The sequence below is a fragment of the Drosophila hydei genome, unplaced genomic scaffold, assembly GCF_003285905.1.
Source record: "Drosophila hydei strain 15085-1641.00,03,60 unplaced genomic scaffold, DhydRS2 tig00000355-arrow-arrow-pilon, whole genome shotgun sequence".
Classification (NCBI taxonomy): Eukaryota; Metazoa; Arthropoda; class Insecta; order Diptera; family Drosophilidae; genus Drosophila; species Drosophila hydei.
In genome coordinates, this window is record NW_022045715.1 from 144,180 (window position 1) to 260,000 (window position 115,821).

A 115,821-nucleotide genomic window follows, 5' to 3' on the forward strand; every position below is an offset into this window, starting at 1 on the left:
TTTTTGTGATAAAGTGTTTGTCATAGGAAGGGAATCGTCTCTTAATTTTCATTTTTATAACATATTTTTTGTCATATATTTAATATATAAAATATTAGCAAAACACATACATGTATATACATATATATTTATATAAATATAAATAATATTAATTAAATAATTTTAATCTATAAACATATCTAATATATTAAATAACAATAACAATTTAACAGTGATAAATGTTTGCTAAATTATCTATATATTGCAATAATAATATTTATGACAATTTTCTCTTTTTAAAAATAAAAATATTGTGTAAAATAAATAAAAAAAAATAGTTAAGAGTAAGGAAAAAAAAAAGAAAAAAGTAAAAAATGTAACAATTAATATTAATACCTATATTTAATGCTCTCCAAGAATTATTTGTTTATTTGGTAACGTTGATGCGCCTTGTGTGGGCGATGTAGGCTCGAATATTTGTGTTAATGCCCGTTTTTATTTGTCTTCTCTTCATTTGCTCGATACAAGCTAATTTAACTGGGTTCAGGGTAGCTCCTAGTCGGGCACTCCGACAAGAGTTTTCTTACTTTTTTTTTAGTTTTTTGCTTTCGTTTCTTGTTGCTGTTGTTGCTGCTGCTGCTCATCGCTTGTCAAATGGTTTCTAATTACGCACAGCTGCGCCACGCCCCTGTGGACGCCCACTTGACTTGGTTGACTGACTTAATTACAAATTGCATTATTTATCGTGCAACAAAGTTCGTCAAACTGCAGTGCGAGGCAGCGCCCAGGCTGCAGGAGCGGCAGCAGCAAAAGCAGTTCACAAGGATAATCATCAGCATTTCGAATGTGTTAATGCAATTTGTATGTATGCGTGTGTGTGTGTGTGCGTGTGTGCATGTGTGTGTTAATGGGGCAAATGGGAAGGGGCGCTTGACACACCACTGAGTTGCATCATCAAATATTCTTTTATAGTATGTGAAGGGGATAAGCAGCTGTAGAGCGCAAAAGTTGCAAGTTGTGCAACTGTTTGCATGATTACGGTACAGTAGACACTCGCAAATGTGCGACAGCGCCGACCGTAGAGCCTGAAACTTTAGCGCTTTTTATGTAGCTCAAAGCGTTGCTGAGTCCTGTTGTACTCGAGCTTGTTCACTTATAAACTGATTGATTGATTGATTGATTGATTGATTGATTGATTGGTCACTGCATTACAAGCTAACTGCACCACTGATTGACTATCTGACTGGCTGGCAGAATATCTTAAATTGTTGACTGATTGAGACTGAGACTGGGACTGATTGATTGACCGATTGACTGATTGATTGTCAGGTGAATGACAGAGTGACTCAATCCTGATTCCTTAAATAAACAACTTACTTTATAGATTTGCTTTATAGATTGTTTGACTGACTGACTAGATGAAAAGCTCATTTGAGACTGACTGACTGATTGTCTGATTGATAAACAAACTGACAGACAGAATAATTGATTGACTTGTAGAATCACTGATTGAATGACTGTCTGAATGATTGAATTGTTAAACTGCATGACTGTTTGGTTGATTGACTGGAAGACTCGCTTAGCGACTGATTAAATGATTGACTGATTGATTTCTACTGACTAAATGATTGACTGTATGATTTATAAGTAAATTGAATCATCATCAATCGATAGACTGACTGAGTGATTGGATAGCTGTATAACTGAAAATTACCATATTATAAATAATTTTTATTGACAAACTGAATACAGTGCAACTCTTTAGCGAGTGTTTACTGTAACGGCAGCAGGCACAATAAATATTTGCACAGATTTGAAAGGGCTGTTGAAGTCGTGCAACTTTTGGAGGCGTCTGTGGGACAGCCGCAGCCTCAGAGTAGAGGTAACAGTAAAACACACACACACAGGCATACACAGACATACACATATGCATATGTAATATGATGATGATATGACCCGCCTCTGTCTTTTGGTTCACACATTTGCGGCTGTACCCAAGTTGATTAAAATCCGTACCGCTTCAAAGCTCTCTCTGCCCCCGATGCTACCTTTATAGTCAGTTAGTCAGTCAGATATACACACTACACTATATATATATATATATATATATATATGTGTGTGTGTGTGTGTGTGTGTGTGTGTGCGACTGCTCTCTTTGCCAGCTGAACTGCTCTGGCAGCTCGCATAGTGACCCAAAGGCGAGACGTAAATGAAACGATGTCAAAGGCGCCAAAGCAACGACGCTTTACGTATCCAAATCACTTTTATTTCTACTTCCAAATAGCAGAAGCTCTGAAAGTTAAGTCAGCACAGCTACTGTTATCAAAAGTTTGGCTTAGCTCTGGTAAATCTGCTTATTGGCAACTCGAAGACCACGAAGGCATGAGATTGTGTTGAAGGCAAGCTCGAAACTATTTTATTCTGGATGAAAATTCTTTGTCTTTCAGTCAGCCAATGTTTCCCTTAATATTGAAATTGAAGAGATTGAGCTAGTATATTGAAAGCTTATAGGAACAAAGACCCAGAGTCAGAGTTCCTCTGAGAAGTTCAAAGGTGAAGCAAATTGTCAGCAGACAATATGATTCACGTTTATAGTTGAAAATTGTGTCATGAAATAGTGAAATGAAGTCAATCGTATGTTTCAGATACCAGAATATGCATATGACGTGTCAGACAACAGACGTGAGGGTTGGTATTTATATTTCGATGCGGTGCCTCACCCCGGAGGGATTCGTGCTGTGGCTCGATGGCAAAGTCAACAGCATGTCAACGCTACTAATTTGGCCATAATCCAGATAGCTGTTATGCGATCTGTTATAATCGCGTTAGGCAAGCAACTGGCAGCTGGCAGAACGCAGGGCGCAGCTTCCACAATCGATTGAAAAGCGTTCAAAGCCCTCTTCGGCTCGGCATAATCCAAATGAAGCCCGTCACGTTGGCGGAGGTCACCTTAATTATGGTCACAATTAACAGTTGGAAGTGCGCCGCGCGCTGCAGTTGGCACACATAGAGCGTACCGCCACGGCTCTAACCCAGCCCAGTTCAACAGCTCGTGCCCACTCTCCTGTCGCATGCGGGGACACATTTCATTTCATTTGGCATGACCTCACATAGGCAGTGTGTGTGTGCGAGTGTGTGTGTATGTGTGTGTGCGTCTGTAATCTCATTACAAATTCAAATGCGCTGCGGCTGTGCGTTGACGTTGCCCTCTCGAGCTGCTGCTGAGGGTTGTCTACCCTTCCGCCCGATCCACTGCGTAGTCCTTGCTACTGTGGACATGGTAAATGCTGCAACCGCGTTGTCACTCAATTATGTGCCATGTGTGCGCGACATAGCACACTTTTCAACACTGTCCAAAGATGCCACACGACGCAGCACACGATAAGGGTACAGTTTGGACAGCTTCCAGACGGGGGCAGCGGGCAGCAGGACATCGGAAGCGGGGACAGAGACAAATGAGGTACTGGAGCACAGCTGAAGTGGACAGAGGCAAAAGTTGAACGTCGACTTGCGGCACAGGCGAACAACACTTCAATGGATTTGCATATGAGTGCAAATTAGAGATATCTGAGCAGCTAATTAAGATGAGCATGTGGTGGGCGAGGCTGGAAGTGAGTGAGCGGGGGCAGCGCAAAAGTGATTTAAGTTTTCAGCTTGGGGTTAAGAAAGTGAGCAAGGCATACAAGGGAGGGTGACAGAGGGAGAAGGAACGGCTGACAAAGCGAAAGGGTGCAAGAAGAAGTCAAGGAAGAGAGTTAAAGTTCAATGACTAAGTAAGTACCGCCTTAATAAGTTCATGAAAATCGCAAAGAGAGGCGAACAGCTTACTTTATTTTTGGATTTTGTCAACTTTTCATTTTATATTCTAATGATCGACTACTGATCCTGAGTCTTACTTTATAGTTATTGAATTTCTCAAACTTGCTTGCAAATGTCTAACATTTTGTCTAACGAAACCCGATAGGCAGCAATATTTTCAAGAGACGTGTCTGTCTATACCCCGCAAATTATAGAAAGTGTCTGAAAGGGTAGTATTAATCTTAGAGCTGAGCAAGTTAAGTAAGCAGACAAGAAGGCTAAACTAGTTCAATAGAGGAGAAGCAGATAGAACTAGTTGGGTTTTCACTTTGACGTGGTATCTGCTCGTCGAGTACTCAACTCCTTGAGATTGCCGAGAGCTGAGGGGTAGCTGCGGCCCATTCGGCATCATCATTCGCCACTTGGCAGCTTTATGTCATTGCTGGTTAAGTGATGCATCTAATTTGCAGCTGTTGTCGCTGTCGCTGCCGTTGCTGCTGCTGCTGCTGCTGCTGCTGCTTGTGAGTGAAAGAAAACTCGTGAAGAATTTGCATTTGGTGCTTGGAAAAATGTTTGCATTTACTGTGTGCCGTGCGCAACGTAAGTAATGCCAACATAGTCAACCCACAGCTGCCTTCTCCAACTATCTCCCTCTATCTTACTCTCTCTCTTTCTATCTCTCTGACTCTCTTTCTTGGCATCTGTTATGAAGCCGCCTTGTGTCTGCCTGCTGCGCCTCATGCTCGTTAATTTTGCAGCATTTCCGCTAGCAATTTGGTGGCAGCTTCGCCGTTGTCGCCATCATCGTCGTCGGCTTGTGGAAATATTACGTATACGCGGTGGAAAAAGCGCCAACCGGAAATGCAGGAAGCGGATATTACACGCTCCAGAAAACACACAGCATAGCGCCCCGCCCGGCAGTCGAATAATATGCACACAGATATGACTTTTGACGACAGGCGCCACGGCTGAGCACAGCTTCGAGTGGGCTGCCTAAGGGTGTGCGACGCGATGCAAAGCAATTGCGACATTTTCCTTATTGCTGGCGTTGTTGTTGCCGTTGCAGCTGCTGCGCTTTATGCATGTCTCGTATTTGGACAGCTGGTCAATGTGAAAACTATTAACTTCTTGCCATCTTCTGCTAAACAGGGCTTGATGTATACTTGATGTTGATATTCACATTAAGTATACGCCCCCATAGGCTGTGCCGCAGTTTTCTTATGCTTTTTTGTATAAGCTTATGATTATATAAGTCGTTTTTTATCTATACCTTTATCTATATCATGTTTTGACTATGTATATCTATATCCTGTACAGGGTATCTGCCTGTCGACTACGTCTGCTCATTGCATTCACTGCTGGGGAGGCTGCTAACTTGAGCGTCTCGCTGCCGTCCTTTAAATGCCACATGAACTGGCTAGGTGCAAAACGGGGCGTATACTTGGTGTCACTGCTTATGTTACGTATACGCCATGATGATAAGCCAAAATTGAAATGATTAAGAAATGTTTATATCCAACTCTGGCTATATACAAGAGTGTATTTATATGCATTCAGAACTAAAGCCTTGTACAGGGCATCTGTTGGCCGACTACGCTGGCGCACATCTCGTCCTTCGAGTGAAATTGGAGCGCACTTAATGGGCGTTGGGCTGTGGGCGTTGGGGCATTGGGGCGTGGCAGTTAAATTGCTTGGCCGATTGCATTGCTAGCAGTTGTTGCAATCAACAACTGATCAAAGACGACAAATGCAAACATTTACCTACCTTTGAGCTGAAAGCGAAAGGAAAATTAAATGAAAACTCAATGCGCGCTGGCGCCATGATTCGTGTAAGATTTCTTTGTTTTCTTTATTGAACATAATAATTTGTTGTTTGTTGTTGTTGTTGGTTTTTAATGCTTGCTCACTTGCTTGTTAAATGTTTGTTTTGCTTTGCCTTAATTTAAATTTAATTTATTTAATTTTACTCGTTAAGGTTTGTCTCTTTAATTTTATGCGGCTTTTTGACCTTTCTTCAATTACTTCTTCCGCCTCTCTCGTTTCTGGCTTGCGTTTAGTTTAGAATCGTAGCGTATATCCATATGCATAAATTTATAATTATTTATTATTTTATTTCTATGTCTGATTCGTTATCAATCTTAGCGCATTTGCAAAAAAAAACACATTTTAGCCAGAATAATGAACATTAATTTGTAGCTTTAGCTCCTCACATATGCATACATATGCGAGCTGTTTGGCTGTGTGTGTGTGTGTGATTGTAGGTGTGTCGGTGTGTGTGCATTTCATTTTTAATTGCTAATTAACATTATTGACAATATATATATATATATATATATATATATATATATATATATATATATTAAGTACAATATTTTTAATTTAATTTGCAATTATTTTTTTTAGGCTTTTAAGCAACATTTTTGCTGCAATTAAAAGCGTCATCAAGTGATCTGTGTGTGTGTGTGTGTTAATGCGTGTGTATTAAGCTTAGCATTTTTTTTATATTTATATTTTATATCCAATTTTTGCGTTTTATTACTATTAAAAATGTATTTATTTTTCAGCTTGTGTGTGTGTGTGAATTATTTAAATATCGAAATAAAATAATTTGCTCGTGCATGAATAAATGCTTAAATATAAATATATTTTTTAAAGTTGCGTTTTTTCTTGCTCCTCTTCATCTTCTTCTTCTTCTTCTTCCTTTTTTTCTTCATATAAATTTAAAATTGTCAGCCATTTTGTTGTTTAATAAAAACATGTATGTATTTAAATTTATTATTATTGTAATTATTTAATTATTTTTAATTCATTTTTGTTTCTTTCGCAATTTATTTATTATTTTTCTACGATTTTTAATGCTGTATGCCATGCTCTGTATATATAGAAATTCATATATATATATATATATGATTTGATTTTTGCTTAACTCTATAAAAACTGCTTTAATTAAAAATTGTTTTTGCTTTTACTTCTGCTTCTTCTTCTGCTGCATCGTCTTCTTTTAAGTATTTATTCCTTTGCCGCTGCTGTTTTTTGTTAATATTTTTATAGCTAGACTTTATCGTATTAAAAAAAAATATTCATATATATATATATTTGTCTCATATCGTAGTTTTGTTTGCATCTTTTTCTGTGTATTTTAATTTCAAGTTAAATTTAATTTATGTAAACTCTGCGCTGCATCAATCTTTAGCTTGAATCAATTAATTTTGCATATTTTGGCTTAGTTACTTTTTCTTTGTTTTTGTTTATGTTTTTAGGCTTCTTGTGTAATCGAACGTAATTTTTTTATTTTAAAATTAAGTACACAGATTATTAGTTTTTAAGCTTCCAGTTTATGTACAACATTTATGTCACTAATAGTATTTATATATTTATCCTTTGCAGCTCGCTGAGAACTCAAATTGGGATTTTTATTTGTTAATCAATTGCATTTTGTATTTATTTAAGAGCTGGATTATCTCCTCAAATTATGTACATAAATATTTATGTGCCGAAACAAAAAAGGAACACAAATCGAAACAATGTTCCAGAAATTTGCATAAATATTTGATGGAAATGCTTTTAGAAGTCAAAGGAATTGCAACAACTAATTAACATAAATTACACACACACGCACACGCACACACACACACACACACACACACATGCACACTCTTAATTAAATAAAAACAGTCAAAAATACGTTTCGTTAAATTGCAATTATATATTAATTAATTAGCATAATTAAATCGCATTATGTTCGTTAAATGTTTCGCAAGCATTTCGAGCTGCATTAAAGTTCCACTTTAAGTACATAAAATTTTGGATGGATGCATTAGTCAGTTGATAAGTGTAAGAATATCTCAAAAAAAAAAAAAAAACATTTTATAATTGAATTTGAATTAAAAATATATTTTTTTATTTATTTTTTTTGTAATATTTTAATTATTATATTTGTTTAGATTTTATTATTATTATTTTTTTTACTACACAACACAACAAACATCTAGAATTTCGTGGGCTTATCATTTGGTTAGCGTTCTCATAAGTTTTTTTTGTCGACTTTTTCAATTTAGTTTTTAATATTTTTTTTGGCTTTATTATTTTTTTGTTTTGTTTTTGTTTTATGCTTTGATTGTGGCCTTTTCGAGCGTGCAGGTAGGGGCTACAAGGGGGCAGAGGTTGGCGGAGGGCGGGGCCATTATTACAACCGAATGTTCATTTAGCTGTCTACACAGAGCTCTCTCTTGTATTTGTCATATCATATATACGTTTCTATATGTATATGTATATGTATATGTATATGTATATGCATATGTATGTATATGTGTATGTGTAGGTGTGTAACTAGATGTATGTACAAATCTAAATTTCATTTCTTTTCACTTCTCCTCCTTTTTTAAGTGCAAATGTCAACTTGGATGGATTTTTGCTTTTATTATTTTGGGAGAGGTAAACTATATATCTTTGCATCATAACTAATATGGAATAAAGAAGACAAAGGTAACAAGAATCAAGTATTAATATGCGCAGCAACAGCCGGAAATCCCTCTACCTCTCTCTTTCTTTGTGTGTGTGGCCTATAGCTCATTGCGGACTCGATTTCCAGCTGCGCTGCGTGTCTTGCAGACAACCATAAGCATTTCATATACATATTGATGCATGTATGTATAGATGCACAATAAAAGCTAATCAGGAATTATATATATGTATATATAAGTTGGACGTATGTGTTAAAGGTTTCAAGGAAGGTTAAGGTTCGTTTTTAAGCAAACAAAATGTGTAGCTTGCTTGGACGCAATAAACAGTGTTGTAAAGTGGCAAAAGGAGAAAGAAACAATTTCAATAATATTTGCCAAGGGTGTCTGGGTATGTGTGTGGGTGTGTGTGTTGAATGTGCTGTGCTACGTGGCGTATGCGTAATCTTTCTTTCGGCCAGCGTTGCTAAGTTGCGTATGCAATATTTATTTTGTTAAGTATTCATAATTAGCTTTTAGCAGTGTTGATAAATGTTTAGTTGTTTAGCTTGAGTTTATCATTTTGAGTTAGTTTAAATCTTGAACTAGTTGAGTTTTGTTTTTGTTTTTGTTTCATTTTATTATTAAAATATCGCGAACTTCATGCGCGCTGCTCGCTGCTGGCTTCGCATCTATTGCCCAGGCATTCGGCATCATCTCTTGTGACTCTGTTGTGACGTCACTAGCTCAAGCTAGTTGGCTCAAGCATTGCATGCATGTATGTACATACATATATATATATATATATATATATGTATATATGTATATATGTATAATTATTTAAAAAATTGGCTTCTCTCTTTTTCGTCTGTTAGCAGTTCGCTAATGCTGTTCGCTTCTCGCTTCGTGCTTCTCGCTTTTATCTCTTTCATACATTTGGCCACTTGGTTTCGTTTCTTTGTTTTCATGTTTCTTCTTTTGTTTCACTTCACCTCGTCACGTCTCGTTTCGTTTCGTTTCGTTTCGTTTTATTTTCAATTTCGAAGCGTTCCTCTTGCTTTGATTTTGTGTTTATTTATTTTTGTGAGAACTTTTGCTACATTATTATTATTATTTTTATTATTTTTTTATTTGTATTATTTATTTATTATTATTATTATTTAAATTTATTTCAGAGAGTTAATTTTTTTTAGTTTTTCTTAACTGCTAATTGCGTTTTATAAACACTAACTTGTCATTTAGATTTACTTTGTTTTCATAGAGTTTTCCATACTTATTAAAACTACTCAACTTAAGCCGATTGCTTGTTGTGTTTTCTCAATAATTTGCTTTGTATTTGTTTCACGTTCGCCGTTCGCTTGTGTCATTGCTGTAACTTAGTCAACTAGACGCCGTATAACTAGTAAAAAAATGTGTTTTGACTGTGACTGGCACACCAACGTACTAGTAATATATATATGCTATACGTTAAGTAATACTAGACAAAAAAAAATATATAGTTTCGTTTGCTTACTAGCCTAGAATTGTAAATGTCTATCGATCGAAAACCGAAACTCAAAATACAAACAAACAAACAAATACTCGTATCTCTGCACCTAAATACATCGTTGCGCTCTCTGCAGCCATTGCAATTGCACTTGCCTGCCCAAGCTGGCTGCGTTTCTCTTTCTCCTTTTGATTCAGCTGTTCGTGCCGCGTCGTGCCGTGCCGTTCGCCTCTCGCTCGCGCTCTGCGGCTTAGTAGCGCTGCTGGTACTCATGGTGCCAGCGATTGAAGTCAATGTGGAACACAATGATCGAACCAGTTGACAAGCCAGCGAGCAAATACCTGTCGAGAAGAGAGAGCGAGGGAGTGAAGAGAGAAAGAAAGGGAGAGAGAAAGACAGAGCACATGGAGATTGTTAAGTGGTAATTCAATAGCCCCTAGTCCCGACCCAAAGTACTTACTTCTGATCGTGAGTGAGAGCCAGCGAGCGTATGCCCGCATTGCAGGCGGGGAAGGCATAGAGCGGCGCCAGATTGAAAGTGCGCCACACCTCGACAATGCCGCGATCTCCGGCAGTCATCAGATACTCGCCATCGCGCGAGAGCAGCATGCACTGCAAAACCAGAGAGAGAGAGAGAGAGGGAGGGAGAAAAAGAGGGAGAGAGTGCGAAATCAAGCAGCTGTAAATAGAGTCTCGACTCGCTTGCGACCTACCTGCAGATTGTCGTTGTGTGTCTCGTGGCGCAGCTTCTTGCCATTGATGGTGTAGGCCGCGACATTGCCTTTGTCATAGTTGATGACTATGAAGCCCTCGCGCGACATGGTTATCAGCTCCGGCGAGTGGAAGTCGACGGGCGGATCCAGCGAGCGCAGCAAGTCACCGAAAGTTGTATGTATCAAGACAGGGCCGTCTAGCAAGAGCAGGAGAGAGAAAGAGAATCGAGGGAAAGAGTGGGATAATGTGCGTTAGCTTGTGTTTAGTTTTGGCAGCGTACTGAACTTACTCGTTGAACCCGACACAACTAGTCCGAGCTCTGCGCTGATGACTACCGAGGTGACAGCCTGCTCGTGACCCGTCAGAGTGGCACGTGGCGTGGGCACGTCTCCCTCGCCGACGATGCTCTGGGTGCGGGCATTCCAGTGCCAGAGCAGCACCGTGCAATCCGCTGAACCGGAAGCTATGTAGCAATCCGAGGTAATGTTGCACTCGCTGCGAGCCATGCACGTGACGACGCCGAAGTGCCCAAAGACGATTTGCACGATTTTCGCTAAGGATACAAAATGCACATAGAACAGTGTAAGGATAGGGTCCTACGGAAGGAGCGAGTGAGCGAGAGAGAACACTCACCTGTCTCTGTGGCAAACACACGAAAACTGTTGTCCCAGAAGCCGCAGGCAATGAGAAAGCGACTGTCCACGGTGGTCACAAAGCAATTGGAACGAATCTTAAGCATTTGGCTAAAGTTATCGCCCAAATGACGACGGCTCACCGCATGGCTGTTGTTGTTGGTGCCATGCACAGCTGCAAAGAAGCACCCAGAGAGAGGGAGAGGGAGAGGCAGAGGAGGAACCGATAGAGTCGAGGTGGGCAAGTACAGTTAGCACAGGTGGACTTACCCAGCACTGGATCAATGGTTAGCGGCTGATTGGAGCCAGGCGACTGCGGCGATTCAGCATAGCTTGGACTCTGGACGGATGCGGTGTAGTTGCAGTTCCAGCGATTCACCGCAAACTGATGGCCAGCGGTCACCGTGACGACGGATGGCAGCGATAGCTGCGGATACGTGTTGGCCGAGATGTGTATGATGGGCGAATTTTGATAGAACTTGAGCATCTGGCACAGATCCTCGGGCATGGCACTGAACATCATGGGCGATAGATGCATGGCCGAGCTGCGCGGTGGATGCGGCTCCATTAGCAGCTGGCTGGGCGTTTGGCCAAAGTTGCGTATTTGATTTTCGACTGCCTCGCGCATCACCGGATCGAGCACACCATCGAGATCGACGCTGCCCTCGTAGGTGAGATAGTAGAACACGTTGGTGGCCCGGATCGCCTCTGGTCCGCGCTGCTTGTAGCCGAATATCAGATCGATCCACTGATGCAGCTGGCAGGAGACGAACTCCGATTCGAGAGCCATGCGATTGATGCGCACAAACTCCTCGGGGGTCTTGGCCCAAGGGGGTAGCTCGATGTCATCCACCAGGGCGCCATCCTCGCGATGTCCCAGCCTGTAGCCGGACGCATTGTAGAACATCTCCGGCAGGAAATACCATTCGGGTATCAGCTCCTTGACATCGGACGTGTCGCGCTGGCAGTTCTTCCAGCTTAGGGAAACGGACGAAAACAGTCGATCCGGATAATCGAATTTGCCACCCTGCAGCGCCAGGAACATGGACGTGAATGGCTCCACACGCACCAGCCAGTTGAGAGTGAAGGCGGCGGTCGAGTAGTGGGTGCCGTAGTGGAATGGCGGAATCGTATCGCTGTCCCAGCTCTCGTAGCGCTCCTCAAAGTAGGCGCGGCGCGATGGATTTAGTGCGCCAATCGGCTTCGACAGATCACGATAGTTGGAGGGCAGGCTAAGGTCCAGGTCCTTCGAATCGTAATTGGTTAGCACCCAGGGAAAGATCGGATACTGGTTCAGATCGTTGTATGTGCGGCCGGCGATCGTGTTGAGGAACATCAAGTACTCAAAGTTGGAGATTTCGCGTCGCTGCCATTTCTGGGTCATGTTCGAGTTTCGCATCAGTTGGCGGGGCGACATCATCGAGGCTCGCCGAGTCTGCGGTATGCCATACTTGATGCCGACGCCCACGCGTGGCAGCGCCTTGATCACCTTCTTGACGGTATGCTGATCGGGAAAGGCGAACAGAATGGAGGTGCGGCTGGCCAAAAAGATCTCCAGCGCCACGTTCTGCAGCAGATAGCGACGCGAGAAAATGGCTCGCACCTCGGAAAAGTACCATTTGCCGTGGAGATGGTCACAGTACTTGAGCACCTCGGCATCGATCTTATGAAACTCTGGATGATCCTCGTCCACCTCGAAGAACATCTCGGTGCTGGTAATCGAAACAGTGCCGGGCGCCACCAGTCCCGGCGCTATCAGACGCGCCTTGGTGCTGATATTGACGGGTCCGGTCAGATCCAGATCGAGTTCGCGATCCTCAATGAGCAGCTCGGCATCGTCCAACAGCTCGCTGTTGTGCTGGGACGACGGATGCGCCCGGGACACCGCAATCTGCGTGTGGAACTCGTCGCGTGTCTGCAAGATGGCATCCTCCGGTGCACCGTTCTCCAGTGCCGCCTTTAGCGTGGCCTGCGGATGCGAAGAGCCACGCGGATTCTGCACCATGCGCTTGCGACGACGAGCATCATCCTCCCAGGCGTCCAGCTTCCAGTAGGTGGCCTTCGCCAGCGGGCCAACGGTCGCTGTTAGCGAGCTGGTAATGGAGCCAATGCCATTGGCATCGCCCCAGGCGCCATGGCGATTGCACATGATGTTGCGCACCTTCTCCAATAGTCGGCTGGCGATGACGTTGTCTCGACGGCGTGCGGCTGTGATCAGGTGATCGCACATGCGCTCCTCCTCGCGCCGCTCCAGCAGCGTCTGGGCGCACTGCGACTCAAAGTCGGCGTGCTTCAGCACATCGTCGGCGCGCATGCGATTCAGTATGAACTCAGCCTCGTTGGCCACGCGCACAATGTGATCCTTCATGGCATGGGAGAGCAGGCGGCCCTCGTTGATTAGCTCAATGAAGGCGAGGCCGGCATGCTTCTGCAAGCTGTTTTGCCACTCCTGCGAGCAGAGCAGCATGACCAGCTCCACAACGGAATGGGAGTTCTTGAAGGTGGTTAGACCCTTGCCCTCCATCAGCAGCTCCTGGCCGTGCGATCCGACCAGCGTCTTGGAGAGGAAGGGCGCAAAGTCCACCATTATTTCGCGCAGCAGCGGACACACAGGACCCAGAGCTATCTCCAGCTTCTGCGTGAGGCTTGCCTCCCGCGACGGCGTCGTCAGCGGCAGCTGGGCAACCAGCGCCGGCGGCTTCATGGGCAGCTCATCGGGTCGCGTGCGCTGCTGCTGCTGCTGCTGCTGCTGTGTGCCGGGCACGGTGTTCGCATTGCCGGCACCGCCAGCGGCCACGCCTGCACCACCCACACCATAACCATCCGGCACACGCACCACCGATATCTCCGAATCGGGCTTATCCCCACGCTCACTGCCCACGCCCATGCCCAGACGGGAAACTCCCTGTTGCTGCTGCTGCTGCTGCTGTTGCTGCTGCTGCTGCTGATGCTGCTCATGCTTGGCACTGTCGCTGGCATCCACGAGGCCGACAACGAGTCCTGCACTGGCTGCCGCCTGCACAGCTGCGTCCTCATTCAGATTGACATCCGTCCAGCTCTCGTCGTTCGAGTTGTTCGGCTTGTGATCGTCGGCCAAAATGTCGCTGGACGACTCCACCTCGGGCACCTCGTTTTCTGTCGAGTTCATGTTCAGCGACACCACATCCGAGTCCACGCTCTAAACGGTTCAAGGATTAGATAAGCATAACAAACAAACATATACATGTACATATATATATATATTAAGCAGAGGGGAAAGCCAGGGCTTAAGCGTTTGTGCTCAGGTGGGTGAGGAGTTCAGTGGACGGGTTAGAGTGGTGCGAGTTGAGTGTGACTGGTGCTAGTGGCCTGACTAGCGCTGCAAAGCTAATTTATAGTGCTTGGTGCTGCTATCGATAGTCGATAAATGTGCATATACAACTCGATTAGTGATCGATATATTAATAAGCGATGACTGTCTGAAGCAGTAGTCGAAGTTAGTCTATGGTCTACATTTTAATGATTTCGATAGTCGATAGGTTTCGATAATCGATTGCTAAGCAGCGTGAAGCATCGATAGATTATCGGTTATCGATAGCTATCGGTTATTATAGCTGTGCAGCACTAGACTTTAGTTCAATGTTTATGAGTGTGTGTGCGCGTGTGTGTGTGTGTCTGTCTGTCTGTCTGTCTGTCTGTCTGTCTGTCTGTCTGTCTGTCTGTCTGTCTGTCTGTCTGTCTGTGTGTGTGCGTTTTGATATCATTTGCACATTAATTATGCACCCCGAACAATAAATCAAAGCTCCAGTGCGCAAAGTAAAGCTCAGCCGCCGCCCAAATCCTGTTGACCAGCCACGTCCTCTCCACGTTCTTGTCAACACATGCATTTGTCAACGCCACGCACGAAACGCTATCTACAGATCTATATAGGAGCCTGCCCCATCCACCTCCCTCCATGCAGCCCCTGTCTGGCCGTGATTTGCATAAAAGGCAATCCAAAGCTCTCCCTCCCCCCTCCAGCTCTCTCTTGCGCTCACGCTTAAACAAATTTTGCTATTACGTAACTCAGCTCATCCGAAAAGCATTAGCCGAAACGGACATAACGGACAGACGGCTATGGGGAGTGGCCGGAGCAAGGACTCAGCAGGCAGGTTATGGAACGGTTAGCCATATGACAGAATTTGTTAAAGCGTTTGACAAATGTCAACTGTCAAGCACAAATGCAGAGCAGAAATGGGTATAGTAGGTGTTAACACAGCTGTTTCCATGTGTGTGTGTGTGTGCGAGTGCGTGTGTGTGGCAGCTGTTGCGCCTACGCAATATGCTGCACATCCCCTTGAACGTTTGTGCAGCAACTAAAATCCATCGCCTTTTGTTTGGCTGGAATTTCACTTGTGGCCAAAAATTGAATACACAAAACACACACACAGCATCAAGTGTGTGTGTGTGTGTGTGTGTGAGCTACATGATTAACTGTTCGTGTGTGTGTGGAGTATAGCAAGAGCTTGCTACGCGAGCAGAGCAGGATTTGCTATATTAATAATGCAAGCAGTTCATTAAGAACCCAAAACCGGAAGACGGCACGTCGTGACTGCCGCACAATGAAAGTGGCTCAGTGTGTGTGTGTGTGCGTGTGTGTGTGTGCGTGCGTGTGCTCTTATTCTAGTTTGTAACACTAATTGCATACCATATACATTGACATTAACATACATAAATCACAAGAAACATACAAACAAATCCATGAGACACACAGCAAATCACGTGGCGCACGCAGCCAAATCAAACTTGAGTGTTCTGCCTGTGTGCGAGGGTGTGTGTGTGTGTGTGTGCGAGTGCGAGTGCGAGTGTGTGTGTGCGTGGAATGCGTGTAGGCGCGGACTTCCGCTGAGATTGCCTAATGATTTATTGATTGCATTTAATTGCAATTCAATTTGTATTCCCTTTTCTTTTTGCCAAATCAAACAAAGCTCAACGAAAACAAGCAACAAAAAAATAAGCAAAAAAAAGGGGTATGCGCGACCTACAAATGCCCTGTACAACAAGTTGTAGCTAAGCAGACTTCACAGAGGTTTCACAGAGCACTTAGCAGCAGATCAAATGATTTCATGGAGTCATAAGGGTAAGGGCTAAGCGGAAGAATCATTGCGGGAATGAATAACAGCAGCTGGAATGACTGGCAGACAGACAGGTAGACGGACAGGTAGACAGACAGTCGGAAGGACAGTCCGCATAGCGGACATAGTCCGCTCAAAAATTCGTATACTTTGTAGCTCTCAACATAGTTATTTTGCTTAATATGATTGACTACACGCTCGACATACTTTAGAGCTTCAAGTTTCTCCCTGCAAGCCAGGCAAATCTTCAGCTAATTAGATCACTTAAAGACAGTGTCGGAATCTGCATCGCCTTAAAGTTAATTTGTCGAGCTTATCTCGTGCAGCATGGGCATAGGCGATTAGTTGTGTGGTCAGCCGTAAGTCTGACAGATAAGTTGCATTTGAAATGTTCCACCTGACAGAGCGCATTGAGGGCAGAATGTTGCATTGTGTTGGTTAATTGATTGCATGATTCAGTGACGCATTGGCCCAGTGCTGCAATATTGATTGCGTTAATGCGCACGGCTCAGCTCGGCTCAGTTAGTCAATGCCGTTGTCGTTGTCGTTGTCGTTGTCGTTGCATTTGCCGTTGCATTTGCCGTTGCAATTATGCAATGTCACATTTGGTTAGGCCACAAAAGTAAAGAAATTAAATCACAAATTGACAAACAAACGAGAGCAGTTACAGAGAGAGAGGGAGGGGGAGTGGGTGTGGGAGTGTGTGGGAAAACAATATGAAAAATCGATTTAAAAACTGTGGAAAACATGTTTCATCCACACTGAACTGAACAAAAGCAACAAAGTTGTGCGATATGCCAATGCCAACAAAAGTAAAATAAATTTCACATGATTTGTGTGCTCTGTGTGCTGCTGGCCTGTGGGCGTGGTCTGTGCACTAATTAACGCACGAAATGTCAATAAACGTTATGAACTCCTCAATTATATATGAATATATATATATATATATATATATATATATATATCTTGCATACGAGCTGCATTCCATAATAGCCTTGCAGAGAGCTTTAATCATTCAATTATTTGCTGAGCAATTGACACATTCATGAATATATGAATTGAAGCCAAATTTGATCTGCATTTAAATATTGATTAGGCAAGCAAATTTCCATTAAGTGCTTCTCGCTTCTCTCTCTCTCTCTCTCTCTCTCTCTCCCTCTCCCTCTCTGATTGAATTGCATTCACTTCGTGCTTCCCGCTTTATTTAATTTGTCGTTTTTGCATTTTGGTGTGGAGCTGTTTGCTTTGCTGGAGAAGCCATTCGTCTACTGCTTTGCGTGCTATGCTTCTCCCTTCTCTGTGATTTCTATACTTATTTTGGCATTATTCATGCTTCTTTCTTTACCTAACTTGTGGCTTCTTTCCTTCATCTCTCTGCTTTATCTAGCCTTTCTTTATTCTGCATTCTCAGTTTGCTTAGCTATTGTTTAAGCTTCTTCCTTTATCTAACTTGTTGCTTCTTTCCTGTAACTCTCTGCTTTACCTAGCCTTCCTTTGTTCTGCACTACGCTTCTCTCTTCTCAGTTTGCTTAGCTATTAAAGCTTCTTCCTTTACCTAAATTGTTGCTTCCTTTCTTTTTATCTCTGCTTTAACATGCTTTAGGTTATTCTTCACTACGCTTCTCTCTTCTTAACTTACTTTGTTATTATTAATGCTTCTCCTTTTGCTTTTCTTGTTGCTTCTCTACGTAATGGAATGTCTTGTTGCTGGTTGCTTCTTTCCTTCGGCTTAGTTTTTAGTTCAGTTTCCCTTACCTAAGCTTCTCTCTTCTCAACTCAAATTAAAGCCTATAACTATACCTAATTTGTAGCTTCTTTCCTTAATGGAACGGCTTATCGACTGCTTTGCTGTACACTTAACGTCGCACGTCGCTTCCCTTGGATTTGCCTACTTCTTTTGCTTTGACGGCAAGTAGCTTGTTGGCTCTTTGCTCTGTCCAGTTCTAAGAAGCACCTTGGCTTGCACTTAACTACGCTTCTCGCTTCACTACGTTTTTCACTTCACAGCTAATTATGTTTACTGCTCTCTCTGTCTCTCTCTCTCTAGCTTCTAGCTGGTTTGCTTCAATGCATTTGTTTGTTGCCTCAGCCTGAGTTATGATTTAATACTTTTGTTGCTTGCTGCTGTTGTGCGCGCTTCTCTTTATGCCCCAATAGCCGCTGGGATCAGCTGTAACTTATTGTTTTGCTTATCCCTTAACAACTTTTCGCAACTAGCCACTTAATTGAGCTGCTTCGTTCGGCTTCAGTAAACTCTAAGAGGTAATTGCTTTTCGCTTATATCAAATTTCCAACTACAAATTTTCCTCGCTTTTCTTTTTTTTCCCTACTTTTCTTCTCTCTGACCGATGAAAGCTCATTGCTTGTTTCTGCAAGGGTATTTGGAGTTTGGCATGCCGAATTCACATTTTGGTATTTTTGGTATTTTTTTGGTATTTTTGGTATTTTTTTAAAATTTACTTTGAGTGCAACAAGATGTGATTGACAGCGGTACGAATGTGGTTGTTTGTACGTATATGTGTGTGTGTAAGTGTGTGTGTGTGTGTGTGTGTGAGGTGAGTTGACTTCAATTGTTGTTGTTGTTGTTGTCAAATTGTTGCAAATTGATAGTTGCAGTATTTTTTTTGGTTTGGTTTTACTTTTACCTTTGGCAATTTCTGTGGAACCATTGGCTTGGGAGGTGACAATGGTTGTTGTTGAATTTTAATTGAATCTTTAGTTGATTTTACAGTTGTTGTTGTTGTTGTTGTTGTTGCGGTTGTTGTCTTAGTGTTGTTGTTGTTGTTGTTCTTGTTGTTGTTGTTGTTGTTATTATTATTATGAGCCTGTGACATTTTGTTTTGATTGATTTGCATCGTTTTAGTGTTTTGATTTGATAAGAAAAACATGCAAATGAATTGGCTTCACAGCTTCTTCTTCTGCTTTTTCATCGTTTTTGTTCATTGAACTTAATACTAAGCTAAACATACACTCAGCCACACACACACGCATCTCTTTCTCAGCTACAAACTGTGAGAGCAGAGTTTTCATTCATCTAAAGTGACGTTGCGAAACTGTCTTCATGCAAAGTGAGCTGGAATCGAACTGAGCTTGTCGCCCCATCACTCACACACTCACACACTCACACACACACACACACACCTTGAGCCATAGAGCACTACTCACCTTTATGGACGGCGGGCCACTCGAGTGGGAATCGTTATCAGCGAGCACCGACGGATTGTTCTCATCGACGACGATGATCTCGTAGTCGCTGTCCTGAATCTGACGACCGCCTGCACCGGAAGAGAGACGAGATCACATTAAATCGATGAGTACAGACATGTTTACATACATATCAAAGTATACATATATAAATAGAATCTAGATAGAAAGCAAATTCATATATTCATTACGTTTGATTAGGCACGAAAAGAAAACCAAAAGTGTTTAAGCAATTCATATAGTTCTCTAACAGTTACATCAATGGCTCTGTGACGAGTAGACAAAACTAAATAAAAAGAAGTACAAAAATATCTGCTAAATACGTTAAGCTATAATATATGTTGTATATAGATAAGGGGAGAGTAGTTGAACTGGAGGCAAGAAGAGAGCTTCGCTACTTCTTGGGGTCAGTCACAAGTCCCGATTCTAAACAGACCTGCGGGTGTTGCCACTGTCAAGTGCTGACAGGTAAGCAGCAGCATGTTAAAATAGCTGTCAAAGCTGCGATATTTGATAACAAGATGTTAAAAGTATCTGCCAGGCCTGACAGCCGATGTAAGTGAGATGAGAGTATCGATTCTTCAGGTCAGCATAGTTTATGATCCTTAACAAATATCGATTCCAATTAGATTTTTATACAAAGCAAGTGGCAGCACCTGCTGGTGTTGCCACATATGCGAAAACAGACTCAACCAATTGTCAAGTGCTGACAGGCAGTTGAATGCAAACAGCAGCACGTTAAAGTAGCTATCAAAACTGCCTGTCAGCAGACAGTTTAGACATATTTTTATGACATCATCGAAGGTCTTAACGAATGAGCAACTTAATCTGTTGGGCTAAAGGCCAAAGCCATTCAAAGTGCCTGAAAAACTTGACAATTTATTATGGTACTTGAGAGGCAGAGGCAGGGAGAGAGAGAGGGAGAAAGCAATGTTCTAGTTGCCTGACACTTTTGAGGTGTGGAAATTGTTTGAGTTTTGCATTAATTAGTCAAATGGCTTTGACTGCATGTAGTTGATGTTCAAGAGCTCAAATTTGCATACCTAAGCACACACACACACACACACACACAGGCAGACAGACACACATGGGCAACTGCAAGGACACAAGCTGACCAAAATGAGAAACGAACACAGAGAGAGGGCGGCAGCGGGAGAGATTGCATAGCTTAATAGTTAGCAACTGCTTTCAACAGCATTTGCTACTGTTTTTTTATGGCAGCTAAAGTGCTGGAAACTAATCTGCTAGCTCAATCTCTGCCTCCCCCTGCCTCCCCTTCTCTCTCATATCTTCTGCATTGTGCACGCAGCTGCCGCAGCTGCTGTTTTGGCTGGTCATTTGAATTCCTAATTCACATTGCTGCCTGCTGCCCCTCTGCCACGCCTCTAGACCAAACTTTGTTGGTTAGTAATTTTGATATTTGTAAGGTTTTATGAGTGCTATAGCTATAGCTGGGGCTTAAGCCTTTTGTTCGACCATTGAATTGCAGCAGCCGCAGCAGCAGCAGCAGCAGCAGTTGCTGCTCGAATCTGTCTCATGGACACACATAATGCAATCTGGATAGACAAAACGTATTTGCAGGTGGGGCCTTTAGCCGGCTCATTAGCGAATTGCCTGGACTGTGGTCAGCGCTGGCCAACACTGCTTTTCAGTGTTGCTTAATGTCTTAATTGAAATTTATGTCCGGCGCTGTTAAGTATGCTACACTTTTTTGCTGCCTCTCGCCTCACGCTCGTCTGCTTAATTTGTAATAATTTCCCAGTGTGGCGATTTTTCACACACACACACACACACACACACACACATATAGAGTTGGAGAGAATTATGTGCTGGCCACAAATTACTTTTGTTTCAACATTGTAAACGTGTTATCGGCTGCTGCAACTGCTGCTGCCCGCTCCTTATCCCTCTCCCTCTCCCTCTCTCTGGCTATCGCTGCTCTCTGTCCCTCGCTCTCCCTGTCTCTTTCTCAGTCACATAATTTATATTCGTGCTCGGCTTTGCCTGCCTTTATTTTTTTGCGACTAATTTACATTTTTGTCGCTGCCATTAAAAAATTTTCTCTCTCTGTGTGTGTGTGTCCAGGCAGCAATAAAAAACAAGAGAACGAAAAGGGAATGAAGAGGAGGGGAGCAAGAGGAAGCGCAAAGTGCACGCGTGCCGCCTGTCGTTCGCCACTTTTTATGGCCCAATATTTCACGTCCGTCTACGAAAATAATAAATGCTGCAAATACCTTTAATTCATTTTTATGCTATGGAAAATTATCGAATTAGACGCAACTTTGCCAGCGTCTAGCGACGCGCTCTGCCCTGTGCACAAAATGAAGATAAATGAAATGAAAATTGTGCTGACAGCACAGGAAAATGACGAGCAACAGCCGCTGGGCAGCTCCCTCTGCCCGCGCTGCCGCTCCTCTAAAATCCCATCGTCAACAGGACTCGGTGTCAAAAATATGGCTGTCATTGTGGCTGCACTGCATGTCTGTGTGTGTGTGCCCTGTGTGTGTGCCCTGTGTGTGTCTGCTATCTCTAGTAACAAAGATAGATTGCACTTTTTAAAAGCATAAATGGATAACATTTCGCAGCATGACCTCACACAACAACACACACACACACACACACACACATATGCGTGTCTTTGTCGTTGTCAACTGGAAATTAGCAATCGTCGCTTTTCATATCAAAAACATAAATCGAATCAACATTTTGGCCAAGAAATAACTTAAACAAAGCCAATCAAATTTAGCTTTCAATTAAATAATTGACTTTCGTAGCAATATAATTGCATAAGCGGCATTAAAATCACATAAAATTGTTTTACAATAAATACACACACACATATGCGTGTGTGTGTAAAAGTAAATTGTGCATTGTGCAGCCAAATGTCAAAAAATTCAATGAGATTTATTCAAAACTATAAAATGATGCCTCGAAGCTCTAATCGAGCTAACCAAACGGAAACACTGTGCAACAAAATTTGGTATTCAGTTCAGCAGCGACAGCAGTAAAAGCTGCACAAACTCATGTAAATATATGTAGATAAATATATATATATATATATATATAATTTGAGGTATATATATATATTTATAACCCCGCTACAATCGTTAAATAATGAAATCAAATTAAAAAATAAAATGTTTTTCTATTCTAAAATAATTCTATTCGAATATTTGTATTCATAAATTTGATTTATGTGTGCAACGGGACTTTGAAGAGGTCCCAGTTGGAAACTATGTACCAAAATGTAATGGGAATTATTTACGTAGTTCAATTGGAATCATAATATTCATCTAGCGTATCTAGGGCATTGAAGCAGACCTGTTTATTTGGATAGATTTGAACTGCAGTTAGAACTTATAAATAACTTATATATTATGAGTCCTATCAACTATAACTTCCTCATAGGAACCAGATGTCCAATCAGAATCAACCATGTTATACAACATTTCTTCGCTTATGCTATTAGACATTTTTGTTTACAATTAAATTCAATTTAAAATGTATTTGTCAAATACAAAATCCATTCAGATTGATTATGTCGAGAGAAGACAACTCCAACTAGAAATTATCTTAATACAATCAGCATATTAATTCCAATCAGAAACATGTTTGCATTTTATTGGTTACAAATAGCTATGCCATGTCCAACTAGATCTAGATGCAATCAGAATAATTCCAATCATCAAGCATATCTTTGGCATTCAAAGAGTTATGTTCATTTCGACAGATGCCGACTCCCACTAGAACTTCTCTATGTATAGAGCTGTCTGTTAAGCATAAGAATTGCTTTCGCCAAGCATTGAGCAGGCAGGAAGCTAGTTTGAGGTCATCATTTGGCCCGCTGCGATATGTGTTTGCAGTGAATGGACGCTTGGGTCGGAGTGAATGACTTCCGCACAAAGGGAGCGGGTGGAGGAAACTAAGAGGATTGTTATTATTATAGAATGCTGCATTAGTGAGGCATTTGGCCGCTTCGATCGATTAAATAATTCAATTCAATTCACTTTGGGGCTCGAAACAGAAAAAATGAAGCGAACAGAGAAACTAATTCAAGCAGATGGCAGAGCACTTGTTCGTTCGCAATTCAAATCGAATTAAATGAGCGCAAAATGGCATACAATAAATGCAAATTAAATTCCATTTTTAAACTCAATTGAAATACTAAAAATCCGATAAAAATGCAATCGAAATTAAATTAAAATTAGGCTTAAAATAAACGAGAGACGACAAAAAAAAAAAGCGAACGAGCGAGAGGGGGAGAGAGAGACGAGAGTGCGTGTAATTATGCCAATTTACACTGAGAGACAATTGCGGGCAATTGTTTAATATAGATGCAGGACTGTGATACACACACACACACAGACTGAGTCACACCTATATACACACACACTCACACGCAAAAGTTTTTGCATTAAAAGCAAAGTTCGATTCAAAGATATAAACATCGAAAGAGCGAGCGAGAAACAGGGTATGTGACAGAGATAGAGAGAGAGAGAGGAAGGGAGGGAGAGAGAGAAGATCGATGAGTATATATCTATATATATATATATATATATATATATATGTATATATGACAAATCTAGTTTATAGAAGCTACAGCTAAAGCTAGACATTGATAGGCAAATGGTATGAAATGAGGGTAAAAGCAACGCAACGCAACGCAACGGAACGCAACGGAATGAAAACAAAATGGAATGAAACGCAACTGAACGAAACGGTAAAGAAACAGTGAACAACAAATTACTTAAGTGTGTTACAAACAAAAAAAACAACAAGGAAACTAAGAAAGAGAGAGAGAGAAATATATATATATATATAGATAGATAGAGAGAGAGAGAGAGAGAGAGAGATAGATACAGAGAATAACTAATTACACAAGTATAGATATATATATATATACATATTAACAGAGAGAGAGAGAGAGAGAGACAGTGATAGATTAAGTTTAAATAGTTAGTTAGAGCGTGAATTAGACTACATACTACGACACTCATAACGAGCGATACCTGTTCCGGTGCCAGCTACGTTTGCGTTGCGTCCATTGTAGCGATAATTGTTATTGATGGCATTCGATTTGTATGCAGCAACGCCGCCGCTGACGCTGCCATCGCTCAATCCCATGCCGCTCATGTTCATGCCCACGCCCACTCCGACGCCCATGCCCATGCTCATGTTCATACCCATACCCATACCCATGCCCATGCCCATGCCCATGCCCATGTTGCCGCCAGCGGCAGCAGCAGTAGCAGCAGCAGCTGTTGCTGCTCCACCATTGCGCAAATTATTGCGCAAATTGTTGCTGTTGTTGCTGTTGTTGCTGATGTTGCTGCTGTTGATGTTGATGTTGATGTTGATGTTGCTGTTGATGTTGTTGTTGTTGTTATTATTGCCGTTGCTGCTGCCGTTACTGTTGCTGTTGCTGCTGCTGCTGCTGTTGATATTGCCGTTGCCATTGCCGCTGGCATGCCCATTGAGCAGCGCTCCACCAACACCAACTGCATGCTGATGAAGCTCCACAGCGCCCAGGCCATTCTGCTGCTGCTGCTGCTGCTGGTGCTGTTGCTGCTGCTCTCCATTCAGCTGAATGCCACGCATATAGGCATGTGGATGCGCATGATACCCACCGCCCAGAGTGGTGCCATTCTCCACTTGACCACCATAATGGTTGTGCTTGCCATTAAGCAGCTGCTGCTGCTGTTGCTGCTGCTGCTGCTGCTGCTGCTGCTGCTGGTGGCCATTGATCAGCGCATAGTGCGGCTGATGGGCATGAAAATGTTGCTGCTGCTTGTGCAGCTGCTGGCGATGCAATGTTGCTGCGGCTGGCACCTGTTGCTGGCTCTGCGATGCCAGCGAGGACAGCGACGAGCTGGACGCTGGCTGCGACGTGGCCGTCGAACTGGCCGACGAGCTGGTTGAGTGTGTGCCGCCCAGCGGAGGCGGCGGTGATATATTGCCCAGCTGTTGCTGCTGCTGCTGCTGCTGTTGCTGTTGCTGATGCTGATAGTAGGCAGCGGTCATATGATGATGGCTGTGATTGTGGGGCTGATGTTGCTGGTGTTGATAATAGTGCTGCTGCTGCTGTTGTTGCTGCTGCTGTTGCTGCTGCTGCTGTTGCTGTTGTATTGAGACGTTGCTCACATGATTTTGATGCGACTCGGGCAGAAATTGCGGATAGACGTGGTGCGACCATTGCGGGAACAAGGGACGCGCGCTGGCGGCTTCTATAATGTTGTCGTTGACAGGGTTGGCAGGGTTGGGTTATCATACATATATATGCACAAATGTATATATATACACATATACATACATACACACACACACAGAGAGAGCAAAATGGGTTGCGTTGGATTGTTGGTGGGAGCGTGGGGAAGTTTTGTTTGTTTGTTTTTTTTTATTGATTTTTGTGACGTGGCGAGCATTTTTGTTACGTTTAATTTGGTATTAGATTACATAAGTATTTTTTTTTTTGTTTTGGTATATTTTTGGTAGTTTATTTTTGTACAATAAATCCGAAAAAGCAGCGTGAAATGAAATTTTTAGAGAACGGAACAATGAAAATAACCACAAAAAGAACTGAAGAATATCTCCAACAATGGACTTGATGAGTGTACTTAAAGCTAATGATTAGGTGGTACGTATTCAGAGTGGGGCGGTTGCTTGGTGGGTCAAGTTTGTCGAGGACGTGCGCACACACTCACGCACACGCACACACACACGCACACACACGCACGCACGCACACACGCTTATAGACTGCTTGCATTGGAATGATACTAACATGTGGTGGTGGTGGTAGCGGTGCTGGTGGTGGTGGTGGTGGTGGTGTTGCTGGTGTTGGTGCCTGCCGTTACTGGCGCGGCAGTGGTGCTCTTTAAAGATTGCTAGTGGCCAGTGGCAGTGAGTAACTTCTACCATTAACATATGTAAAGACTCGACTCAACAAAATGTTAAAGCAAAAAGTATAAACAAATAACAAAAGGAGATAATCAAATGGAACGCAGAAATGAAACAAAAAATAAGCAAATCTTATTTGACAGAACAGAGAGAGAGAGAGAAGGAGTCAGACAGAGAGAGAGAGAGAGAAAGAGAGTCGGAGAGAGAAACATTTATACATAGCTAGAGACCGAAAGAGTTAGACAGAAAAGAGAACCAATAAACGAATGTTTAGCTTTTGGTGCAGCAAACGTAAGGTGAAACGAAATGAAATGAAATGAAACTGAAACTGAAACTGAAATAGAAATAGAAACCGAAATAGAAACGCAGACACAGACAAAGGACAAAGCGACAAACGCAAATTAAGAAATGCAAATTAAACGCATGAGAAATGCGAAACGAATCGAACACAAAATGGAAAACTCGAAACTGGAAACTTAATAAAGAAACCCCCCGAGGATAAGAGTAGACGAGAGTATATCATATATCAACTTAAGCTAGTTGTAAGTCGTGGCAAATGCCGTTAGGTACGAGAGTAGTTCGCATTATTCATGGGCCTAGATCGAGAGCTCTTAACGTTTAACACTTACCGCTGCCCGCGCTGCGCTGCAGCACCGGGGATTGACGTTGAATTTGGGGCTCTGCGGGTGGCTCCAAAATGTCCCGATATTTGGATACCATCAGCACCGAGATAAAGTAGACGATGGCCAGCGATAGGAATTGCGCTTGTTTCGTTTCCTCCTATGGACAAGAGATGTAGAAAAGAGAAAGAGAGAGATAGCAGATCATGTGTGAGTTACAAGTGGAAATGAAACATCTGGGAATTGAGTTGAAATTGAAATAATGGAACAACTTTAAATGAAACAATCGGTAATGGAACGGCTGAGAACTACAATCAAATGAATAAGTCTATACCTAGACTGGAACAATTTGGAATGAAACAACTGGGAATGAAATGGAATGAATCTAGGACTGAATGGATCGTTAGGAGTTAGATCTAAGTGATCAAATAATTTTTGCAAATTAATATGCTTGACTGAAACAACTGGGAATGAAACAATTGTCAACGGAACGGATGAATATGGAACAATTGTGAATGGAATTAAGAGACTATAAGAGAGAATTGTATGGAAATTAGAAATTTAACTAGAACAGCTCGGAGTGAAACAACTGGAATTGAAACGGGTGAGTAAGAAACAGCTTGTAATGAAATATCTGGCAAAAGACAATAAACAGTTAAACGACTATCTACTGATTGCAACAAATTGGAATGATACAAATGGAAGTGGAACGACTGGAATTGAATTAACGAGCCTTACCACATCGCGATAGATGACGGCCCGCAGGCGATTGACGTCCATGTCCTGGAGCAGCTTCTCAGGATCCTTGACGGGCGATAATTGACCGGTGATTGACTCCACAATGTTCTGCAAGTATTGTAAGGAGAAAACAGTGTTGTAAAGCGTTAGAGGAGAAACCGTGCTCAGCTTACCTTCGGCGAGGCTTGAGCGCCGCGTATGAGCGCCTGCAGATGCGCCGCGCCGGGCACATCGCGTGCCAGGGCGCCCACATTGTAGCGTGTGCGCTCCTTGCACTCGAGGCAGTTGCGCACGGCACAGGTGCAGACGAGGCGCAGGCACTGGCGCAAGATGCCGCCGCTGGACATGTTCTTCTCGGCCTCCAGTTCGCCGAAGTTCAGCGAGGTGGCAAAGATCAGGACATCGGCCATGTTGACCAGACGCTGCAAAAAGGACACAGCCACCTCCAGCGGCATGCCCTGTGTCGGCTCCAGCACATCCAGCTCGGACTGAAAAAATGCCGTGCGTTAGCTCGAAGATTGGCGGCTGCATTAAGCCTGTGCACTTACATTGGGGGATGTGGCGCTGGCGAGCAGCGGCAAAAGTCCGCCGCAGGCAATGATCAGATTGTCGGCCAGCTGGGATATCAGATGCACCGTGTTGACCACAAAGATTGCATTCTCGCTGGAGTTGACAAAGTCGAGGACACTCTTGGTGGAATGACTGCGCCACACTTGGATGTCTGTCTCCAGGGAGAAGAGGACATCGCTCAACAGTCGCTGATGTATGTAGGACCATTTGAACTCCGGTATGCGGAACGGCGGACGGGTCGGTCCCGGACTGAACATGGGACGAGTTGAGCCGGACTTGGAGCGCTGCTGTTTGCCCCCCTCGACGCCGCCTGTGGCGCCCGCAACTGTAAGGTGCAAAACACATTCGATCTGCTCTGGCTGGATCAGGCAACTCTTTAACTTACCATAATGATGGCCCTCCATGTGGACCGCACCTTCTGCGTTGACAGCAGACGAGGCTGCTGCCGGCTGCGATTGCTGTACGGCGTAGTCGTCGTCGTCGGCGTTGGTTGTATCCTGTGCATCGTCGTCGATATCGGCATCAGCATCGACGTCGGCATCGGCATCGACATCGGCATCGGCTTCGGGCAGCTCGTCGAGGCCCTTGTGTGCATCCGCCTCGATCTTTGGCGTTGTTTGCGTTGTGGAGTCCACCTCGTTGGGCTTCGTGCGCAACGCAATCGGAGCAGCCTCCTCGGACTTGGCCAGCGGCTCAACGTGCGCTGGCTGCTCTTCGGGCGTTGGTGAGGTTTGTGTGGTCTGCTCAGAGGCCACAGCCTTGACGGTCTCATCCACTAGAGTGTCTAGAACGGCATTGACAATGGCTGGCACTTGGTCCTCCACTGATTCCTGGGGCTGAGCTTGTGCCTCGGCCAGATCGAGTGCCGCTTCGACCACCTCGTGGACTATCTCCTCTGCGGCGGCGGCAACGCTTGCCTGTTCCTGTTCGGCATCCTTTTCAATATCTGGCTCGATGGCTGTCTCCGTCTCTGTTGCCGGCTCGGGCTCTGCCTCTGCCAGCTTTGTGGCTGCCTTTTGAACTTCATTGTTGTTGGTTTCAGTTACGGTTTCGGATTCGGTTTCAGTTTCGGCTGCGGCTGCGGCTTTGGTCTCCGCCTCGGCTGCATCGATTACCTTGTCGATGAGCTGCTCAACAATGTCGCGCACCGCTGTGGCCACCATATCCTCTGTCGTCTCATCCAGCTCGGGCTCTGCGGTCACTGCAATCACATTTGTTGTGGACTCCGTGAGCTCGTCGCTGCTCGGCGTTGAGCTCAGCTCCTGCTCGCCACTCGCTGCTGCTGCAGCTGCTGCTGCTGGCATCTGGCTGGAGCTGGAGCTAGAGCTCGGGCTGGAGCTGTTGCTGAGCTCCAGTTTCTCGTTGTTGTTCAGCTTGTTGGCCGCATCTTCAGTCTTTTGATTGGTGTTTGCTGCTGCTGCTGCTGAGGCTGTGTTAGACTCCTGTTCCTGATCTGCACCCTCTGGGCTGTCTCTCTTCTCCAGCTGCGTTGTGGTTGCTGCTGTTGACTCCTCGCTGTTGATCTCGTTAGCATTCACTTCGGCCTCCGGCGCTTTGTTCGCCTTCTGCTGCAGCTCCTCTGACTCGCTGGTAGTGTTGATGTTGTTGTTGTTGTTGTTGTTGAGCAGATTCTTGCTGTTGAGCAGACTGACATTGTCCTGTGCTGGCGTCTTCTTCTCGCTCTTGAGCACGCCCTGCACCACCTCGTTGACGGCCAGCTCGATCTCCTCGTCCTTTAGCACGGACGAGGACTCGTGCAGGACATCGTCTACGACCATTTTGCAGTCATTCAATGCTGCCTCCGACGCCTGCAGCACCTGAGCCACATGCTGCTCCACGTCGAGCGCATCCTTGGCTGTCGCCAGCTCCAGTTCGTCCAGGTCCTCGCCAATTTGCAGCGTCTCCTTGAGCGCTGCCTGGCCACCAACTGGTGTCTGCTGCTCGGCGAGCTGCGGTTTCTCCTCCGACGGACTGGGACGGAGGCTGCCATTGCAAGTGGCCGCCGGAGCGCTTTGCAGCGCTTCGTCCGTTTTGATTTGCTCATTGTAGACATCTGAAATGTTGGCAATCACCGATTTGTTGACCGGCTCCTGCTGCTCTTGCGACTTGGCTTGATCCGTGTCGGCTGGCTGCCCGTTGGTAGTGCAGATGCAGGAGTCGGTCGGGGTCGGGGCGACATCTTCGCTCAGCTGCAGCTCCTGTGCCTCCACATCGACACTCTCCAGCTCCAGCTCCTCTGCCTCCTCCTCGACGGGTGGCACATCCTCCAGCGAGGCCACGGACACTGCGCTCTTTATGGCCGGCAGCTGTTGCTGCTGTTGCTGCTGCTGTTGCTGCTGCTGCTGCTGCTGCTGAGGTGCAATCGGGCCGTTCTGCTGCTGTTGCAGCTCCTCGCGCTCCCAGCCGCTGATGGTGCTGATGGGGCGGGCTTGACGAAGGGCGGGATCGGTGATGTTGTCGGTGCGCTGTCGCTCATAGTGCTCGTACATCTGGGCAAACTGCAGCTTGAACTCCTCATAAGAGACCTTCGAGTGGACAATGGCCAAAGTGTCCACCCAGACGCGCCAGCCGCCGTACTCATGCTTGATGGCATGGTGCAGCAGCATGCGGAAGAGCGAGTAGACCATGTCGCTGATCTTCTGCTCCTCGGTGTTCTTCGGATGGATGTAGGCCATGGCAATGAGCCACTCCTGCCAGACGGACATCTGGAGTACAGTGCGACGATTCTCGCGATTGCTATTGCACAGCAGAGTCATGTCCTGCAGAAAGAGCTTCTTCACCTCGATCAGGGACTCGGTCTGCTTCGACTGGCGTATCAGTGTGGCGACCACCTTCAGTATCACTGTGCGGCAATGGATTGGGTTGGGTTTTGGAATGGATTAGGTTTCTCTCTACCAGCTGAAATAGGAGCTTAGGCTATGGCGTTAACTCACTTGGGTTTTCCAGACGGTAATGGCCCTCTGGCTCCGGATGGCGCGTGTACAATATCTGCTGTGAGATGTGCTCGGTCATAATTTCGAAGAGCACATTGTATGTGGGCAGCGACAATGACTCCTCGTACAACAGCAGACGCTCCGCTAATAACGTGTACAAATTGTGCGGCGACATGACATCGTACTTACGTCTACACCAGCGCGGGTTTAACAAAATTTTCGAAGGGGAATAGAAACCAGACACATGCAAAAATTTATGAGCATGTGCATTACACGGCAGTTTGTCAAATGGAGTAGCAGCACGAGCTAGGCCCACGCCTACACTCGCCTGGAAACCCATTACTCACGGCCCGTGGCTGGGCCCAGCCACTACCCACTACCCCCTACCCACTACCCACCCGTTAACCACAATTACCCCGTCCATTGTGCTACTTACTTGTGTGTGCTGCGCGAGAGGAAGAAGCCGAGCAGCTTTAGTGCCTGGAGGCGTATCAATTGACTTTCGGCGGCCAACAGCTTGAAGATGCTGCGCACGCCGTGCTTTACATCGAATGCAGGTACCATTGAGCTCGGGTGCTCCGACATCAACGAGATGAGCATCTGCAGTACATCGTGCAGATTCTCGTCCTGCGGAAAAGAGAAGAGCACATTTAATTAGCAGCCAGCTCTAGTCCATGCTACTTAAGGCTAAAAAGGTTTTCCCAGTGCATCTTGGAGCTTGGCTCACTCACCTCATGCATGGTGGTCAGATAGTTGAGTATGCTTTGCAATTCATCCTCCTTGACGCCATTGCCGATCATAATGAGCTGCTTGAGGAACAGCAGGATATAGGCGCGTATAGCCAAGATGTCCTTCTGAGCCGGTCGCGGACCATCTGCAATAGTTGAATGCGTCAGAATCCGAGGTCGCCAGTTGTTCGCTCGGCTGTGGCACTCACCCAAGCCCTTTGGTATGATGCCGCTCTTGGCACGCGGATTGACAACCCAATAGTAATACTTCAGTGTATGCACTGTCTGCAGGACGGTGCTGACGCGCCGCACGTTGCTGTAGATCTGAGTATCGCTGAGGAACTCGGTGGCCAGGTACGAATAGAGGCGTGCCTGTACATTGGCTGGCGTATAGATCCACAGCGCCGGATTGAAGAGCACGTGATCGAGCAGCTGCCACGTGAGAAACGAGAAACAGAACAACTGCGCCAAATTAGTCAAGTAACTTATGCTGTCCTCAGTTACCAGAGACTCAACAAGGATTCAATTGCAAAAGATTGAAGATGTGGTGTGTGAGTGTGAGAGAGTGTACATTCGATAGTAAGTTAGTTAAGTTGATTAAATAGTTATGTTAGTTAGTTACAGAGAGAGAGAGAGAGAGTTAGATAGAGAGTGAGAGAGAGAGAGGTAGAGTAGCGCAAGAACAAATGAAATTTTTTTGTTTGGTTTTTTGTATACATACGTTTACATGAGTTTCATGTTGATTGTTGTTGTAGTCGATTGATTTGGATAGGGTTGTTATATATATACACATATATAAATTATATTTATATGTATATATATGTTTGGAGGTTTGGTAGTAGTAGTAGTAGTAGTAGGATTCGATATATAGATACATATATATTGAATAACGGTTACACATGCAGCAAACAGCAATCAAATTTTTATCAACGTTTGTCATAAAACATAAAACGAGAAATTAACAAACAAAGTAATAAACAGTTAATATTTGAATGGCATTCCAAAAGAACAAGAACGAGAACTAAACTAAGCTTAATTAGGTCTAATTACGCTAGGAATTCAAAGTATTTATATACATATAAATGATCTTATGCCGCTAGAGTTTTGATTATGTTACGGCTATTGGCTATATCGAGAGAAAATATGCATAAAAATGTTGATTTATTGGATTAACACTTAAAATACATAAAATTAGTTACGTAATGCGCTTTATGTCGTCGAGGAAAGTCTTGGCTCTGTTTACATATGATGATTTGTGTCGCTTCAATGAAGTTCTGAGTCCGCGAGTCTCTTGCCACTTCAGAGACCCCAACTGATCAACCGCATTTCTAATTCCTCATTCAACTAATTCAATTTATACGTTCATCCAGCTTTTTTGCCAATTAGTATAATTAAACCTATGCGAACAGTTACATTATAAGATTCTATGGCGCCTAATTGAATTTATTTAAATCGCTTCGAATTGAAAAAGTCGCAGTTGTTTAAATATTCGACAACTGCGGCAACTTTTCGGAAACATTGGCCGAAATTTTAATTGTCAAAAATACATACATATGTACATATGTATATATATGTATATTTATGTGTGCGTGTGTGTCGTGGGGGGATATGTTCATACATGACTTGGCTTATGAGGGCCAGCAGCACTTCAATTCAATTCGGACCACTCCATGAAGTGTTCAAACTTTTTGGCGAGGCGCTCTGCTGCTCCCGCCGGTGGCTTCTGGCGTTGCCAACGGCTGCAGCAAACATAACAATGCAACGCCCAATGTGAATGTGGCGCTGGCCCCCACCCCCCGACGACCCCCCTGCACACACGCCAGCTACCGACAGAAGTTTCCCAATTAAAAACTGTGCACGAGTGTGAAATAATAAGGAAGCACACAGCACGGGGGCACGCCGAAAGCTGAAAACCCCCAAAACAACAGATTCAGCAATATGCAAAAAACATTTCATGGCGAGAAGTGGAAAGGCTAAAAAAGGAAACTTTAGTTGCGCCTGGCGAATTTACACTGATTTTTCCCGACCACGCACACATATATCTATATATTTATAAATATATATGTATATATGTTTATATGTATATATTTATATAAATATTTATACTTAACACAAAGAATGCATTTGTATATAAGTTGGGAACGCGTTGAACAAAATGAGCTTAAGTTGGACAAAGGTGTTAAGTCACCCGCCAATTAAGCAAATTATAAAAAAGCCACGTGAGAAAACATGAATGAAATATGAAATGAAATAAGAATGTCGAAAACATAAAAAACACATTTATGAATCAATCGCGATCAGTCGTTCGACCTGTAAAGACGTGAATTCGAACAGCCTTCGCTTAAGCTCTACTGCTGCAGAGTTCTAAAAATAGAACTTTGCGGTGCATTCTTCAACGCAACAGCAACAAAAACCGCACACGCAGCGTTTTCTTATCGCTTGCTTCCGCGTAACTCAATTGCTTTAATTGCAATTTACGAAATTTCGTCGCTTGGCGCGAGTGCGCCTGCACTCAAAAGCACAATCCGCGATGACATCTAATGTCAATAACCTCGCTACAGCTGTAAAGGTAAATGCAGAAATGCAAGCCCAGCTTAACGTTGTGATGGCAAATAGGCAAGCCTCCATCATGCCAATAAACTCAAAAATAGATATCGCCTCCGTGCAAGGCATCACTAACAACAAAAACACGAAACGTAAACAGCCAAATTCACCAAAAACCATCAAGAAAAGGCTCATCTTCGACGAACCAAGCACCAGCAATGCAGCATTAATATCAGAAAATCGATTTTCACTGCTCGTAGAAGAAGATGAAGACTACAGCGAATCACCTGTAGCTCCAGAAGCCCCAGTATTGACCGACCAGCAAACTACTCCGAAACCTCGTCCGCCCCCCATATGGTGTCCAAACATCAAGTCTGTGGCCCTACTTCAACAGATAATAGATAAAGTAATTGATGCTAAATCATACGTAATTAAGCCAAAGAAGAATAACATAGGTGTATTAACCCAATGCAGTGAGGACTATCGCAGAGTTATAGACCACTTTACTAAGCTGGAATTGGAGTTCCACTGCTACCAGCTTAAGGAGGACAAACCATATAGAGTCGTGTTCAAAGGGCTTCACTCCAGCACTGATACAACACTAATTAAAAAGGAATTGGAAACCAAAGGCCACACAATTACAAATGTGCACAACCCACTGAGCCGTATGGACAAAACACCGCTAAATATATTTTTTGTTGACGTGGCTCAGGCCCCCAACAACAAAGAAATTTTGGACATTCGAGTTGTCTGCAGGCAACGCTGCACAGTGGAACTGCCAAGAAGATACAACGACCTGACACAATGCCATCGCTGTCAAGAATTTGGACACACACAACGCTACTGCCACAAAGCTCCCAGATGTGTGCGTTGCGCCGGGAAACACGCATCCAAAGACTGCACCCGCGAAAAGGACCAGGCACCAACTTGTGTGCACTGTGAGTTACAGCACCCAGCCAACTATAAGGGCTGCCAAGTATACAAGCGGTTGCGCAAATTGCAATCCCCAGCACAAAAAAGGAGTCCCACACAAACACCGTCTACGGGTCCGAGTACTGCTTCCGAAATTACAAGGCCCCGGAGCATTACCCAAGCCACGAGCTTTGCAACGCCTATTAGTGGTGTTTCTTACGCACAGGCCGCTAGAGGTGGACCGTCAAATAAGAATACCACAAGTGACACTTTGTTCACTGAAATGCTTCAGCAACAACAACGTCAGTTTGACGCAATTAATGCCGAGCTCAAAGCGATGCGAGAAGTACAATCCCAACAAGCAACCATGCTAAACAGTTTAATGGCCATCATAACCAAGCTTGCCTACAAATAATGGCTTTACGTGTGGGTATCTGGAACGCCAATGGCCTGAGAAACAAGACTCAGGAACTGGCTGCGTTTCTCTCACAAGAAAACATAGATATAATGTTAATAACAGAAACTCATGAGTGCCCCACTACACAAATTTTCGGATACGAACACTATCAGGCTCATGGTGAAGGAGCAAACTGCTTTGGTGGATCCTCAATCCTCATACGAGCAACAATACCGCATACACCTTTACTGCCAATTTGCAACGCAACAATGCAGGTCTCAGCCATCACCCTGCCTACGTCTATTGGAGCGATCGAAGTTGCGTCAATTTATCTTCCGCCAAACACTGGTCTGTGTGATCATCACATGGAACAGGTTCTAGGCCAAAGGTTGAATAAGACCCTCATCGGCGGCGACTGGAATGGATGGCACCCATTTTGGGGAAGCAATAGTGCGAATCGTCGCGGAGAAGTCATATTTGAGGCGATTCAAAACTTACAATTCAGCATATTGGCGACTGGAGCCCCCACCCGTTACCCAATTAATGGACACAGGCCCTCGGCAATCGACTTCGCTGTCTACAAAGGCATCTGTGACCGGCAATTGACCATTGAAGAATCCTTGGACCTATCCTCTGACCACCTGCCACTAATAGTCACAATCCACGCGCAGCCACAGCCCTTGCCCATTAGGAAACAACTACTGCCAGCAGGATCAGATTTAGGAGTCTTTAGGCGCGAGCTCCATTACTCTTTGCACATAGAAATGGAACTTAACACTCCTGAAGACGTGGACTACGCAGCAAACAAACTGCAGGAAGAAATAGTCAAAGCTGCGCACCAAGCCGCCCCACCATCTTGCCAAACAAGACAACAGTCTCCGTACAACATCCCCCTCACCTTGGAGGCCCAACACCTACTAATACACAAAAGATGGGCCAGGAGACGCTGGTTAAGATTACGCACGCCTGATGCCAAATCCATGTACAACGAAGCCACGAGGCATCTTAAAGCTGCTCTCGCCCTGCTTCAAAAGAGGTGTATCAGCGATGCGCTGGTACGAGCTGAATCGCCCACTGACGCAGAGTTTCAATTATGGAAATTTACAAGAAAGCTCAAACGGCAGCCAATACGACGTCATCCCATTCGGAGCATTTCTGGTTCCTGGCACATTGGAGACGAAGCTCAAGCTGAGGCTTTTGCAAACCACCTTCAAGACCAATTCACGCCGGTGATTACCGCAGAGGCCTCAGAAATCGAAGCAACAGAAGACATCGTTCTCTCGCCCCTCCCAGCTGAAGACCAGATAACTGGATGTACAAAAGAAGAGGTTCTTGAACACATCAGAAGAGTGAAGGCAAAAAAATCCCCTGGATATGATCTAATAAACGGCAGAGTCCTTAGAGCACTGCCTGACTCCACCATAGACTACATAACTATGGTGTACAACGCCATGCTCCGCATCCGGCACTTTCCAGCCTGCTGGAAGCGCGCCGTGATTGTGATGATTCCTAAGCCTGGCAAACCCGTGGGAGAAATTGAGTCGTACAGACCAATTAGCCTGTTGCCAGTACTCTCCAAAATATTCGAAAGAATATTTCTGGAACGAGTACTGACACATCTGGGACGCCAGGAGGCCATTCCAAACCATCAGTTTGGCTTCAGGAGACAGCATGGAACACCGGAACAGGTTCACAGAGTTGTGCACCATATCCTTGGAGCCTTTGAAGAAAAGATGTACTGCTCTGCCGTCTTTTTAGACATCAAACAGGCGTTTGATCGAGTTTGGCACCTGGGACTGCTGCAGAAAGTGAGGACCACCCTTCCAGCCCCATTTTTCGCGTTGCTATCCTCATACCTTATTGGAAGAACCTTCCAAGTGTCAAGGGGGCAAACAGTATCCTTGACTAGACCAATTATGGCTGGAGTACCACAGGGTAGTGTTCTAGGCCCAACACTTTATACTTTATTCACAGGAGATATGCCAACTCCCGAGCCAAATATAGGAAGTACAGATGCAGTACTCATAGCGACCTATGCAGATGACACCGCCATCTTATCACGTCACGTATCTGCGCAAGAAGCTTCAGACTCACTACAAAAATATCTGGACTCTTTCGGACGCTGGGCAAAACGGTGGTGTATCACCATTAATGCACAAAAGTCTGTACATACTACCTTCGCCACTAGAAGAGGAGATTGCCCAAGCGTTGCATTGGGGCCCACTATTCCCAAAGCCTCAAAAGTAAAGTACCTTGGTATCACTCTTGACAGAAGGCTGACTTTTAAAGCGCACATAAGTCAAGTAACCTCAAAATGCAAAAGCAAGCTAAAAACCCTCGACTGGATGCTGAGAGCTTCAAGCAAGTTGTCTTACAGCAGCAAGGCCGCCATCTACAAGGCAATAGTTGTCCCAACCTTCGTATATGGTATCTCTCTATGGGGCTCCTCGGCGAAGACTACAAGGAACAAAATTCAGACCCTGCAGAATAAAGCACTACGCAGATGGACTGGAGCCAGCTGGTTTGTAAGAAACTCAGTCTTACATAGGGATTTAGCAATTCCCACAGTTGCTGAACTCATTGGGCGACACAGTTCAAGATACGCGGACAGACTTGCAGCGCATCCTAACCATCTCGCAAGCAACCTGGCTATAAACAACAATAGGCGAAGACTGAAGAGATTGCATCCTCTAGACAATATTAGAACTAATTAAGATAGTAGCTACAAGTGCAGAATAATTGGCATATCTGCCCTCCCATTAGTTAAGGTTTAGAGCTAAATGCGCTATAGAGTCTAAGACAATAAGCTGCAACAAAATAAAGAAATAAATATATTGCCTAAAAAAAAAAAAAAAAAAAAAAATTTATGAATAGCGTGAAACAATGTGGGATGAAATGGCAATTGCTCTGTTTACTAGAAACAGCAACCACTTCAACCGAATGCTGAGCAAATGAGTACAATATACATTGAAGTGGAACGATGTGGAATGGAACATCGAATATGACTAATTTAACTAGATTAAGAATACCAAGACTGATGACCGTCAATCTATGATGGCTAATGAAGTGGAACGATATGGAATGGAACATTGAGCATGAGTAAGTCAGCTAGATTAGCAATACTAAAAATACAGCTACAAGATTGAAGACGGTCCATCAGTGATGCCTAATGATTTAATTACAATGAAGTTGAACGGTATGGAATGAAACATCGAGAATGAGTAAGTTAACTAGCTTATGAATAGTAAGTATAACAGCTATGCGATTTATCATGGGAAATTGATGATGCCAAATGATAAAATTACAATACAGTGGAACACTATGGAATGAAACAGCATGTATAAAACAACAATACAGATTGAAATATATCAAATAACATTTACCTAAAATGCTACCGACAGTAAATATATACATATATCATATTATAAAGTGGAACAATTTGAAATGAAACATCAATTGAGTCAACTGTACAAGGAATTAAACTCAACAATTTAGTATGAAAAACGTCGGGAAACGTAAACGAAACAAACGCACACATATACACACACACACACACACGTACGCACGCAGAAACGGAACAAAACGGAATAAAACGGAACGTAACGAAAAGGAACATTTATATAGTGTTTACAATACGAAAGTTCAGTAAAAGAAATTTGAGAATTGAGCTTCACCTGGTAGAACTGTTGTAGATATTTGATATTGGTTAAAAGTTCAGTTGTTGTTGTTGTTATTGTTATAGTTGTAGGTTGTTGTTGTTGTTGTTGTTTATTTGTGTGTTGATTGATAAGAAGCGTTTCAGATGCAACAATTTTGATTGATTGATCGATTGGTTGACAAGAACAGCATTAAAATAATATGAAGCATAATCAAAATGAGCGAGATTTCCCGATGGGAAGGGCGAAAGGACGGGCGCGGTTTGTGTACGTGAGTCAAAAATTCGTGTGCGGGAGGAAGAGATTAGAGAGAGATAGAGAGAGTGATATAAACAGAGAACAGGAACGTATAACGAGTTAGAGTGGGAGAGAAAGAGAGAGAGAGAGATATTGTGAGAGAGCAGACAAAGTAGAAGAATTTAGTTTTAGTTGTAAATACATTTATTTCAAAAGCTTGATCAATATTGGTTTTCATTTGTAATTTGATGTGTTTTTCTTTGCAGTAAGCTCTATATAATTCTGCGAATCAGCTGGGTATATTTCGATTAATCTTGGCTTGACTAGATAAAAGCATTAGCTCTTCGATTAACAGGTGCACACATAACAAAACTCAGTGCGAAAGCAGGGCAAAGGAAATTATTAAATATATTAAGTTGCCCATTCAAAGAAAAAGGAAGCGTTTGTACAGTGCTCAACAAAAAGCATGCAACAGTCAAAAAAAATAAGTAAATGAAAAGAAAACGTAATTGAAGAGCTTCGACTGAGCCGAAGGTGTGGGATCTGTGCCTGGAGTGGCGACAACTGAAGTAGCGAATGTTATTTTCCTAATTCAATTTATCTATAGATTTTCCTTTCGAGGCTTGTTTTCGACGCTTTAACTTGTTGGGAATCGCAAGCAATTGACTTGACTTCTGTTTGCTCTGGGTCAGCTTCTATCAAGTATTTTAATAGTAATTAATATTCCCAAACTAAATTAATTCAAATTCAGACAATATCGTTTATCTCCAAGCTTAGGCATTCAACTAAGATAAAAACTCGTTTTCCTCTCAATATTCAAATCAAAATTTAAGACTTATTTAGTGTAAGATTAGATTTTGGTATTCATTATTTTATTAAATTCGTTTTCTCAACTTTTCTTTGAAATCTAAGCTAAATCCTATTTCCAATGTGAACGACGAGCTTAGCCAAGAAACGGACTAGCGAGAAGGGAAACACATTCGAGTAGTTTTCAAGGCAGTTGCTACGCCATTTCTAGGTTTATCGTGTGCTAGGCAAATAAAGAGGAGAAGCGTTAATAATAAAAAGGATAAGCCCAAGCTGGATACATGTTGGGTATATAGACAAAAATATATATATACACACAGATATATACATATATATGTATTGGGTATATGGCAAAGGATTAGTGCTAGAAGCAAGGGGGCGGCGGGAGTGAAGCAGTTACGGGTAGTGGGTAGCGGGTTGCGAGTAGTAGGTAACGGGTAGCGGGTAGCGGGTAGCAAGTAACGAAAACAAGAACTTAATGCTGGAAAATTGTGTTGTATTTGATATGCTACATTTTGTGTTTACTTTTTTGAAAGGATTACGCAGGCCCGTGTTCAACTGTGCGCCGGAGCAGCAGAAGCAGCAGGCGCCAACATCAACACCAAAATAAAGAACACAAGAACAACAAGGCAAGACACGCATACACACACACACAGTGCGATAGGCCAGACAAAGAGAAAGAAAGAAACAAATAGAAAGAGAGAGAGAGAGAGAGAGAGAGAGAGAGAGTGAGTGAGAAAGCAGATGAGTCGCGAGCGAGTGGGTTTCGCATATCATTTGAAATATGTTTGTCAAGGTGTTAAGCATGCCACACAAAAGATGCGAGAACTGAACTGAACGTGTGAAAGTTATTTATTTTTATACTCTTATCTTCTGCTTCTTCTTCTTGTTTCTTATTTTATCGAAATTAAGTGGAATGCTTGTCCCAATGCGAAACATGAAACATGTGGGACGTTGATAGCTTTATAATAATAATTGCAAATCTGAGCGAGCTGTAACTGAAGAAAATTATAAAAACAAGTAGGAAACTTAGAGCGCGAGGCATTTGTCATGCAATCGTCATTACGCGAACTTAAATCGAACTTAGGAATAGACATATACATACGTATATATACATATATACACACATAATACATACATATATATATATATATACTAGAAGATAGTACATCATGAAGAGACATAGCTAAACGTATCAAATACAGAGTAATAACAATTTGTAAGCATGCTTGCCAAGTCACAGCGGCCCTCAAAGTTCAATCGCATGCTATCGATTAATCGTTGTAAAATGTTTATCGATGCTAAAGCGCGCGCATTTCAGATGCCGATAATACATTGTCTCTGTATGTATATATATGCATTATCGTGTTCTTATTTTTGTCAACATAGAGCGGTATATTGTTGATCTATAGACATAGGGCAAAGGACTTTGTATTGGGCCTTGCGCCCACTCACCTGCTTGAGCAGCAGATCGCTGTTGGCCGAGAGACACGTGACCAGATATTTGGTTAGATTGAGAAACGAGCCGAGTACCTCCAGAGTTAGGTGTTCGCGCGACGATCGCTGCAGCATAAAGGATATCACGAGGAAACCTCGATTCTGTATCATGTGCTGTTGCACAGTCTGCGATGTCTCCACCAGCTCGCAGATGAAGCCCAAAAGCTTTGAACTGTGAATCGGAATAAAAAGAATGGAGTTAAAATTGAATGCGTACAGATTTGGAACGAGTGGGAATGGAACAGAAACGAGTGGAATTGAAACATTAATGATATGAGAAACTGTTTGTTGTACTAAAACGAATAGTATTAAAATTTAAATATACTTTGAGGGAACTAAGCGAAAGACATAAGTGAAACAGATGAGAATGAAACATTATGTATTGAAAAAGCTAATTTATTAACTCAAATGAGAATGGAACGAAATACTAGTTCATAATCCAAATGGCAACACAATCCCAGCCAATATGAATAACAAGAAACAAGTGAGAATGGAACATAACCTACCAGAGCGTCGGATCCCGCTTGATATCGCTTATGCCCTCGTGCGCCATGTCCAGCTGAGAGAAGAGCGGAAACAGCACCTGAATGCCGCCAATCGAATTGAGTGTGCAGTGAATGGAATGCGTGACGACGGCCTTGACGTCCTGTTGGAGAGATGCGAAATCAAAGATATAATTAAAAGATATATACTATACTATATAATATAATGCTAGAATCCTTCCGCAGTCCCAGACCCACGGCAAACTCTTTCAAGTCGCTTTCATTCTATAAGTTTCTGTGCCGTTCACTTTCCATAGAAATGGCTAATCTTCTGGCGATTGCTTCGACGGAAATTGGATTGTCTATTGATAAACCATTTTTCAGCTGGCAATTTGCGTAAAGTTCGGGGCATAAATTTGCGCTTCTTTCAATATTTATCGATTAAATTGGTTTTTGTGTGGCCCAGCACCACTGTGCGTCCTTTGAGGATACGCTGGTTGCTGTCGAGGCTCTCAGTGGGCATGTCTTGGGGTCATTTCGATGGCATTTTCGTCGCGTTGTCGTTGTTGTGGTTGGTCTTTTATGATTTGTGTTGTTTGTACAAGAAATTACTACAAAATTTATTGAATAATTTTGTTGCCAGCTAGCAGCCCAACGGACTACAGTGGGGGTGGCAGCGGCAGCCAGCTGTTAAGCATGATAAGGCTGGAACGGAATGGAAACGAACAGAGGGAGGCGAACAAAGATTGTACCTAATAAGAAATGCCAAAGCATGCGCTTGAGTCGTAAAATGCTGCCTGAAATTTATGTGGTGCCCGCTCGCTGTATGTGTGTGTGCGAGTGTGCGAGTGTGCGAGTGTGTTGTGTGTTAGTCTTTGGCCTTGGTATGCAGCAGTGTGTCTTCGGGCTTTGGAATGGAATGAACTAAGGCAAAGTGAACTAGCTACAGCTATGTACATTTACGTATACGAAATAAGTTGGGGGATTTACTCGTATATTCCTGCCGTTTACACAGGCCCAGCTCAAGGGGATTGCGTGGCATGGGGACAGCGTATATAGAGAGTGTGTCTCAATATGTATGTGTGTGGCATGTTTACTTACCTGCAGCATCAGCGCGTGCGGCGTGTGTACAAAATATGAAACATTTCCTTTGGGGGAAGACTGCAAACAAAGTTGACCATCGGTTGCCACCGGATTGTACATGAAGACAATGGCATTCGATAGTTTGCCATCGTACAGCACCTGCAGTTGGAAAGAGACGGGAAGACCGAGAGAGAGAGAGAGAGAGAGAGAGAGTGGATTGTTGGCATTAGTTAGGCACTGCTTTCAACAAGTCATTCGTAGAGCTCTGCTCCTCTGTGGCTCTGAACCCGGCAAATTATTTCCGGTCATGCTGACAATTTACTTTTGCTTTTGGCCTTTGCTTGAAGCGAGGAGCGAACAGCACAAATAGTTCTATATATATACAAATAACTTGAAGTACTCTTACATACTACAGCTTACATATAATATACAAAATATCTATATACACACTCATATATATAGCTGCTTATATATATATATATGTGTGTATATAGCAAACGGAACACACACTCAAATTTTGCTGTTCTTACACATTAGCCGTGGCTGGTCTGCGTTGGCATTTGCCTTTTCTTTTTTTTTTTTTTTGTTTTTGTTATTTTATATTATTTTTAAACATATATAAATTTTTTACTTTATTTTCGCAGCTTTTTAGTGCAACTTTTTGTTTTGTTTTTTTTTTTTAACTGGCGCCGTCATATGAGGCGTATGCGTAATATTCTTGCAGCGGCTGCTGTAGCTTTTTAGCAGCGTGCATTTGGGTGTAGCTGCGTGTGTGAATGCTTAAATATACCTATAAGCAAACAGGTACATGTGTGTATGTGTTTGTGGGTGTGTGTGGGTGTGTGTAAGCTGTGCGTGTGAATTCGCTGGCTGCATAATTTGCTGCTAAAAATACTTCTTTGCGTTGACATACAAAAAGAAAGAGCGAACGAGAGAATGAAGGATGGCAAAGGAAACTACGGAAAAAGTAAAAGAAACGAATGCTATAAAAACATGTCGTATATATATATATATATATATATATATACATATGTATACATATTGAATATTTTTTAATTTATAAAATTCGAAGTTGAAATGAAATTTTTGTGGCTCGAATTTTTTAATTGGCAAAAAATTTTGAGAAAAATATTTGAAAGTCAATCGCAGACTTGCAATGGCTATTGGCCGCAGGAGATAATATATATATATATATATATATATATATATATATAATGATAATAATAATAAGAATAAAAAGTTTAAAAATAAAATTAAAATTATCCTGTTATAGACGGCAAACTGGTGCAAGACCTCAACTTATGCCCAACTCACAAATGGTTCATGAACAAGATTTTGAACTATAATTGGAAACTCTTAAATAGAAATGCAGGAAAATTAATAAAAAATCTTAGGGAAGTTAACTTGATTCGATTGAAGCGCAGAGTTTAAAAAATGTAAGGAAAAAGTTGAAACTTAGAATTGGAAAAAAAACTTTGAACTGAACGCCAATTAGTCCGGGGGCGAGCTTAGATATACCTGAATAGGTTGAACTATATTAAATACCCATTAAGGGTATTCCCATTAGGCTTATGCTATCTCAGTCGTTGTAACTTTTGAAATACTTTTGGGCCAAGTTATAACAATGGACTTTAGCTCTCGATGCATTCGCCCCAGCCGTTAGCCCATTTCGCGTAGAAGCTTTCTTTACAACTTGACCTATTTGGGCCAGCAACATGAAATAGTTGTCAAGACAAATGCACTCCCGGCATGAAAGCTCGCGCCATGCCATAATAAATAATAATAATAACAGTCATAATAATAATAATCATAATAATAGTAGTGAAAGTGCGAGTGCGCGAGCTAAGTCAACTGAATGGCATCGGGCAAAGAAATTGCTGAAATGCAGCGTCTAGGAATAGCTCTGCCGTTGCATAGATGCCAAACAAATGCAGCGAGGGGGCGGCGAGGCGTGGAGGTGGGAGCGTCATATTATAATGGAAAACAACAACAAAAAGATTAACAAAAACGAAATAGGAACAAAACCAAGAACAAGAAATGCGACTAGAAGAAATGCTTCCATTTTCAGTCGCAGTTTCAGTTGCAGTTGCAGTTGCAGTTGACATAGCCGGAGCCTGAGCCGTAGCCATAGCCGCAGCCATAGCCATAGCCGTAGCCATAGCCATAGCCGTAGCCGTTGCAGTAGCATTCACATTCGCATTCGTCGCTCGCTTTGTCTTTGCTCTCGCAGCAGGTGCGCTGCGAAGCATGCAACATTTATTTGAAAGCCCTGCGCCGCGCATTGTTGCCAACGCAACTCCAACGCCCACCGCGCTCTCTATGGGAACAGCCCTTAAAGGCGGCGCACTTTAAAATTCTACACAAAATTACAAACATTTTCATAATTACGATTCGCCTCGGGGCTGGGGGCAGGCCTTTTAGGGCTTGGGCTGGGGGTGGTGTTGGGGTTGCTGCTGTTTGCTTGCCACAGTTGAGAATTCAATAGAACAGCGCAAGCTGCGCTTCAATGAATGGGAACATTTTGATTGGCTTTGAAGTTTAGTTTTTAGTCCAAGAGCTGCCGAGTGTGCGATTTGGAAGCGGGGGCCGGGTCGGCTGGGGTGCGAGAGGCTGGAGGTTTGCATAAGTTGGGAGTGGGGAGTGGAGAGAGGGGGACTTGTTCGGCTTGTATTCAAAACGATTCGATGCGATTTGATGCGATTTGTTGCGATTGGCTTGCGGATTTGGCAACGCTCAACGCTGGGGACGTTGCAAACTTTTTAATTGGCGTTACAGAGGCGTAGCTTGTGGGGAATTACGAGGGGGCGGGGTCGGCGTATAGTTGCGCATGAGTTGATTTGTAGAGGCATAAGCATTTTGCTAAGCTGTCTGTCTGTGACGCAGCATTTCATATAAAACAAAAAATTTAATAAAAAATAAACAATAAAAATCAAAATAACAAAAGAAATATGAGCGAAAATATTTATGAATTAAAAATAAGCACAAAAGCTTAAAAAATAAGTATATATACAGATTAAAAAATTAAAAAAAATATGTATATAAATCTTAAAAAAGTTGTGTGTATTTTTAAAATAAGTTAATTGTAAGTAATATAATAAATACTGACTAATAAACTAAAAATAAATTAAACAAAATAAAAGTAATATGAAAAATATGTGAACAATATTTTTAAAAAATAAAATGTATTTTTAAATTAATTAATAATACAAAAATAAAAATAATTTAAAAATTAAAGAAAAAAACAATAAAATAATATAGTAAATATGTGTACATATTAATATAAATTGAAAATATATAAATAAAATGATAAATATATAAATAAAGATTTTTTATAGCTATTACAGTTATAAAAAATAAAAATATATATATTTATCAAAAAATATGTATTAAAAAAAATGTCAAAAAAATGCATAAATATGATAATTAAATTAGTTTCTAATGAAACCTTAAAAATAAATACCAAAAATGAACTTTTAAATCTCTATTAAAATGAGGAAAAAAACGTTGATAATTGAAGGAAAGAAAGAAAGAAAATGTTGCTTACAGCTTTGAGCTGGTTGATTTCCTCAGTGTCGCCGGCGTTGGCTGCGGCGGCGGCGACGCCCATGGAGCTCAGGCTGGTCAAGCTGGACATGCGACGCAGCTGGTCTGCCCCGCCCAGGTCAAGGGATAAGCGATAAGCGAAACCGATAAACGATAAACGATAAAACATAAGAATCGAAAATCGAAAGCCAACCGCAGACAAAAATCATAAATACCAAAAGAAGCATTTCCAGTGGGCAAATGGCCAAGCGGATCATCTGCACTGTGATTGTTGCTATTGTTGCTGTTGTTGTTGTTGCTGTTGTTGCTGTTGCTGCTGTTAGCTAGTTGTTGCTGGTCGGAGTGGCTGTTGCTGCCATCGTTGGGCGTGCCAGGCGTGCTTGCTGCTGCGGCGGCAACAGCTGCCGTTGCCGTTGCCGCTGCCGCTGCCGTCGCTGTTGCGGCTGCTGCTGGTGCTGCACCAGCGCCCGCCAGCGCTGCCAAAGCAACTGCATTGCGCGCAGTTAGCACTGCTCGTATTTTGACAAAGGCCGCACTCAAATCGAGCCGCTCGTCGGACCAGTCAATGGCGCTCGCTTCCTGCTCGGCGGCGAGCGTCTGGAACTGCAGCTGCAACTGCTGCTGCTGCTGTTGTTGCTGCAGCTGCTGGGCGTTGTTGCTGTTGTTGTTGCTGCTACTGCTATTGCTGTTGCTGCCACTGCTGCCGGCTGCGACGAGGGCAGCGGCATCGCTGCCAACCAGCAGCGCACCACCCAAACTGCTTGTTAGTTGAAAGTGACTCACCCGCTTGTGATTGTCCGGAAGATTCAGATAGCACTCGTTATCGAAGCGGAATTGCGACTGTTTGTTTGTTGTGTGCACGCGCGTGTGTGTGTGTGTAAGTGTGTATATGTGTGTGTGTGTGACAGACACAAAATTGGTGCAGCAAGAGAGAACGAGAGAACGAGAGAACGAGAGAGAGAGAGAGAGAGAGAGAGCGGGGACAAGTAAAAAAAGAAAATTGGAAAAAAATACATGTAATTATTGTTGTAGTACAGTTTTCTCACAATAAAAAGGACAACGGTGCGGCTGTTGCTGCAGTGCTGTGGTTCAATTGGCGGTGCAGCCACAGTGGTTACGGTGCTACAATAGAACTCAAGTGATTGCAGCGCCTGCCACTTACCTTGTAGCCCGGCCCCAGGCGGTGCATCGCACAAATCTGCTGCGTGGTCAGCGCCTCGCTGAACAAATAAATCGCCGACATTTGCCCGCAGAAGACGCGCTCCTCATCCAGCTCGGGCGTGGCGCCAATGTAGCACTTGTCAAAGGGCTACACAGAGAGTGAGAGAGAGAGAGAGAGGGAGAGCGTTTAGCGTGGCTGTGTCTCCAGTGCGCTCCTCTACTTACATCGTTTGTGGAAACAAACCAGGCCATTTCAGTTGAAGACGCCAGTTGTCCATTCACGAGGCACTTGATTTCGCTCTTTGTCCAACGATTGTATATGTACACAATGGCAATCATATACCACTAATGTCAAGAGACAGAGAGGGAGAGGGAGAGCGAGAGAGTTAGTCGAAGAATGAGTGACAGACATTGCTTTAACTTTTATTTATGTGCATCATATCAAGTTTTTCCTTGCCTTTACTTATCTAAATATGTATATAAAAAGTGTTCACACTTTACTTCATACACTTTCACAAGATCTCAAAGGAGCATATTAGCTTGTTTGGCTTGAGATTTCAGATACATATGAGTCTACCCATAGATATATATATATATACCCCATGTACCTCTAAGTATTTAAATTTTTTTTAATTATAAACTACAGTTAGACCTCTAATTAGCAGCTGCAAGCCTGGCTCATATATTTATGAAAATGCTCTCCAGCTATGGCTCGTAATTAGAATTCATGAATCTTTAATCCTGTGCAGTTTAAATATTAATTGATCTGCAGCTTGAATCTCGAAATTAATTTTCGCTTAACGCAATTTGCTCTTGCCAACTAGAGACAGGACTCTTTTGGTAGTGAGCGCAGTTGATGCGGGTCCCAAAACTAATTTCAATTGCTTCGGGCAGGTAATTAGGCCCTGCTGTTGGCCATTCGATGTGCTGTTAATTAAACTTTGGCAGACCCGAAATCACGCCCATAAATTGAAAGTAGGCAGCCAGCCAGGCAGCCAGTCAGGCATGAGGCTAGCATGTGCTGTGTGTGTGTGTGTGTGCTTGGAGCTAATGGTCGTAATTCACAGGTGTAACGATTTGTTGCTGAAAATGGGGGACAAAGCGGATGAACTGCGGCACTTACCTTGCGTGGCTGGAATTCATATTTGACACAATGCTGAAAGCCCTTGCCCTTGACTTTCATCGATGTGAGGACCAGACAGTTGCCCACGAAGTGGGCCGTGTAGCCCACGCCCTTCGATGTCTTGAAGCTGAGACAGAGAGAGAGAGAGAGAGAGAGTTATGAAGAGGCATGAAATATATATGAGAGCAATTAGTGCGTGCCACAATTAGTTGCAGAACGTGTGGGCTAGGGGCGGGGCTACTTACCAATAGAGATAGGGCTTCTCTCGCTCAATGTTCACCGAGTTAATTGGATCTAATCGAAACCAGGTGGTAAAGGTGAATCCATTTTCGTAGGGCCATTTGGCCAGCGGCGGCAGCACCATTGCCTGTGGAAGAAGAGCAAGCAGAAAATTTAGTCAAATGTGCCACAATTAGTTGCACACAGAAAGAGAGAGAGAGAGAGAGAGAGGGAGAGAGGGAGAGAGGGAGAGAGAGGGATTGAGCTAGTCTGTTAAATCTCAATTAGCAATTCGTACGTTCAAGTGAACCGCATGCTGACCGCAAGTTCCTTTCTAGCTTAAGCCCCTTTTTGTGGCATGCAACACTTGGTTGCAAGTCACAAAAGTCACAAAGTCAAGCGTGAAGCCTTGAAGTATAGAGAGTCAAATGGACCAAGCGAAGAGCCAAACCGAAACTGAACATAAATCAAACTTCTGCATATTGTATACCCTGTGCGCCAGCCACACAGCGGGTATATCGCTGTTTCCTTCAGCTACGACTAGAGCTTGAAGTGCTGTCGTGACTCATTGCATTGGCACTCATAGCTGCTGTCACTTAGAGTGTTTCGCAGTCGAAAGCAGCTGCTTTGGATGTCGTTCGATTTGAGCCATCGAACTCTTTTCTTACTCGTCTCATGCACACACACACACACACGCACACACACATTTGGTAAGGGCAACAACAACAATAAAGGCAACCGCAAAGGCAAAAGGCAGAAATGAAGTGCAAATTAAAAGGAAATGAGCACATTTTGATTTATCATGAGTTCTGTGGCTTTACGCCCGAACAGAGCACACGGATAGAGTATTCAAACACACACCCAGACACACACACACACACACACTCATACACACTCATACACCCACGCTTAGCTGCGTGTTTACTTTCATAAATTTGCCCATTTTGAATGCTCGCAATTTATGTTCTTATCATGTTTATATGACCAACTGCCACGCCCCGCATAGCAAACACAGAAAAGGGCAGCTACCTAAATGTTAGCTGCGTTCCGCCCACTCATAACAGCTCAACTAACCGCAAATTCGCATCCGTTTGGCTATCTTAATATTTTGTATTTTGCCAACATTTTTTGATCATTTGCAAATTCGAATTAAGCGAAGTTAATTGGAAAATGTTCGGAGTGAGTGAGTGAGGGGGAGGCAGAGAGTGATGTGAGTGAAGTAGGGAAAAAAAGAAGTTTACAGAATTAACCATATATATTTGAGCCTAGTCTCAAGCAATACAAAATGGCGTCCCTATGAAACTATATAAATTCTGTATCGATTCCATATAATAAATTCTATAGCACATATATTTTATTTCTCATTACTCCTGCCTCCCAGATATCGTCTAAGGCGCTGCAATCTACGCCCCTTTAAAGTCGTTCTCTTCTTGCCTTTTAGCAGATCGACTATCGATTGAATAACTCCTCAGCTGAATCTATCGATCACATCGATGCCTGCTCTTGGTGTTTAACAAGTTCTTTCGTTACAATTTCTGTCTATAAGAAAGCAGGAAGAGAGTGGAAGAAGTCTTTCGCCTTCTCAAACTGAAGTTTATTTGAAAGCAGCATTGAATGCTTGAGTACTTGCTAAGCATCCTGCTGCATTTGCATTCATAAAATTCATTTGCAATTGAGTCACACACACAGAGTGAGAGGGAAATAGCTGGAGAGCGAGAGAGAGAGAGAGAGTGAGAGAGAGAGAACTTCGCTTCATGATATTCATTCAACATTCATACGCTTTTGTATTCGTTTTCGTAGCTCGCATTCATTTGTATGCAGACGGATAGAGCTTCTTGTGGCACGGATATTGTCTTGAGGCCTCATTCGATTGTGCAACATAGTGCAACAATGGTGTGGCATGTGGCATGTGGCATGATTTAACATAGTTGCCTTTTGTCTGCCTGTTGTCCCCAACTGTCTCGCTCTCCCACTCTTGCCATCTCTTTCGCCATTCGTCCCCTGGCCGGGAGCAACTCATTAGTGCAACGAGCAGACCTAGAGGCACAGCCAGCCTCGCATCCCCTCGCATTAAACCAAAATTAAAAAAAAAGGAAAATAAAAGAAAAAGAATGAAAGATAAAGAAGGCGAAGAGGATGAGGGGCGGGCGCAGCACATGTCCATTTGCTGAGCGTTTTAGTGATTGGGAGTTGGGGCGTTGGGGCAATGGGGCGTTGGGGATCTGGTGTAACATGTCCTGCCCGTTTATTGAACATTTTGTGACAATTGCTCTGCGAGTCTCTCGTTTTGTTTCATTTCATTTCATTTCATTTCGCATCGTTTCGTATCGCATTTGACTTCCAATTCGCTTTATGGAACTTTTTATGTGCTTATCCCATAGACAGATAGCAATAGAAGTCGCCTACGGTGTGAGTGTGTGCCAGGGGTCGGGGTGTGTCAGCTGAGACAGCAGAGCAGGCACATGCCACATGGACAGCTCACATTACGAATTCGATTTAAGTGCGACGCAATAAAATAAAAGCCCAGCCCCCGCCCGCTCTATCTAGTCGAAGCCCCCGCCTCTGCCCCCATTCAAAGAAATGCCACAGGGTGTAGTTGGAGCTGAAGTGCTTCAAGTGCTTGCTAGTCATGGGAGCTGTGGTAGGGGGCTGGAATGCTTCTGCACTTAAAGCCAGCTTGCAATTCGGCCAAAACGAGAAGCCAGCGGAAGCAATGAGGGATGCTCGACTGGCGGATACTCTATATAATCTGTTTTCATGTTGAATCAAGTGTCTCCAGCTCTAGCAATTATCGGATTTTGCTTGTTACCTATATTCTCCAAATCGATATTTATCGATTTTATTAATTTTATTAAGAACGTCAGCTATCTAACATATATATGTGATGTGACTCAGCTTATAAGTTAGGGCTTAGGTATCTAGTCCTTATCGCCTCTAAGTTTGTCTCACACAACGAAGTGTCAAGATCGATATATATCGAACTTAGTGTAAAAAGAAGAAAGAAAATTGTTAATGTGAGCAATGGAAATAATGTATGTAATGAAAATATATGATTTATCGGATTAAGCTGACAATCGATACTTATCGATTTTGTAAAAAGAGATTGGAAAATGACAGTGACAGATGGGCAACTTGATAACCAGACTAGACAGACAAATCTGCCTAGAGCTACATGGCTAGACATGAAGTATACTTCGAGTCCCTCCATAGCCTTCGATTCGTTGCAGTCACACGGACAGACTGAGAGATCTATATGAAGTGGGCAGCTGCTTGAGGCAGATGCCGCTATGAAATCAATATGCCCGGCATATTTCGCTTGTAATAAGTACAGGGTATATAAATAAAACGAAAATCGATTATTGCTGTTGTTTATTATTATTAGATATGGACTTACCGATCCCTTGCGGCCGGGAAAGCTGAAGAACACATCGGGTCCGTTGCGGTGCGGCATCTGTCGCAGGACATTCAACAACTTGGCCGAGTGACGCGGCCATTTGCCATTGTTGGCCTTCATCGTGCCAAAGAGCAGCTTCAGCTCCTTGACCGTTATGCTATAGCTGGCCAATACGCCCAGCATCTCGATGAGCAGATCTGCAACAGAGCGAGAGAGAGAAAGCGTGGGTTTAGTTATTATGGCATTGTCGTGGGCGTTGTCTGGCATGTTTAATGCTTATGAAAACTGTTGTCGACAGCTCAGCGAGTGCTGCAACGTGCGCAAATATCAGGTGTAAGCGGTCTACACTGCACGAAAAAATATGCAGTTATATTTGATATTAAGGCTATTAAAGTAGGCTGAGATGAACGATTTTAAAGGCAGAGAAAAGAGTCTTACTGAAGCTGTTAGGCTGGACTTAGCTGTCAACTGTCAACTGTCAACTGTCAACTGTCGATTGTAATGTCTATGGCTAAGCTCAGCTGGCTGATACCAGAACTAGACTTTGCTTTAAACTCATTTTGAATAGTGAATAAAGTTTTCATATGTATTTCTAATCGGTTCTTAATAAGAAACACCAATTGATCATGTGATCTATCAAGCACACATCCAGAGGGAGACTAACTGATCATGTGATCCATCAGTTGATCTATCCCATGATCAGTTCGACTGTCTTCTACGCTAATTCAAGTAACAGAGCTAAAAAAGCAATAACTTCAAATGCAACTTCAGCTTCAAAGCAACCAAAAACTGTTAACAGAGTAAGCAAGATCCTAAGCCTTCTTCCGACTGCATTTGAGCTGCTGAGAAGCTAGCATAAAGAAGATGCCGTAGGCCAGGAAGCACATAAAAGCAGAAGTTTAGGCATCTTAACTGTTTTTCTGTTGTTACAGTTAGTCAAGTGAGAAGACTAGAATAGCTGGAAAGCTGAGAAGTATAGACAAGCAGTTGTTGACCTGTCGCCTGACTGACTGTCTTAGCCACGTTAGAGCAGTTAGCTCTAATCAGTTAAGCATTTGGCTAAAGTCGAAACACTTTCGGCCAGTGTCATTAGAGCAAATGCTGGGATTGGGCACATGAGAACTTGCTGCGCGTGCAGTCAGCAAATAAAATAAACGAGATAGCTGCGAGTTGAGCGCGTGCAGCGAAGCGGCAAGGACGCTCTTAAAGCTAGGCGCCGATGGCTGCATTTGGTAGGCGTGGCAGCACCTCCTCGCCGCACACATCAAGGTCAGTGCGTGAAACGAGCTGGAAATTGAATTCGAACTGTCATTGAATGCGGCATAAGACAAGCAAACAAGAGAGCGAAAAAAGGAATCGTATTGAGTGCGTGGGGCCAGCACGTGATGCCGCTTGGCTTTAAATTGCAACGCTGGCAGCGTTGCCAGACTGGCACGTTTGTGTCACCGTTCACCTTAGCCTTTGGCAGTACGGCCTCGACTCTCGTGCTATTCCCAAACTTCATTTGTAATGCACACTAATTGAAATGGGACGCACGGGCCGTTTTAATGCTTGGTCTGCTGCCTGGGCCATTACCCCAAGGAGAGCTGTGGCTGTGGCGGTGGCGGTAGCTGTGGCTGTGGCCCTGCCAGCCATTGCGACAGTCAAGCCTCTCCCACCCAGCATCCCTCTCCCTCTCCCTCTCTCTCTTACATACACTCTTTATACAGTTACACAGTTTCCAGTTGCGCCTCCGTCAACACGTTTCGGGTAGCGTAAATTAAGAAATTGAGTAACATCCATGCCTTGGGGCCCGCTACCCCCGCCAGCCTAGGCCGTCGACAGCTATCGCATGCAGTCCCAGGACGATGTTGCCCCATTGCTGCTGCTCACACTTGCCCATCATCATCTCCTGCTCCGCCTGCAGCAGCAGCAGCAGCAGCAGCACATTTAATTACACACATCTTTGGCTCACGCTCCAGGAGCAGGTCTGGAGCTTCTGCTGCTTCAGCGTCTGCTGCAATGGCTTGGAGCGCAATGACAATGCGACTAGGAATCCTTCAGCTCTTCATCTGTCTATCCGACTGTCAGTCTATCCATCTGCCTGCCTCCGGTCGCCCGTCAAAGTTTAACTGCTTTTTGCATATCTTGGCATCTTCTGCAGCTCATAAAAAGCCAAAGTGCGAGAACTTGACAGCTTTTTATGTATGCCCGACCCGTCCCAGAGCCGTCCCAGGCCCGTTCTCATGTGCGGCAGTATTTCTTTTTGTTTTTATTAAGTTCTCATCAAGAGCGATAAAAAACGAAACTTGCCGTATGAAATTTCCAGATAGTTTTAAGTAGCAAACAGATATAAAATGAACTTAAGCCAACATGTTAACCAAATTTTTTATATGCCATAACAACACGAAATGTGCAAAGGAACGATAGGAAGATCTGCAAATTAAATGAAGTCTGCAGAGACAGTAAGCACAGCTCTAGGCCTGTTCACTTTAAGACAGTAGCTGATGCTGCGAGATGGTGCATATCGACTCGAATCGATAACATGGGCATTGAATAAGTTATCGATAAACATGATCCAGAGACATGCTATGGCAGCAGTGTCTAGGCATCGTTGACTCTGATATACAGACGATTGGATCTACGGCTGCAATGTCTCGACTATCGCTGCTGATCAGGCAAATATATATACTATAACAAGCAGCAAGTACAGCAGAGCACGCGGGGTGTCTGTGAGTCGAGCATACCCCTGCTCTATTTTGTGTCTTAGAGATAGCAAAATATTTCTTAAAATTTAATTTCAATTTATTTTATCATCAAATTAGCTTTAATTGCGGCTAATGGAACTAAAAGTTTTCCTTAAAAATAAGACTCAAAGTTTCTCAAGTTACTTCGAGCTGTTAATTCAAAAAGAACAAGAGAGAGCGAGATAGAAAGACAGAGAGAGAGAGAGAGAGAGAGATAGAGACAGAGAGCGCGAAGTTTTAGCTTATATAATTTCTTGTCAAGTGTCACGTTTCGGCATTTGTCAGGTAACACGCACCCATACACACACACACACACACACACACCTTCATCACACACACATGGAATTATGGCTCAAAAGTCAGCGACTGCAAATTGACAGCAGTTACAGTTCGTTAAATGCCAGCTGTAGAGGGAGAACGAGGCGGGCTTTGAGCCCGGGGGTTGGGCAGTAGGAGAGGGGCAACGGGTGTGTGGGATATGGTGTCTGACAAGGCCTGGCCTGTCGTGCCAGAGGGTTGCCAGACCGCAGATGTGTCATTGACTTAATAAAATCAAAATCAAAGCCAAAGGCACGCACACGCTGCTGGCAGCTTAGCAGGGGGATGGGCGGCCGAGGGGCTAGGGGTTGCCGGAGGGTATTATGGAAGGAAGGGGTGGGGGATGTAAGTGTCAGTTGGCTGTTCGCTAATGAAGAGAAAATTTGCTGCGCTGCTTGTTGTTGTTGATACATTAGGGCAGGGCAAGAGTTTGGAGAGAGAGGGAGAGGGACAGGGACAGGGAGAGGGAGTGGGAGTGGGAGTGGAAGGGAGATGCTGAGATGTGGAGCATGCGAATGCTTAGCATACATGTGGTGCGGCTGTTGTGGGCATGCCCAAAAAATGGCAGCCACCGCGGGGCAAACGCAGCCAGTGCGGTCCACTGGGCGTATCACGGCCGCTGACAAGCGTGAAATTAATCGAAAAGCAATTCGGCGGCTCGGTCAAAGGGACGCGATGCGATGCGATGCGATGCGACTTCTTTATTTTTTGGACACATGCCACATGGCAGGAATCACAAAGTAGCATGCCACACAGTCCAGCTAATTCGAAGCCCAACTCAAGCTGACCAACATTGAATACAGGCAAAGATATCTGTGAGCGCACGAAGTATATAGAGCAACTGCAAGTTGAGTCTTTTTCTGCTATTCATATTCCCATACATTCATCAATTGAGCAAAGATTCTCTCTTCTTCTTCTGCTCTTCTTTTTGCTTTCTTTGCAGCTTTGCTCTTCACTTTTTGCTATCTCTCAGTCTGCCAAGCTGTCAAAGAATCAAATCGATATATGTGAACTTTAGGCTGACCAATCAGGTCTGTTGTTACTTTCGATAACTTATGTTATCGATAACTTGAAGCTGCTGAAATATTCTATTTAATTTGCCATTTATTTATGCATTTTCTTCACTCTGTCGAATGAAATTTAATGAAGCTCTAACGCAGCTCTTCAGGAAGCGTGTCGTCGTCTTGCTTACAGTGCGCAGACCTTAATGAAGCTGGTGCCTTACTACACTCTCAGACGAATAAGATCCTACATCCAGTATTCAGTTATCTCATATACAATGTAGCTTCAAAGTAAAAACAAAATCAATGCAATACGCTCAACTCATATTGTTTTCGTGCAATTCCATTTCCGATTGCTCTTATTTGGATATCGTTTGGGTTCAGCTATTTCTCTTGTGCATTTCTACTTTTTACATAACTAACGAGCTGTTGAGTTAGTGTGCTGCTTCGACTTACCTGCCACAACCGTTTCGGAGCGCTGCAAGCGCACCAGAACGTGCTCGATAAGTCCCACATCTGTGCAGGCCTGCAGATTGCGAACGCTTTTTCGCAGAATCGCTATGAAAACGCTCCAGATCTCGGCCTAAAAAAGAGAGAATGCAAGTAAGCAGATATTAGTGAGCAGTCAAAGGCAAAAGTTTACAATGCACTGATATATCAAGCACTCGGATTCCCAACTGTGAGTGCCCAAGAGGCGCAGAGCTGGCAGACAGACAAAAAAAACTTTGGCCCAAGGCAAATGTATTACGAAATCAAAGAAATGACTGCGATTGCTGACTGCTGCTGCTGCTGCTGCGCTGTTGTTGTAGTTGCCCAGTTCAATAAGCAGAGTAAAGTGACGCGCACACACACACAATCATTTATATGTATGTAGCAGCGCAACTGAGAGCAGCTCGCGCGCGCTTAGAAGTATGCAGCACTTTTTTCTCTGCGCTGCAGCGCCACTCGGTGTCTGTGTGTGTGTGTGTGTGTCTAATGTAAACAGTCATTGAAATAAAGTAAAATAATGGAAAATAATGGCAAAATAATCGCAGCTCAAAACCAAGGAGCTGCCGCTGCCGCTGCTGCTGCTGCCGGCAGCAACAGCAACTGTTTCACTGTTGCCAGCTTCAAATGCCAGAGACGGAGTCTATATGTATATGTATATATATATACAGTTCGCTGGGGAGCCGCTGAGCTGGCAAGGGACTTGGGCTGGGGGCGTGGCACTCGTTTTGCCTCGACTCTGAATGTATTATTGCCGCAATATTTGTGCGGCAGCCACTTTTGGCAGGAAGCAAAAACGTTTTGGCGGTTTTTATGATTATTGCCTCACACACACACACACGCATTCAGTAGAGATTGCACATTGGATTGGCTATTGCATACATATACATATACACACACATATATATATATATATATATATAGATATATATATATATGTATAAAATTCATATAATTTTCGTTTGGTTTCTTTTCTTATATTTCTGTTGTTGTTTATTTTCCTTTTTATTTATTTTTTCTTCTTTGTTTTTGTTTTATTTTCTGACAAATGCAGACAATGAAAATGTAAGCGTTTTGAGTGTTTATAATGAGCCAGCTGAATGCTGAATGTTGAGCGCTGAGCGCTGAGCGCCGAGCGCCCAAGTACTCGAGCACCTCGAGCACTCGTTGAGCTTGTGGTCCACGCTGCGTATGCGTGATACTTAAACCGAGACAAAAACAGTGCTGCAAAATGCTTAAAGTTGAAATGGAATTCGCCCTGTGCTAAGCTTGCAACTGCTTGCAATCCAACTGGTTCGCTGAGTGAACATAGCTGAACAGCTGGAACTAGTGTGAGCAAAGCTTTGGCTTTTGATATGACAATAGAAGAAATAATTATTTGTTTATATGTGAACTAGTTCAAAAATGAACTTAGCTGGATTAACACTTTTTATTAGGTTTATTCCTTTGCTTTTCTTGGCACTAACGAGTATTAAGAGTTACTGAAGTCTTACAAATTAAACTGGTTCATATGAACTGATTCACAATCGGCTCGAGAGCTGGAGCTAGGGAAAGAACTAAGGCATTTGATATGATATCAAGCATATAATTATATTCTTGTGAACTAGTTCCATAGTTAATCTCTTACTTAAGCTCCTAAAAGAAGTTACTGAAATATTTTACAAATTGAGCTGGTTCAAATGAACTGGTTTTCATTTAGAGTTTTTCATTTTAAAGTTGATTCGAAGTCGTATTGCGAACTAGTTCACACACACCAATTCAATCGATTATCGTTTGCTAATCGATAGTTAATCGATTGCCCAATCTGAATTTATGGCAACTTAATTGAATTCTCTCGCGGGTCACTTCTGGCCTCCAGACGTGGCTTTCGTCTTAATTTTGGATTTGTGTGAAAATCTGCGTGCGCTCGCTTTTCCCCTCTTGATTTTCTTTTTATTCATTCATTCCAGTCGGTTTTTGTTTTTGCCTTCGTCACGTTATCTGTTGCTTAGCTCGTTTTACGCATCATTTCGCTCAGCATCCGTTTGCCAGCTTCTTGTGTCTCAATTCTTATCTGCGCTGTTGTTGCTCTTGTTGTTGTTGTTGTTGTTGTTGTTGTTGTTGTTGTTGTTGTTGTTGTTGTTGTTGTTGTTGTTGTTGTTGTTGTTGTTGTTGTTGTTGTTGTTGTTGTTGTTGTTGTTGTTTTTTTTTTTTAATGTACTGCACGCATAATTTAATTCGTCGATTCATAAATTGCCAACAAAAATTCACTCACTCATGGCTCCTGGGCCACGCCCACCTACCTGCCTACATCATTATGCAGCGAACGACTCAGGCTTTGCCGCTTTACAGCTGTCGCGCCAAAGCGGCTTTTGGACTGTGCAAATACGCAATTTACATAAGCAAATGCCTCATACATATACATATGAAAGCTTAGAGTGTGTGTGTGTGTGTGTGTGGGTGTGTGTGTAGGTGTGTGTGTGTGTAAGTGGACATGCTGCGGGTAATTTGATCAGCTCTGTTAGCAATTGCGCCCGAAAAGACCTCTAAAAACTCACACACACACACACTTACACACACACACACACACATACATACACACAATGGGAATCAGAGCAGCTCACTGCTTGCCTCCAGGCAGCGCTAGAGCTCAGTCTAATGCGGCTCCCCTCAATTCGTTCAGCTGCTCGCCTTCGCTTGCCATTTCATAGTTATATTTATACCCTGTAATACGAAATTTATACCCTGCTCTTCATGGTGGCATAAGTTGCTCTCAGTCTCAATTTCCTCCATGGTAACCTTCTTGCTAGCTCCTTTGAGTTAGAAGTGTGACATCTATGAAAATCAGCTTGAATTGATTGTTCTGCCATATGAGAAATGGCAGGGTATTGCCTAGTCGAGCAGTGCTGGGCCGTTGGCATATTTAATTTTGTATTTTATCTTTGCAAAAATGTTGCTCATAGCAAAAGACAAAGTTGATTTGACGCCGTCGCGTTTTGTTTTTTACAGCATTATTTCTTAATAAGCGCCAAGCGGCCAAATCCCCCTTTGGCCCCGCCTTAGCCCCCTTGGCTACCCTCGCGCGCTGCCAGGGCGAAACGAACGAAGGAAAGCACGAAAGACAGCAGGGCAGAGCGAAGACAAAAATTAAATATAAAAGAGAAAGAAAACTTCAGTCAGATTTTATTACGTAATTGGGTAGCAATTTCTGCATGAAGCAACAATGGCAACAACAAAAACAACAACGACAACAACTAGAAGCTGAAGAATAGCAGCTACAACAACGACAACAACAGGGGCCACTGAGCACAAATTAAATTTTAGCCTTTTTTTTTGTTGTTGTGCTTGCTGCTGTTTGCTGGCTTTTTTTCTTGGTCTTGGCTTTATCTCCAGCTCTTATGTATGCCACATGCTTAGCCAGCGTGCGAGCGAGCGAGAGGGCAGTAGAGTGTGTGTGAGCGAGACGGCTGCGGCGCACTGAAGCGGCGACTGGCTATTGTTGTTGCTGTAGCTAAGGTTAAATTGAGCATCGTCCGGCCGAAAGTCGGGCCCAGATTTGACAACGAAAAATTAAAAATTAAATGCATTCCAGCGCCGAGAGTTCAGGGCCTAAGATTTGTGGCCCAACAAATTCTTGAAAATATGGCAAAAGTTTAATTGGCCCATGGAAATATTTCTCGTTTCTATCTTGTGCAACTTTTTTGTTTACCTTTCTCTGTCTCTTGCCGCTTTAAGCTTAAGTCAACTTGGTTCACGGAACTCTTCGACTCTTTGGCTGCATTGCAGAATTGCCACAATGGAGTATATTATATTTTGAATAATCGATATATATTGTTCAAAACTTCATATGTGTTTCCCAGCGAGCTCAGAGTTGATAGAACCAACTCATGGCATCAGCTAATGTAGCTAAAGCTTCACTACGTTGGGTTTTCAATACTTTCACACTGATCGATATTTGGTAAACTGTAATTAGGCATCGATTTATCGATTTATAGTCACAATTCTTATCCTTCTTTCTTTTGAATCCTTACAGCATACACTACAACTCAGAGCTCTCGTCCTTCCCATCACTTGCAAAGCATCAGCGAGTCGCCTTTGCCTGAGCATAAATACTTCCACATGATTTGCTGCCTGCAGTTTGAAATAAATTTAACGCATTTGGCTTGGCTTACTCTGCGTCTTCCCTTATCTCTCCACCTCTCTCGCTCTCTTGGCGTGCTTTCCTCTCCCTTGTTATTTTGTCGCTTATTTTCCACTTTATCAGCGATTTGATTACGCTCCCTCCGCCACCCATTTGTGCATCCCTTTTTACTGCTTTGGCGCAGTCAAATCGTTTCGTTTCAATAGAATTTCAATAAATTTATCAAGCTCCATCTGCAAGACGCGCCTCTGCCACTTATACGAAGCGGCAGCTGCAGCCATAAGAAGTTGCAAGAAGAAGTAGAAGAAGAAGCAGCAGAATATGAACAGCAACAACATTTCTGCATGCCAGCACTGTGCCTCCCCCTTTCCCTGCTTGGCCCTGCCCTTTCTCAATTTTCATCAGCCGCCGCTCAGCTCTTATTTTATGTCATCTTTTTTTAGTGCCGTGCAGCAAAGCTCCCTTTTAGCTCTCTCTCTCTCGCTCGCTCACTCTTCTGTCGTCTCTCTGTGTATCTTGTCCATGTCAATGTCTTTGGCATGCCGTGCAATGCGCTTATGCACTTCCTTCCTTCCTTTGCACCATTTGCCTGTCCTGTGCTGTGTCCCTCTCTCGCCTACTCGCTCCAACTCTCTATCTTCTAACTGTTTTTTCTCCTGCAAAATCTGCTGCAGCTCTAACGGAAATTTATTATTGACAACAGCTGCCGTTGCAATGCAAACAAGCAGCAGCAGGCGCCACACACACACACACACACTTACTGAGTCTTATACATGTGTGTGCGTGTGTAAAAAGTGGCAGCCGCGTCAGCAGTTTGCGGGTTAAGTAGCATGGCCTCTGTCTCTGGCGCTGGCAGCAGCCATTCTCCATATCCAATACTCGATCTCCGGCACCAACTGCCTGCCCCTCCCTTTGCAGTCTTCCCTACCCTGGCACGCCCAGTGGCAGGCATACGAATGCCGCAGCTAGTGAATGTCATTGGCGTTGCTGTGATGAGCATAACATTGACACAAAGTGCAGAGGCAAATGCATTGCCTGCTCTGGATACGAGGATGGCGCCATTTACAATGTTTGGCATCTCAGCAGCTGACAGGCGACAAATTTGTCAATTTGCGTGTGCATTGAGCTGTAGACACACTCAAACACACACACACGTCCATACAGTCAGACATTTCATCAATTGAGATAATATTTCAATTGCATTCATCAATTGAACAACTGATTTTATATTCCACTTCATGTGGCTGCAACACATTGTTGCACCAGCGAATGCAAATGCAAATGCAAATATAACGGTAGATATTTGAAATCAATTGTTCAATTCACAACGAGTTGAGCTGCACCGTTATTGACTGCCAAATGTTGCGCCATTTTCGTGTCGAATTTAGATTTAGAAAAATTTGCATTTTTCAACTCAAATTCCCTGCTGTGGCCAGCCGAAAAGGCAGCTATTTCATTTCAGAATTAGACTTCGACTTAGATTTCATAGAATAGATTGAGATGGCCAAGCAACTCTCAAATTAAGCCGCCTTCCGACTCTAAGCAGCAAGTGAATCCGAAACAGAATAGAGTCAAGAAAGGAAACATCTAAATTCCATGAGCTGAGGTGCTAGCAAAACTGTGCTTTGGCGTCGTAAGACACTTGCTTTAGTAACAATTTTTTGAAAAACAAATACTTAGCTTAATGAGTTTTGATTGAGCCCTCGAAATGTCAGAGCAAATGTCAAAAGTTGATTGGATATTCAATATAAATTTTGCTACTCGCCAAGTCTGGACTTGAGCTCTATTTGTTAATTGCTTGCTGACACATTTGTCGCCTGGCTAACCTTATAACAGTTAGTGCTTGCTGCTGTTGATGTTGTTGTTGTTGTTGTTGTTGTTGTTTCTCATTGCACTTTGCTGGGCTATAAGGGAAAAGGTCTCGAACTGAGAGATCTGGAAGCTTGTGTGGCAGCTGCCGCTGTCATTCACTCACAGTTCACTCAGTCACTCAGTCACTCAAGTGGCAAGTGGCAAGTGACAAAGGGCAATCACTTGTGACCGTTGCTGACCTCCGCAAGGAGCGCAGAGAGATAAAGAGAGTGTGAGAGAGACGAAGCGTTAGCGTCGCCCCATTCCATACGGCGCACTGTCAAAAGTATTTTATTTCAATTTATTTTTAGCTATATTTTAATTAATATAATTAGTTTCAGCCGAGGCGACCGCAAACAGCCAGGACTGCCACACCAACAAAGGACGCCCAAAACAATAAAACAGAGTCAACATTTGCCCACATTTGCCCACATTTGCCATTGTTTATATTTTAATGCCGCAGTCAGAAAAAGAAAAAGGTTTAGAGTTTAATTATTTGTTAAATTGGGGTTTGCTTTCATTTCGCTTCGTTATTTCGGCTTTCTTTGAATGGCAGCTGCTCTGCTTCTTCTTCTCCTTGATTACGGACAGCGGCAGCCTTAACATTTCTTGTCTGGATTAGAGCTGAATGAGTTATTACAGTGTTTACTCTGACTTATACGTATACTCAGTCTTATACTTGAATTTCAATCTTATGCGCACTCTTATACTCACTCTTATACTCACACTTATACTCACACTTATACTCACTCTTATACTCACTCTTATACTCGCTCTTATACTTATAATACTATCAGAATGATTCAATCTTACCTATATAACACTTATACTGAAGTTTAAGCTCGCCTGTATAAACACTTATAATTGTACTGATCATTTAAATCACACTTATACGACCTCTTATACTCATATTTTAAGTCTAATTTAACTTTACTATATAGACTCAAGCTTGCATTGGCCAACATACACTCTCGCTTCGACTTATACTTCACAGTCACACTTATACTCACAAGCATTCTTATACTCACTCTTATATTTTCATTTTCACTTAACTTAACAACTTAAATTCGCATTCGCACACATTTGCAAACACACTTATACACATAATCAGACTTATACTCACTCTTATAATAATATTGTATATCTAATTTCTGATTTTTACCTCTGGAATGCATATATTCAAGCTTAAACTCGTATTCGCTCACACTTATAGGTATGCTTACCCGCAAGCCTCATATAATATTCATGGCCTAGCCGCAGCTTTAACATTGCGATCAGGTTTTATTCGACTCGTATTGCAATGGGATTCAACCTGGATGGTGAATGCGAATGGCAATGGGAATGGGCTTAGCTGTCAAGTGGCCGGGCCGGGCACGTTTCGAGGCTCAGTCGCCCGAAAAGGCGTCAGAAATCGTGCGCGAGTTGTGAAAATCGCGCGCGCGACTCTCTAGCGACGCGTTTGAAGTCGCGCGGGACTAGCAGCGAAAAAAACTGTATATATATACATATATATATATATAAGAAAGAGTTGCAAGCCAGCCAACGCATCCAGCGATGCGAATCAGGCGCCGCATCAGCAACCTTTTGATGCCAGCTTCGTACCTTAAATTGAATTATAAGAAGGTGTCACAAAAGTCAACAGTTGAGTGGTTCCGGGCTGGTCTGCCGCCCAGCCTACCCGAATGGCCCACTTTGAAGGGAGCTCATTGCGAAAAAGGGTTGTCACCCACCCACATAGGCAGGCAGTCGGGCTAGAGATTGATGTGATTTTAAGCTGAATGCGAATTGATTCAGAGTCATATTCAAAAAGTTAGCTCAGACCTTTGCGCGCTGCGATCTGCTAAATAATATGATATCTTTATCTCTGCTCGAAAAGCGGCTCAAATACTTAACGAGACTTTCTAAGCCTTTTTTTGGCTGTGCTTCAGATTTCATACATTTGCCTTAAATTCTTAAAGCAAAATAAATTTGACTTTAAAAATTTTGAAAATTGAAAAATCTTAAAATTTGTTTGTCAAATTATTTAAAAAATTAGTTTACTCTAAAAAATAATAATAAAAATTAAAAAATTATTTTTAATAATTTAATTTTATTTTCTTAACCATTTTTTTATGTATTGAAAATATATTTTCATATATTTTTTTTGTATTAAAGACATACAAATAAAGAATTTAATTTTTTTGTTTTTGTTTTTGTTTTTCTAATGTCTTTTTTTAAATCTAAAATTTTGCTTTTAAATAATAATTTATTTGTTTTAATTTTAGAAAACTTTTTGTTTAATCTTTGCAGCTTCAGGCTTAAGAATGTTGACACAGCGTGCCACACACGCACTTAGCGCACACACACACACGCCCACACACTTGAGTACTGTAAGTGTGCGGTTAGTGACGCGTTTTGCACGCGGTTTTAAAAGCGCGCGCGCGCTTTAAATTAATTTATATGCAAATATTTGGCAAACAGCAAATCTCTGCTAAGCCAAGAGGCGGCCACGCCCATGCACTTGAGCAAGCCTTACACAGCCATGTGTGTGTGCGCGTCTGTTAGTACTGCTGTTTCTGTGAATTGGAAGCCAATGGAAATCGCATTAAATATTTTTCGCCTCGCGAGCTCAAAAACCCAAAAATCCCAACAAAGCAAAACAATGAAAACTAGGTGCTGGCGGCCATGGGAGAAGGTGGAGCTGGGCCGGGGAGGGCTGGGCTGAGTTGTGGATATTGGTCATGTCAAACATGAAATTCAATTGTGTTTGGAATTCGAGCCAACAAAATGGACGCAGCTCGCCAAAGTGAGCGCCATATGCGTTCACTTTTAGCTGCTCCCCAGTGCTGGGGCGGGCATGGCAGGAGGTAAGGCTTTGAATTTGTGCAAAAGTTTCACGTTGACATTTCCATAATAATTTTCTTTCATTTCTCACTCAGTGTGTGCGTGTGTGCGTGTGTGTGTGTTATTGCCCCTTTTTTTATTATTCTTTTCCGGCCACACGCAAAAATAAAAAAAAAGTTTGCTTTGCTCTTGCCGCACGACTGACTAACGGGACAACATTGAATGTGCGTGTGTGCGTGGCTCGAGCTCTTTTGTTCACACACACACAATCCCCCGGCCCCTGTGCTACTGACCGCCCTGCGGCTTTGGAGTCTTGTTTGCATATTGATGAGTCGATGATGCCAACAGCTACGCAAATTTTTTTCTGCTGGGTCTAGGCGTAAATCGGGGCATACGGTGCTCCGGGGCCTTCAATGCGTTCAAAATTGAATGACAAAACGCATGTGCGGCCATTCGACAAGCGGGCAGCGGGTGCACGGTACTGCGCCGCGCCCACGCCCCTTTGTCTCTGACAGCTTTCAATCCTTTTGCCAGGCACACGCACACGCACACGCACACACACTGACTAAGCCCGAAAGCTGAAAATGCAAAGCAGCTCAAAAGTATTCCAAACTGTTTTCGCAAGCCCAAAAGCAAAAGCAACGCCCACGCGCCCGCCCACACGCTGCAGCCACGCCCACGCGCTCTCATGTGCTCTGCCCTTAGGACTTAGTATTTGTGTCTCAGTTCGCGTCAAAGCAGAATTGTTAACAGACCTTTATGCATATTTCATGTCTGATGACAGTGAGAGCAGAGAAAAAAATAGAAAATAAAAGTAAAAAAGGTCCAAGCGCGGGTCCGCCCAAATGATATATACCCTGTAATTGAGTTTCTGCGTCAATTGAAAATTGAATTGTTCATTTCTGAACATATCTAGATCGATATATATCGATATAAGTAGAAATCCTCTGCCAGTGATCAAAAGAGAGAAACATTTCGCCTTGGAAAAGCTACAAAAAAATCCTTCCTTTCCAAACTTTATATCGTTTAGTTCATAGCTTTAAGTTTATTATTTCTTTCAGCTGTTTGCCAACTATATTGAACTGAAATACCCCTTTCGGTTAGTTGCCATTGGAGACCCAAACAAAACGAAAATATTTTTTCTACTTTGTAGTTAAAACTTTTGTTTCTGATAGAAGCTCAGGTTGTGAGTGCTCTTAAAATGGAAACTTCTACTTTTTTGAAGGTTTTTTTCATTTCTAATTTTTGATGATTGTAGATTGATTTGGGCGAGCAAGCCAGAGGCATTGCTGAACTTTCAGTTTGTTCGCATACAAAACTATTTAAGATCTCGCCTTATTCACAGTGCTCGAAGAGAAAGAAAGACGCAACGAGATTGCGACTTGGAGTCGAATATAGGAACTTTAAGATATTTTATTAATATTTGTATATATTGTTTATGTTTATTATTTTATTTTGTGTATTTTATATTTGTATTTTTTTATAACTTTAATATTTGACTTCATTTTAATTTGTATATTTTATATTTTATACAACAGTTTTATTTTAAACTTATTATTTTTTTATATTAAAATATATTATATATATATATATATTTATTTTTATTTTACACTATTAAAAGATACATTATTAATTTATTGTATTATATGTATTTTTTGTTTTATATTTTATTATTTATATTTAATTTTTAGATTTTTTTTTATTATTCTTTATTTTTTTTATATTTTTTATATATTTATTTTAACTTTGCCATTTTCTTTAAATATTTAAAACAAATATGCAAATACCAAAACACTATCATAAATATACTAAAAGATGTCTATATAGCTACTCTGTACAGTTAGCTTCGTTTCGATTCTAATTACAAATTAAATTTTCGTAAATTGATTTGAAATCGAAGTCTCAAGTATCGAGTCTCGAGCCTCGAATTAATGTCGATTTAACAGCTGCGAGGTTCTACTTCTCTTTTGTCCCATTTCTACTGCGTCTTGTGCCTCTCTCGCTTCTTTTTTGGGACAGTCCTTTTTTTGTTACATTTGCTGTATTGTACTTAAAATGCTATTAACTCGGAACTGGAGAACCAAATTTAAACTTGTGCGGCTTTCTGGCTTTACGGTCTTTTGGGCTGATTCTATTTTGTTTATAGATTTGCTGCGCCTTTTTTCCTATTTTTTTTTTTGTATTTTTTTGTTTTTTTTTTATACGCCTACTTAAAAATACATTTACACTTTAATGGCGCGACAAAAAATAGAAGCAGCAGCAGAAGAAGGCAGTGGCTGCGAGTGAGCAGACCAAAAACAAATCAAAAAGAAATTAAATGACCTTTTCACATTGCGGCGGCTTTTTAAGCACTGCCAACAACAGGATGGAGCAGGAGGAACACCCTGTGTGTTACTCGGCGTGTGTGTGTTTGTGTGTTTGTGTGTACGTGACGCCAACAAGCGCTGTCATATGAAAGTCCGGCCAAGGCGACATCAAAAGCCGCTTCACAAAAAAAAAAAAAAAATGCAAACACAATTGGCTAATATTAGGTCTAAAATGTGTGACTCTCTTGAGCGCGTTCCCTCTCTCTCTCTCTCTCTCTCTCTCTCTCTGTCTCGCTCTCTTTCGCTTTGTGAATGTGTGTGGCAACTCTGTTTGCATAGAACTCAGTTCGATTGGCACCCAGAACGACAATCATTCATATTTAATGAACATCGCTCGCTTTGTGTATCTTTCGCTTTGGCCTTTTGCCAGCTTCAATTGATAGAAAAAAGAAGAAGCAGAAGCAAAGAATATCCTGCCTGCACAGTGGAAGCTTTGTGTGTGCTTTGGCACCACTGTTCGGCCACCTTGAACTGCCTGCCAATAAATTCCAGTTGATTAAGCCAACTTGGGCCCAAGTTGCTAAAAGTTGATTATTTCTATATATAGCTATATATATACCTAATATATATATACCAATATCAAGTTCTATATCTAGTTAGAACGGCCGATTTTCTAAAATAGTCAAAACAGAATTTTGGCCCAAAGTAACGGCTTTTTTTCGCAATTCTCTGCTTCTATTCTAGATAAAAAACTGGGCACCTTTTTATTTGTCAATGCAAAAGTATCGATACTTTTGGCTCTAGTTTTGTGTGTAGTGCAGCACTGATATTTTTGTGAGCAAAGCTGCATATACAGCATATAAAGCTCTGAAGTTTACAGTTTGTAACAAAGAATATATAAATAAATAGAAAACATGCTAAGCTTATTATTCATTTGAAAAAGTTTTCAAAATTTTGTTTTTCTCAATAAGTTCTGTTGTTCACCGTTTGTCTGTTGCACTACTATTTTTGTGAACAAAGCTGCATGTATATCAGACATACAGATATATCTGTATATGTATCCATAACAACGGTTGCCTCTGCTCCAAATATGATTGCCGATAGCAATGAGAAAATAGTATTTAAATACCAAATAAAATACTGCAAATGCCAAGCACTTGAATAGGTGGAAAGGAGTGGATGTTGCAGGCGCGGCAGCTGGGCCATGGCAAATGGTAAACTTATAAAATATCTGCAGCGAATACAAATTCAATTCATGAATAAATTGTAATGTGTAGCCTCTGGGCCATTGGCGCTGCTGTTGGCTTTTGTGTGTTGCTGCCGCTGCTGCCGCTGCTGCTGCCTCTGTTTATTCTTCGGCTCATAGCTCGAGGTGGCAAACACGGGCAGCAGGAGTCGGTGCTGGGCATGGGTAACTGTTGCCCCATTCATTGGATCTGCGCTTGCTACAGATATCCATCGCTATTTTGCTGCCGCCTCTCAAATAATTACAGCCGCGCCAGCAACCACCACCCACCACAGCTGGCCCACTCAGCCACTTTTTTGCCATTCGCTCGTCTCTATTTTTTCCATACATTTTTTTTATCTGGTTTTAACACGCCGCTAAGCTGCAGCTTAGTCGCCGCTGAATGCTGCGAGTGCAAAACTTTTCTTTTTTTAAGCTTTGCCACGCCCCTGCACCCGACCCCCGCCCGCCACTCTCTACATACTGAGGCCTTGTGTAGGCACAAGTTAATTCCTTTGCAAAGTCAATGCCACAAAGCGCGCTCTGTCTCTCCCTCTTTCGCTCCCCTCTTCATCTCTATCAAGTGAGCAACAAATATGACAAAGTTTGACAAGAATTTATCAAATCTTAAGCTGCAAAAGAGAGCTAAGAGTTAACTCTGAGAGAGGGAGAGAGAGAGAGCAGGAGAGAGAGTTAGATCAGCTCTTCAGAGCTCGAGTCTTAGACTGAGCTTCAGTTTACAGAGTTACAGCGGTTACAAAACTCCTGGATTCCAAGGCTCTAGCATCCATAGAGGGTACTGAACATTACACCAAACTAATAAACTCTTTTCACTTGGTGAGCGAGCATAGAGCGTAGCCAATATTAAACAATGAAAAGCAACAGCTGTTCTACATTGAGAGACTGTTAAAAAGTTAACAGCTCATTAGCATGAAAAGCAATTGTTAAAGAAATGTGTTGGAAGAGCTGAATGAGATATTTATGTAGCATAAATAGTACAAAAGAAAGAGAGAGAGAGAGAGAAAGAGAAAGAGAGAGAGAGAGAGCAGCAAAAATTTGCTTAAAATAAATTGCCAACAAGTTGAGGGCGAAGGGAACATTGAGGCAGCCATGCAGAGAGCGGGGCACGCATGAATGGAGCCTTAACAATGTTATTCAAAGCAGCTACCAGCCGGCAGGTGGCGCAATAAGCAAACACAAAATGTAGATTTTGACGAAAGGTGAAACCAGTTGACCAACCAGACAGGCAGCAGCACTTCAGAGAGAGAGAGAGAGTGGGAGAGGGAGAGGGTAAATGGTAGATGGTGAGTAAAGGGGCAAGAGTTACGCAAATTGCTGCGCTGGCAAAGGCTGTAAAATTTTATTGAGCATACCGAGTGACAGAGGTCGGGGCCGACGAAGGCGAAAGCGAAGGCGTTGCCAGCGAGTCGGGGCCAGATATGCGGTTACATGGGGCAGCGAGTGGGAACCAGAAGCGGAACCTAAAACTGAACCGGAACGGGCAACCAGTAACGGTAACAGCAACGGCAACGGCTATAGCCAGCTATGGCAATCGGAGCAAAAGTCAGCAGCAGCAGGAACAGAAGCAACGGAGCTGGTTATGGTAAGGGGTATGGCCATAACGTGGCTTTGATTTGCGCTCGGCTTGAACCGAATGCCACGCCGAAAATTTATTGTCAAGTATAAAACGTAATGGCCGCATGCATAATGGCTCGGCACGAGGAAGAGATGGGGACTCTGCTCGGCTGGTAACTGAAACAGTTATTTGCACTTGGCCCGGTTACGTGCCGAATCAATTGAGTGGCGAACGCAGCGATGCTGCTGGTAAACACATAAATCATTTAAGTATTCCGCAAGCTATGATTGTGTGTAGGTCTCTCTCTCTCTGTGTGTGAGTGTGTGTGTGTGTAGAGGTGTGCGAGCTATGCAAAATTGTTGGGAGGGACTGCGACCCGTTAACTGTTCCCTGTTGCTGTCCCCAGGCAATAAAATGGCTGTAAATTCCTTTTTATTTCCACTTGCCGCGTAAAGGGGCATGCCACACCGCGCGCCCGAGGCATGGTGTGGCGCACCTGCTTAGCATGCCAAATTGAGCTGCCGACGGAGCAGCCAATATGCTGGCAAATTCTTGAAGCTGGCGCCTAAAATCACGCAACACGTTTTTTTCTTGCCTCACTCTCCAGTTGCTGCTGCTGCTGCTGCTGCCACTTCAATGATGCATATTTGATGCGTGTTTTACACAAGCCAACATCACGCACACACACGCACACACGCACAACATTTGTCAGTGACAATTTTCATTAATTTAAAAAGCTAAATAAATTCGTTCAGGCACAGCCGAGCCACAACTATTTGACGTTGAATGCCACTGACGTTGCGCACGGCATGAAACAACAGCGACTCATGTATCACGAACACGCACAGGCATACATATGTATTTATACATATATATATATCACTGTGCGTGTGTGTGTGTGTGTGTGTGTGGCATTCCCACATGCCACAAACTGTGGGCACAATTCACCAAGCGCCATTTTAATGGCTCGCATATGTAAGTGGCTTCAAAAGGATCCACCCAGCAGCAGCAGCAGCCAACACCTACACACACACATACTTAAAGCTACACCTGAGCCAAAATTTCCCTTTAGACCAGCAGCAAGTGCCGAGAGCCAAGAGCCAAAGCCTCAAGAAACCAACTTAGCTTGGATTTAAATACACTTTCACTCTCTGTCTCTCTCTCTCTCTATGTCTCCCTTTATGTCTCTCTTTGTCTATATATCTGTATGTCTCTCTTTCTCTCTCCATGTCTCTCTATGTCTCTCCATCTCTCTCCATTTCTATCCATCTCTATCTACATCTGTCCATCTCTCCATCTCTTTCTCTCTCGGATTCCCTCTCGGTCTCTCTGTCTCTATCTCTTCCTATGTCTTTGCTCTTTTCTCGAAGTCTCTCCATCTCTCTCCCTCTCTCTTTCTCTCTCTGTTTGAGTCTCTATATTTCTCTCTCTCTATATTTGCCTCTTTCTCTCAAAAGCTAAAGCTCCAAGTCCGATTGCAAACTTTGCTCGTAAATCAATTTGTCTTCTCAACTCAAGCCGCACCTCAAGTTTTACAGCTTGCCTATTAGAGCGCTGTATATTAACACTCATATCCCTAGCATGTTTTGAGAGAGAATATGTTAATATTGAGGGATAATGCGCTTATAGGGTATCTGGAAGCTAAGCTCTCTGTCGTCAAACTGTTTGCGAGGTGAATGCACGCAGCGATGAGACAAACTTGAAACAAACTCATTAAGCGACAAAGCGGCGCGATTTTTGTCGGCTCTACAAACTGTCAGACATGGCTGAGGTATGCCTCCTACTGGCTGGGGCATAGGGTATTGAAGACTAAAAGCTGACTGTCACGACTGCTGTTGCTGCTGCTGCTGCTGCTGCTGCTGCTGCTGCTGCTGCTGCTGCTACCACGACTGCTGCTGGTGACACGGTTACTCAACTTCCGGCGTCGACTCTTGCACAACAGCAAAAGTTGAAGCTGGGGCGAATGTCGCATGAGAAGAGCACACTTCCTGCCAGCACACACACACGCACACACACACACACACACACCAGTTGGGGACGTGCCCGGGCGTCACATCCTTTGCCAGCATTCATGCTAATAATTTGATGGCGCCGTCGCGAAACACAGCGTCAGGTGTAAAATATTGTTTAATGTGCGCGCACACACACAGTCGCACACACACACGCACACCCACAGCCAGGCAGACATTCATATGCAAATCAAAAAAAGGAGAGAGAAAACAAGATTGCGACGCGTAGCCAACGAGGCGAATGACAACGCGGCAAAAGTAAAAACAGTTGAAAGGCATTTCATGTTGCGCTTTCATTACGCACAATTTGTAGCCACCCACACACACACACACACACACACACAGAGAGAGAAACATACACTCACACATACAGTTACCTTTTTCATGTTGCTGGTTAATTTGGCTTTGATGACGCAAAGTGACACAATTTTTTATTGAATTTTATAGCATCAAATTTGTATTTGTTGTTATACAACACACACACACACACACATCCTCCCTCACACACACATCTGTTTTTGTTATCGAAACTCACCTGCAAATTGGGCGGACAATGATCCAGCAGCTCCAGCATATGCTTTATATTCTGCGCATCCTGTATCACAAAATTCAATTCCATATCGAATTCACCTCCGACCAGCTACAGCGAAAAATACCAGAAATTACGGATTTTAATTAGTATTTTATTTCAAAATGAAACAAGTATTATTTTGATTATTTTGTTTTGCAGTTACGTTATTCGATATTCTGCTTATTACGAATAAAAATGATTTCATTTAGTTGCCAGGGGGAAAATTGTTATACAAAAGTTTTCATTGGAAAAGTGTTACACATAAAGATAACGCTAAGGCTTACAGTCATATATTGATATATTATTAAAAGAAAAACAGCTGAAAAGCAAACTGTTATACAGATTGGTTTCAGCTGTTGCCAAAATTAAAACTTTTCCTAGAGAAGTATGATCTACTATGTATTCCGAAATTATAATAAGCCCGAAATGAGTGTAAATAAAGACAAACTGTTGTACAAAAGTGTTATACATACTGTTATACAAAAGTGTTATACATACATATATGGAAAAGTGTTATACATACAAATAATGCTGATAAAGCTAAACTGACTTGCAGTCATATTGATTGATATAACAATCAAAATCAGCTAAGAAACAAGCTGTTATACAGATTCAGGAGTTGCCAGATATTTTTTTTTTTTGTGGCAATGAAGTAAGTTAAGTTGAAAACGAAATTATTAGGGAATGTAATCAAATTATTTTATAGCTTTTTAAGGAAAACTCGAATAAAAAAAAACTGTTATACAAAGCTATTATACACAACACTTACACATATGCATACAACTAAAGCTAAACAGTACTGACACTATGAGAGCCTTAAACAACTTTAAGCAAAACTCTTGTTAAGCAACCTTTGTGAAGATGAAGCGGCTCAAATACCAGTTTAGGGTGGACCCAATCTAATAGAAGTTGACAAAGCGAGAAATTCGTTGCGTATTTGTATTGCGTTTCGCTTTTTAAGCACAATATGCTCAGCAAAACTTTAAGATTACAATTTAAGCAGCTGTGATGAGTGGGAGAAGCTGGTGAAGAGGTGTGGGCCGGTGGGCGGGGCACTATTACACTGGCTGTAACAGTTTAGATGCCTGCAGGCATTTAGCACTGAAAGTTGTTAGATTTTGGCTAAGTACGCATAGCTGTTGGCTGCGTGGGTGGTGGCCTGTCCGAAAACGATTCTGGCAAACGCAATCAGCGCTTCTTTCACCAGTGGCATGGGTCGGGCGGGGGCTGGGCACAAATTGTAGAAAGGCTCTAACTTAATTACGATAGGCCCCAGCCTCAGTCTAACTCAGATATATACATGTTTTTTGACAGCCAATTGAATCGGCAATCGAATTTTGCCACCACTTCCCCCTTGCCACGCCCCCGCCCCCTTCGTGTCAATTCATTTGATGCTTTTTGCGCGCTTTAATAAAATCACCAAATAAATTCAATAAATTGATTTGGGTGACGCCAAAAAAAAAAAAGAAAAGGAAGAAGCAAAGTCGACTTGCTTCCAAGTGCCTCGCGCTGGCCCGCTCCGTTAAGCCCCTCGGCTCCAGGCTTTGCCTTGGTCGGTTTATTTATTTACTTTGTTTTCCACTTCTTCAGCTTCTTCTTCTTATTCGGGTAGGTTGGGGCTTAGTTGGCGTCCGCCAGCTGGGCGCCAGTCTCATCCCTTTATCAACACCATGAGCTGCCATCTCCCACGCGATGTCGTTGCCTTCGCTTCTTTCAATCTGGCCCTTAAGCCAGTTGCACTTGAGCTGCTTGATATGAACAGCTTTATAATTATGCCTGCCTTGCCCCATCTTTGCATTAACCGCAGGCTAGCGGTTGCTGTGGTGTCGCCAAGTCTTCAAGTCTCCCACTCTCCCAACCTTTCAGCCTCCCAGCCTCCCAGCCTCCCAGCCTTGCCTATTGTGGTCTGAAGATATCGTATCACCTGACTCCAACTGAAATCAAAGCGACAGCTGCGGCATTGGGCAGCTGCTTATAATACTAGATAAGCTGCAGGCCAGGCAACTTCATGTGATCGTCTAGCTAATACCCTCCACCGGAAAAGTAAACTGTTCTACGACTGTTTCTTTGTTTTCTAGTATAATTGCAGCCTAATTGTTAGTTAACTGTTATACATTCAATTATTGCTCATATCGTTTGTTTAGTAACATTTACACAACTGTTATACAAGTGTTATACAAGTGTTATACAAGTGTTATACAACTGTTATAAAACCATTATACTAGTGTTCAAATGGCTATGCTTATATATATGCAATGTAATACAGTTGCCTCACATTTAAATATATATTTTAGGTAAACATAAGTGTTATACAGCTGTTTTCTGTCTGTTATAATGCTTATTCCTAACTATAGCCTAGATTTTATCTAAGCTATTATGCATATGAATGAAGACAGTTTCTCAGTTGTAAGGCAATACAACAAATAAGACTGTCATAAAACTGTTATACAGCTGCTCATCTAGAAGAGTTATCAGTGGCTTAATAAACGAGGTTTTTCACAATGTTTAAGTGATTTGGTCTTGTCAAGCATCAGCAGCGTTTAGTCGCTCTTGAAAGAGGCAAAACAATCAACAAATTATAAAGAGAAAAAAATTGGAAGCGAAATTCTCATTCAGATTTAAATTAAACTTTTGCGGAAAGTTTTTCTTTTCGCCTTGCGCGGGCAAACAATTAGGCAAACTTCTCGCGCTCTTTACAAGCGTTCTAAACGCCGCTTAATTATATTCCAGAATTTTTTTCTTTTGCCTTCTTTTTTAGACTTTAACTGAAATTCCCCAGCGAAATCGCACTCACACTTTGCCTTCATCTCCATCTCTCGCTCTCTCTCTCTCTCTATGTCTCTCTCTCTCTCTCTCTCTCTCTCTCTCTCTCTCTCTCTGCTCGCTACGCACCTTTGGCTAGCACATTTAGTCAATTTTGAGTTCATTTAAAAAGTTTTTTTCGCTTTGCTTTTTTTTTGTCTCTTTCGCTGGCAAGAGATATAGTTAAGCAGCAAAGGCAAAGCAGAAAGAGAGAGGCACAGAGGGGGAGGGGAAGAGAGAGTGCCGGAGAAAAGTAAGAAGCAGAAGCTGTCACTGACGTTTCGCTGCTGCTTGTCACCTCGTCTCGGCAGAGGCGCGCACAGATATGCCCTGCTCCTTAGCACTTGTTCCGCTTTCAGGCTGCGTGTGTGTGTGTGCCTGTGTGTGTTGGTGTGTGCCTGTGTGTATTGGTGTGTGTCGAGTTGCTTTTGCTGTGTTTCTGTCGCTTATTTAAAGTAAATTGAATTTCTATTTTATTTAAAATGCGCATTGAGACGCACTAAAAGTTCTCAAGCATTTTGTATAAGCGAAAGAGAGCAAAAGGAAGCGCTTGGAGCTGGGGGCGAGTGGGCGTTGGGTGCCCAGTGGCTGCTGCCTGATAGCAGGTGGCGTCAGCCACTGCCAGCAGTTGCCGCTGCACGCTGAAAATTTAGCGTGAAGGTGTAAAAATTACACTTAACACTCGCTGCCAAAAGCAAATAGAAAGCGTAAAAGAGTAAGAGAGAGAGAGAGAGAGAGAGAGAGAGAGCGAGAACGAGGGCGAGGCGGGGCAGAGCGGCTGGCCTTTGTATTTGACTTTCCTCATTGCTGTTGCCTTTGTTAAAGTTTTTTTTTCGCATTTGCTTTTATTTTATTTTATTTTTGTAATTCAATTTCACTTTGCAGGTGTCGAAGTTGACTTAAATTGCGTTAGAATCCATTGTTAACAGCCTGAGTGTGTGTGCGTGTGTGTGTTTGGGGGCGTGGCAGTGGAGCCAGCGTTCTACAATAAAAAAGCAACCGCAGCTAACAATAGCCAAAAAGCCAGATATTTAGAAGCTGCTTAGAGAAATTGCCAAGTGAGAGGAAAATTCTAAGACGAAAGAAAGCAAAGAAAGAAGCAAAAGCCGATATACTGGTGTTCAGTGCCTGTTCTTTGTAGTACGGTGTTACGATATGAGCTTTACTATTGCTTGTTTGAAAGAGCCTTAACTCTTCTTGACTCGAGCAGAAATGCGATCCATAGAGACTGCTCGACGGCTCGAATGCTCTACTCTAACAGTAAAGCGACATAGAGTTTTGCTGTAATTCCCAGCCAGAGCTTTGATTGCTGCGATTAACTTTTCTCCAGGGTAAGCGCAATGAGCATAAAAACTGGAAAATGCAAGAGGAAAATACACGAATTTTCCTCGCATTTCGCCCAACAATTTTTTGTTTTTCTTTCTTTCATTTCCTGTTGCCTGAAGCAATCAACTAACATTTTCTCTAACTGCCAGCAAGTTCCCTACTCTCCCTCTCTCCCTCTATCTCTGTCTCTATCTCTCTCTCTCTCTCTCTCTCACTCTTTCCTTCTCCTCTTCTCCCTACATGTCTACCCTTTGAGCAGAGACGAAAAGAGGTAGTTGCTCTATGTGAGTCTACAAGAGTTCCCTATATATGGAAGATCTTTGCGTTGTTCGAGGTATTTGCAGGTCGTGCACCCCCGACTAGAGCACTTTTTGTCATGCGCCTCAACTAGAGTTGCGTATGTGAACTGTTTGCCGAATGCTAATGCCACTCTGATGCTTTATCATGCCGCTTTATCATTGTCGGTCTCCCTGCTGAACGGCTCCCATTTTTCCACTTTCATGCCTAACCTCAGAAACTCACGCCCTTCGCTACCTTCTGTGCCCACTCTACCCCCAATCTACCCCTCTCTTGCTCTCGTTTATTTGCTTTCTTCTCTGCAGCATACGCGCTCGCTCTACTCTGTCTAGCGTTGTTTTTTTTCCTGGGCTTTTGTGGCATTTCTTTACGGCTGAGGCCGTCATTAGGGAATATTCGCAAATTTTTTGTTCTCTTTTTCGTGGTTAAGCTTTTAAAACAGTTTTTTGAAAAGTAAACGCTGGGCCCTCAGCCAACCCTTTGCCCACGCCCACGCCCACGCCCACGCCCACACCCACGCCCACACCAGCGCCCGCTTCGCACGTTCATTTCCAAAGTTGTTGTTTTGTTGCCTATTTCCTTTTTTTTGTTTTTCCACTTCTTCCTCGTTTTTTCTGTTTTTTTTCGTGGCTTTTCTTTCATCGTCGCTTATTGGGAAATGCTCTTTGCTCAAACACTTTACTTAATTTTTTCTACTTTGGCTTTCCATGCTCTGTTCCCGTTAAAGATAAGCGGGGCATATTGAACTGCCGACTTCTATCGATAAAACCAATCTCTGAACAGCTATTTCTAATGGACCTTAAAGAGGCGCCAGGATTAAAGCTGATTGACAGCTTCTGATTGAATACAGTCACAATTGATTGATTGATTGATTGATTTGCTTAGTTCAATATCCGGTATCACTCAATATGCAATCATTGATTGACTTATTGATTGATAAATAGTAAGAGATATTGATTGATTGACTTGCTTACTGATTGATTGACTGATTGAGTGATCTATTGATTATTATTTTGATTAATAGTCCGTCACTCAGTGATGGTTGACTGCCTGATTGATAAGTAACTGATTGATTGACTGACTGATTGATCTTTTGATTATTATTGTGATTGACTCAGTCATCAATTTATCAATAGGTTTGGCTGAATTGATTGAGTGATTGATTGATTTTATGAATATTATATTGATTGATTGACTTAGTCACGAATGTCTTGATAAATTGTTTTGATTATCTGACCGATTGAGTGGTTGATTGATGTTATTAGATATATAATGATTGATCAACAAATTCAACAAGTGATTGATTGATATACTGATTGATTGCTTAGCTTGATCAAGAGACTTAAGTTGATTGATTGTGATTGGTTAAATGACTGCAGTGATTGATTAATTGACATGATCAAACTCAATCACTTGATGTATTGCATAATTTATTGATTATTTGCCTAAATGATTGAATGCTTGACCTTGATTGATTGACTCGTCATACATCATATCGTTCCTTTCATACACCTACTCTTTGGTGCCGCCAGAGTATGCTTCAGTCGCTTGCTTTGACTAGCGAACATTCGGCCTGTGTTCTTTACCTTCTTCTTCTTCTTCTTACTTAAGCACACACACGCACACACACACTTACGGAAATGGCTCGTTGGGGAAATTTTGTTTTCTTGGGAAACTTTTCTTTTCGCGTCTTCTTCTTTTTGTTCTTTTTTTATTGGTCTAGTGGCTAGAGGCGCCTCCCACGCAAGTAGGCGCAGTTCCCACGGTTCCCACAATTTTCGCAATTCCCACAGCTGGCAAACGCGTTCAAAGTTTTTTCGGCGTTTGGCCGTTTCGCCGCTGCAGTTGCTCGCATTTGGAATGCTTTGCTTTATGCTTCTTGCGCTAAATCACTTTTGTTTCTGCTTCCCGGGCAGAGGAGGCAGGGGGAGAGGCTGTGAGAGCTGTGCATATCTTTAAAGTCTGCGTGGGGCCTCATTAGGCGGCTCCGATCTAACCCTCAATTGTTGTGGGCAGCATTATTGATGACTCCTGCGTTGGCCATTAGGCAGCATTCACAATTGGGTCAGGGCCCAGTGTGTGTGTGTGGCTTAATGAATTTCATGGTCAGACCACGCCCCCAACCCCTGCAAACTCCCACAAGCATTCACCTCATTTTATTCTATTCTCTATGTTTTTTTTTATGCTCTGCTTCGCTCATCATTTATCATCACAAACAATTGCCGCTGGCTTAACATGGTCCATAATTACAACCAACACACACACACACACACACAGACACACATTGACAAGCATGCATGCGCCACGCCCACTGTGCAAAAATGATAAAAGGATTCCTTTTGCCACATAACTGACAGACATCAATCAGAGATTCTTTCACAATCGGCATCAGAAAAAGGAGAGGCGGGCAGGAGGCAGGAGGCAGGAGGCACGAGGCACGAGGCAGGCTACAGGAGGCAGTGAGCTAACGGTGGCAGGAGGCTGCTGCGTCTTTAATCTACTTTCACGTATTTTATCTCAGTGCGCATTGCTGCATGATAAGGCCAGCATCAATATGCAAAGTTTCAGCTGCTCGACAGGGGGTTTTCCAAAACTTTTCTCTCTACAGCCAAAGCTGATTGCGTGGGCGGCCTTTTGGGTGGCTGCACGCCAAATTGTTAAGCATAAACATTAAAATAAATTTATGCTATAAAAAATGGATAGTCGGGGTAGGGAGCGAGCTGGCGAGCAAGGGCGGCAAACTCGCAGGCAACACCGCGAAGGCGTGGCAAGGTGGCTAGGATAGAGGGCGGACGTTGAAAATTGTTTATCGCCATGAAAAAGTTTTCAGTTTGCAGCAGCAGCAGCAGCAGCAGCAGCAGTTGTTTGTTTGCTGTTGCTGTTGTTGTTTGTTTGTTTATTTTTCTATTTTTCATTGCACATGTGTGTGTGTGTGTATCTGTGTCTGTGTGTGTGTGTGTGTGTGTGCCTTGTCTGTTTTGAGTTTTGAGTTAATCGAAAAAGTTAATCATCGAAGTTTTGCAACACGTTAAGCTAAATGCAAAGAGCGCGCTCCACTGCCGCCCACATTCAAGCTGTGAGCTGGCCCACGCGCCCAGCTGGACAGTGGGCGTGGCCTGTCAAATGTGCATGGTCATCGGAGAGCTCCACAAATAGAAAACGAAGCGGCAAATAAATGAAATATTACTGAGAATCGAATAACACAATCAATGCAAGCAAAAGGCGCACGAAGAAGTTGAAATCAAAGCGAAGTTAAATAAATTATTTCAAGTTGAAATCTAGTTAAATTTAATATATATATATGTATGGGGAGTGCCCGACTACGAAATACCTTGAGCTCTGCATTCCTATTGGAGAATGACATCTAGATATGCCCATGAAGTTGATTGTAATATATTTATATATATATGTATGATATATATATGTAAAACAGGCATGAGTGCATCAGCTGGGAGTGCCTGACTCGAAAATACCTTCACCTCTCCGTTTTTATTTGATATTGACTAGATCTGTCTATATAGCTGATAGTAATATATATATAAATGTGATGTATGAATGTTGCATAACTAAGAAAGCTTTAGTCGGCAGTGAACGACTAGCAGATACCGTGACTTCTGCGTTCTAGTTGTATAATGGCTTCTAGACATGCCCATTAAGCTGATAGTAATATATATATATATATATATATATATATATGATCTATGTATGTAAGCCAAGTAAAATTGAACTGATTGGGAGTGCCGACTAAGAAATACCCTACACTTGAGAACTACATATAGATAAATCTTCAACTATACAAATATAGTAGTAGTATATCTGCTGCCCTTTCTGTGACTAACTTTTATTAATTTTCTTTTGATTTTTCAGAGATTCTTAAGTTGGAGTTTCAAGCTGTCAAAGTTCTCCTTAGTTGCGGAACTCTAATTGAGCCAATGTTTGCTTTCATATATTTATCTTGTTCTCTGCGTCTCCCTCTATCTTTATAGAAAGTTTCAATCTTTTCTCTAAGGCTCGCCATAATCCTGACAGCATAAAATAATTGACTTGGCTACGAATGCGGATTCGTTGTTTCACTTTAAGACATTTGTCTAGTCACCTCTACACTTAAGCCTCCTGCTTCAGCCACCGGCTCTCCCTCTCTGCCTCTCTGCCTCTCTGCCTCTGTCCCTCCCTCCCTTCCGCTCGCTTCACAGACAATGACATGGCAATAAGAGACCTGCTGAAGTCGCTGTATTAAGGCTCTGACACCCTCGCAGTGCCTTCGCGCAGCACAATTACTTAGTCAGGCTGACAAATATTATTTTCTCCTTGGCTAAATTGACTGCTTGCTGCCTGCTGCTTGCCACGCCCCCGCTGGCGTCTAGTCGGCCTTGTTGGCTACAGTTTGGCAGCCGGGCAAACATTATGGACACTTAAAAAATGTTCAATGCACATTATTTGCTGATTGATTGAGTGATTGATTACTGACTGAGCTCGCCCGGGCACTGCTCCCGCGCCGCCCATTGCCACCCAAAGTGGCTGTCATTTGTGTGTCTGTCACAAGCTCCCCTCCTTGGGCGCCTCGGCCTGCCGCTAGCTGTGGGCCCCGGCGTCGTTTTATAGGCCGCCTTCTTCACTGAAAGCTTTACAAATTGTCATTTGAGCACACAAAGCGTAGGGGCTCCCAAACTGATGCGTCGAGTTACGAGTATTAAGTGCAGGTCTCCCCTGCCCACTCTCTACTGCTTCTTCTTCTATTCTATGCCCAGCCCAGCCCCAACCCCAACCCCAAATACATTTTCCATTTTTCCGAAGCGAGACGGCCATTAGTTTGCCATTGTCTGTCGACTTTGAGCGTCAATAATTGAGCGTTAAATATGATTTAAAAACGTATAACAAAAGTGGGCGGGCAGCGCGTGTATGTGTATGTGTGTGTGTGTGTGTGTGTGTAGATGGGTGGGGGCGTGCCTGTGGCTAAAGGCAAGTGTCGGCAGAATGACTAGCGTCTGCACTTGGCTTGATTGCCGCCGCTTGGCGCAGCAATATCAGCAGCCAAAAGATGAACGAAAGAATGTATATAGAAAAGGCAGTGTGACACTAAAAGATACCCTATAAAAGAGCTCAGAGTGTGCTCATATATAAGAGAGTGCTGAAATGCAGACTAGAGAAATTGTTGCTTGATTTGTGTAAAGAAATGGATCATGGAGAAGAGGCTCACGATGCTTAATCAAAACTAGAGAAAGAATAAGAATAAGAATTAATATATAACAAATTGAGAAAGGAGAAATCTTCTTAGAGAAATGTTTTCATATGGAAATTCTTTATATAATAAAGTCTTGATATAGAGAAGTCTTCTTATAGAAAAGTCTTCGTAGAGAAAGATCTGCATAGAGAGAAGTCTTTATAGAGCAAAGTCTTCGTATAGAAAGGTTTTTAGAGAGAAAAGTTTTCATATGGAAAAGTCTTCATAGAGAAAAGTCTTTATAGAGGAATGATTTCTTATAGAAAAGTTTTCATAGAGAAAAGTCTTCATATGGACAATTTTCATTTAGAAAAGTTTTCGGACAGAAAAGTCTTCGTATGGAAAAGTCTTTATATGTAAAATTTTTTTATAGAAAAATCAAGGTCTTCATAAAGAAAAGAAAAAGGCAGCTAAGCTACCCAATGAGCCACAAGAGTACAGGGTATTGCAACAATATTGTCGCACATATTTCAAACTGCTGTTCAATTTCCAAATGTGCAATGCTCATGCTGCGAGGTGGCCGAGGCTGAGGACTGCAGCTGGTGGCTGGGGGCTAGAGACGGGGGCTGGAGGCGGAGGGCTGGAAGTCATGGCACTGCTTGACTGCGCTTTCAATCTGTACAAAAGGGCAATCTGGTGCCGCAGCACACACACACTGAAAGATATTTGAAATTAGGAAAATGCTCGCTGTGAGAGAAATAAGAAATATATATATATATATATATATATATATATATGTATGCATGCATGTCTAATAAATGTAATGAAAATTGTGGCAGGAGGCAGGCGCAAAGGAGCAAAAGGGCAACCAAATTCCAGAATGATGCAACTTGCAGTTGGCCAATAAATCAAGACGCGCTCGACGCAAGCGGACGCAAGCACAGGGCAAACGAATGCGACATTAAGCGACAGGATATTAAACAGGCAACGCCCTGTCGCCTCACACATGCGTCTGAGGCGTCTGAGCGTCTGGGCAAATCCTGGTCGCGTTCGCTACGCTTAATGGCAATTTCCATAGGATCCAATCTTGATTTCTTAACGATTGCCACTATCGCTTGGCTACTCCATGGCAAGTGGCAATTGAATTCAACTTCATAGTGGGTTGAAGCAAGCTGCTCTTAGCCTAGCCAACTATAAAGCAGTTGAAAGTTCATTGCTTCTATAAGGCACAGGCCATCGATAGGTCCACAGCTGTCGTGCGACTAAGATCATGGCTTGAGGAGGCACTGCCAAAGGTGAGAGAACTGGACAAACAGGACACTCGCCCACTCTCGTTATCACTGGGACTCAGCCAGACGCTGATCATGAGATTTCTCAGTTTTGTGTCCCTCTAGGATGACCAACGGCAGCCTCAGCAGCAGACTGAGCTGAAGCAGAGCCTGCAGTGTTGAGAAATTGTTAAGTGTTGACAGCGATAGAATCGCAGTGAGGCGATGTCAGCGGCAAGAGTAGACAACAAAGAAAAGAGAGTAAAATGGAGTCTGAAATGCCTACAGCAGATGCATCAGATTCACGTATCTAAAGTATGCATCAGACACTGACTAGGAGCATGCCCTAGACCCTGGCTGACATTAAGTCAAGCAGCCATTGCATTTAGTCAAGAACTAAGACAGAAACTAGGGATAGGATGTAGTCCTAAGGGAGTTGAGTCAAAGCCAAGTCTGCGATCGTTTCGAAGCTAATTCAGCTCACTTAGCGGGGCAGTTGAAGTGGAGATCTTCTCAGCCCATTTCGCTCCATAGATATTGATAACGAGGTCTTAAAGCATCATTTGCGAGCAACATTCAGCTGAGTAAATAGCCAGCTGTAATGCACACAAAGCGTGCTCAGTGGAAGAAGTTGATTCACGTATGCAGGGACTAAGAATGTTGCATACTTTCGAGCGCAGCCAGGAAAATGTTGCGGCAGGCAGATGCCACAGGACGCTGGGCTTGTTGTTGCAACTACAACTCTGAAAGTAGTTAACACAAAAGGCAGCGGCAAAGAAATTAAATATTTGCAGCCGCATAGCGAGTAAACGAGGGAGAGGCAGAGAGGCAGGGAGGCAGGGAGAGGGACGTTGCACAGATAGTTTGTCTGCGAGTCTGGCTGTTAACTTGAGCTGATGTGCGCGCGCGCCCTCATAAATGGCAACGACCTGAAGCCGTCACTTAAGCAGAATTAGACAAAATTAGCAAAAATGCAGAGCAGCAAAAGGGTTAAGCAGCAGCGTGGGCATGGACATGGACATGGGCGTGGGCGACTCGTTGGCTACGTGGCCAAGCGCAAAAGCAGTGCACGAAGCCAAAAAACCAAAGCGCTGACAGCAACTTGGCCAGCCACTTTGCTTAATTAAACGCGTCAGCTGTTGTTGTTGTCGCCGTTGCAACTAAGCGTAAGGAAGTTGGCAAATAAGAAGCCCAGCACCAACTGCCCCATGCTCTGTACGCAGCCAGCGATGTCGCAATTCAATTTTATTTGAGAGCTCAGCAGTGCCTGCAAAACTGCACAGCTTCTCTCTCAGATAAATGTTACTGAAATTTTATTTCTCTGCAGCTGTGAGTTCCTCCTCTCTGAGCTTAAAAACTTTGACTTTAGGCTTGGCTCTGTCCCATGTGAACGTCAGAGAACTAACTCCTATCGGAGTCAGCATCACGTTTCTAGCTGTGGCCAGCCTCAGATCTTGGTATAGAGCTCTTAGCACGGCAGCAGCCAATATGCTCGCCCTGAGCCCAACTGGCAGCCAGTGTGTGCCGAGTCGAGATGGCAAAAGATTGAAAACTATGCCAAGTGCCAGACACTTCAGCGGCTCAGCACAGGCCACGAAGTCACAAAGTTTTGTGGCAATTTTTAATTTAAATAATTAAAGTAAGAGGCGAGAGCGGGACATCAATAGCGGAAGCATCATCAGCCAGGCAGACGGGCAGAGCCAGAGACGTAAGAGGCCATGCCACTATCGAGGCAACATCATACTCAACATCCTTAATATCCTTAACATCCTTGGCATGCTTGGCATCAGCATCAGCACTTTTGCATTTTTAGCACCTTTCAGCAATAAAATTTTTGCAAAACTCGACAATTTTGCGCTTTAGACAAAGGTAACAAAAGTCAGAGCCAGAGCCAGAGCGACATAGAGAGAGAGAGAGGGAGGAAGGGAGAGAGCGAGAGGCAGCGAGTTGGACTAGTCGGCTAGTCAAAAGATCTGCCTGGCCAGATAGGCGCGCACAATTTTAATGAAAAGCCAGCGACAACAGACAAAGTAAAAAAGAAAAGAAAAGCAAAGCAAAATCACAAAAAGAAAAACCCCAAAAAGGCATCACAAAGTTTTCTTTACTTGCTCTGGCTGCTGCTGCTGCTGCTGCTTCTTCGTTGAACGCGTATCCTGGATAAATGCAAGCCGTGTGCGATGTGTGCTTTAGATAACAGCTTCCCAATGCATAAAAGCGGAAACGATGGCGTTGCCAGATAGCGCATGGACTCTAAGACGCCAGTTGGCAGCGGCCGCTTATCGCGCGCTTAAGTGCCTGGCAACTGCGAGCGAAGCCTTTAAAGGCAGCCAAGCACGTTGTTAAGGCACACACACACATAGACGCAGGGCCTGCCCTGCTGCACAGATCTGGCAGCACCGATAGCTGGCTTTAGCTAGAAAATATTGCAGCACTTGTCAAAAGCGCCACGACACCAAGCTCCAGTTGAAAGAACCATTTGAAAATTATAAGCAATTCTTATATTGATTGAATATAAAGCAAATGCTTCTCCTTGCTTACATTGCTAACTGCAGCTTGAAAGTTATCGATCACTAAAAAGTTATCGATTACTTGTTAGAGATGTTACGCTTCCTCTGCAAACGAACAGACGAACGAATAGAACGACAGACAGAAGCTAGATTCTGACTCAGTTTTCATTGCCAATCAAGATAAGATAAAATTATTATGCGATCAAATTCTTCTTCTTGTCATTATTAGTGGACTTTTTCCTACTGCAAAAAGCTATACAAGGAGAGCAGTCTTTGTGCTAGCTGATCGAACGTCTCAGATACAACAAACTGAAGTTTAGGCTGTTGCTTCAGTGTAAGGAGATATCGATTACTTAGAAGTTATCGATTTAGTGTAAGAAGTTATCGATTACTGAGAAGTTATCGATTTAGTGTAAGGAGTTATCAATTACTAAGAAGTTATCGATTTAGTGTAAAGAACTATCGATTACTAAGAAGTTATCGATTTAGTGTAAGGAGTTATCGATTACTAAGAAGTTATCGATTTAGTGTAAGGAGTTATCGGTTACTAAGAAGTTATCGACTTAGTGTAAGGAGTTATCGATTACTAACAAGTTATCGATTTAGTGCAAGGAGTTATCAGTTACAAAGATGTTATCGATTAGTTGTTGGAGATGTGAAAGGGAGAGCGTCCAGCTAACTCAGGGTACTCTCTCGCAATCAAGAATCAGCCACGCCTTTGCCTCTACATTTGCTTAGCCTTAACTTCTCCACAGATCTCCATAGCGAAAAAGGACTTACTATACACATCCACATACATATACATATATATGTGTATGTAAGTATTCATGTCCTCGCTGCCAGCGACATCATCCAATTGGCGCTTATTAATAATTCATCTGCGCTTTCATTTGGTTTGCGCTAATTTCATTGCAAGTTTAGCAAGCGCATCGATAGGCCCTATCACGACCAGTCCAGCACTGACCTGCTGACCATGCTATAAATATATATACAGCTGTATATATATATACAGTTATCTGCATAATAAGCGACATTATGACCATCTAATGCTGGATATTTACATATAGATTGTGTATTATAATTCCGAAATGCCACACTCAATGATCTAACGCATATCATCAGCTGAATGAATGCTAATGACATCCCCAGCAGCCACAGGATACGGGATACAGGATACGGAATACGGGATACGGAATACGGAATACAGAATACGGGATACGCAGTGCGACGTGCCGGGCAGAAGATTTCCACTTGGGAGCGTGGCCATATCACGAGTTAATTGCAGGAGCTCAGATGAGCTCAGCGAATGCCTTTTGCATTCAACTCACTGAAGCGCAAACAAAGTAAATATACTAACTGTATAGATACACACAGATAGAGAGAGCGAGAGAGAGAGGGAGAGTGCGAGAGTGGGAGAGCAAGAGAAAATTGACTAATTGAATGCGTTGAAAGGCGAAACGTCTTTTCACAGTTGAAATGTGTTCGTGAATCGTGTTAAGAGAGGGCCTAGGCAGCTGACAATGCCGAATTTTAGATACACTCAAATGGCAAAGGCAACAAAATTAACAATCGATTGTTGCTGCTGACAAACTTATCGATTACTATCGATTATATGTGAGTCGAGCTGCGTACAGAAAAAACTTAGCTGCTAGATAAAAGCCAGCCAATCATAGGGAAGTGTGTGCGTGTGTGTGTGTGTATGTGTGTGTGTGTCCAGCTAATTAGCTGGCCAGAACGTGCAGCTACATAGCCTAACATTTGCTCAATTTATGCTGCTGACGCGGCGCGCTGAGGCCGGGCGTCTTGGCTGCAGCTGCGCTGAAGTCAACGATTAGCTAATACTAGGGCAATTGCAGATTGACGGCTCGCTGCCGATGACAAAACTTTCGGCTTTGGCCACTTTGTGAAATTGTTTGCCATATTTGCTGGCAAAAACTTTGCGCACACGCACACACGCACACTAATCAAATAAATGAACGCAAAAGGGATGCGAGCTACATGTGTCTGAGCGGGGGTCGGGGTGCGGCAGGCACACGCGCATTGAATATGGAATATGGCTGTCAAAATACACAGCAACAACAACAACAGCAACAACAGCAACATGAAGTTTGCCTTTTATTAAGTAAGCAGACGATATCAAGTTACATATATATATATATATATATATATGTGTGAGCGTGTGTGTGCGCGCTGGCTAATTAATGAATTGGCATAACTTTCTTACTAACTCGCTGGGCAGCCAGTTCTCTTTAGCACTCAATCGTGCTTTCAATTTACGCTTCAACCGAATAGTCAGCCACACTCCCTACCTCCCACACTCCGCCCCCCCCCCCCTCTCTCTCTCTCTCTCAGCTGCTGTCCCTGTCTGTCGCTTAGTTTCGCATAGTTTGGCCAAATTGCTTTGGCTTTTGTTGACTTGTTCTGTCGTTGTTGCTTCATTTATAGTTTTCTTAAGCAACAACAACAGCAAACACAGCGACAAGCATAAATGTCATTTGCCAATAACAACAATAACAACAAAAACAACAGCAACAGCTAAAAACAAAGCAAGCAAGAAGAGGAAAATAGCTTTGAAAAGTTACCAAGTTTTTAGCCAAAGTTATTTAACCACAATTATTGTTATTGTGGTTCATTCTCCACTTCTTCTGCTTCTTCTTCTTGCTCACATTATTATTACCTGGATATTTTGCCCAACTTGCAGCAGGACAAAGCGCACTGCGTAAATGAAGCTAACTAGCAAAGGTATTTTCATAGCAAACTTTCCACGTGAATGCAATTAAAAATAAAAAGGAAGTGAACACGGAGGTGACATAAGTTTGAATAACTTGCTCAACTGACGAACACAGTCAACGAATGTTGGCCCTAACGAGGGGAGTGAAGTGTCTGACGAATATGTTAACAATTAACACGCAACTGAAACATTCCAGAGTCCAGGCAGCACACGTCGAGCATAAAGTGTGGAGCGTTGTCTAAGCAGGTTCGATAAAGAGACAAGCATAAAGATTAAAGAGTGTCAAGCTGAGCTTGCTCAAGATTGTTGCCTAGATAGGATAATTCCAATTGTCTTGAAAAGTTTTGAAAGTGTGGAGTGGCCAAGCAAGAGTGATAATGTTATCGATAACTGTGTCTTGGTAGTTACTCATGTTATCGATTATAAATTTTTTTTAATATATTCAAAAAGATTTGCCATTTAGGCTTGAATTGCTCTACGTCTGTCAAATGTGTGTGTATAATTGTAAATACTGATAGAAATGGAGTCCATTTGTCAATGAATTTCCTCGTCAAGTCAATCAACTTGGCGCACTTATTCAACCGAGTCATCCTCTGGCACAGATTATGGATTGAATAAAGCTGGAACATAAATTAAAAATCAAAGCAATACTAGAAATCTTTGTTGTATTTCAATTTATGCTCTTATTTCGACACATTCTAAGTTTGCAGAAGTTGCCAAGAAAAGAAAACAAGCTGAACATGTTTAGATAAGTGAAATGAGCTCAGGCCATAAGATAATCATTGCTATTGAGACGAAACGCTTCATAAGCTAAAAGCAATAGTTAAATTTCAGGCAAAGGCGAACGCAACTGGCGATAAGGCCAACAAGAGATAACAGCAAGCATGGCCAGGCGTTGCCTGTGGGGCCCAGAAACTTTTGTCAACCATTTAAGAAACTTGCCAAAAATTCAATTGAGACTTCAAGCCAAGGCCCCGAAACAAATGGCAAACAATTAGCGTATAACAAGAGCCATGAGTGGGCGTGGCGTTAGCTGTTGTTGCCAAAATGTTTGGCACGAGCTGGGCACTCAAACACTCAGCAGCACGAGAGCCTCGCTTACGTATACGTAATATGCGCTCAATGAAAATTACGCGAGCCAAAAGAAATCAAAAAACAAAAAATCGTAGCATACTTTTAAGCGCAGGCCATTTTTTTTTTTTTGTTTTGGGGGAAACTGCTCAACTACAGGCGCCATCAAATACTTATACATATGAGCGAATATCATAAAGACATGCGAAGACTTCGACTGACACACACACTCACACACACACACACTCACTCACTCACTCACTCACATACACTCACACACACACACACACACCAGTGAAGGCAGCATAAAGCGTTGCCCTGAGCTCAACAGCATTTCACGTTGTATTGTAAATCTAAACCAAAAAAAAAAACATTAGCCGCATTTTGTCTTGGCTACCAGACACACACACACACACACACACACACACACACACACACACACACAGAGACACACATACAGACAGCATAGCACTTGTGCATGCATTGCACGTAGCGCAGCGCCGCTTTTCCACCTTGACTGCGGCTTGGCTCTGGCTGTAGGAGGAGCTGGTTCGGATTGCGGTAGGAGATGCTGGCTGGATGGGTGGGTTGGTCGGCTAGGAATGGGGGCGTGGCTGTTGTATTAGAGTGTTGCGATTCATAGCTGATGTTTTGTAGCTAGTTTAAATGCTCAACGCCATGCCAGGCTCATTTTTTAGTGAAGTTTTAGCAGAGGCTGAACAAAAAGTCTACGACACGTACGTGCAACAATACAACAGACAGGCAGACGGACGGACGGACGCACAGACGAACAGATAGGGACAGACGTGAGCAAAGCAGCACAGACGGACGGACAGGCAGACGCCAACGTGAGCATGTGCTCAAGATAACTGCTTGTTGTTGTTGATGTTGTTGTTGTTGCAGTTGTCGTTTGTTGTCTCTTGGAAAGCGCGATATCCATTTAGATAGATGATGCTGCAAGCTGAAAGACGACACACATGTGCACACACACACGCCTATAGAGGCCTAGACAGTTGCCTAACTAGATGGCAGCGAAATTGTCAGGTTCCTGGCCGGCCGTGTGCGGCATACACAACTATTCAAACAGCAACAACAAACAGCGCGAAAATGTTTTGCCTTTACATGAGCTTACTCTCTCGCTCACTCTCTCTCGCTCGCATCTTCGCTCTCTCTCTCTCTCTCTCTCTGTCTGTCTTGCTCGCACAGGCAATGAATTTCAAGTGCCAAAATGTTGAATATAGCGACCAACTAATGCGATTAACAAGTATTTTAAGATCGATATTTAGCCGCATACAAAGTTAGATATTTTGGAACGAAATGGAATTAAAATTACATTAAACGTGGCATATGTGCTATGCGCTAAATATGTTCACATGATTGAATTACAGACAGCAACGTTTGTCGTTACAATACAAGCTTATTAGGGTAGCTGCATAGTTGTCATGCTAAACGAGTACATGGAATGATTTCAAATGGAACAGAATGAAATTGACTCTTTGAAGTATATTTAAAGCTTTTCTTTGGAGCAGTATACAAAAATATTGTTATTAGCTTTGTAATATCTTGAAATGGGCTATAAGCAGGGACTGGAACGAAATGGAATAGAACGAACTACAGTGGAATGAAACAAAATATTGATTTTTAGCAGAAAAATCAGTAGAAAGAGGATTTCGTGAATTTGACTGTTTCAAAAATTTAATGGAATGAAATGGAATGAAACAGTTACTATATAAATGTGGCATTTTTATAAAATGAGACAATTGAATTTAAAAGAGGTTGAAATTAGCAAAAAAAACGCAAATGGGAATGAAGCGAAACAAAGTGAAATGACATGGAATGGAACAGCGAATTTATAATACAATTAAAATAAATATGTGTGATAGATTTATATAATATAGCTATAAACTATTTGGAACGAAATGGAATTGAAACAGGTTTATGCAATGAATAAAGAACTCTAAGGTAACAAATTGTTTAAACAAAGGGATTATCTTGAGCGCAATAGATTAGCTTTTCTTTGTGAGCTCCACATATACCACTTTCAATGGAACAACGTGGAAATTGAAATTGAAATTAAAAAGAAAAACTTTAGGACGAAATACGATCTATTAGCAGCAAATTGAGTGATAAAAGTAAATACAAAGAGAATTCTTCAAAGTATTCCGATTGGAATTCTAATTAACTCAGCTAGCAGAGAGAGAAGGACAGAAGATGAGCGAGAGAGCACAACATAGAGTTGCCAGTTAAAAGTACAGTCACGCCTGCGGCTGTGCACATTTAAAATGAATGCAAATGCAGGCAGCTCGACTGCAAGAATGCAGCTCTGTGGGCATTCAAACAGAATGCTCAGCTGGGCCGCAAACTGACAGCAATAGCAAAAAAAAAAACAAACACACACAGACACACGCCCAGCATGTCACACAGCCCGAGGGCAAGTCGATTGTGTGTTCAGTCGACTGTCCCATGGCCGAGCAATAAGCTAATCCTCAAAGAGCAAGCCGACTCCTTTGTCAACATGTCCTGCCGCCTGCTTAAACGACCAACAACTGCATTTTATTTCAATTTTCTTTCAAAGTCCAAACTATACTCTAAACAGTTAAACAGTTATCTATTTATATAAGATTTGGATATAGCATGTATTTGACTCGTTAAGACAACGAAAACTTTGTCAAAAGTGAATCAATTTTTGTTTTGTTTTTATTGGCATTTTACTTATCATTTCTTATCTCGATTCATTTTGCTCAATTTTAAATATTTTATTATTATTATTTTTTTTTTGTTTTGTATTCTTTTTGAGTCCGAAGTCTGAAGTCTGCTTTTGTGTCTGTTCAAGTTTTCGAATTGCCAGAAGTTGAGCAGCAGCTAAAACTGTGCATTTAATGCAGATGCAGGCGCCAACTGTTGGCCAACTTATTGCTTAAAGTATGCCACACACACACACACACACACACACACACACACACACAAGCCAAGCTCATGAAATGCGTTGAGACGTGCCTGCATCTCAAGTGCAGCTGCGTGTTTGCGCATGTTTGTTATGCTGAGGCACACACACACGCGCAGCAGTGCTATATGCATGACAGCAAACGTGCAGCAGCAGCTGCACAGTGTGACAAAATTGAGTCAGGCAGGGAAAGGCAAGTGCTAGAACACAAATTCCATTTTTATTTCCACTCCAATTCCATATTGCACCTGCTGAATATGTCAACGACACTTGAAGAATTTAATTAAAGAGCATGCATGAATGACTGATTGACTGATTGATTGACTGATTGACTAATTGAGTGATTGTTCGATTTCGATATTTCACTAATGCAAGCGGAATGTGCGCGAAAAGTTTTAGTATGCGAGCTGTCAGTGCCTTATACGATTAGCTGTGCATAGGCATTTATTGACTGATTGATTGACTGATTGAAATACATTCTTTTAGCCAAGGGAAGCAGCTAATGAGCACTAGAATGCCATATTGGGCTATCACATTGAGAGTAATGCCAGAAATTTGATTAACGAGGCAACTCAAAGTTCACCTGGCAGCGCGGAAGGTGTGTAAAGCTAAGAAAAATTCTTAGTACTTGAAGTAATTTTCATAAAATTGTCATCAAAAGTGCTTCTCAGAAAAGTCCACGTTATTGATATTAAAAATGTAATTCTTTATTTATTTTGAATTAAAATTGTATAGCACTAAAAAGAACATCCCTTTAAATGGAATCTGTGAGCGCCTTTTGTGCTTTCTCTCATTTCAATCGCGTTATCAAATAGACTGAATCAGAAGTGAAATTAATTCATACTTAACCTTCATCTGGAACTGCCACAAATTGCGGAGGCAGCTAATCAAAGCTATGTGCGAGCGCAACTACCTCTACGAACCCTATTTAAATCAGGGCAAACGCTTGTGCCGTTGTTGTTGGGCAATGCAACGGGACAGAGGGCGGTTTCGCCCTTCGGCTCTGCAGCGTCATAATTATGTATTGGAGACACTTGAGCTGCAAATTAATTACGCAATTTTCTGCACAAATCGAGGAGGGGGCGCTGCTGCGTGGGCTAAGGTAAATAGGTAATGTGCGGCCAAGGGGCCGCAGGCGGGCAGGCAGTGCCTGGACAGCCACATTAATTAGCGTTCATCAATCATGTTTGACCGTAGCCGTAGACGTAGATGACACTTACAAGGACACACGGCAGCAGCAGCAGCAGCAGCAGCAGTAGCACTCAGCAACAGTCAACAGTGTCCCTGTTCTACCTACGCCTCGCCCTTGCCCTCTCTCTCCCTCTCTTTCCCTCTGCTTTCTCGTTTCTCCTTTCGCCTTTGCTATCTGCTGCTTGCGACTGGCTTGGTGCAAATATTGCGCAATTTGTCGTCATTATCCAGGATATTGAACCTCATAATATACGCAGACATCATCAATTCCAAAATGTTGACGGATGCACAGAGCCCACCTCCTGTTCGTTCTGGTCCCCCGTCATGCCCAAGGGACGCTGCACCATGCGTGCGAGCTCGAATCAAGGGCGCAGATAAATTAAGAGAAACACTGAGTGGAGGCTTGGGCGTGAGGCATTAGGTACATGGCCGAGTCGAAGTGTTTCACAATCTACTTAGTCAAAATGGTGAAAAATCGCAGAGCAACGTGTGACAAATTTATCGATAGCAATAATAGTAAAAAACTCGATTACATCTTATTGCGACGCAGACAGAGCAGAGAGTTGAGATGCGGAATTTTCTTCTCCTAAAGAGCTAATGCTTTCGATATGCTCATATTTATTTATTATCGATAACACATCATTATGAATACGAATGCGAGCAGCTATCGATAACTCATAGCTAGATATCGATAGAAGCAAATCGTGGCCATTATAAGCTGTCGCTAAGTAGCACAAGTTATCGATATTGAAAATAAAAACTATCGATATGTTAATCTTACGACTGCCTATCGAACATGGTCAAGTTATCGGTAATACGAGGCTCTACAATAATGCATTCGAGTTGTCGCGTGCAATCGATAACATATTAAGTATTATCTGCTATCGATCAACTTCGATTTATCGATAGTCTATCGACTCAATTACCAAGTTCCTCCTCAGCTATATATAGAATACCAACTCTACACGATTTCACAGTTGCCTGAGCCACAGCCTTGTGGCTCTGTGGCTCGCTTGGCCCACTTGGCCCGCTGTGGCGACGAGCAGGCGGCGCTTGGGCGGGGCCACAGCCCCTACAGCGGGCAGACAGCATTGACAATCATTTTACACTTGGCAGGATATTATGTAAATTGCTTTTCATATTTGTGCAACATTTAAATTTACACTCAGCGAGATAGGAACAGAAACAGCGAGAGAGGTGGTTGGGTGGTGCGGCAGTAAGTAAATCACAGCAGCAGCAGCAGCAGCCGCTGCGGTGGTTGCTTTCGCTGCTGGTGTTGATGTCAAAGTAAAATGTAAAGGCCTAACAGGCAGACATCATTATAATGGCAGACAGCGCCAATGGCTGATTGAGTGAAAGAGTGACAAACTGAATGAGCGACAGAGCAAGCAATGGCAAGTGCGAGTGGAGACTGAGCCGCAGATAGTGACAGGCTATGGGCCTGCCTGGGGTCGGAGGCAAAGGCCCAGAATTGTCGCTGAGCGTCGAGATGCGTCTACGGGGAAAAATTAACGATGCGTAAAAAGTCCTCACTGTGGTTTTTATTTATATGAATGTCACTGCATGTAAGTGTGTGTGTGTGTGTGTGTGTGTTACTGTGTGTGCGTGTGTATTTTTTTGAGTCTTGGCGGAATTATTTGATAGCCCCAGTGAAATGAAGTTGCAATGTGTCAGTTTTAATGGCACTGCAATTGCTTCCAGCGCTTAATATACAAATAAATCTGTGTGCGTGTGTGTGAGCCGTAAAATGCACAAAACGAAATGTTAAAACCTGACAGCATTCGCTTGGGACAGTAATGCATACAGAAATACCATTGAGTGCTAAGTACTTAAGAAACACATAAAAAACAAAAGGAAAAAACAAAGATAGCAGCAGTGGCGGGTAGCGAGAGATGGGAGTAACGAGTAGCACACAAAACAAGTAGCAAGTCAAACGAGTAGCGAGTTGAAGGCATAACGAGTGGAGCTCTCAGTTACTCGCTGACGAGTTGAAATGCAACGAGTAGAACAGGTTAAGTGTTAACGACCAAAGCGAGTAACGAGAAGAACGAGTAACGAGCAGAACTAGTAACGAATAGAGCGAGTAACGACCAACGGGCAACAAGTAGAAAGAGTAACGAGTCTATCATGTAAAGAGTTACAATTAAACCTAAAAGCGATTTCAATAACTAACGTGAACTATAATTAAATCAGACAAATCACAGCACGATAGAGACAACCAACGAAAGTATCAAGTTAAAGCCACAAAAACCATAAGATAGTTAAACTTCACTCAGTGCTTGCTGCTTGTCTTACGCCTTTTGACAAATGAGAAGAAAGCAAACAATGTTTCGCTCAAGGAGAGAGCAACAGGTGACGATAGGAGTGCGTCAAAGAGTAGCGAGTGGGAGGCTCAATTTAAATACCAAAGCCGAGAATCGGCTGTAAATAAATATTTAAATAGCTACCAGTGCAAGTCGCTTTAGTTGCAGCGAGTAACGAGAAAGTAAAAGAGAATAAAAGAGCAGGTGGAGTTAGTGGACGTGGACGTGGGCGTAGACGTGGAAGTGGAAGCGAAACGCTTGCAATTAAAATCAAGGAATAAATGCCCAAGGCAAAAGGAAATGAAGTTGTCAGCAGACTGAAAAGCGAATGCAAATAAATATTAAAACAGTCGGTAGAAGTGAAACGAAGTCAAACTTAATTAAGAAGTCCCATGAAAAAGACGAGAGGCCAGATAAATCAATCAAATTTCGCCAACCAAGCGACAAGCGCAACGCGTCGCCAAGGAAATTGAGTTATAAGCATGCGACGATTAAACAGGCTCCAGCCAGAGCCCAGCCTGGCTCAATTGATACTGATATAAATAAAAAGAAATTCTCATTGATTCAATTATATAGACATATATCTAGATTTGTATATGGCAATCAGACTTTCAGTTGAGTAAACTTTAGTAGAAATCAATTTGCTTCGATTATTGAGCTGCCAAGACTTGAGGCTGAAATCTGTTTAACAAAACTCTGCTGCTGCTGCTGCTGCTGCGATTGCAGAACCGTTTACATTGAGGACTTACATTGAAGACAATGAGAATTAACTGAACTATGGCTTAGAGCTCAAGACTTTTTACCACTTTAAATGAACTTAAGTTAAAAAGAATTTATTTAAGTAAATATTTTTTTTATGTAAATTTATTTATTATATTTTTTATTTTTTGTTATTTTTTATTTAATTATTTATATATATTTAATGGATTGCTAATATTATTATTTTTTTTGTAATACATTTTTTATTTTTTTCGATATTTGTTTTATTTTATTGTTTTCATGTTTTGTATTACTTAAATAATTTTTAAAATATTTTTTTATTTATTTATATATATTTTTAACTTATTTAACTTATTGTCTTGTATTTATATAATGACCTTAGTGTCGTATATATTTTTATTTATTTATTTAGATTATTTCTTTAATTTTTTAATTTTTTTATTATTTTCTTAGGCTTAAATTTAGCTTTAAGTCCTGTTTGCTGAACAAAGCCAATTATGTTGGAAAAATTTCGGAGAATTTGCATACTGCCAATTGTGCAGAGTTGCCTCACACACACACACACTGAACACACACACACATACACTCGAACACACTAGCATTAAGATATTTGCCAAGCAAAAATCTCGAATTCAAATTCTGTGGCAAAGCTTGGGTGTGTGTGTGTGTGTGTTTAGGTGTGTATTTTGGCCAAGTTAAGCATTTGCTTTTAATTAACTTGAAGGCTGTACTCACAAAAACCCAGCAGGTGTTGCTGTAAGGGGCGTGCATTAAGTGGGCGGAACCGGACTCAACTCACCTGCAAAGAGACCAGAGAAGAGAAAAGAGAGAAGAAAATGTGTTAAAAATATGCAGACAAGTTAAATTATATTATATGAATATCGGCTTATGGCACATGGTCAGTGTTATACGGGCGACTCCTCCCTTACTTCCTCTTCCTCTACCACTCCCACCCTCTCTCCACTCTCCTCGCTTCCTCTGCTTCCCTCGCTTGTGGCCCACTGTAAATGTAGTTATAAAATTCATATCAAAGTGAGTTCACAAGCCAAAATCCCAAAATCAGCTCCACACACACGCACAGTGTCTGGCTGTGTGTGTGTGAAATGTATTTGCCTATTTACAGCCTATTGCACATTTTGATGGGTCGTTAGGGTGGGGGTGGCTGATGTGTGTGAGGGTAGTAAAAAAAAACTTAGTCAAGCGCAAACCAAAAACTAAATTGAATTTTGTGCAGGACGAAATATGAGACACAGATTAAGATTGAAGCCCAGACTTGCTCGCTCTCTCTCTCTCTCTCTTTCACTCTCGCTCTACCACGGGCTGTCTCTCGTCTCCACTTACCGAGAATGCTTTGAGAAATACCAAACACTGTATGATGCCCTCCATGGTATCGCCGGTCAAGCAAAATGTGCCGGTCAGATGGCGTCCCTTGCGTCCAACTGTGGCAGCGGCCAGCGAGGCATGGACCAGGGCGCGCTGCTGCTGCTGCTGCTGGCCAGCGATGCCGACGACGCCCTTGACGCCAGCAGCGGCGCTGGCAGCGGCAGCGGCGGCCGTTGCCACCACCCCGCTGGTTAGCATGCGGGGCAGTGGGGCGGCTCGCATTAGACGCTCCAGCGAGTCCATTTCTACGTGGAGTCTCTGTGTGCGTGTGTGTGCCTGTCTGTGTGTATGTTGATTGTATCGATAGATCGATAAGTATCGATTAGCAGTTCACGATTTGCGATTAACTGTTATCGGTTATCGGTTATCAGTTATCGGCGATGGAACGTTTTTGCTGTTTGCTTTTTGTGTTTATTTTTTGGTTGGTTTTTTATTTTTCTCCTTTTTTTTCATTTAGTTTTTCGCATTTTTGGTATTTTTTATTGCACTAGTTTTGCGGTATTTTTTGTTGTTTTTGCTTTTTGTAATTTTTTTTCATTTGTTTTTATTGTTGTTGGTCTTTACAAGTTTTTGATTGATTGCTGCTCACACATTTGCTTAGCTGAAAATGTGTTTTGGAATTTTGTTGTTTTTTTTTTGGTTTTATTATTTTTTATTTGCTTTTCAAATTTTTGATTAGAATTTGCCAACGGAACGAATCAAGAACTCAAATCAGTAAAGAAAAATATATTCAACTGTCTGGCTGAATCAACGGCCAGTGAGCAACTGCACCAGTTCCAGTTCCAGTTCCAGTTCCAGCTCCAATCGAGCAGCGAAACAGAATGAAATGAAACCAAGACGAAAGTGGAACACAGCTAATGCGACCCAAAAAAAGGAAAAGAAGTCAAGAAATTGTCATTATGATGACTTCGCAGCAAAGGAAACCGAAAGACAGACAGCCAGAACAGATGGAGACGGCAACAGCAGCCCTCTCGCTCCGGCTGCCTGACAGCTAGTAACTCTTCTGCTCCGCTGACTGGGGACTAATAAAATGCAAGTTAAATGTTTGTTAAAAATTTATTGCCAAGAACAGGGCCAGCGATATATAGAGAGCCGAGCGCAGATACGTTCAAAGGCAAAGACTCAGCGAGGGAGGGTGAGGGAGAAAGGAAGAGAAGGGGGTAGAGATATGAGGAAATGGAGAGTAGGGCAAATGGAGACTGACATCTTTTGGCAGTTGACCAGGCGACAAAAGTTGTTGCTTCAGAATCCGTTAGAGCACTTTGAGATAGGTCTAAATATTAGATATAATTTCCGAATGTTTTCAGACTATTCTCAAGGTATCCAAGTATCCCGAAATTACTTATAAAACAAATTCGGCAATTTACTTAAATTTTCTAATGATTCCGAATCACTTGTAATTACTCCGAACAAGTAAAGGCTATTCTCAAACGCTGTTTACTGCTCTAAGCCACCCTAGGAGCAAATCAAGTCATTGCAGACTCTGTGTGGCACTACTCCGAAATACTCCGAAACATTCCGAATCACTCCGAAACATTCCGAAACATTCCGAAACACTCCGAAACACTCAGAAACACTCCGAATAGGTTCACTGACGATTTTGATTATGTTTTAAGCCAAACAGAAAATCTTTCTAGTTTCTTAAGTCATTTGTTTCCGAATATCAAGCTTAGAACCGCATACAAATCCGCTTCAAAACAGGCAAAAAGAGATGTGAAAATGATGAACTGCAATTTCTTCTTCAGCTCAGCTCAAATTGTATAAATTAAATGCTTGGCGTAGCTAATACGCCAGATTATATATTAAATATATGTATAAACAGCAAGGCCAACCGGGTTTTGGCATACAGATTCGTGCTTAAGCTCCAGATAATCCCATAAAAATCTTCTGCTACGTCTGCCAATGCAGCAAAAAGTGAGCAATTTTTTGCCAGCTGTGGCCAAAATCAGTTTGTTACTTATGTCGCCTGCCAGTAAATACGTCTCTCTGTGAGTGTGCGTGTGTGTGTGTGTTGTCTGCGTCTACAGCTAAAGAAAAATAAGCATACAGAGACCAGCTTGACAGTCGTCAGCGAGTGGTCCAGCCTGTAGTCTATAGACCTTAGGATGCTGTACTTTATGCACTGTTGCTCCAGCTGCCCCCTCGCGCTTGGAGCTTCCTGCTCGCTCGCTGCATGTGCTGCTTCATCTTCGGTCCGAGCTGTTGGCTCTTCCGCTTCCATACGCCTGCTGCTTCAAGCGTAATTTATCTGCTAGCAAAATGTGTGGCTGCGACTGTCAGCGGAGCTCTGGGCAGGGCCAACTGCCAGCAAAATTTATGCAGGCCGACGTATGGCCAACAGTTGCCAGCGTGCACACACACACACACGCACTGAGAGGGAGAGAGAGAGAGAGGGTGAGCGAGAGGGAGGGATAGACTGTGTATTAACTGCAGCTAAATCAAACTTTTGAACCAAGTTATGAATTATTTGCCATTGTGCAGCATGCGAAACATTTCTTTGTCGCTTTGTGTCCGGGCCTGCTCTGTCAGGAAACGACAACGGGGCAACCTTTAGCCCCAATTCACCCTCCCGCCCTGCCATACCCCTAAGACTCCACCTTCCTCTCTCGCACTCTGGTTTCCTGCGCCTGCGACGAGGCTATCCGGCGGATGGGCACCTCCCTTAATACCTTTTGCTACCTGCACTGTCATTCTGGCTCGGCCTGGCCTGGCCTCGCCTTGCCGGGCTTTGCCTTTCTACAACATTTTTGTGGGCCAAGTTAATTTGAACATAAACAACAACAACATCAGCTGGCTCAGGCGCCAGGGGAAGGTGGACTAACAAATTTGTATAAAAATAAATAACAAATAGCAAAAAAAAAGAAGAAGCGAAATGAAAAGGCAAAAAAATGAAGAAGGTTTTTCTCTTTTTTTCCTTTTTCCTGTTTTTTTTTTTTTTTTGTTGAGCTGAGATGATGCGGCATTTGACTTTCTGGGACAGTCGAGACACGTCAATTTCATAGACGACCCAAAAAAAGCTAAAATTATTGTTGTTGGGGTCAACAGCAAAAATGGGAGCGGAGCGAGCCAAAAAAATTAAATGAAGCACAAATTAAGTGAAAATAATAAACCCCGGGGCAGCAAAACAAAACACACAACTAGATGAAAAGCAGGCTGGCAAAAGGGGCGTGATTGTGCGGGGCATGCTTCAAGAATATGAAGCACTAAAGTTAATTAAAGCTTGACCGTGTACAGTGGGACAAGGACACTGATTGCCTGTGAAAAACTTAAGTAAATTGATCGGTTGGCATGTTATCGATAAGCTTTCAACTAATATCGATTGTTGCTTTATCGATATTTTTGATCATTTTTGACATCAAGTTGCATTTATAAAGAATTTCTGATGTATACAGTCAAAAATCAATTTTCGTGCAAAGATCGATAACTAATTAAGAAAAAACTCAATCGATTTTTAAAACATGACGATAGATACTATCGATTGACCAAATACATAAGCTAAAACAACGATTATTGAGCGATTATTAAAGCATATCGAAAGAAAAGCTAAAATCTATAGGTAAAATCGATAACAAGAGGTTTCTAAATATACAAGCTACGTCTATGTATAGATATTAATTTTCATTGTTATCGATAGTCAACATTCGATAGGCAACAGACACAGTACAGAAACCCTGTCCAAAGAGATAATTAAAGAGGCACAGCCATAACAGTATCATCCTAATGGACGTTCGTTTGTCACACAGAGAGAACTTGCCTTCGAGCTTAGTCCCCCTAACCCCGCTCGTATTGCTATCAAAAATCTATGACATTTGAGTGCGTCTGCAGTGAAAAAACTAGAAAGCTTCTCATGCAAAGGCTCGAATTCAGCTTTGACTCTGCGAGTATGTGTGGCAGCGTTAGGGCGAGTGGGAACTGTGGTGGGGGAACTGTGGGGTTATGTGTCTTTGGTCAAGGCTAGAGTCCTTGGAATCCTTGCAAATGAATGGCTACGCATTGAAATAATGAGCTGTATTTACATTTCAAAGCAGCACCAGCAGCTCAAACGGAGCCCAGTGAAAGAGAATGAGAATTCTGGGGCTGAAGTATCGGAGAGTTGTGTGTGCTGCGTGGAGAAGAACATGGGACAACAGGCCGATTGCATGCAATTTGTTTTATGGCCGGGCATGCACATTAAACGCGCAGTTAATCACACGCAATGGGCATGGCCACACGCCTATAGCATAGCATAGCATAGCCGGCGACAAATCAAATTGATTTTGCAGTGCGCTTAATACACGAAACGACGGCAGTTTATACAGCTAAAGCATGAAGACTGTGATGAGAAGAGGTAGAATGGAGTGCTGGCTAACGGTATAAGCCAGATAACGTTCTCGGACATTTCAGTGTTGGCTAACACTAAATCTGTAATGTTATGCAGTGTTGACTAACGTTGAAATTATTCTCTGACATTTCAGTGTTAGCTAACACCAGAATTGTAATCTGAGAGTTCAGTGTTAGCTAACGCTATAATCTCGAAATGTTCTCCAGTGTTGACTAACACCAGAACTGTAATCTGAAAATCTAGAAAATTTCTCCAGTGTTGGCTAACACCAGAATTGCAAGCGGAGATTTCAGTGTTAGCTAACGCTTTAATCTAGAAATGTTATCTAGTTTTCCCTAACGCTGGACTAGCTTGACCTTGAGTCAACTAAGTTCATTCCTAAGTCCAATTCATTTTCTTAACACTCAATGAGTCCATTCTGTTAGGGTATCTGAGCGACGGCTCAGATCTTTTGCCTAGATATTTTCTGTTTCTCATTTTTTTTAAGACGTTTTTTGTTGTTGTTGCTGTTGCTGTTATTGCTGGCGCTGCTGTCGTTTGGGGCTTTAACGCAGCATTATTAAATCACTTTTATTGCCATTGAAATGTGCAAAAGTTTTTGTGCGTTGCCACGGCGCGCCCACTGCCCGCCCACGTCGGCCGAAGGGCGTACTATGCGGCGTATGCGTAATATGAAACGAAATGCGTTACTCATATTTTGCGCCTGTCAGCGGCCAGCTAGGCGACTTGGCTCAACCAACTCATTGACAGGCACTGAGCAAGTGAGTGAAAGAGAGGGAGAGAGAGGGAGAAAGAGAGAGAGGTAGACAGCGAGGCAAGTGAATTATAGATTTGTTGTCTGTAGCTACTGCTGCTGCTTCTAGCCATTGGCATGTGTGACTGACAAGACAGCTAAACAACAACAACAACAAGAGCAGCAGCAACAATAACAATAACAATAACAACAATAACAAATAAACAGGACAAACACAATGAGACTTTGGGCACTTGAGGCGCCACAAACAAGGCACGACACGAACAACTTGATATAGAAGCAGAAAAAGCGTCTGCCCCGCAGCCATCTAAGGCCTAACTGTGCGTGGGTGTACATGCGTGTGTGTAAGTGTGTGTGCTTTGACATCACAGAGTAAAGTAAGCAAATCTCGAACAGCAAATGACGTCAGTTGAATTCAAAACAACATTTGATACAATTCAATTTTGAGCCCACGAAGAGTACAAAGAATTTCATAAGCTGTAAACGTTTGATGAGGGGAGGGGAGGGGAGGGAAGAGAGGGCTGGTTGAAGGGTAAGGAGTGGGTCGTTGGCAGTGCAAAAATATCAAAGTTAGACACATGCTCCGAAACCATTTCAATTGAAGTAACAACAAATTGGCTCCTGGCCCAGCCTACGCCTATGAGAGAGAGAGAGAGACATTGAGAGCATCAATGAAATTGTGCTTTGAGCTTACTTAATTAACGTTTCTATCTCAGTTCATTTATGATTCAATTTGCTTTCACTTTGCATTCAATTCTCATAGCCGCTGTCCTTTCTTTTCACTCAGCTCATGGCCACTTGAATTTCAATAACTCTGCTAAGACAGCTCATAATTCCTAGATTATGCTGCATCTCATCGATTTCAGCTGAGGCTTAGTATCTCAGCTCTTTCAGGTTCACAGAGTGGTGACAGACTGGCTCGATTCTCAAAACAATTCAATGATATCGATATTTAATCGATAGTCGTCTTTGGCTAAAAGTTCGACGATCAAAAATTCTTGACTTTTATTTGGTATCAAGTGCCAATCGGTAGTCACCTCTGTGTGATTTTTGACTGACCAAGAGTCGATATCTAGTTGTGTTATCGGTAGTCAATCGATAGTTCGATTATCAATAATTTGTACGTTTATCTAGACAGTTATCTGTTATCGAGTGAGAATCGAACAAAAGTCAATATCTAATAGTGTTATTGGTGGCCTTTGAGAGACTTTTCAAATCAATTTCTAGTAATCGATACTTAATCGATAGCATTTGGGAACTATTTCGAGAGACCCAGTAGGCTAGGGAAAAGCTGTTCGCTTGCCAGCTGAGAAGCTGAAGTCTCACATACACAAATACTCGAGCATCCGCACACACGCATAGCTCTCTCTCTCTCTCTCTCTCCCCCTCTCAATCTGTCTCTCTCAAGCAGAACAATACAAAACAATCTAGAAAACGACAAAAACAACAAAAATAACTATATTTTTATATATTTTTGTATTTGGAAGTAGTAAACAGAAGTCGCTCGCCAAGATGCCGACATCGATGCCCTGTGCGACAAGGCCAGGTAGAGTGCTGCCTTCGGAGTGCTATGACCGAAACAAACGCAAGATTGGGCTCGAGATGGAGAAGCCCGTGCGGTTGCCCAAGCCGGTGCCAACAGACTTTTTGGGCGCCTTCAAGAGGCAGCCACGCGTCTCCATCTGTGAGAAGCAGCTGGCAGAGGGTCTGCTGCAGCAGCGGGACGGCTTCCTTCTGGCTGGCAAAAAGGGGAACCGGCGCACACTGCCTCCGGGCACAGTAGCACCCAAGCCCGTTGGCCTATTTCGTCCGGTCAAGCCAACGAAGCGCAAGGGACTCGGCGGCGAGGCCACCTACTTCCATGTGCTCGGCCAGCCGTGGGAGTCGAAGGGCTTTGCGACGCTGCAGAAGGAGCATGTCGATCGCATGAAATCATCGCGTCCGCCCACCGCCGAGGAAATACAGGCCGAGGTGGAGCAGCTCAGGGAAGAAGAGCGTCAGAACAAGGAGGAGGAAGATCGCGTGCGCAGCTACTACCATGAAATTGACGAGGCGCGACGCGAACGCGAACTCGAGGTCCAGCGACAGATCGATGCTGAGGCCGATGACGATGATGCGGAGAAGGCGGCCGAGGCAAAGCGTCTAATGGTCTTGCACAAGTCATTGCAGGTGGGTGATAACAGCACAGTGATCGATAATATTAATCGATAACATACGTCAACATTATTAATAGAAAACAGAAGTCGATATTATTAATCGATAACATATATCGACATTATTAATCGATAGCCGATATCGATACAATTAATCGATAGCTGAGTGATTAAATAAACGATAATAGACATTGATAATATAAATCGATCATTGTAATCGATAATATTATTAGATGCGATCAATTGCCATCAGCAGTATTTGATAACATTAGTCGATAAATGTACATTTTTAGCAGTAATCGATAGCCAATAATTAAAATCAATAGCAGAAATCGAAAATTAACTTTAAAGGCAACAATCGATAACAGCTAAGAACATCATTCGATAATAATAGTCAATAATGCGAATCAATAGTGTTAAATGACAAAAGAAATCGATAACAGTATCGATAAATGAGCTACAATTGAAAGATGCATTACTCAAATGAGCGATATTTATCGATTTTTCGCATTGCAGGCCCGCCATGAGAACGATGTGCGCGTCCAGTCGGCCATCCGAGCGATTGGGGCTGCCAAATGCAGCGCCATGTGGACGGCCCAGATTGAGGAGCGTGCGATGATGGAGCGCCTGCAGGCCGAACACGATGTGGAGCAGGCGCGCAAGGACACGGCGTTCAATGAATCCAAATGGGGCTCGTCGTCTGAACAGGATCTGGTGGCGCACAACAAGCGCCTTGCATTTGGCGCTGCTGTGCGCCAGCAGATCAATGATCACCGGCAGCTGCGCCATTTGGCTGAGGAGCGTCGCCGCGAAGAGTCGCGACAAATGCGCGATGCCTACGACGAGTACAAACGCTTCCAGGCGGACCAGACGGTGGCCAACGGCCAGCGGAAGACGAATTATCGCAACGAGCTCTTCCACTACATCAAGTTGCATCAGGACTTTGGACGCATGCTCTGCGAGCAGGAGCAGCGCGACGAGCTGCGCGCCAATAAATATGTCATCGATAAGGAGGCCCAGCGGCTGGAGCAGCGCCAGCAGAAGGCAGCCATTGATCTGGCCAAGGAGCGCAAGCGCGACGCGCTCTATGCCATACAGCAAAAGATTCTCGATGCCAAGGACAATCGGGAGGAGATGCGTCTGCTGGCCGAGCACGAGCGCCTGGAGCGCAAATACCGCTTGGAGGAGCGCAAGGCCGTGGAGAAGCGTCGTCGCCAGGCCGACGAACTGCGCCAGGGCAATCTGGAGGCCATGACCCAGATCAATAAGCTGCGCGCCTGCTACTACGCCCAGCGCCAGCGCGAAATGGACGAGATGAAGCTGGACCGGGCCAAGTACGAGGAGCAGCAGAAGATCGAACAGGAAAAGAAGCTGGGACGCAAGTTCAGTCTGCACGAGGGTGTCACCGCCCAAATGGAGGAGCACGAGCGCGCCCGACGCCGCGAAATCGAAAACGAGCGCGTCGAGAGCGACAAGGCCAGGGCCATGGAGCAGCAGCGCCAGAAGGAGATCGACATGGTGATCAGCGTCAAGCTGGACGAGCTGGCCAAGAAGAAGTGCTTGCCGCAGAACGCGCTGCAGTCGCTAACTGGCCGTGTCACTTATACCGGCCAGGCCAAGCTCTCCGCCCACGTGCAATAGTGGGCGTCGGCATGGGCGTGGGCGTGGGCGTGGCAACTGTTTGACTCTTTTTTGCTTATCGTTTCTTGTTTTTGTTTTACTTTTGGCTGTGTTCGATTCGATTGTGGCTGGAGTGGCAGCTCTTTAACACACACACACATAGTTGGCAGCGGCACGCATATACACACACACACACATATCCTACACACACACACACATATCCTACACACACACACAGACTAGGCTGGCGCAACATTAAAACTTGAAGCATACTTTGTGGCGACATTTCCTTTTTCTTTCTTTCTTCTGCTGCTTTTTGTTGTTTTGTGTGCGCTTGTTAGCTGTCAACTGCAGACTTGTTAACTCAACAAGTTTTATAAAGCACACACCCACTTCCAACCACCCACCCACCCACACCCACTCACTTACATGCAGCTCATTAAAAACAAAATCGAAAACTAAAGCAAACGTCGAGTGCATAAACCAAATGATAAGACCCAGACGAACACACGCAGAAGGCGAGTGCTTCGAATCGGTTGAGGCTTTGATTTCTAATGGGGGCAGGGCATAAGGCGTGGGCGGGGTGCGGTTGGGGCTGGTGTGTTTTGGGGCTTTTGGGTCGGTAATTTGTTTGGCCTTCACCTAAGCCTGTCAACTGCTGCTAGCAAGGCAAATCTCAAGTGCTTGATAAATTGAATTGGATTTGTCGCATTGCTGGAGAGACAAAGCGCAGCTTTTTAGATAGATTACAGCCAATATATAACTAGGGATTAGGAGTGTAGTGGAGAGACTGTTAGGGAAAGAGGGGGCGGGAAGAGGAAGGGGAGTTAAGTCACTCCAAAGACCTTTTGGTTTAGTTTGCGTTGCAAATCAAGTTAAGCCTCAACTAGTCAATCGATTAATGTCGTTTATCGATAGATATAGATTTAGCATGTCAACTATAAATTTAGTAAACATCTATTTTTGACAGCTTGATCCCGAGTCAGAAATGAAAAATATTTCAAATATTGAAAGATTTGTATATGAAGAAGGCATTGTTCTTTCAGATACCCTAACTATATATATATATATATATGTTTATATCCTCCTTCCCTACTTATGTTCCCAAATCTTATTCCCAACTACTGTTCCCAACTACTGTTCCCAACTAGTGTTCCCAAATACTGTTCATAACTACTGTTCCCAAATACTGTTCACAACTACTGTTCCCAACTACTGTTCCCAACTAGTGTTCCCAACTAGTGTTCCCAACTACTGTTCCCAACTACTGTTCCCAACTACTGTTCCCAAATACTGTTCCCAAATACTGTTCTTAACTAATGTTCATAAGTAGTGTTCCCAACTACTGTACCCAACTACTGTTCCCAACTACTGTTCCCAACTACTGTTCATAAGTACTGTTCATAACTACTGTTCCCAACTACTGTTCCCAACTACTGTTCCCAACTACTGTTCCCAAATACTGTTCCCAAATACTGTTCTTAACTAATGTTCATAAGTAGTGTTCCCAACTACTGTACCCAACTACTGTTCCCAACTACTGTTCCCAACTACTGTTCATAAGTACTGTTCATAACTACTGTTCCCAATAACTGTTCCCAACTACTGTACCCAACTACTGTTCCCAACTACTGTTCCCAACTACTGTTCTTAACTACTGTTCCCAACTACTGTTCCCAGCACCTGTTCCCAACTTCTGTTGCCAACACCTGTTCCCAACAGCTGTTCCCAACTTCTATTCCCAACTTCTATTTCCAACTGCTGTTCCCAACTTCTGTTCCCACCAACTTCTGTTCCCAACAGCTGTTCCCAACTCCTATTCCCAACTTCTATTCCCAACTTCTATTCCCAACGTCAATTCCTAACTTTTGTTCCCAACTCCTGTTCCCAATTGCTGTTCCCATCGACTGTTTCCATTTACGATCTATCAAAATCCCTAAAGCTGAGCATTTATAACTAGCATTTCTAACGTTCTCATATTTGAGATGCTCTCGGAAATGTCAGTCCAACCGGGTATCGGGCCAGGAATAGTTCATAGAGCTGGGGCTGGAAGGTATATGAATCGAGGTGAATGAATGCAGTTCTCAGTTTGTAGACGGTGCACAATTCATGAATATACATCAAAAGCAGGCAATGCCAATTTCGATACGCTGCTGGCTTTGAATACGAAACAGATGCGATGGAGACGGGGGAGAGAGATGGGGGCGCGAGAGCTGGGAATTGTGATTCAGCTTTCATTTCAGTTTGGGTTCATTGCTTCGGTTGTTGTTGTTGCTGCTGCTTAATGTTCTGGAAGAATATTACCCTTGACTGATTTGAGGCAAGTGCAGCTCATGCCGCAATCGCAGCTGAGTCTGAGCTGCGGCTAAAGGACGAACAAGAGTGCGAGGGAGATGGAGATAGGGAGAGAGATAGAGAGTAGGTTGCTGCCTTGGTTTTTGCTCTTTTCTATTGTGAAAATATCTTATAATACTCTGTTGCTATGAGAACGCTTGGCAGCTAGAGCATTTTAAGCTCGTTCTCTATATATATATATATATATATATATGTATATATATATATATACATATGTATATAAATCTTATTTATCAGCAAAGATAATTTATAAGTCACCTAAGGTGGAGCGCGACAGCTGGAAACTTGTAGAAAACTGAGAATATTATGGAACCTGCTCAGCGCAACGAATGCAATAAGAAAGCTCCCATAAGAATATCACAATTTGAGGGCCGCGGGTGCAATGTGAACAGTTTTAGAGTCACTTTAGGCGGCAGTTTCGGGCGTAATAAAAACTGTTTTAATGTGAATAACGCTGCAGTTGCGATTTGAGAGTCACATTCCATGAATGCATATCAAAAAGTACAGTTTGAGAGTCACTTTTCAAGCACAGTTATTCAAAAAGTACAGTTTGAGAGTCAACGTTTCGAACTTAAACTGACCAAACCAAGTCAACCGTTTGCTGTTACAGTTGCAGAGTCTTAGTTTGAGAGCCTAACACATTAATAGCCCAATACAGCTTGGATAGCTGCCCACAGATAGGGTATTTCGCAGTCGGCTACTTTGCTTTCGTGCTGCAGTTTCATTGCTGCTGTTGCCTTGGCTGCACTGATGAAGCATTTATGAGACGCCAGAGAATCCTGTGCTAGGGTAAAGGAATGTATAGGAGTGTGTGGGTGTGCGTGTGTGTATGTGTGTGTGTGTGTGTGTGTGTGTGTGTGTGTCTGTTAGTGTTAGAGTTAGAGCATGTTGTTGTTGCTGTTGTTCTTCATTTAATGGCAATGCTAAACTGTCATGGCAGCTTACACACTTACACAAACACACACACACTTACACACACACACACACACTCACTCACTCGCACACATATGCAACATAATTGGCAGCAAGAGCTGTTCTACACAAAAAGGCGAAGCTAACTTTTTAACGCGCCATTGTGGCATGTGTGTATGTGTGTGTGTGTGTGTGTTGGTGTACAACAAGCCATTGAGTAGACCATCCAACCACTGAACCCAATCAGCAAAGCAACATCAAACAACAACAACAACAACATCAAGCATAAGAAGAAGACGAAGAGGGCCAGCAGCTGCGCTGGTCAGCAGCAAATCAGCAGAGCCTCACACACACACACAAAGAAAGAGAGAGAGAGAGAAGCCGGAATATGGTATGTATATAGTAAAAACAAACAATAGTAAAACTGATTAAGTCGGGGGCAAAACCACATCAAGCTAAACGATGATGAAGAAAAGACCAAAAGATTACGAACATTGAAAGGAGAAACGAGAAACGAGAGAGAGCGGAGAGAGGAGCGGGAAAAGGGGAGAAAGGCGAACGGCAAGGACTAGTAAGGACTTGCGGACTTTGGCTTGGATAGACGCGAATGTGAGCCACGCGGACTTAACTAAGCACACACACACACACACACACACACTCACAGAGGAACAATCGATGGCAACAGGAGCTGGGCAAGTGGAAGGAAATGAAAAATAATGCGGGTCTTAGGGCTATGGGCAAGTGCTTGTGTGTGCGTGTGTGTGTGGATGAAATGAAAACGAAGCTAAAGTTGAGGGTTGAGGGTTGAGGCAAAGAAAGGAAAAAAATAAGTTAAGAAAAGAAGCAAACAGTAAATGCTACCACATATCGAATAATTGAAAGGGATTCGCACAAGCTGCGCCAAGTGCAGAGTCCTCAGCTGCAGCGACTTGTAAATATCCTAGAGTCAAAGTGCCTCTTGCACGACTCTAACGAAAGCAACAAACTTACAGCTAAGGGAAACTTGAAAGAAAACTAAATGAATTGAACGGAAACTGGTATAGATAGAGGAGAGATAGATCAGAGATAGATCACAGATGGATCAGAGACGGATCAAAGATAAATCAAAGATAGATAAAAGATAGATCTGAGATAGGTCTGAGATGGATCAATGATAAATCAAAGATAAATAAAAGAAAGATTTGAGATAGGTCTGAGATGGATCAGAGATAGATCAGAGATAGATCGGAGATAGATCAGAGATGGATCAGAGATAAATCAAAGATAGATGAAAGATAAATAAGAGATAGATTTGAGATAGGTCTGAGATGGATCAGAGATAGATCAGAGATGGATCAGAGATGGATCAGAGATAGATCGGATATAGATCAGAGACAGATCAGAGATGGATCAGAGATAAATTGAAGATAGATGAAAGATAAATAAAATATAGATTTGAGATGGATCAGAGATGGATCAGACATTGATCAGAAATAAATCAGAGATGAGTCAGAGTTGAATCAGAGATAGAATAAAGATAGATCATGGATAGATCTGAGATAGATTTTTTTGAACAGAAATTGAAATACATAAAGAAGAAGAATATATAAATATAAATAAATATATATAGATACATATATATATATATATATATATATATATTTATATATATATACCCATCTATTTGTCTCTAAATATATGCATACATCTATTTCCTGCCAGATAAGCTGCTCAACTTCAGCATTTGCATAAATTGCTAAAAATTTCAAGGAACTTTTTGGCTTTGGCTCTAGCAGCTTCAACTTTGCAACGACAATTTGTAAGATATGATAATAAAGCTCCATAACAGAAGCATATACATGCATATACACGTGTGTGTGTGTGTGAGTGTGTGTGCGAGTGCCCAACAATTATATACAATTTACTTTGCATAACAGTCGAGAGCGGGAGCAACACACGGACTTGAGTTGCCTGGCTACAAACAAAAGCAGCTTGCGGTGGCTGGAGCAGTCAGTGGCAAGGAGTGGGTCCGGTAGTGAAGCTTAAGCTAGTTAACAATTTGCTGGCATACAACGAGTGCGGATAGAGAAATCTGTAAAGCAAAACTGAATCATAAACACAATAACCAGAAAACAACAACAAAGCCCCATGAATATGTTTGTGGAACAAGTAAACTTTGATTTGCCAAGGCAAAGCCAAGTGAGCGGGGGAGAGAGAGAGAGAGAGACACACACCCTGATTATAAATAGACAGACGTTCTATAAATAAATATTGTTCGGAAAGAAAAGATATCCAGCATGAGCCACTTTTTAACTATAAATTGAACGAAGTTCGGCTCTGGCCGACTCGGTGATACCCTGAACCCAGACTGAGCTGCTGCTTAAGCATGCTAGGCACACGCAAAATAAGTATAAAATTAAAAAAAAACAAATAAATTTTATTAATGACAATATAACAAGCAACGGGATTCGAACCCGAGACCACATCGCACTTCAGCCATTGTCTCGATCCACAGCGACAAACTCCAAGCTGCCGACGATGGCACCACACTTACGTTTCTATTTATAGAATTTCAAACGAAATACAGTCTCTATGTGTGTGTGTGTGTGTGTCTGCTTGCACATGAACAGAGCAAGCGCCTCAGGCTTCGGTGTTAGTTAACGGATTCCAATGAAATTTTCAACGGCGAATCCTATTATTCCGTTGAATATGCACAAATTCTGACAAGTAGACAAGCCCCTTGTATATTCGCTTTAACTTAAACTAAACTTTCATCTTATTGATCCTACACAACTGGCAAAAAATAGAAAAAGTTATCGATAAACTTGATCTAAGGCAACACTTCAATACTCTAGCCTGTAAAACGCCTGAGACATGCCCAAAGAGCCGAAGTGCGATATCATTTTGCATCGATTAAAGATAAAACTAAGGTGATCGCAGTGGGGTTCAGGGCACAAAAAGAAAGAAAGAAAAAAATAAGCACTAGAAAAAGTTTGCACAGAGTCTTACTAGTGATGGCGCCGCACCATGCAGCTGCTGTGTGGAGCCTGTCTGGAAAAACGATGATAGAAGACGTTAAACACTTAAAGGACTAGAGCAGGCAGTGGAGGTGGAGTGAGCGATAGACAGATGTGAGATGCACAAAATTACAGTTTGAGAATTGCAGAGCGAGGTCTGGTGGCGAGGTGAGTGCTGGTGGCTGGTGGCTGGTGGCAGGTGGCAGGTGTGGTGAATAAGGTGAATACAAAACTAAATAAATTGGAAAATGGCAGCTGAAAATGCAGTGCAAGAAAACAAAATACAAATTTCTATTGGCAAATTTGAGTTGGTTGAATTGAATTGCGGGAATCGTGCGATGCGCGCTGAAGTTCGCTTCGCGCTTTGCGCCTTTTCTGTTCGTTTTGCTGGCGCATATTTTGCTAACCTTGTGTGGGGTATTTCGCATATGGAAATTTTGTGATTTTGCTTGCATTGTTCGATTATCGATGATCGATTTTCGATTTTCGATTATTCAATTTTGGTTTGCTGATGGTTTTTGTTTTTGCTTTTTGTTTTTTTCTTTCTGTGAGGCGATAGATGATTGCGATCTTTTGATTTGATTTCGATTCGATTGTACAATTTTTGATTGCTCGATTTTGGTTTAATAGATAGATTGATTAGACTGGTGCAATGGTGAGTTTAGCGCCAAAGAAAAATGAGTTGAGCTTTGATAAATTTGATTTGATTTGATTTTGTTTTTTTTTTGGATTTTTGGCTTTTTTCTGGCTTTGGATTTGTGGAATTGAAAGCTTAGAACTTCTCCGATATGCTATAGATGCGCTTAACGCTCACGCACTTGCGTCGCAGACGCTCGCATTCGATCTCACGGAAGTCGGCGTGAGAACTGGAACTGGAACTAGTTGCCAGGCAGTGGTTCGCCTCGCCGATGCCAATGTCGTCGATGGCGATGTGATGGATGCGTGGCAGCAGCTGCGATGCGGCGCAGATGTTTGGCTCGCTATTGGCGCCGCCGGCGTGACAATCCGAATCGTTGCTAGACAGCCGATCGTGTTCGTCCTCTTCCAGTTGCTGCTGTTGCTTCTCCTCCTCCTCGTCGTCGGCGTCGGCGTATTGCTGCTGCACTTCCT

The 115,821-nt window shown here is 42.9% G+C and overlaps 3 protein-coding genes across 11 annotated transcripts in view; 1 reads left to right on the top strand and 2 right to left on the bottom strand.

The window, feature by feature from the left end:
- Positions 1–9,417: 9,417 nt before the first annotated feature.
- Positions 9,418–73,955, bottom strand: LOC111597365 (neurobeachin). 4 transcript variants are annotated; one of them, XM_030224083.1, is made up of 28 exons: positions 73,861–73,955; positions 57,386–57,512; positions 52,885–53,081; positions 49,517–49,638; positions 49,272–49,398; positions 48,374–48,493; positions 48,150–48,296; positions 47,771–47,827; positions 43,463–43,603; positions 42,386–42,525; positions 41,838–42,051; positions 39,357–39,365; positions 32,039–32,291; positions 31,833–31,975; positions 31,538–31,728; positions 31,102–31,292; positions 28,554–31,010; positions 28,147–28,493; positions 27,772–28,086; positions 27,599–27,706; positions 26,870–27,020; positions 19,307–19,416; positions 11,319–14,226; positions 11,050–11,223; positions 10,706–10,969; positions 10,416–10,612; positions 10,163–10,314; positions 9,418–10,043 (listed from the first exon to the last, which is right to left on the bottom strand). In XM_030224083.1, the coding sequence occupies exons 1-28, from the start codon at positions 73,942–73,944 to the stop codon at positions 9,953–9,955; spliced, it is 9,537 nt and encodes a 3,178-aa protein (XP_030079943.1). In that variant the 5' UTR covers positions 73,945–73,955; the 3' UTR covers positions 9,418–9,952. The 4 variants fall into 4 exon arrangements, with proteins under 4 accessions (XP_030079943.1, XP_030079942.1, XP_030079944.1 ...); XM_030224082.1 differs by lacking the exon at positions 39,357–39,365 and adding an exon at positions 46,989–47,092 and having other exon boundaries at positions 47,203–47,827; XM_030224084.1 differs by lacking the exon at positions 39,357–39,365 and having other exon boundaries at positions 32,039–32,261.
- Positions 73,956–98,979: 25,024 nt separating this feature from the next.
- Positions 98,980–115,821, bottom strand: part of LOC111597368 (histone H3.v1) — a 17,894-nt gene continuing 1,052 nt past the window's right edge. Inside the window, exons 1-3 of one of the 6 annotated variants that reach the window (XM_030224086.1) lie at positions 115,530–115,821; positions 114,704–114,741; positions 100,123–100,201 (exon numbers count right to left, since the gene is read on the bottom strand). The exon at positions 115,530–115,821 is cut by the window's right edge and continues 1,052 nt beyond it. In XM_030224086.1, coding sequence (XP_030079946.1) covers positions 100,161–100,201; positions 114,704–114,741; positions 115,530–115,821 — 371 coding nt within the window. In that variant the 3' untranslated portion in view covers positions 100,123–100,160. Of the gene's footprint in view, positions 99,017–100,122; positions 100,202–114,703; positions 114,746–115,118; positions 115,413–115,451 lie in introns of those variants that run through there. The other 5 variants (XM_030224087.1, XM_030224089.1, XR_003944234.1 and 2 more) reach the window with 5 other exon arrangements.
- On the top strand, positions 106,005–108,659 carry LOC111597364 (trichohyalin). Its single transcript, XM_023312020.2, has 2 exons — positions 106,005–106,844; positions 107,345–108,659. The coding sequence occupies exons 1-2, from the start codon at positions 106,188–106,190 to the stop codon at positions 108,467–108,469; spliced, it is 1,782 nt and encodes a 593-aa protein (XP_023167788.2). The 5' UTR covers positions 106,005–106,187; the 3' UTR covers positions 108,470–108,659.

Coding starts and splice junctions, on each gene's coding strand:
- LOC111597365 (XM_030224082.1), bottom strand. CDS start 73,944: ATGGAATTGAATTTTGTGATACAGGATGCGCAGAATATAAAGCATATG. Junction 49,639..52,884: donor TTCCCGGCCGCAAGGGATCG/GTAAGTCCATAT, acceptor CTTCTTCCACAG/GCAATGGTGCTGCCGCCGCT. Junction 31,976..32,038: donor CATCATACCAAAGGGCTTGG/GTGAGTGCCACA, acceptor CAACTATTGCAG/ATGGTCCGCGACCGGCTCAG.
- LOC111597364 (XM_023312020.2), top strand. CDS start 106,188: ATGCCGACATCGATGCCCTGTGCGACAAGGCCAGGTAGAGTGCTGCCT. Junction 106,845..107,344: donor TCTTGCACAAGTCATTGCAG/GTGGGTGATAAC, acceptor TTCGCATTGCAG/GCCCGCCATGAGAACGATGT.